This window comes from Oryzias latipes (assembly GCF_053564925.1).
Source record: "Oryzias latipes strain Hd-rR chromosome 1 unlocalized genomic scaffold, Olatipes_Hd-rR_3.1 chr1_Y".
Taxonomy (NCBI): Eukaryota; Metazoa; Chordata; class Actinopteri; order Beloniformes; family Adrianichthyidae; genus Oryzias; species Oryzias latipes.
The window spans coordinates 9,479,678-9,616,879 of record NW_027616335.1 but is presented as its reverse complement, the minus strand read 5'-3'; the positions used below and the strand labels follow the sequence as shown (position 1 = coordinate 9,616,879).

General features: G+C 38.8%; 5 protein-coding genes across 7 annotated transcripts; 2 read left to right on the top strand and 3 right to left on the bottom strand.

Moving 5' to 3' along the window:
* The first annotated feature begins 56,041 nt into the window (after nt 1–56,041).
* LOC144990278 (cyclin-dependent kinase 2-associated protein 2-like) lies at nt 56,042–60,355 on the top strand. 2 transcript variants are annotated; one of them, XM_078943420.1, is made up of 5 exons: nt 56,042–56,167; nt 57,469–57,624; nt 57,697–57,788; nt 59,471–59,591; nt 59,793–60,355. In XM_078943420.1, the coding sequence occupies exons 2-5, from the start codon at nt 57,570–57,572 to the stop codon at nt 59,858–59,860; spliced, it is 336 nt and encodes a 111-aa protein (XP_078799546.1). In that variant the 5' UTR covers nt 56,042–56,167; nt 57,469–57,569; the 3' UTR covers nt 59,861–60,355. The 2 variants fall into 2 exon arrangements, with proteins under 2 accessions (XP_078799546.1, XP_078799545.1); XM_078943419.1 differs by having other exon boundaries at nt 56,081–56,164; nt 57,468–57,624.
* A 129-nt stretch (nt 60,356–60,484) lies between these two features.
* Nucleotides 60,485–64,482, bottom strand: LOC101169269 (AH receptor-interacting protein). The gene is made up of 7 exons (XM_004065754.4): nt 64,326–64,482; nt 63,534–63,716; nt 63,245–63,433; nt 62,924–63,100; nt 62,579–62,720; nt 61,155–61,384; nt 60,485–61,067 (listed from the first exon to the last, which is right to left on the bottom strand). Exons 1-7 carry the CDS (start codon nt 64,464–64,466, stop codon nt 61,062–61,064), a joined length of 1,068 nt encoding a protein of 355 aa, XP_004065802.2. The 5' UTR covers nt 64,467–64,482; the 3' UTR covers nt 60,485–61,061.
* Nucleotides 64,483–66,083: 1,601 nt separating this feature from the next.
* LOC101169517 (transmembrane protein 134) lies at nt 66,084–72,000 on the bottom strand. The gene is made up of 8 exons (XM_004065755.5): nt 71,782–72,000; nt 71,114–71,376; nt 70,972–71,039; nt 70,289–70,375; nt 70,140–70,216; nt 67,847–67,891; nt 66,512–66,565; nt 66,084–66,433 (listed from the first exon to the last, which is right to left on the bottom strand). The coding sequence occupies exons 2-8, from the start codon at nt 71,321–71,323 to the stop codon at nt 66,351–66,353; spliced, it is 624 nt and encodes a 207-aa protein (XP_004065803.1). The 5' UTR covers nt 71,324–71,376; nt 71,782–72,000; the 3' UTR covers nt 66,084–66,350.
* A 2,926-nt stretch (nt 72,001–74,926) lies between these two features.
* On the top strand, nt 74,927–80,953 carry LOC144990276 (plasma protease C1 inhibitor-like). Its single transcript, XM_078943416.1, has 11 exons — nt 74,927–75,059; nt 75,390–75,437; nt 75,508–75,616; nt 76,039–76,200; nt 76,344–76,643; nt 76,764–76,970; nt 77,801–77,944; nt 78,062–78,265; nt 78,392–78,531; nt 80,177–80,399; nt 80,586–80,953. Exons 2-11 carry the CDS (start codon nt 75,390–75,392, stop codon nt 80,831–80,833), a joined length of 1,785 nt encoding a protein of 594 aa, XP_078799542.1. The 5' UTR covers nt 74,927–75,059; the 3' UTR covers nt 80,834–80,953.
* A 699-nt stretch (nt 80,954–81,652) lies between these two features.
* On the bottom strand, nt 81,653–132,306 carry LOC144990277 (double C2-like domain-containing protein beta). 2 transcript variants are annotated; one of them, XM_078943417.1, is made up of 11 exons: nt 132,075–132,306; nt 128,926–129,326; nt 125,448–125,527; nt 124,864–124,938; nt 120,051–120,160; nt 107,484–107,610; nt 106,574–106,630; nt 105,921–106,045; nt 90,725–90,806; nt 90,400–90,496; nt 81,653–84,135 (listed from the first exon to the last, which is right to left on the bottom strand). In XM_078943417.1, the coding sequence occupies exons 2-11, from the start codon at nt 129,311–129,313 to the stop codon at nt 83,996–83,998; spliced, it is 1,281 nt and encodes a 426-aa protein (XP_078799543.1). In that variant the 5' UTR covers nt 129,314–129,326; nt 132,075–132,306; the 3' UTR covers nt 81,653–83,995. The 2 variants fall into 2 exon arrangements, with proteins under 2 accessions (XP_078799543.1, XP_078799544.1); XM_078943418.1 differs by having other exon boundaries at nt 128,926–129,174; nt 132,075–132,203.
* Between the last annotated feature and the right edge of the window lie 4,896 nt (nt 132,307–137,202).

Below are 137,202 nucleotides of genomic sequence, written 5' to 3'. Positions count from 1 at the left end.
GAGTTTAGATTTAATTTAATCAGAACGTATGCAACCTCATTATGCTGCATTCACACTGTCAAACTCATGTTTGCCCCTTCTCTATTGAAACGCGTAAAAATTTATGATGATGATGATGATGTTGAGTGAGTAGCTTGGCTTTACATGTTCTAGAGGGCTCTACAGAGGCATCGGCAAGCATATTCCCGTGTCTGGGTTCACCATAATAAATCGATGATTCTGGTTTTTATTTTTCCCATCTTGAACAAAAGAAGTAACGTCAGAAAGTGGCTTTTGCAGCAGGACGGACGAAGAGGGTACCAGGATGTGAATAAACCCAGAAAACGTGATTACCGAGTCTTTTGTGCTTTTTAAAACAAATATTTCTGATCTCTAAACATCCTCTGTGTCTTCCATGCAATGTAATGACACACACACAGACAGTAATGTGAAGGTATCTGCTGTAAATCCTTATATTCCTCACATCTGTGTTTATAAATGACTTGTGACGTGAATAATTATTTCATTTGCACAACTTAATTATTGCGTGGGAATGAGATATTATGTTATGGCAACGAGATATTTATTTGTGTGAACAAAATCTTAATTTGTGGGAATGAGATATTTATTACTTTATCCATGTCAGGTCTAGGGCTCCGTACAATGACAATTAAAAAAGCAAAACAAATAACAAAATAACAATACCTTTTAGAAATCAAAACAAAAGTCCATAAACCAAAATATAATTCCAGAACCATCCCTGGAACATCCCTGAAGTTTCTTTTTTTTTTTTCCTGGAGTCCGTTTTTTTAGGAGTTTTTCCTTATGGAGAAGGAGGGTCTAAGAGTAGGGATGCCCATTTAGCATAGTCTGTTTAGTTTAGTTTAGCAAGTACCAATTGAATTTTGTGACTGATTTCATGCTCTTATAATTACCGGTATGAAGCCGATTGAGACAACTATGATGTAATTGTAATGTAATTGGGCTATATGAATAAAGTGTCATGACTTGCTAGGCGAGGCAGACTCAGACACTGGAACCCGGAAGGAAAACACAGGTGAGTTGTGAGGTAAGTAATAAAGTTTATTTTGATCCGACGTGGCTTGGAGTCGTGGCGAGGCAGGGAACTGAATTGTGGTTCGTGGCGTGGCTGGAGGTTAGCAATGACTTGTGGCTTGGTTGGAGGTTCAGCAATGGCTCGATGCATGGTTGGAGGTTCAGCAATGGCTCGTGGCATGACCGTATGAATCCTGGAATTCCGTGAGGTACTTTGGCTCAGGACGTCAGAAGACTCAGGTGACCACTCGTGGTTTAGAAGTCCTGAAGACGAGGCGTAAGACGAGGTTAGACAAGAGCATAAGCAAATGAGCTATGAGTATAACTTAATGACCAGACTAAGCACCATCAGGGGTAACGAACTGGCGATGAATACTGGACCTCAATCCCCTTTTGAAGGTCTGGAGGGCCTGCACATTGTAGGGTTCACTTTAAGATTATTTTACTTGTTTATGGTCTTGCCCCGCTGTACCTCACTGAGCTTCTCGCTCCTTACTCACCATGCAGGTGCCTCAGATCAGCTGCTTCTAGAGGTACCTAGGTCCAAACGGAAGCTCAGAAGGCACAGAGCTTTTGCTGTCGCTGCTCCAAAGCTTTGAAACTCTTTGCCGCTGCCCATAAGAGAAGCTCCATCACTGTCCATTTTAAAATCTGTTGGAGAACCCATTTTTATGCTCTGTCTTTTAATCCAACATGAGACTTCTGTTATAGTGTTATAGTACTGGTTTCATTATTTTTATCTCTCTATATTTAATCTTGTGTTTCAACGTGTTTAAGTGTTTGTTTTCTTTATTTTTGGTGTTTAGCACTTTGTAGCAACTGTTGTTGTTTGAAAGAACTATATAAATAAAGTTGAGTTGAGTTGAGTTGGGTTAAATTGTCATTTGATCTTTAGATCTTGTGCTATCCTAGGCACTTTAACGTTGGGAGTGGGGTCATCTGGACCCCACAAGACAGCGCGCTGATCCTTTTTTCTTCAATGATTTGTGATCTTCACTGGTGTCCATGGATTACATGAAATCCTCTCCACCTTTATCCACCTTTGTCATGGTAGGGATAACACATCAGGATTTAAAAAAAAAGCCAAATCATGCGTTCAGAAGGGTTTTAGTGCCCAGCTAATTTGACTTCAGTTTTCATATCTTAATGCGTTTCCCTCAATGCAAAACACGCTGTCGGCTAGGTGCACTATGGGAGTTTCTGTTGTTTTGTTCCATTTTTGAGGGTTTGCCAATGTTTAGCTGTTGGCACTGTTTTATTAGTAACTCTGTGGGTTTGTTCAGTTGTTGTGCAACTGAACAAACCCACTTCTTTGCTTCTTTGCCCACAGGAATCAAGCTTTTGCTTCTGTTTACAAATTGCAAAAGTCAATTCGAATAAGAATGTTTACAATCAAATGAAAAAAAAAAGTTTACCCTCAACTGGGATAAAAAAAACAACCCTTGTGTTCTATAGGTTTTAATAAAAGTTTTATTGTTACATGAAGAGTTGGAAAAGATTTAGGTCTGTTTTGGCCACACATAGTACAAATGTGTATGTCTTGCAAATCTTTTTCTTCTTTCCGATTGTATTTTTTTTGGTTTAACATTATACAGCTTTTATGTTCTTCCAGCTGTTGCATTATGAACAATGAACACATGTTCAGCTTCTTTTCACCCTACCATTTGTGCTTGCTTGTTGACCTTCAACACAAGAAATCCTTCCCTATCTTCACCTCTGCTCCTTTTCCACATCCAGTCCACTTTCACACTAGTTTGTTGTCTTGTTGCTGCCAACCTTTCTTACTCTTTCTGGGTACTTTTTTCCCAGAGCTGTTTTTTAGATTACAACTGTTGCATGTCAAATAATTCCAGTTTGTGCTCCTGCCTCTGTCCTCACAATTCACCCTCTGTCCATGTCTCTGCTGAAAGTATTCACAGCAGCTATTTCACATAGAATTTTTTGGTCACGAATACCAAATGTACCTATCTCTTACTCATCACCTCTGCTTTCCTTGCTGGCATATCTGTTGACTGATCTGAAAATACTCAACTCCAACTACCTTATGAGTCTTTTTCCAGATTTCCCTTGTTTCTAATCTTTGGTCTAAACCAAAAAAAATAAAGATCATGATTTCAGGCTCAAAACATCCCTACGAATTTAGCTTTTTAGGATATCTCCTAGATTAAACACCTTGTAGGTGATTTACACCAAATCCCCTAAGCACCTTCCCACCTTCCTGCTCTGCACAATGACAGCCAAGCTTTTGTTTTACTGTCATGGACAGTCAAAGCATTGGAACACACTTGCTCCTCTCCTGTGTGACCAACTCTGACGGTCAGCCAGAACCCAGATGCAAGGAAGAGGCAAGGCTCCTTAAGTGTAATGGGCTTAACCAGCCACGTGCCGGCAGCTGTGACTGTTCAACAGTATCCACAGGTTAATGGACGGAGTCACAGGCATTGTGTACAGAAACCAGATACAATGAAAAAAAAGAAAAGAACCAAACAAGCAAATCATAACATTAAGCTATGTACAAACCAAACATTTGGCGTGCGCTTGTGATTGTGGTACACGTTGAGCACATTGTTCAAACTGGACAAGCATAAAGGGGCTTCTTCTTTTTCTTTTCTGCTGTTTACCAGCGCGTGTTTGTCACCTACAGTCGGAAGAGGCTTAGTGCGAAATGTTGAAGCAGTGCAAATATTGCAGTTTGGGGACAAAACAGTTGGGTTCATTGGTAGCATCCTTGCGATGGCAGATATGGATAGCCATCATGTTAGGAGAATGGCCTTGGTTTATCTTTATTTTAAAAACAAATGCGGATGTCGGAGGACCCATTGCCGTGTCGGTTCACCAGATGAATCAAATCCATATGTCATTATCAAATCCAAATGACTGGCCAAAGTTCAACCTGTTTAACTTGCAGCGTGCGTTCAATAGCCACGCATTTTGTACGTAGAGCCAGAAAATGGTCACTAAAACACACGTAGCTACATGTGACTGTGAGAACACTCAAGACAGAAACATGCGTTTACGCAGGTTTATATGGACTTTTCAATGGAAATGGCCGCTTGAACGTGGTTTGCTGAGGGCGGTGTGAACAGAGAACCAGCTTAAAAGTGGAGAATTTTCTGTCAGCCTGCATAAACACCATATACTTTTCATACTTGTAAGGTAGTAACTCCCAAACTAAACGATATCAGATTTTTGGTAAAAATATAATTGAAAATTCTCACAGAACCTATATTTTCCCTGGGATGTTCTTTAGTAAATGAAAGGTAGTGAAAGAAAAGCAGAACCTATGAGAAACATTTGAGATTTGAGAAGGTGAAGAAACACACAGACAATTTTCTTCTCAGCAGTGAATCAGCTCTTGTTTGAGTACCAACAAGCTGCAGAAAATGGGTCTTTAAATGGATTGTGATACAATTAGTTTTTCTTTCGTTTCCTTGTTAAAAAGATGCAAGATCCCAGCTAACAAAACCAATGAATTCCTATTGCTGCACATCTTGTTTGTTACACATGTGTGTGAAGTCTGACAAAGCCAAGCTTCACCTCTTTTGTTGCTGAGACAAAACCCCAACCAGAAAGGAAGGATAAAAACATAATTGTATGGCAGGATAAAATGAAGTTCAGAGTATGATGATACATCAAAACATTTCAAACATTAACATTCTTTTTACAAAGAAAATATAATTACCTACAGATCTCTGGTACAATTAGAACTCTGCTGAGACTTTCCTCAAAAGCAAATTTGATCTGTACTGGGATTTTCCAAACATTGCACATTCACTCCAATTTTGAGCAGCACAGTTGGAATTCAGGTACATCAGGTAAAAATGTTGTGTTGCAAAAACAGACTACAGCCCTGGCCATGATTGTCCGTTGATGGATCAAGTTTCCTTTTCTATTGCATCTTAAAAAAAAAATCAGTCTCAAATCAGTTGCCTCTGCATTCTTTTTTTCTGTTTTAATCTTTGTTATAACTCTTACTTTATTTCTACCTTTTAAATGGAATGTTTCATTAGGGAAATTTAAAAAAAACAACAACAACGTTAAAGACCATTAGAAAGCACAACTGGTGTGGAAAATGTGTTGAATTAACCTTCTGTCAATGTAATTTCAAACCTGTTTGTATGGGTCTTCATATCCTGTGTTTCAAGGTTTAAGTCAGGTAAAACTTTAACAATATGTTTATAAACATATCAAGTTACATATCCTTGAATATTCTGTTGAATTAATGCTATTTCGTAACATAACAGTTTTAAGACATTCTTCACACAAATTCACTCTGGTTATCCACTCTGAGATATTGACACAAACAGCTTCACTCGATGTCACACATTTGGGTTTCGTGATACGTTTTTGAGGCGTTTGTATCGATATGAAAAAAACAGTAAAAAGTAGACCATCAGTCAGTTGTTCATTTGGTGGCCATTGTGCCAAAAATGAACTTTGATTAAAAACAAAAAACAAAAACCCTAAATAAAAACAAAATGTACCTTTAATTAGTATTGATTATGAGGGAGATCCCCCACCAGACTGCCACTGTTGGTGGATGAATGAAGCAGAATAAATCTAAAACTGCGTTAACACAGAATTCCACTCGTTCATTACATTCTTGTAAATCACTTATATTTGGAAAAATTTGCTGCACGACTCTTGTACAAAAATGTAACATTGATGCCCCAGACGCATGTGGGAGGAGTAACCGCCAAATGTTTTCAGGCTGATTGCTATGTGGATCATCTGTGTACATCTCATTTAATAATGGATTGGATTTATCTGCGCTTTTCCAGACGCTCAAAGCGCTTCCATTGTGTCCATTACTCATTCACTCCTCATTCATACTTGGTGATGGTAGAGGCGTGGCTGCCAGTTTGCGCCTACGGTCCCTCTGACCATCACCTGGATCATTCACGCACAACTGGTTGGCAGTAGCATTAAGGGTCTTGCCCAAAGGCCCTCACTGGGTGATGTTAATTGCTCGCCATTGATATGGTAACTGACCCCCTCCGGGAATTGAACCGCTACCAAATTTATTTATTTTGAAGAGATCTACAAAAGTGTCGGTAAATCCGTCTCTATATTTCTGGTTTCATTAGATCATTCGGCAAGAAGCCAGTTTGATGACTTGTTTTACCGCAAGTAGGAGGAGGGAAAAATAAAACTAAGAATAAAATTAAATGATCTTTTTATTATTGTCTCAATGCAAATAAGGAAAGTTTAAAGTTCAGGACAAGAACGATCAGATTCTCCCTGTGTAAGTTTTGAACTATTGATCGCATCACTGAACAAGTCACATGCCTGAATCCGAGTCCCTGATTGGTTGATGCGATGCATGTTCTTTGTTGTTGCCAAATTTTTAAACTATGGACTCTTTGAATTGCTCCACGGAACTCAAATTGCACCGGGCTGGCTCTGTACATTGCATTAACGTTGAAACTGGACGCCCCTGCTGCATAAATTGTGTTCGGTGTAAGCTAGGGACCTGATTAAATCTCTCCAACTGTTGCTGTATTTAATAAAGATTTTTTTTTTCTCTTTGTGGCGTTTGCATGTTTGTGCATGCTTGGGTTTTCTCTGCGCAATCCAGCTTCCTCCCACGGTCACAAAACATGCTTCATAGGTTAATTGGTGAATCTAAATTGCCCCTCGGTGTGTGTGTGTGTGTTGCTGTGACCCGTGGCAGACTCGTAACCAGTCCAGGGTCTACCCTGTCCTCGCCCAACAGTAGCTGGAATATGCTTCAGAATACTATTGACACAGAAGGGGATTAAAGGGGTATAGAGGATGGATGAATAAAATGTATATTTTTCTCTTTTAACATGTATGAATCATTAGTAGTTACCGTGTCAGCGGGTCACTTGATTTAAGAGTTCTTTTAAGCGGGCTTTCAAAGATTAGTCCACAGCCATTGTCCTTATTGGGTGTAGTTCCCATTTGTAATTCTTTTACACTTTTATGGCAAAATGAAATCTTTTCACTAGAATCGCATGTTTGAGTCCTTAACCAAGCTGTGCTTCCTTCTTGCACCAATACCAATTCACTTACCTCCTTGTGGCTGTCACTTCTTTCCACCTGGTGTGCTTCCCTGCCATCCAATGTGTTGCAAAATTCAAATTACACCCCAAACAATGAAGAATACAATAAATGGCTTCTGCATTAGGTGTAAAGAGTTCAAATAGCCCCACGCATTTTTATTGTTCAGAGTTCAGTTTCTTTTGAAACAGCAGGACAAAGCAAAAGCAACACTTATGATCTGGTCTCTGTGGTGACGATGTGATGATCAGACTTTTCTGACTGAAACACTGATATCCCACTCACTATAGAAAAGGATCATAACTGGGAAAAGAAATGTGGAGATCCTGTTGTCCAGTTGATCTGCGACCCAGTTTTGCTACACTCACTCGTGCTTTTTTATGTAGTGTTTCTGAAAGCTCTCTTTTATACCATACTGTGCTTTGAGAATGCCACCATTAAAGAATAGTGTAACACTCTGTTCCACCTCTATCCCACCTTAATTTGAGACAACAAAAGAGTCGACATTACTGAAACGACTTGGAACAAAAAATTAGGCTGCTGTCACTCAGCTGATTCCACAGTGTTGTCTGTTTTTGCGGTTTGTGTTGACCTATAAAAAGAACAAAGCATCACATGTCGTAAAAATAATTCATAGATTGTTATGCTGTACAATGCTTAAATATTGTTTTCTTTATTTGTAATCTTTTTAAATTGACTTCTTTGTCTCTGTCATGCAAGATATGTCTCCTCACCTTACAGCATGTCTGGATTCAATAAAATCCTTCCAAACCTTAATCTGCAGTCATCAGAGGCGCTCCTGGCTAGTTTGACGCCCTGGGCAAAACACTGGACGACAAACCCACCCCCCCTTTATAGTTACGGCCCCAATAATTAAAAGCCTTCATACATACAAACACAAGAAAAAATACATTCTTTACTTTACTTTATAAATCAAGTAACTGGCTCTGGTAAAATAAATTGATATCCATCTTTTTAATAGAACCCCAGATTCTTTTTTAGACTCATATTTTTCATTAGGTTTTACAATAATTCATCAATTAACTTTAAACTGTCCAGAAAACTCAGTTTCGATTGGTAATTTTTTTTCAAATAAATAAAATAAAAATGTATACATCCACAAATAAACCAAAGATGAAGTTAAAACTATGTAAAAGTGCCAAAAAAACAGCCAAAGCTCCACCTGAATTTCTAAGGATTTATTCCAAGGTGAATTACAATTATGTGTCAAAACATTTTAAAGCTAAAAACTTTTCGAAACCTTCATAATAAATTTTGAATGAAAATTGTACTAAATTGGGGGGTCGGGGGTAATTCCTACATCATTGTAGACAGTTGAGGATTAATGTCCCATCACTGTAGTTGTACTATGAGTACTAGTACTAGGACTAGTAAAATAATTGAAAGGAAGAGGTGATGACATTAAGTGATGGTAGTGATGATATTTACTTATATTGAAGATTGGCTAAATATTACATCCGATTTGTGTGTTTGCTGTGGAAGCAAAATAAGATCATTTTGTGAGAAAAGAATGTAAAATGTCCAAGTGAATAGTGATTTATGCTTTTTGTTTCAACATGTTAAGCTTTTTAAATTTATGTTCCTAAGATGTGATTAACACTTTTCCCTCTGTAATAGTCCCTATTCGGAATTCTCTAAAGACTAATCCTGTGCATTTCCTCCGTTACTGTTATGAACTCAAAAATAAAAATTAATAACACTTTTAACAAAGAAACACACAGGCACCTTTAACCTTTTGACTGTGTTCACTGCTTTAAGTGTGTTGAAGACAAGCAGAAAAGCCTTGTGCTATTTTTCCTGCTCACTTCTTTGTGTTCGAACTGCCCACTCCTCTGACAAGCAGACAAGGGTAAACATTTCAGACAACTTGAGAAAAGCTTTCAGCAAAGAGAATATGGTCGCAGCATCGAGCTGAACTTGTTAACAGTGGTATGGAGAACTGTGAAGAAAAGGGACGGCCATGCAACTTTCTTTGTGCAGCACCTTTCATTTACAAAGCTTAGCTTTACAGAGGCATTTTATGCTTTGGGAGCATTAAAACAAAACTTCAAAATAAAAATAAAAAGGATTGTTAATACAAAAATGCATTTGTGGTGACTCTCAAGGTCGCCATAAATGGTACACACAGATCATGGAGATTATCTTTGAGTTAAAACCAGAAAATTTGGAATATTCTCCACAAATGATTCATTCCTCAAATGGAGTTTCAATGCCCACCATAAGAAAATTGTACTTTCTTTTACATTCTAAGACAAAGATTGTAAAAATGATGCATTAGGCATGAATAATATCTATCTATCTGTCCGTCCCTCCTTCCCTCCCTCCCTCCCTCCCTCCCTCCCTCCCTCCCTCTACCGCCAGCCCATCCATCCATCCATCCATCCATCCATCCATCCATCCATCCATCCATCCATCCATCCATCCATCCATCCATCCATCCATCCATCCATCCATCCATCCATCCATCCATCCATCTATCTATCTATCTATCTATCTATCTATCTATCTATCTATCTATCTATCTATCTATCTATCTATCTATCTATCTATCTATCTATCTATCTATCTATCTATCTATCTATCTATCTATCTATCTATCTATCTATCTATCTATCTATCTATCTATCTATCTATCTATCTATCTATCTATCTATCTATCTATCTATCTATCTATCTATCTATCTATCTATCTATCTATCTATGACTTGATAGAATGATACCAAGTATTTTTTGTTCACAGTAATGCTGAAACTAAGTAAAACCCATTAGTTTCTTAGAAAACATACATTTTTTTCAGAATGGTGTTTGCAGAATTTTGTTAACAAAAATGTTGTTTTACAGAAAAAAATCCCTGAATACTCCATTTAATATATTTCTTCATTGATCCTTTGTAGAATAAGGTTTTTATTCAGAGTTATATTTATTATTATTCTGAGAAATTTAAAAGCAGACTTTGAGAAAGCTGGAGAAAGCTGGAAGGGACACTGCCTTCAGCTAAATTAAATTAACTTTTTTTTTCAAAACTGAAACCACTTGAAATGTATTGTCATCAATGAAGAATAAGAACAGACTTTTTTGAACCATGACGCTAAAACAAATAAAGGACATATTTCTCATTTCTCAAAGACATTTTCTTGGCTTACAGTAATGAAAGTTCTCAATATTTGGCTGTGCAGCCTGTGCTTTGATGAAACAATAAATAATACCCTTTTATCAATTGTCAAGTTTTTTATTTTTTATTCTTCTTCTTAGAAAATATATTTTATTTCCTATTTTTCCCTCTGCTTAAATATGAATTTTGCTTAAATAATATATTAGTTTAAAAAAGTATAATTAAGCTCTGCTACTCATCTGTTTGGGTATTTTTAAGAGACTTGAAGTTATTACTGTAAGTTGTTTTGTAACTCGTAGAGGAAATTGTCATTATTCTTGTTTCAGCATTCAGTTATGCAGCACAGTTACAAGAGAAATGTATAATAATGTGTAGACATAAAAGCTGTATTTACATAGCACTGCAAAACATGACAGCACTTCATGAACAACTCGGAACCTTGAAAAGTGGTACGTTCTTTTTTTACATCATTAGTTAAGGTTGGAGACTGGAGGACCCAAATACAGAAAAAAAATGTTGCCTGTTGTTCATTCCCTCCTGACTCAATTTAAAGAAAGTCATTGTGTGTTTATATTGGATCATTGGATCTGCCTGGTTGCAAGAAGACCACAGTTTTTATTGCTACTTTCAAACCCCCTCCAAAGAACAAATAAATCTGCAGAAGCGAAAGACTAGAACTGGCAGGGAAAAACTGTGGGAGACTAATTTAAAAACAATACATAAGTAGAAGGAATCCAAGCGTGAGCAGCAAATAGATGGCAGAAAAAAAGGCTGTGAAAAAAATGAAGCGGAAACACATTAAAGCAGAAAACAAAATACAACAATACACCAATGCAAAACAAAGTGTCTTACTGAAGGAAATATGACAGACAAGATTTAGTTTCATAAAAGTGTATATACACCCTTTGTGAAGATGATAACACTAAAAAGTTTTGTGATTTAACAATTTACAGATATGGGCATGTGAAATAATGCTGACTTAAATCAGACAGTCATTTAAGTAATCACAAAAAGTAACACATTTGGTACAAACACCTATCTCAAATATTTAGAACAGAACAGAACAGAATAGAATAGAATAGAATAGAAAATAAAACTTTATTGATCTCAAGAAGGGGAACATACCCGAAGAAAATAAGAAGGATTCTCCTGAAGTGATTATCTGCTGCTGCAGTTGGTACATTTAAAATGATAGAAACAACTATAGAAAGTGTATTTTTAACAGAGTACCTTTTTTTCACACCTGAGATAGCCTTCAGTTGGTTGAAACTATTCTTTCCAGCAGTTTCACACTTCACACTTTTCACATCAACTAGTTGTTTCCAGCATGTGCACCCATGTATTTTCCCCTGATGCTTGAAAAAAACACTCAAACAATGTGTAATGGATGTTTTTTTTATATATATAATTGAGGTGTTGTTGTTTGTTTACTATCTTTTTAGGAAACATTAAAAGCATTAACAATCAAAACATCTCGTATTTTAGCAAATCCTCTCATCCATCACATTCCCACTTGCTCAGATAAATGTCTGCTACAACAACGCAATGGAATGCAGCCTCACATCTCTGCACAATGCAGTGCGATATGTATAAAGTAGTCTTTCATGTGTAACGAATTAGAATTTAGTGTGATTTGTTGTTGGACAGTTCATAAAGAACTCACATTTGTGGCTAAAGCTAAAATACTGATGCCCAGAGTTTGCATATTTTAATACTACATATCAGTCATTATGGCAATAACGTTTCATGATGGTAGTTTTTTTTTCTTTTCCGTAAGGTTGAATGTCTTTAACTATAGAAAGAAAACAATAAAAGCTGTTGGCAGTAAGAGGCAGAAAGCTCCGCGGTTGAAAACTGACGTGATTTGAAGGACCCCTTTCAAATGCAGGTACAATGCAGTGTGATAGTTTTATGGAATAAAAATGGACACCTGAAGGGAGCGAAGCTGTGCAGATAGACGGTAGAAACATCCTGGATAAGACAGGGCAGCAGGTGATGAGTTCCTTTACTAGCACAGTAATAAGATTTTGATGATCCTGTCTGTGTTTGTTGAGCACCACAAAGACGTCAAGCAAAGTGAAAACGTGATTACAAAAAAAAGTAAAAAAACAAACCTGGAGGTAGTGAAGATGGTGTGAAGCTGCCCCACATGTATGCTGTAGCTACAGTTTCTTTGAAAAACTTTTTTTATTTTTAACTTGTCCTGTACAACAACCGAGCAAAGTGATGAGATCTGAAGGGCTCTTGTGTTTGACAGATTTTACTCTTACAATAGGGGGTTATGCCTCTTCTGATAGATAAGGTGCATATTTGTATAAACCCCTTTTGTTTATGTTTTTTTTAATCTTTTTTTTATTAGTATAAATATTTATTTGAAATACTTTTATAAAGATAGCTCACCTGAAGCCTTTTTGGCTAATGCAGGTAAAAGTCAAGGTGTAGCAATACTACTTTTTGGCAGTCTGACGGATTTTTGGACCTACCATTTTATATCCAAGACTGAATAGTTACAAAACCTTTTCTATGGGGCGAAATCAGGATTTCCTTAAAGTGATTTAAGACTAGACCAAACTTTGGGAGAGAATTGTCACTACTGCATGCCACAACAGAGGAGGGATGATACAGGCGGAGCTGACAGCAGACACTTTTTTAAAGCAGAAAATATGTCACCATAACCTCTCTCACCTGATTTTCATCATGTCCCAGTTGACCACTTTACTGGCCACCCCCCAAAAAAATGTAGACTCAGTGGCTCAAAGCCCCACCCTGCCAGTTTCCAGTGAATGGTAGGCCTACTGGCATTTACAGGATATTTTTATTCGGAATATACTTATATAGCTCTTAAGTACCTTCTTAGGAGGCCCAAAGTGCTTTGTAGTCACAGTCCCTTCACACACACATTCACGCACTGATAGTCGTCCGCTGCCTAATACTGGCACCAACCAATAACCAGCAATGTGTGGTTCAATGTCTTGCTCAAAAACACTTCAACAGATGGGCAGGCAGGGCGGGAACAGAACCTGCTATCTTCCGCTCAGAGGTCGACAGCTCTACCAGCTGGTGTATCGGTTGTTCCCCCCTGCACGCGGGGAACAACAACGAACAGGTAGAGAGGAGGGGGCGTGGCTTACACTCACTGCATATGATTCCAGACCCGCAACAAATTAACAGCTGCTTCCTAATAAAAAATAGATGTCATCCATAAAATTTATATAATTTATTGGGTTTACTGGATTTAAAGAAAAAAAAAAATTAATGGGATTCTCCATTAAAGTGAATTTGTTTCCATCATCTCATTCGTCTTAACTCTGGGTGTTTGACAGACAAAGTCTATTCAAGGTTGTTGAAAACAGGCAAAAGATCAAAGGAAACATCACGCTCATAAATAAATAATTAAACTAATATCCTGACAGCATTTTGAATCAATAGGAGTATCACCAAATGAACTATCACTATATACTGGCAAAAACATTTTTTCTAACACACCTGGTGTTGCGGCTCCCTGTGCTTTCATCTCAGTGGGAAACTGATCCAAATGGCTCTTTGAGAGGTACAGGTTGCCGACCCCTGTGTTAACTAGAAGTCTAGAAGAAAAACATCAAATCAAGTCTCAGTTGGCTGCATGTAGGACTGGAAAAGGGGAAGCTGGGTTGGTTTTTGAGGTGGCACAATGAGCAGAATCCAGTGTGGGTCCTCAGGCAAGACCCTTCACTTCAATGGCGCCTACCTATGTAGCCACAAGGGGGGGCCCAGGTCTGCATTTCCTTGTGCCGGTCTCCAGCACAGATAAAACACAGAGTTGTGTCAGGGAGGACATCCGGCGTAAAAATCTCTGCCAAACCACCTGTGGGAATCAGTGAAAGCCGATTCGCTGTGGCGACCCCTGAGGGGATGTGCTGAAGGCTGAACAACAAGGCATGTCATTTTAACTCAGAGTTTACCTTTCTTCCACATTATTCAGGTTTTACAGCCACAAAAAAAGAAAGAAGCCAGCTATATTCTCATTTGTTTGTCTCTATGTATTTTTGGTTTTTGTATGGAGGACCTTGTTTGTTTGAAAAAGAGCAAATGTGTGAAAATCCAAAATGTACACAAACACCTGCAACTTGATCCTAACTCTGAAAACGTTGGTAGTCTGTAAAACTTAAGTCTCTTATTTTATAAAGTTTGCAATCAGCTTAATTTAAAGACCCACCATGAAGAAATTTCTGGGTTTTTTTGTGTTTTTAACATGTTCTTGTGGCATTTCTCTTAAAGGTGGAGGACATGTATAAATAAAATGAAACTCAGAGTTGCATTTCTGATCATTTCTTTTTTTCAAATCACAAAAATGAAGTTTGAGAAAGATCGTAATTATGACTAAGATAATATGATAGGCGGGCCACAAGCTCCCTGCTCCACTCCATTCTGATGCATCTACTTGGAGATCAATAGATCCTATAACAGCTTCATTTTCCTTGTCTTAGCTGGCATCTGGCTCAAAACTGTATGGCTGGATAGATCCAATATTGCTCGTCATTTTTGTTGCACCGGTAGTGTTAGATTGGGGGTGTAAACTAGTGAGAGAGCATGAATGGATGATGGAAATGGGGGGGGGGGGGTAGAGTTTCTCCAACAGTTCCACCCATAACTCAGAGGTGAATTTATAATGAACTACTGACGCTCTACAGAAACTATGTCCTGGAAAACATCGTTTTTTTTATAAACGGCACAAATGTAATTTTAAAAACACAAAAGATGATCAGAGTGGGACTTTAAAAGAGGCAGAAACAACCTAAACCTGGTGGACTGAATTAACTAATTTATCATTTTTTTACTTTTGTACTAAGGTTCACACAGTCTCATGTGAGATCCAGCTAGTTACTACCAGTTGTTTTTGTTACAATTGTCTAATTGAATTGAATTTCTTGGTAAATCTTTAAAAAGACAAAGATGGTCCGCAGCAACCAAATGTCCTCCATGCAGACACACAATTTGTGCAGATGCACAGTGGTGTGTTCTCACACTAAATGTCACAATCGAGAGTTGCAATTCACAGAAATGAAGCAGCAGAGAGAAAAAATGACTCACAGGGATCCAATTTCAGATCTTGAAAGAATTCCAAAATTAGCGGGGGATATTTGTGGTGCTAATGGATTTCTCTGTACATGGAAGCAACATGAACTCCATGTTTCTCTGAATCCTTCAGGCTTTAGTAAAAAGAAAAGAAACGGGAGACACTTCTTCAAAGAAATTGATCACTGCTGCACAATCCAGCAGGGATCCTCCCAGTACATTCCTGAAGACAGCACAGCATTGCTGAGCGAAGCACATAGGTGGCAACAAGTCTGACATCCATAAGATTTTTTTAAAAAGTGTAAAAAATTTTAAAGAAGTTTCTCAGTTAAGAAAAAGAAAAACTACAAATTGTTGAAAAAATACCAACGCTATTACAGTCTTTCCATCCATGCAGGGATCCATAATTATACAAAATGCCATGTGTTTGACCTGGCTTATATTATTATTATTTTTTTTTTTGCATTTTTAAGTCAAGTAAATCTGCTGCAGCAGGAGAATCTTATTTGACACAAGGTGTATTTTATTTTAAGAGGAACTTTGATGACCTGCTGGCAAAAGTGGAAGAAATCAAAGATGCGATTTGTAGAAAAATATATCCCTGTCATAATTCATTCATTCATTTTTTTTTCCGTTTGTCCCTTTCGGGGTCACGGGGCTGCCGGAGCCTATCCCGGCCTCTTATGGGCGAAGGCAGGTGACAGCCTGGACAGTCTGTTGCTAGGGTCACACATATCACACTTCAATGCACACTCACATTCACACCTATGGACAATTTGGAGTGACCAATTACGTAATCTGTGAAGCATGTTTTTGGACAGTGGGAGGAAGTCATAATTCATTTATTGTAAATATTTAATAGCCACCTTATTACAAAGGTTTAGTGGCCACAAGAAGAAGTGTAAAAAAAGTATAAAGAGTATTTTTCTAAACATTAAGTGGGGCTTTGCAGGTCTCTGCAGGTTTTGGTTGGTAGGAAAATGGCATAAATGACTCATTTAGCATTAAACTCCTGACAATGAAAAACTCAGAAGTGTTACTAGCACCTTCCTGTGCAAAACATTAAATGTCAGACATTTACTGCAACAGCAGCACCCACATCTTCCAAACAATGCTTGTAGGTTGGGTAAATTCTTCTCATGATGGCTACAGAAGCTGGTGTACCGATCCTGGTTGCATTAGCACCTCGGGTGGCTCATTTCTTGAGCAAGAAGGTTTCCAAAGACCTATTTTTTTTTAAACATCCATGTCTTCACTTGCTATCTGGTGGGCTTGTTCTGGTCCTGGAGCTGGCTGCTTATGGACTGGTCCTGATATTGACTGCTGACAGGCTGCTCATCTTTGTTTTGGTACTAATTGGTTTCAACCTCATCCTCTTCTTCAAAGTCATCGTTGGACTACATTTTCAGAAATATCATCTTTACATTCGTCAGAAGCTTCTCTCTTCCAAAATCAATTGCAAGATCCATCCCAGCAGATAATGTTTTGATCATGTTCATCAGTGATAAGGAACCAAAAAGGCAAAGCAACCTTTGTAGTGTTAAGGCCCGTACACACCGGGACGAATATTCACCAGGCGTTATTCGCCAGCGTTTTTCGCCACGTTTTTTGTGTTCAGACCCAGGCGATTTTTGCAGACGATGAGCCGAGCGAACATGCAATTTCATTCCCTGACATTAGATGGCGCTTAATGTAAACAGTATTACTCCTGTACACAAGGTGGCGCTGCGCAAATTTACGCTTCTTAAAGTCGCTTTTCACTCAGAAGAAGAGAGCAAGTATTTACGCGCTTGTCAGAATAATACAAAGAAAACATGAATATTTCAAGCACCAGTTACTCCAACTGGTGCTTGGTTCGGGGATATTTTAGAATGTCCGTCATTATTTCTTTGCGGCAGTGTAGACGCTACTTGGCGTCTATCTTCTTCGCTGGTATGTGTGCTCAGCAAGGTAGTTTTGTGTTTGAGCGCCCCCAAGTTGTGTTTTACTGTAACTTCAGAAGCTCCAGACACGTGTGCAAAAGCGCCATTCTCATTGGTCGAATGACGACGCGTCGAAAAAAAAACCGAACCCGAGGCGTTTTTTTTTTTTTTTTTTTCAACTTGTCCTGTCCAACAGCTAGGCAAACAGATGAGAGCTGAGGGCCTCTTGTGTTGGACATATTTTATTTTAACAAGAGGGGTTATTCATCTTCAGACAAACCAAAGGTATGTCTGAATAAACCCCTTTTGTAATTGAGGCCAAACTTTATTAATTTCAATCATGTTTGAAAATCTTTGGTGTTGGACCGGACGGAAAAGGAAAGAGGGGAAGAAGAGAGAGGGACGTTAGAGAGAGGGGGGGTAGGAGGGTGATAATCGGAGGGGAAAGGGGGTAAGACCATGAAGCAGCATAGAGCAGACAGACTTACTGGTTGTTTATCGTTACGGTACGGTTCAAACGTAGTACCAAAAGGGCGGGGCCTGTTCACACACACTCAAATATTATCAACACACCTGCTAGCCGCAAAAATGTCCACATGTCAACATGCACACAAAACAGATAGTGTTCACGAACGCATACCTATGCCTTTAAACCAACTAGTGTGAAATCTTTCATTCATTCAATCATGCAAACTATTAGTGCAAAGGTGAGCCAACACCTGTGCTCAGGTGAGTGTTTATGTTCTTCTAAAATGGATGGTGGAATGTGAAAAGAAGGAGGAGGAGCGCCCAGCCACCCCCACACCCACACCCCCGCCGCAGCAGCAGCGGCAGCCGGAATTCCCCCAACGCCACACGGGAACAGGCAGGGAACAACCGCCCCCCGGGCGACCAAGACCGCCACCCAGGCCAGGGCCAGCAGGACCGCCGCGAGGCCCCCAGAGCCAGAGAGCAGGGAGGCGCAGAGGGAAAGAGAGCGCCGCCCCAGCCCAGCCAGGAAAGCAGCCCCCCGCCGCGCCGGAAGAGCCCAACACAGGGCCCCACCGGAGAGGGACGCCCACAGCCCCAGACGAGCACCCCACCACCACCCAGGAGTTCCGGGCATCCCCCCGCCCCGACCCCAGGTACGAGCCAGGACCCCCCAAGGGAGACCCGCTCCGCACTCCAGGCAGCCACCCACCCGGCCCACGGTTGGTCCAGGTAGGAGCAAGGCAGGGGCTCGCCGCCCCCGCCCAGGAGGGGGGAACCCCAGGGAAAAAAGGGCGGCCCACAAGGGGTGTTATAAATATGGCCCGACCAGGCTCGGCCATGTTGGAAGTTTGGCGGGGCCCAGCGCCCAGGGGCAAGGACCAGGACCCACCCCCCAGGGACACGAACACCCCCGGCTCTGGTGTAATATGAACCCCCCCCACCGCGCGGAGAGAGCACCGCCGGGCCCAGGGAGCCGGCACCCAAGGGACACGGCCGCCATCGCCAAGGGGCCCACACCCCCCACCAGGGAAGGGGTAGGGGACAGATGGACCCAGGTCCCACCTTCCTTGTAAAATGTGTGTGCGTGTATGGGTGCTTGAGAGGGTGTTTGTGTGCATGTGTGTGTGTTTATGTTTGAATGTATATATTGAAGGGGGAGGGGTGTGTGTACTAAGGGGGGTGCAGTTAAAATTGGCGAGTAGGGCACTAAGGGGACATCTCCTGATTACTCACAGTGATGTCCCCTCACCCTCCACACCAAGGGGCCCTAAATGTCTAAGGTGCGGTTAAATTTGGCGGGTAGGGTGCCAGGAGGACATCTGCTGCTTGCTTGCAGTGATGTCCAAGCACCCCCCCTACCAAGGACCCTACATGTCTAAGGTGCAAATAAAACCGAGAGAGGGGGGGGCCACTCCATACGGCAACCATAGGAGGGGGGCCACTCCCAAGTAGCCCCCCCCCAAGGCGCATCGCAGGCTAGACCCCCCACCCCCTCACCCTAATATGAGGTTATATAAGGAAGGGGGTAAGTTGGGGACAGCTGGTAAACTGTCCCCCGGTGGTCAAACAGCCGTCCCCCAGCCCACCCCCAGCAAAGGGGCCAGGGCCACCCAGCCCAGGGGCCCACCCCCGGAGGCGCCGACACCCTAGGCCCGGCACCACCCGCCCCACACAGAGAGAGAGGAGCCAGAAAGCGTCGCCCCCCCCCGGAGAAAGCCCAGGCCCCCACCCCCAGACGCCGACCCTAGAAGAGCTCTGGTCAGGCCTCGACGGGATCGAGGAGGCCAACCGGCCGAGGCAACCACTGATTGCCTCAGCGGAGACCCCGACCCGCTAGCCCCCCCGACCCGTACTAATAATGGGCCCCCCCTCCCCCCCAGAACGCCCCCCCACAGGACAGGGCCGGGCGTTTTGGTTTTTTTGACGCTTTGACGCGTGGCGTTTTTTCGCGTCGGTGTGCACACTCTCATTGGTGCCCTTTGTTTAGTCACGAAGCGTTAAACGTCGGCGAAAATCGCCGGCGAAATTCGTCCCGGTGTGAACGGGCCTTTACGCCGCTAATTTGCAGGTGGGATAGGGTATGATAAAAATTACGTTTGTTTTCTGCATGAGAGGGGCTAAAATGTGCAGGAATGTGAGAGCAGACAATGATAGTAGATGAATTTTCAGTAATGTTAATACCATAATACCACACAATAACATTGTGTGGGAGCAGGAGGAGCAGGAAAAAACTCTCAGTAGCCCCAGAAAGGAAGAAGACAGAGTGAAGATAAACACAACATTCTTTTGACCCAAACAGCATGCAATCCATGTAATTCGTTGAGTGGGTGTACAGTATGCGGTCATTGAAAATATGTTTTTAATTGTGTTCTTCCAAGAAAATGAGCCAAAGCCTCACATTTTGTATTTCGAAGTATTTAGTAACTGCTTTAAGAAAATATCACAACATGTTATTGTAACCTTTATTTTACAATAGTTAGATATCTGGTGTGCTTTGTTGGTTTGTGTTGTGTTCTTTTCTTGAAAAGATAATAAAATATAAATACAAAAAAGAAAATGAGCCAAAGCGTTTGATTTTCAAGTTATTTTTTGTTTCATTTCTATCTGGACCTAGACCCAGATACCAAACATGGGCAATTAGGTCAAAATGGACCTGTAATATCATAGATGTTACTATTTTCATTAGAAATAAAAAAACAAGTAGAAGTAATAAAGTTATATGGTATTGTGTCCACCATCAATGTGCAGCATACCTCATCACAGCCTTTTCCGGTCAGGAGCATTGAGCACTGGGCAGGCGCCATCCACAGAAGCCTCCAAGCAAGGAGAAAAACCATGGACGTGTTTAATGTTTATTTGCTTTGCTTCTGTTGGTTATTATTCCTTTTGGTCTACTTTTGTTCTGTTTTTTCTTTTCCACTAAGAGACCAAGTTTTGTGTTTGGTCTTGTTTGTGTAGTTTTTGTTAAATGTTGTTAATTCCCCCCATGTTTCTCAGGTGGTCTGATCAGCCAGTATAAATGTTCCCCCTGGTGTGTCTTTGGGTAGGTCAGTTTGTTTCTGTTACTTGGTCTGTTCAGTTGTTTAAGCTAAAGTTTGTTGCCAGAGTTACTTATGTTTCTGTTGACCTTTTTCAAGGGCCAAGTTTGCAAACTATTTACTTTTTTTGGGAGAAAAATTAAACTTTCATTTGTTGATAAACTTCTGTTGTCCTCTGGCTGCTTAATCCCTGACCATCACTATTGAGGATATAAAATAAAATGTTTAGGCTATGGATCAAAACCTGCCTAGTTAAAGTCCTATTAGCTATCACACACCTAGGAGTGTGAAATTTGTTCTCTGTATGTGACCCATCCGCTGAGGGTTGCGGTAAGCTGGAAACAGAGCCGTGCTCGAAGATTCGTGACCAGAAAGAATAAGAATGAACTGACCAAAACTACTTTTACTTAAAAATTGGAAGACATGCACACACTTAGCATGGTTCCTTGGACTGCAGGTGGGCATGTTTTTTCTGTAGCTGAGACCACTGCTGAAGAAATCTTTCAGACCTCTTCAGTCGCTGCTGTGAGTGCTTTGAGATGTGAGAGAGGTTGAAGATAGTCTCAGCTACTTAAAAATAAGAAGAAATTGATGCTTCACACCACAATTCCACAGTAACACCAGAAAAGAATTATCAGTTATAAGTCCCTGTTGTCAAGGTAGCAACATTGCAGATTTGCTGCGTGAAATGAAACAAGGTGGCCAATGCAAACTCGTCAGTGTCGCCAATTTAACTTCTCTAAATTTAGCAACTTTTTGGCCTTTAGCTAACTTTTTTTTTTTAAAGTTGGTTAAAAATGTCGATAGTTATATTGGTATTTTTTAATGATTTTGACTTAAAGTCCTTTACATTTTATAGACCAGCTGCCGTTGGTATATTTCTAATGCACTTGGAGGCAAAAACCATGTACACAGCATACACAGTCAGCTACAGTCAGAGCAGAGCAATTAATACAACTTTTGGGTGCAGACTGGAAATAATATAAATTGAGCATGGATGATGCAACTGCTGGCATCTTGATTTCAAGTGTACATTAGAATGCACACATAATTTAACCCTGTGACGCCTATTGATGTAAATATGCATCAAAACACTTGGGCTCCAAAATTGCCTTAATTCAGCGTCTGCTTGAGAGTGAAAACATAAGGCTTTTTTTTTTTTCAACATAGCTGGAAATTCAGCCATCAAAGAGTTGGGATGATTTGACAAATAAAATATATACATAAAAAGGAATCAAAATTCAAGAAGTAAAAAAAACAAAAAAACAAGTAGGCTAAAGAAGTGTAAAGTAAAACAAACAAAAACAATAAAGAAATCCAAATTCACCGGAATAAGGAGAGGGATTCAGTAAGACATAAAGACCTGACAAAGACTTATGAAATTGGAAACATTGCAGATATTTGACCATTTAAAATAATTTGTATTTGCATTTAACATTTGAATTTACGACGTAGTATAGGACCAACAAAAAAGAAAAAAGAAAAAGTAATATTACGAGATTAATGTTTTTTTTATTGGTGGGTGGCTTGCAGGATCTCTGCAGCCGGTTGATGAGGTCATCGTGTCCCTGCAACTGTCCACTTTAACCTTTTCTTGCTTCCCCAAAGACAAGATCTCCTCTAAGTCTGTGTGATGCTTCTGTCTGAAGAGGCCCAGTTTTCAGCATTTTCAACGCACTTATGCTAATGCACTGTTTTCATTCCCCTTTGTTGTTTTGTGGTGAAACGAAACATTTCATTTGGAGGAGGGGACGTAGAGGGGATGTATGTAACACTATTTTCATTTCCCTTTGGTGTTTGTTGTTTACATGACAGTTACATGACGTAAGGTGACAAATGGACTTCTGGGTATTTAAATGATAAGAGCAGAATAAAGTATCAGTCCTTTTTACCTAAAATTGTGTCTCGGACACCAAACCCCGTAAAGCCGGCTATAACAACAACAATTTGATTTTGATTAGCCAAAAGGTTCAATATTTTTTTTTAAACCTATACAGAAATAAAGCTCTAAAAAATGCTCTTTTAAATTTACACTTCAATTTACAAGAAAAAAAAAATCATAAATTGACCAGAATCTTTTTAAATACATTTACGAGAAAAAAAAGTCAGAAATGTAGCCTGTCAGGTTTTGAATAAGCTGGACCCAAATACAGACTGGAAACAGTTTATTGAAAAGAGGATGGAATCTTCAAAAGAGGAAACTGGCAGAAGATCCGGAAGACGAAGCCTGACAGCTTGGTTTTGGAGTCTGACTTGGCTTTGGAAGGCTGAGGAAGGTCTTGATTTGCTTGGCTTGGCCTTGCTTTGCTTGGACTTGAGCTGATTGGCTTGGCTTGGCTTGTCTTGGCTTGGCTTGGCTTGGCTTGGCTTGGCTTGGCTTGAACCAGCAGGGATCAGTGGTCTTTTCCATAGACGAAAACAGACGAACCGATAATGGCCGGAGGGAGTGAAGGACTTATAAAGGCAGACCAATTAGATGTAGAACAGGTGCGGGAACCTGAGGCAGGTGTGCGAGGGCGGCCTCGACACCTGACAGTAGCCAATGACTTTTATAACTAAAAGTGTTTGACATGTCTCAGGTTTTTTTTTTCTTAGGTGTAATGAGACAAATATAGACACCTCCAAGCTAAACTGAATCGGAATTACAAAATGTAAAGGATTTTTTTATTTTTTTGACATGACCCCTAGAATCCTGCAGGCCCCATCTGGCCACACTTATAAACCTTCTCTCTAGAGGCCACTGACTTTATTCAGAATGCCAACTTCTCTGTCAGGAATCATCAATGGAGCGTTGTATGGTGGCATAAAGGTTAGGCTTCTCTCACAGCGAGAAGGGCCTGGTTCAAATCCCAGCTGGGACCTTTCTGTGTGGAATTTGCATGTTCTCCCCATGCATGTGTGGGTTTTTCTCAGGGCACTCCAGCTTACTTCCACAGTTGAAAAACATGCTTCATAGGTTAATTGCTATCTCTAAATTGCCTCTAGGTGTACATGTGGGAGTCTGTGGTGACCTACCTTCACCCAACAGTAGCTGGGTTGGCTCCACTAACCCCATGGCCCTGAAAAGGATTCATCAGGTTGTTAAGATGGCTGGAAAACATCAATAAAAGCAGATGAGGTGTGAACTAACAACCAAAATCTTAGTCAGAAGTTGCCATTTGATGCAAAAGAATTTAGCCAAGCATTTTTAATCTGCATATTACTCTTTAAGGAAGCTGGAATTCGATTGATAGAGGAACCCAAGGTGCTCAAATCAAGAAATCCTTCCCAGCTTATTAAAAACTCTGATAGCAAACTTTTTTGTCACATAAGGTGGTAATTTATTGTAATTTGAGTCACTTCTGATAGCGAGTATAATAGTGAGTGTCAGGTTTTATATAAGCTGGAACAAAAAGCAGACAGGAATTAGGTTAGAAGTTGTGCAGTTTATTGAATGAAGAACTGTGGATGGCAGATCCGGTGAAAAGGTGTCTGCATGGGCAGTAGATCCAGAGTTGTTCTTTGATGGCATAGAGGGGAAGAATCCAGAAGGATTTGACGTGGCTTGGCTTCAAGTGACTTGGCCTAAAGTGGCGTGGCTTGGTTCGGGTTGGCTTGATGTGGCTTGAAGAGGCTTGGCTTAGTAGGGCTTGACTTGGCTTGGCTTGACTTGATTTGACTTTGCTTCAAACAGCAGAGATCTGTGTAATCTTCCATAGAGAAGCAGACAAACCTACCATGGCTGGAGGGCGTGATGGACTGATACAGACTGTCTGATTAGATGTAGAACAGGTTTGTGTGACCTGAACCTCAGGTGCGAGGGAGACCCCTGACAGTGAGAACTTTCAGGGTTGTTTGTACTGTCTCTGTTTTCTCATCATATCACAATGCTGCTCAATCTTTCTTACTGCTGTCAGATCTCCACCATCTGTTGCCAATTGGGTCTTTGTCACACTCCCTTCCCTCCTCATCAGCCTCATTACCCCTACCTGTTCTCAACTGGATTCAAGTCCTCTGTTTTACACAGTTTCTTTGCCAGTTGTTGTGATTTCGTGCTCATGGTCGAGCCTAGAATTCCGGCCTCAATGCTGATTTTTTTTTTTAATCTCCTTTTGGACCTTGAGTTACCAGTGGAGGCTGCACGGTGGCGCAGTGGTTAGCGCTCTTGCCTCACAGCAAGAAGGCCCCCGGTTCAAGTCCCGGCTGGGGGACATGAAAAAACAACATCAACAGGGGACCTTTTTGTGTGGAGTTTGCATGTTCTCCCCGTGTATGCGTGGGTTTTCTCCGGGATCTCCGGCTTCCTCCCACCGTCCAAAAACATGCTTCATAGGTTGATTGGCAACTCTATATTGTCCATAGGTGTGAGTGTGAGAGCGAATGGATGTGTGATTGAGGATATTCTACCCTGCGACAGACTGGCGACCAGTCCAGGGCATCCCTTGCCTACGCCCAAGTGGCCGGGATAGGCTCCGGCAGCCCCGTGACCCCGAAAGGGAATAAACGGTAAAGAAGATGAATGAATGAATGAGTTACTAGTGGATTTACTAAGTTTCTGATCCTTTGTAACTTAACATAAAGTTTAGTAATGTAATGTCCAAAATAAATCTATAGATTGTTTGCTGGAATTATCTCACCTTCACCCTGATCACCAAAACTCCACATCCTGCCCAGTTTGTGCTGCATGTTCACCAAAGCCTGGTGAACCTGTCATCTTTGACATCTCCACCAGTTTACACTGGACTCAGAAATGAGTCACCACTTCTAATCAAAGGTCTATGTAGATGGGTACATATGCAAGTTTCAGGCTTCTGTCTTCAAAACTCTCTCATTCATGTGTTGCTACGCAATTTTTAAGTCTGTCCACGCACAAAACGCTAGACAAATGAACATGCGCTGAAAGTTAAACCAGTTGAACTTTGACCAGTCAGGGACTTAGCTTTGGTAGTGACCAAAACGCTAAAGTTCCAACCATTTAAAAAGTGATAATGAGGGAGAAATTAGTGATTACGGCATGTGCCCGGCTGGAATTATATGACACCAAGTCTTTCACATATTGGAAGAGAGCTGTAAAAGAAAAAGCCTGGAGCAAGATTTAACATTTCGCACCAGGCTTCTTGCCACTGTGAGTTTTAGGACATTTTATCTGCTCTTTATAAAGATTTTTCGCTTTTTGCTTATTTAAATCTCTTTGTCAAAAGCCCTTGAATGAATCACATCAAATGGCCTTTTATTCATGTTCTTAAAACCTTCTGTAAAGTAATTTATCCTCAGTCTTGTGTAAATTGTCGTTATCAGTAAAGAAACAGACTTTTTTTTACTTTGAAGGCTTTTGAAATGGAACTTCATTCAACTGCATGATAGTTTATTAAAATCTCCAACAAGGGCATATTATTTTCACCTACGAGATAATTCATTTTTTATAAGAATCATGTCATAGTTGTTTGAAAATCTGCTCTATACACTGCTTTTGTGTGAAATGTTATACAAGCAAATTCAAGTCCTCAGCTGAATACTTGAATCCAAGGGTTTCTTTAACAATCCAAGAATGCCACAGACCACAAAGCTATGAGCACCTTTCTTCTAGTGCCATTGGAGTCTGAGATCAGGCAATTTGGAAGCAGAGGTTTGAGTGTGTGGCATTATATTTCTGATTAGTAATATCTTCTGATAGTTTTTATCACTGAGCTTAATGAATAGTTTTCCCTGCATGCACTCCAAGTTTTTGATAAAAACATAATTTTGCAAAATTTGTATATTTAAGTTATCATTACATACTGTAATAAAGAAATGCAAATGCTTAAAAATAGGTCCTTGGAGAAAAAATGTTACTGTGTGAATATTTTTTTTCCTGACTATACATGCATACTCATATGGTTTTGCTTTTTTCTATTTCCTCACGTACATCATGAGCATTTGCTTTCCTAAGCCTGATTTGATCACTATTTAAAGTCAAAGTCCTATTAGCTGTCACGCACCTAAGTGTGAAATTTGACCCATCCCCTGGGGGGAGCGGTGAGCTGCAGAGACAGCTGAGCTCTGAACCATTTAGTGGTTAAACCCACCAATCCAACTCCTTCATGGTGAGTGTCAAGCAGGGAGGCCTTGGGTCCCATTTGTTTTTAGAGTCTTTGATGACTCGGCCTGGATATGAACGGCCCTACAGTCACAGGGCGCACACTCTACCACAAGGCCACTGAGCTGGTTTGTACCACTCTGATTTACGCTGATTTACCAGAGTATTCTGGCACTGAGGCTGCTGGGTAATTTTGACATTAAACTAACAGGATTTCACACTTGTTTTGTCAATTTTCTTTCCTTTTAACAAAAAAAGCATTTTGGTAACTTCTCAATTGTTTTTCATCAGTTGTATCTGTTTCATCTCAGCCTTCTTTGAGTTCAATTGCTTACTCAGAGGGTCATGGGTTGTGAAAAAACCTCAGGTGCGAGATAGATCCATTTCTACAAAAGCTGTAATCTCCTTGCTCCTCTTTCCTGGTGTGGTGGACCCTCTGGTGCTATTTCTGGGTGCTCAAGGCCAGTTCCTCTGAGGTCAAATGTCCCCTAATCTGCATTATTTATGATACACTTATTGAATCTCCTTTTTTTGTCTTTTAGTTGCTCGCCTAAAGTTAACACAATAATATTGCATCATTTATCTTTATCTAACCTTTATTTATCCAGGCAAAACAAAGGTAAAAGTTTCTAATTTTTAACTGCAGTCTGGCAAAAGGCAAGACCTTTTGAGAAGGACAAATAAAGAGAGACACATAGACAGAAACAATCAGAATGACAGCAATAACACAAGACAGTCATTCAAAAATTTAAAATCATTAAATTGTCAAAGAAAATTATAATCGTAAAACCAGGTTACAGCTAAATGTTTCTTAGTATTAATTTTAAAAACATTAAATTAAACAACAAAATCAGGTGATTAAAAAACAATCATGTGACTTGCTATGGTAAACAAAAAAGATAACAAAAAGTTTTTCCAAAGTTTATCCAAGGATTCAAACCAAAGATCTGTGCTACAAATGTGTCTTTCCCTTCAAATACCATCCTCTTTTTTTGTAAGACTTTTTTATTTCAAAACCATTTTCTCTATATGTAGTCTCCAAACCATGACTCAGCCACCAGGATCAAAGCCTGAAGTAAGTATTTGTACCAATAACAGAAAATCCAAGAGAAGATTTCAACAGGGGAAAGATACGATTTAAGCTCATCTCAGGTTTGGTCAGAAGCATTTGTAGGAAAACATGAGATAAAGGCTGGAAAAACAGAAATCCTGACACAAAGACAGGGAGATGATCAGATAAGGGACAGGAGGAGGACAGAAAATAATATATCCTCTTTGGCACCGAGATCGGGGCTTTTTTAATTATATTTTTGTCTTTCTTTTTGAATGTTTCAGTGGAATGTTGAAATGAAAGACTTAAGTTTGTTTGGGGGTTTTATTGTAAGGCTTTTATTATCTTGAAGATACAGGCGGATGACCTTTTGGGGTTATGGGGTTGCTGCTGTTGGGTAGACATTTCCTTTTGTCGCATAACATGATCAGATAACTGGTTAGTTTTTATCAAATTATTTTCTCCTGAAATGCATTAGGGGCTTTGAATTGAACCTATGCATTTTTAGTTTGATCCATTGGTCTGTAATACTTTTTCTTTAACTTGTTGAATAAATACCATTTCTCTCACTAAACCTAATTTTTTTTCCGTTGGTCTTTCTTACAGCTGGAGAAGTTTGAGCTCAGACCAGTTCATTCCCGCTATATCCGCATACCTCATAAGATATAAATGTCATGCCTGATATCTGCCAACACCTCTTTCTGTTGAACCAATCATTTTTATGTCATGCCTCATGGATGTTATAAATCCACAAAGATCAACAGAATCTCTTTGTTTCATACATTCAGAGGACTTTTACATTCTCACTGTGAAGAGTGTCCATGTAAACTCTTATGGGATGAAGTCAGACTGCTGCTCACTCACTGATCTTTGCCTTTTCCTTTCATCCTGAAGTATCTGATCCCTTCAGTCCTCTTTTTTCCCCTGATTTTATTTTTGCATCTCTCTCAGCTTCCGTCTGTCTTTCTTTTAAAACTTATTTCATATCCAGAGATTTTTTTCACATTTCACCCTGGAGTCAAGTCAATCTGCTTTCTTATCTTTGTCCATGGTTGATGTCTTGACAATCTCTCTCGACTACACTTTTCACCGTTGACACAAAACTGTCTCGACTTGGTTTTTTAAACTCATGTTATTATTCTTCCGTGTAATCAATCATTGATCTTGCCGCTCTTCTTTTTCTTTGTTATCTTTGAAGTTGTTGTGCAAACCAAACATCTGACGTTACCTCTACCTCGTGCATTTTCCCCACAAACATCACATTGCAACTTCTTTCATTTTTGTGTGGCCGTTGCTTCTCCACTTAAAAGCCTGGCCTGCCATCAGCATTTTTTCTACATTTTAAGCTCCAATGACCTTGTATTCTTTCAGATTCCTCTCCTTGAGGCCGCTCACACCTCCAAAAAAGGCTTAATCATTTCAGTTTTCTTCACCTGATGCCATGTGCCAAAGTCATAGCTCCCTCTTATTGATTTGTGTGAACACAGGATAAAGTTAATCTTGTTGCATGTCTTGGCATTAGCTGAATAAATCAACAGAGGGGTTTTAAACTAAGCTTCTGCCAGTCTAACATCCAGGTGAGGACTAGAATCTCAGTTGAAGACAACCTGTGGGAGTTCTGATTTTTTGGCAGTTTTGTATTTAAAATGCTCTGCATATATTCATTTTCACTCATATTGCGGCTTCACTGGTGCAGTCGACTCTTCAGGGATTGGATTAAATTCAGCCCACAGGCAACTCATGTAAGTCATCAATGTTTCATTCACTTGACTTGTTCTGTTGCTCCCTAGATCTGATTTTATCTTATCCCCAGGATCTCATCTCATCCTGACAACTCTAATTTCTGACAGATGTTTCTTTATGCTATGCTGTGAGCATGTGCACGTCTTCTGAAGGGATAAAGGTTGACAGAGGCTGGAGGCGGCCCATCAGTGTCTCAAACATAAAGCTAAAATTCAACCTTCTTTCAACCTTTAGTGTCAGTAGGGATTGGCTGCATGAATATAGGGAGAGTAATCAGATGTCATTCATGCTGTCAAGGCAAGAGCTTTGTGGGGAACTGGTGGCAAGGAGATGGAAAAATACTTTTTGTAATATTGGAAAAAGTGAAACTGAAATATTGCAAGAACACTGGCCAAAAACAATTCAAATTTACATCCTGAACAAACAGACTTTGAGCGCTAAAAATTATCTTCCTATTTTTATTTGTGTTGGTTTTATTCGTTTTTTATTACTTTAACACTGAGCTGTACCATTTATAATAGCATTGTTGTATAAACATTTAAAATAATTGGTCAATTTGTAATAAATATTGCAAATGGCTATTTGACCATTTATTTTATTGTTTGTATTAACCACCAATATTTTCTCTAATTTAACAATGTTTATTGTGTGTTTTTTTAGTTTTTGTTTTGTTTTGTTCGCAAATTTATGTGCAGCAGTTTGTGCTGCTAATATTTTTTGTAAAAGAGCTAAATTATAAAATTCAGATTGCGTGATGGTATTGACAGAGTTCCCTTCAACCAAAGTGATTTGTGAAGGTGGTGACTGCTTCATTCCTACCACAAACTCTTGTTACTGGTTTGAATTAACTTGACTCCTTTGGAGAGGAGAGATGGGGAGAGATGAGTCTTGACAGTTGAGAAAATTGACAGTTTGAGAAAATAAATAAAAGACCTTATCTTTTTGCGGTGCTACTGGGAGCAATTAAGAGTTAAGGTAGATGCTGAAAAAAAGACAAAGGCAAGTAAAGCTCCTGGACTGATTTGGATTTCACCAAGTTTTGACACACAGTTCTTTGAAACTTTTTCTGAAGGTTATGAAAAAAACTACCTTTCATCTTGGCATCTGTGTTTGAATTGAAGTGACGAGGAACCTGCTACCTCCAACCACACCTTTGGTTTTAGATGAGATGAAACAAGATAAGAGTTAATTTATAGAAGAAAAAGATGTTCCTGAGTTTGATTGTGCTTCAAAATATCTGTGATTGTTGTAATGTACAATTGTATAACTGAATTTGCGAGACACAATGACAAAGAATGTAAATAAAACTCCTGCGATGTGCCTTAAATCTGTGTTTCATTATGACTGTGACAGTCTTCTTTGACTAAAAGCGAGTGAATAGTTGAACAATTTAGGCTCATCAAGTAATGATAATCAAACAGTCTGTTTCTACAAGGCTTGCCCTTTGAGAAACCTGATTGGTGATATTTCACACCAAGCCTCTTTAACTGCGAGAACATTTGCCAGTTTTAGGTAGTGACAGACCTGTGTGAACACCACATGCCAAAAGAGCACACAAAAAACCCACATTCAGCATGTTCTTAAATGCGCCCAACATGCCCATTGTGTGCGTAGCTTAAAGGAAAACAACTTTACAATTTTAGCCGTGATTGAACAAATGTAGTTTTGGGACTGCTTTGTCTATAGTCTGTTTTCAAATAATGTTTCACACAGAACTTTTGATATTTCAAGTTTTTTTTGTATGAAATTAATTTCCTTTAGTGATGCAAAATCGGTTAAAAATCTGGCAAAAAAGTGGGTTACCACCTAAAAGCATAAACAGACATCAAAAATCCTTTTTTTAGTTGTCAAACATAGAGCAATTCACTTGTCTTAGTTTCATCGTCAAATATAAGATTTGACCTTTGACAATAACAAATTGTCCAACTTTATGTGGGATTATGGTCTGAACTGAATTTCCATTTCATGTAATGATGCTCATGCTTGAATGAACTGTAGTTTAAAAAGTGTGTAAGTGTGCTTCTCACATCCTCCGTCCTGAAAGGTGCATGATTGAGTAATACATAAAATCCCACCTGCAGGATGCCTTTACAGATAAAAGCTTGAGTACTGAAAAGATTCTAATTCCAAGTTATTGAGATGAAATAAAGGTCTCTCTTTCAAAAAAAGGGAAATACATTCTGAGCAGGAAGTTTAGTATTTTGTAATCATTCATTGATGTGATTGTCAATGTTGGTCTTTACCATTTGGTGCTTTTGTCTAATTCAATGTCATGTTGCTTTTCCTTCATAGATCTTGCATCACTGCTGCGCAGTAAAATTAAAAATAATAATAAAAAAAAACCAGCTGTGAAATAGGGACGTTTTTTTTAACCCACAATTCAAAGTAACATACAATTCTCAATCTACAATTCAATTAGTAATTTGATCATGCAATCTGAAAATGCATTTTACTATTGATATTTCTCTATTGGGGCGGCCGTGGTGCAGAAGTAGGGCGGTCGACCCATGATCATAATATTGCAGGTTCGATTCCCGCCTTGCACGCCCATGTGTCGAAGTGTCCTTGGGCAAGACACTGAACCCCACCTTGCCTCTGGTGGGAGGTTGGCGCCATTGTTTGGCAGTGGAGCCGCCGTGAATGTGTGTGTGATTGTGTGTGTGCATGGGTGAATGGGACTGTGACTGTAAAGCACTTTGGGCCTTCAAAGCGCTATATAAGTATACGCCATTTACTATATGCCATGGCTTGCATTATGAAAATGCGTTTTGCCATTTAGATTTCAATATTAAAAATTACAATTCATTCTTAGAATTTTAAAAGTAAAATTTTAAATAAAGGCAAAATCAATTGCATTTTAAATTCTTGTAAATTTTGATACCATAGTTTAAATGAAAATCCGTTTGCCATGCATTTTGAAAACGCAATTTGCAATTTTCAAATCAGTACAACAAAAGACATTTCAATACATGATTAAATTGCAATTTGAATTGTGAATTGAGAATTGCATATTACTTGGAATTATGGCTGAAAAAACTTCCATAGTGACATAACCTTTGATTTTATAATGTTCCCTCTTCATTTAAGGTACTTTAAACATTTCCCCACACAAGGACAATGCACTTTCAACTGTCTTTCTAAAAGCTTCTTCTTTTTTTTCAGAATTGCCACTATTTATTAGAAATTAACTTAGATATAAGATAAAACAAGTAAGTTTATTATGCAGAGTAAATGTTGCACAATTTTTCTTTGAGGTCATCCTATTTGGTTATGTAATCCAAAATCTTTTCAACCCCTTTTTTTCCTGTAATAACAGTATCCACAATACACCTTATTTTGCTTCTGTCATTTGCGTTCATCAATGTTCATTACTGGGGAGTTTTTTTTTCCATTGAGCCATTTTGCTTTTAAAACCTTCAACTTTAAACTGTGGTATAATGAGTGAACAGTAATTAGAATTTAATTTCTTCTTAATTGGTTTCTAATTTGTCAATGATAATCTCTTTTTTTGGGTCACATGAAAATTCGCAAGGACAGTTTTTTGTTGCTTTGGTAAAAAGTAGTTTTGAACTTTAAGAAAACTTGAATTGGCCTAATCACACCTTCCTTCCACTCATACATGCACTTTCTCCTTTCAGAAAAGTAATTTTCTTTCTGGTTTTTTGCCCTATAGTCTTTAAACAGGGTACCTTATGTGCTCACATTCTGGATACGGCTAAAAGACCTCTTCAAAGGTGGCATTTTTGCCATTCTTGTCCTTAACAGTCAGATGGAACCTGCCGACTAACATTTCTTTTTTAATGTGAACCTTTATATTTCATGCACTCAGAAAAAAAGTCCTTTTGTTTGGCATGAAACTCCCATAAAAGCCCCAACTTCTGCTTTCCTCAGAAAGTAAGTAGCTAGTACTGTGCATGTGGTGCAGCTTTGGTGGACCAAAGTCAGATGATACAATGAGGGATGAGAAAAAAGAGAAAAAAATCAAAGTGCTGCTTCCCAGTCTTTTGGATTTATTGAAGTTTTTTATTTTTATTTTGACTGACTCTATATGGATCACTTCCTTTTGCTCTGTAGATTTCATCTATTCATTAAACCATAATCATTGCTTTTTCAGTATCTGGCTTGCTTTAGTTTTAAAGGCGCTTCACAAGGTATGGAGAAAAAGTAAAATTATGCAACAAAAAAACAACTCTTTGTTCCTTCACAACAATCTTTTATATAATCTCTCCTACTGAGCACCTGTAGAGAAGAACAGCTCCCCATAAACCTATTAATGAGAAGAAAACTCCAACAGAAATCAGCAAGGTTCTACTAAGCGTTCAGAGGACAGGAAAGAGATAAACACACTGGAATAACAGTAAATGTAACCATCACATCTACAGGCACTGTCCCAAAAATGCTTTCAAACAATGGCAAATTAAGCTGGAGTTCTTTAAGGGTTTTCTTTGGGGCCTAGGAAAAAATGTAAAGTAGTTGTTGGTGGTGTCTCTAACATGGAAGACGTACACTCACCAGCCACTTTATCAGGCACACCTGTCCATCTGCCAGTTAACGCACATTTCCAATCAGCCAATCACATGGCAGCAACTCAGTGAATTTAAGCATGTAGACATCATGAAGTCAATCTGTTGCAGTTCAAATCATGCATCAGAACTGGAAGAAAGGTGATTTAAGTGACTTTGAATGTGGCATGGTTGTTGACTGGTCTGAAGGTAAAAGGGAATCCAACCTGGTACTAGCAAGACATAACCTACAGTCATTTTTTTACATAGAAGGAAAAAAAAACCTCAAGGCAAACAAGAAAAACTGAATTTTTCAGTGTGATTTAGTTAGAGGTTTTATTTCACAACATAAATTGAGAAGCAAATATAAACTTCCTCTCAAACCACATTAAGCCTAAAGTATGAACCCAATCCTGTTCTGAAATGAAAGAATAGAGCTGTGGTTCGTATTTTGCAAACATTAAAGAAGGTGAAATCATTCAAATCAATTTCTAACCTTTTTTTTCAGGACAGTGTTGTATGTGTAACCTAAGCTCTATTTTTGAAAAGCTTCTAAAAATGTGAATAAAAATCTTGGGAGTTTTTAAAGTTGACAAAAAATTTGAGATAATTTTCAGTATAAAAAACTTGCTGTTGCATAATTTAAATTCAAATGGCCAAAAAACAAATGTTCTTGAATCTTAATGAGACTTGTATGACTTTGAGTCAAGCAAAGAACGGGAAGGTGGCAACAAATATCCCACTGATAGGATCAGGTACTTGATGCTCCTCACCTTCTCAGCATAATAATGTAATTATCTTGTTCTTTCCTGACGTGAGCGTAAAAAGCAGGGGCACAAAGAGACAAACGCAATATACTTTTCCTGCTTTCTGCTTCTCATGAGAATGAGAGAGTTCATGCTAAGCCAAGGATGTGCGGCTTTTTTACAAAACCACTCTTGAGGCGCAGCCACTTACATGTTGCACAGGTGTTTTTTTCAATGATGTGAGATTTTCAAATAAAAACATCTGCAAAGAAAAAGACTTAGATGCCTGTGACTTTGTGTTCATGCGTTTCACTGGTTTTAAAAGCTTTTTGTCCCTGATTTTCTTTAGCTGTCGGCTCATTTTGGACATTTGATTGCCTTCTAATGCCTTGCTTTTCATTTTGTCTGTTTACTGACCTTTACTTTGCACAAAAATACCTGTCATTTTTATTCTAATGTTGTGTAATTTTGAAAGCAACCACATCAACTTGATTTAATGTGTTTTAACTCTGATTCGTGTCCACAGCTCCAAGAATGCTCTGTACATATTTCTTAAAACAGAATTACAATAAATATGTTCAGTCAAAAAATGACAAGACAGACAAAATAATAGATAACATATTAACTGTGAAAGCTGTTTTAGACCTGATAAATTATTTTCCTTTTATTTTGCACAAAAAGAAAGCCAGAGCTGAAATGATAGATTATATGTTGCCAAGACTTGTTCCAAAACCTGACCGCCTGTTGCCATTTAAAACCTTTTACTGAGAGTAGACCTTGAGATTGCCAAAATATAAATAATGTCAAATAACTGAATTAGGAGCTTGAGATGTGTATTTGGTTTTGTTTGGTTTATTTATTCTGTGTTTTGTGTACTTGGATTTGTATCAGAGAGGGACTTCTGTGTTTTTGTGCATCTCTGTGTGTCTGTTTATGTCTGATTATTTTCAGGTGTGCTGGAAAGGGTGTGGCCTCCCATTGGATAAGCTGATGTCTGTGAGAAGGGAGCCCTGCAGCAACGAGTCGCCACTGCAGCAACGAGTCACCACTGCAGCAACAGGTCGCCACTGCAGCAAAGAGTCGCCACTGCAGCAACTTGTCGCCACTGCAGCAACGAGTAGTCATTGCAGCAACAGGTCGCCACTGCAGCAACGAGTCGCCACTGCAGCAACTTGTCGCCACTGCAGCAACGAGTAGTCATTGCAGCAACGAGTCGCCACTGCAGCAACGAGTCGCCACTGCAGCAACGTGTCGCCACTTCAGCAACGAGTCGCCACTGCAGCAACAGGTCGCCACTGCAGCAACGAGTCGCCACTGCAGCAACGAGTCGCCACTGCAGCAACGAGTAGCCACTGCAGCAAAGAGTCGCCACTGCAGCAACGAGTCGCCACTGCAGCAACGTGTCGCCACTGCACAGCAACGTGTCGCCACTGCAGCAACGAGTCGCCACTGCAGCAACGAGTCGCCACTGCAGCAACGTGTCGCCACTGCAGAGTTGCCACTGCAGCAATGAGTCGCCACTGCAGCAACGTGTCGCCACTGCAGCAACAGGTCGCCACTGCAGCAACGAGTCGCCACTGCAGCAACGAGTCGCCACTGCAGCAACGAGTCACCACTGCAGCAACAGGTCGCCACTGCAGCAAAGAGTCGCCACTGCAGCAACTTGTCGCCACTGCAGCAACGAGTAGTCATTGCAGCAACAGGTCGCCACTGCAGCAACGAGTCGCCACTGCAGCAACTTGTCGCCACTGCAGCAACGAGTAGTCATTGCAGCAACGAGTCGCCACTGCAGCAACGAGTCGCCACTGCAGCAACGTGTCGCCACTTCAGCAACGAGTCGCCACTGCAGCAACAGGTCGCCACTGCAGCAACGAGTCGCCACTGCAGCAACAGGTCGCCACTGCAGCAACGAGTAGCCACTGCAGCAAAGAGTCGCCACTGCAGCAACGAGTCGCCACTGCAGCAACGTGTCGCCACTGCAGCAACGAGTCGCCACTGCAGCAACGAGTCGCCACTGCAGCAACGTGTCGCCACTGCAGAGTTGCCACTGCAGCAATGAGTCGCCACTGCAGCAACGTGTCGCCACTGCAGCAACAGGTCGCCACTGCAGCAACGAGTCGCCACTGCAGCAACGTGTCGCCATTGCAGCAACGAGTCACCACTGCAGCAACAGGTCGCCACTGCAGCAATGAGTCGCCACTGCAGCAACTTGTCGCCACTGCAGCAACGAGTAGTCATTGCAGCAACGAGTCGCCACTGCAGCAACGAGTCGCCACTGCAGCAACGTGTCGCCACTGCAGCAACGAGTCGCCACTGCAGCAACAGGTCGCCACTGCAGCAACGAGTCGCCACTGCAGCAACGAGTCGCCACTGCAGCAACGAGTCGCCACTGCAGCAACGTGTCGCCACTTCAGCAACGAGTCGCCACTGCAGCAACAGGTCGCCACTGCAGCAACGAGTCGTCACTGCAGCAACGAGTCGCCACTGCAGCAACGAGTAGCCACTGCAGCAAAGAGTCGCCACTGCAGCAACGAGTCGCCACTGCAGCAACGTGTCGCCACTGCAGCAACGAGTCGCCACTGCAGCAACGTGTCGCCACTGCAGAGTTGCCACTGCAGCAATGAGTCGCCACTGCAGCAACGTGTCGCCACTGCAGCAACAGGTCGCCACTGCAGCAACGAGTCGCCACTGCAGCAACGTGTTGCCATTGCAGCAACGAGTCGCCACTGCAGCAACAGGTCGCCACTGCAGCAACGAGTCGCCACTGCAGCAACTTGTCGCCACTGCAGCAACGAGTAGTCATTGCAGCAACGAGTCGCCACTGCAGCAAAGAGTCGCCACTGCAGCAACGTGTCGCCACTGCAGCAACGAGTCGCCACTGCAGCAACAGGTCGCCACTGCAGCAACGAGTCGCCACTGCAGCAACGAGTCGCCACTGCAGCAACGAGTAGCCACTGCACCAAAGAGTCGCCACTGCAGCAACGAGTCGCCACTGCAGCAACGTGTCGCCACTGCAGCAACGAGTCGCCACTGCAGCAACGAGTCGCCACTGCAGCAACGAGTCGCCACTGCAGCAACGAGTCGCCACTGCAGCAACGTGTCTCCACTGCAGAGTTGCCACTGCAGCAACGAGTCACCACTGCAGCAACAAGTCGCCACTGCAGCAATGTGTCACCACTGCAGCAACGAGTCGCCACTGCAGCAACGAGTCGCCACTGCAGCAACATGTCGCCACTGCAGAGTTGCCACTGCAGCAACGAATCGCCACTGCAGCAACGAGTCGCCAATGCAGCAACAAGTCGCCACTGCAGCAACAAGTCGCCACTGCAGCAACAAGTCGCCACTCCAGCTTGGCCCTCTTCTCCAAAAATTTTTTAAAGTTTGTTCTTTGTTGTTCTTTGTTGATCTTGGTTGTTCTTGGTTGTTCTTGGTTGTTCTTTGTGGTTTTGTGGCCACTCTGTTTAGTCTTTTGGTTTGTAGTTATGTTATGTGAAGCTGTAGGGGTGAACTGCCATTTTCTTTAGTACTTGTTGGCTCCTGTTTTTCGTAGTTCAGGGAGATTAGAGGTTGTCTTTGATTTCCCTTTTCTTTCATTTCCAGGTAAGATTACAAGATTTCAGTTAGGTGGGGTTTTGTTTGTTATTTTGGCCTTGGTTCACCCTGAAGCCGTTTTTCTTCACTTCTAGTTATTGTTGGTTGTTTATTTATTTGTAAATTTGTTATATTTTATGTAGACCTTTGTTTGGTGTGTGTGCCAATTTAAATTCGGTAGCCAAAACAATTAACTTTTTCTGTTATGCTCCTCGAAGTATTCCTAGACGTGAAAGGGGGCGTAACACTGAACAACAGTTTTGGCACAGAACTAACATGGGCTGCATAGAAAGGGAGTAAGGGGATTTGTGCAAAATGCTTTCAGCTTTATACCTGTAAGTTTCAACTTCTCTCCTAAAAATGTCCTTACTGTCTTCCATCTATGTCATTGAAAGAATTTGCAAAAAATTCTTTATGGTCAGCTTTTTTTGTTTTGTTCAGGGTCTTAAGGTCTGATTTTACCTGTACTCTGAACATGTTTTTGGTTCAATACAGGTTGGTATTAAATACTATGTTCAGCATTTAATACCAACCTAAAATCAATGTTTTTTTTTCAGTTGCTGTTTTTTTTTTTTAAGTTAGAGGAGTGTTGAGAAAACATAATAGGAAAAATATGGATTTATTCCCAGATGACTGCTGGAGGACTTGGTCCATTCAAATCCTTATGTAATTTATGGAAGGATTAAATACACTGAGCTTAAGGTGTCACGTGGTCTTAAAGGCCCACAGGGTCACCACACTGTCACTGCATGGTGACTTAATTTTCTATAATTACTCTGTCAGGAACAGTGATTATTGGACAACCAGGAGAAAGACTCGATGGCAGTAATTTATTTTGATAAATGAACTCAAACCCGACAAACAGAAGATGCTCTTTAACTGTTCTGGAACAAAACTCTGATTCGTGACAGAAGGAGAGAAGACAAATGGATCTGGCAGAGAAAACCAAGGAATTAAATGATGAATAATTGATTTAGAAAACGTAGCTATTAAAAACAAGCTGAAGGGACCAGGCAAACTAAACTAAAAAGACGCTGACAACTTGACATGCAGAAAAATTATTTCTCAAAACCACTTTTGAGCTCCAGGCTAACAACAAGGATAAAAATTCCTCTCAATGTTGGACACGTCTGCAGAAATTAAGACATTTTTTTCCTTTTGGGTGCGGTATATGTTATTTTGTGTGATCACTTCTGGCACTAATTTCAATTAGCACAACCTTTTAGTTAACATGGATATATTTTTTGCTTTTTTTGCCCATGAATAATGATGGCATCTGTACAACTTCATTATGGGCTACATTTTCACAATTCACACTAAAGTCTTACAGTTCCTGTTTCTGCTCTAATGAACCAGATGAGAATCAAATAAATCTGTATCTCATTACCATATGACTTGTTTTGTTGGGATTTTCCTTTGTGCAGGTGTGACTTTAATTACACCCAGAAGTCTGCCTTCTGTTAACTCAGAGATATAAGTTCTTTTCTTAGAAGTGACTAACACCAACATACCATCGTAAATTGCTCGAGGGCAGTGAGGTGATTATGCAAAAGAAGCTGTGGTCCATTCAGCATTAAAGGTATGTAAACCTTAGACTGAACAACAAACTTAAATAATTGGCCACTTGAAATACTTTTTTAAACTGACATTGAGACCTAATTTGTACAATATTGGAATTTAATCTTTATCTTAGATATCAACTAAACTATTTTTAACTCAACCACTTTCAAGAAGTTTTTGTGTTGTATTTAGAGTCATCAGCAGCTTTGTAACTTGGCAGTTTCGCATGGCTTCACATCAACCATCTTTAGCCGCATCCAATTAAATACCTGACCCAAGGACACAGAACATGCAAAGTACAAAGCACCTGTTGGCCCATGTGTTTAAGAATTCCTGCTTAACTGCATGAATGGCTTCTTTGATCTAACCCAGGTATATTTTGTTCATTATTCCAGACCAAACGTTATCTCTATAATTCAATTCAATTTAATTTATAAAGTTCAATATTACAACAATAGTCGTCTCAATGGGCTTCATATCGGTAATGTAAAAAGAGCATGAAATCTGTCATAAAGTTCAACAGGTGATTGCTAAACTAAATAGACTAAAACTAAACTGGGTTTCCCTGCCCTTAGACCCTCCTTCTCAGTAAGGACTGTTTTTATAACTTTTTTTGCTTCAAATATATTCTGCTTATGGTATGAACAACCTTGAAGCGTACTGTTGAAAAGAATGAAAAAGTACAACATTTTTAATTGTGTCATTTCAATGGATGTTGCTTTGTACTGATATTTCTAGTAGTGTCCTTTGTAGCTACTTGTATTCCAATTAATTCACAGAATAGAATAGAATGTCTATATTTATGTAGCACTTTTCCCAGAAAGAATCACAAAGTGCCTTAAGAACCATTAAAACAAATCAAAACACAGAGAGGTAATAAAATATAATAATATTAAACAAAACACAGTAAAATGTAGTAAAGCAAGGACTAAAATCAACTAAAAGGTCTAGGATGGTGTCCAAATCTATGTGCTTGAATGCAGGTTCTTGATAGCGCATTTAGTCCATGGTGTCAGCTGGCTAAACGTAGAGGTGGTTTTTCTTCTTTTTCCTTTCCTTCTTCTACATTTTAGCACGTGTCTGACACCTGCGGTGGGAAGCGGGACTGTGTTTACACTGTGGGCAGTTTGGACACTTTGTCCGCAACTGTCCGGGAAAACGCCAGGGTTCACCGGCTAGGAGGGAACTGGTGAACCGCATTTCAGCTTTTTCTCCACCCTCATGACCACCTACCAGGATCTAGGTGGCACATGAAGAAGCGCAGGAGGAGCTTGAAACTCTGATTGACTCTGGTTCTGATGGTGATCTGATTTCTAATGAGGTGGTAAACAGACTTAAGATTCATGTTGAACCTCTGTCTCCTGCTCTACTCATCCATGCCATAGATAGGTCCATCATTCAGAAGGTTACTGCACGTACTGTTGACATTGAGGTGTCTGAGTCTGACAACCACTGAGAACTTATGAGGTTTTACGTGGTAAACTCACTGAAATAATAATAAAAAATATGAAAAATGCTAAAAGAAAAAAAAGAAAATGGGTTCCCGTCTGCTGGTTTGACAAACTTGTTCTGAATATGTTCCATAAAGTTCACTGTGTGAAAAAATGAAAATAGAAGCTAACATGCTGTAATTGGCTTTTCAAAACTGTCAATGTAAACAATCGGTGCAACCTCTCACTTTATATTTCAGGGGAAAAAAAGTAACATTTTAGCAAAAAAATAATGTTCACGTTTTGTATCCCTGCAGGGGTTGCCACAGCAAATCAACTTTCACTTATTTGCACAGGTGGTTTGGCAGGTTCTGCCTTGGAGTAGAATAGAGACTGATATTTAGGCTACGTTCACACTGCCGGCTGAAACGACTCAATTCCGATTTTTTTGGCCCTATGCGACCTGTATCTTGTCTTTTCATGACAGTCTGAACGACACAGATCCGATCTTTTCAAATGCGACCCAGGCCACTTGGGTGTGTGGTCCTGAATCCGATTCGTATCCGATCTTTTGAAATGCAACCTCCGTCTGAACAGCCAGGCTACATGTATTTAACCTGTACGTCATTGATACGCTACAAAAGTCATAATTCTGCGTTGAAGTAGGCGGGAACAAAAACATAAACAACTATGGCGGACGATGCTGCTGAGACCAGTCAGTGGGGGGGGAGTGAGGTCACCGATTTGATTAATATTTGGGGTGACAGCTCTATTCAGGTAAAACTCAGGGGCTCTTATCGCAACAGGGCAGTTTAAAAAAAAATTCCAGCGAAATGGCAGAGCATGGTGTTGAACCTTTGACTTTTTTTCCTTTCCAACCGTGGTCAGAAGCACGGGGACAGAAGGCGGATCCTCCTTCGGGGTTCACTTCCCCGTTCGGACCCTCAGATTCTCCAGAGCGGGTTGATAAAGAGTCAATAGCAGTTCCGCTGGGGGGAAGCCGCCTTTTATTATCGTTCTCCTTCCTCCTTAACACATAACATGAATGCGTGCTCCCACTGCCCCTCTCATTCCCTACCTCGCTGCACGCACTCTCTCCTCTCTCTTACACACACGCGCGCGGCCCCAGCACATTCACATCCCCATTCCACAACAGTGGGTACAGACGATCTTGGCTCCAATGCCTTCTTAAAATAAGAAGATTGTAATTGTGGTGGCTCCTTTGTGAAAATAAATTTAATAATGCAAAAAGAGCTCCGCTGTTGACAATACTGTTGTTGACATCCATTGTTAACGTTAGCTACTTCCTCAAACAACGAGTGACATCGTTCATCGTTGAGTACTCTTCTGCGCATGCGGGTCACTTGTGGGTCACTTCTGGGTCACTTCTGGGTCACACAGGAGATCACAAAAGTTCGCATTTAATTGGAAATGTGAACGGCCTTGCAAAACAAATCGTATTTTTCAGCATTAAAGAAATTGAACATTAAGCCCTGCAGTATGAACATAGCCTAAGATAGCACAAGGGTTAAAACAAATTTTGCTTCATCATCTGGAATAAAAACAAGTGGTACGAGGTGAAATTTCCCTCTGAACTGATGCTTTATTTAACCCACCATGACGATGAGCATATATATCGCTTTCCTTTACCATTGCAGTCTAGGTCGGTGCCGTAACAGTACAACGCATCGCACCACGTAACAAATAGTGCACTTATTGTGAAAAAAGCAACCCAAACCAAAAAAATAAACATGAATAAAGTACTACAAACGGATTGAATATTTATTTCTTTGGTAAGTGACCATGATATAAGCGGTTGATGGCCTTTGAAGTGTGCATTATCAGAATAAACGCACTTCGCAGAAGCAACCGTCCTCTGCTTTGCGTTGGATGGTTCAGGCTTCCACGGCGTGTGTTCATTTCTGATATTTCACACTTCGTCGGCCATTAACATTTACATAATGTGGTTTGAATTAAAATGTGCACCATCATTTCTGGCAAAAAATAAATAAATTAAGGCTTTTATGTGCACCAAATGGTGTTGAAAATACCATGAAACAATTTTTTGTACAATCTTCAATTAGGAAAATTAACCAAGTCTAACATTGAAACTGGATACTTCTTTTTCATTATATGGACTAGATGTGAGAACAAGGTTCTGTTTGTATGCTACTACTCAAGTAAACATCCACAAACGGCAACTCCTATCACAACTTGATATTGAAGCGGTAGAATACAATTGCAATACAACGGGGGAGCCAGAACACCAGGTTAGAGAGGAGGCTATACCACACTCTCACCCTGAGCTTGGGTACACAGCCCCAACAACCATAGATATGCTGAGTGAGGCAGCAACTGACCTGAAAGACAAGATCATGTCTAGAATGAACACTAGGCAACCACGACACCAGCCACACTGGTTAAGTGATGTACCGCCTGAAAGTCTTCTGGAAAACGGAAATGAAGCATTGAGGGCAATTCCTACCACAACAATCACAGAAATCAATGAACTGGTTTACACTTCAGCAGCAGTGATCCTTGAGATGCTTAGCTATAAGAGCAACCATGGGAGAAAACAATACCCACCATGGAAGCAACGGTTAGAGGCCAAAATCAAGGCAACTCGGAAGGATGTGAGTAAGCTGACAGAGGCTCAAAGAGGTACAATGAGAAAGCAAGTACCCAAGAGATACAGCCAGATGCCCATACCTGAAGCACTGGAAACTGCCAAACAAAGGCTCCTAGCCTTGAACAGCTGCCTAAAGGGGTACACAAGAGACAATGAAGCCAGACAGGCTGGAAAAACAGGCTGTTCGCAACTTAACCTGTGAAAGTGTACGCTCATTGGCAGGGTCCAAACAGCCGAGCAGACCCACCAAGGCTAGAAACTGAACAGTACTGGAAAAGTATATGGGAGAAAGAGACAGCACATAACAGCAATGCCCAGTGGCTGGTCTCTCTGAGAAAAGAACATAGCAACCTCCCTGAACAGAATCCAGTAACCATCACAGTGGCAGACATCCAAGAAAGAGTCTCAGGTATGAAGAACTGGACAGCACCGGGCCCTGACATGCTACGTGCCTACTGGCTAAAGAAACTCACCTCACTCCCCGTTTGCCTGGCAGCACAAATGAACCAGCTGCTAAGAGATGGGACTCACACCGAATGGCTAACAGAAGGGCGAACGATCCTGATCCAGAAGGATCCCTCAAAGGGTGCAGTCCCATCCGACTACCGGCCAATAACCCGTCTCTCCACAACATGGACACTCGTGTCAGGCATCATTGCATCCAAGATAAATAGGCACATGGATCAATACATGAGCAATACACAGCAGGGCATTGGTAGAGACTTCAGAGAAGCCAAACACCAAGTCCTGGTTGACAGAACAGTCGCTCAAGACTGCAGGTCACAACACACCAACCTGTGCACAGCCTGGATTGATTACAAGAAAGCCTATGAATCAATGCCACACACGTGGATCACTGAATGCTTGGAGCTGTATAACATTAACAGGACTCTAAGAGCCTTCATAGGAAACTCAATGAAGCTGTGGAAAACCACCCTTGAAGCCAATGGGAAGCCACTTGCACAAATGTGGGATATTCCAAGGTGAAGGAACAATAGAAGACAATGAGGACAGTTACAAGTACCTTGGAATTCCACAGGCAAATGGCAACCTGGAGCAGGCAACACGGAAAGCTGCAACAGCTAAATACCTCCAACGAGTAAGGCAAGTCCTGAGAAGCCAGCTCAATGGCAAAAAATAAGACCCGGGCAATAAACAGCTACGCACTGCCAGGTATCAGATACCCTGCTGGAATAATAAGATGGCCAAAGGAAGAGATACAGACCACGGATGTTGAAACACAAAAGCTCCTCACCATGCATGGAGGGTCCATCCCAAATCCAGCACCCTGAGACTTTATGCTAGTTGCAAGGAAGGAGGCCTAAGCTACGCTCACTACGCTCACTAGGAGGACTAGTGAGCGTAGAAGCCACTTTCCAGGATGAAACATCCAAGATGCATTTCAAGAAAAACAGAGGAAAGCCGTTGTGGTGGATGTGGCAGTGCCAAGCGATGGGAACATCAAGAAGAAGGAACATGAGGAACTGGAGAAATACCAGAATCAGAATCAGAATCTTTTATTATCATTCTGCAGTGCACAATGAAATTTTTTCCAGCAACTCTCGTCCAACAATATAAAAAGGTAGAATAAAATAAAATAGGAATAAGGAGCTATATAAGGCATAAATACATAAATACTGTACAGTAGAGTGGGGTGAATATTGCACATGAGTGGGTATTCCACATTAGAATGGATATTGCACATACAGCATGAATATTGCATACATAGTTTAAAATACAGTCAGAGCATTGTCAGCTGTGTGCTGACAGGGGTTAGTGGGTTATGTTAAGTCTGGGGGGAGGGGGCGGTTTCGTTGACCCAGTTGTTTGATGTGTGTGTGTGTGGGGGGGGGGGGGGGGGTGGATGGACCTCACTGCTCTTGGGAAGAAGCTGTTCCTCAGTCTGTTTGTGTGAGTTCTGATGCTCCTGTATCTCTTCCCAGAGGGAAGAGGTACAAACAGGTTATGTCCTGGGTGGGTGGGGTCTGCCGCAATACGACCAGCCTTCCGTTGGACCCGGCTGTCGTACACTGAGTTGAGTTGTGGGAGGGGTCCTCCCACAATCTCCTGTGCGGTTTTCACCACCCGGGCCCAGGACTCAGAGAAGAACTGGAGAAAGCCTGGAAAGTGAAGGTGACAGTGGTGCCTGTGGTATTTGGAGCACTCGGGGCAGTAACCCCCAAGCTGGAGGAGTGGCTACAACAGATACCTGGAAAGACCTCAGACCTCTCAGTCCAGAAAAGCGCAGTGCTAGGAACTGCTAAGATACTGCGCAGGACCCTCAAGCTCCCAGGCCTCCGGTAGAGGACCCGAGCTTGTGTCAGAAACCACCGCGGAAGGGTGAGAAGGATGAGAAGGGTGAGAAGGGCGTTGATATATATATATATATATATATATATATATATATATATATATATATATATATATATATATATATATTAATTTGATTAAAAATTTTAATCATTTGACAGCCCTAATATATATATATATATATATATATATTAGGAGAGGAGAGGAGCGCGCGTACAGCAACAGAGGGGGGTGTCAGAGCGGAGGGAGGAGTGTGCGTTCATATTGTGTGTGTTTAGAGGAAGGAGAACCGTAGTAAAGACAAAGTTTCTGGCAACACTGCTGCTAGCTTCTCTTGTAGCAATAACATGCTCCCTCCACAGCTCACTGTGACATTACTTTCTGTTAGGTAGTTAGCTGCTCAGCCCAGTAGAAAATTTCAGAATAAAAGCACTTCAATTGCTGCTTTACTTCCGTTGTGAGTTAATGTGTTGTGAGGTAAGTTAATGTGTTGTGTTGTGACCCTTCTGGGCCATGAGTTAATGTGTTGTGTTGTGAGTTAATGTGTTGTGTTGTGAGTTATTGTGTTGTGTTGTGAGTTAATGTGTTGTGTTGTGAGTTATTGTGTTGTGTTGTGAGTTAATGTGTTGTGTTGTGAGTTAATGTGTTGTGTTGTGAGTTAATGTGTTGTGTTGTGAGCTATTGTGTTGTGTTGTGAGTTAATGTGTTGTGTGTTAAGTTAATGTGTTGTGTGTTAAGTTAATGTGTTGTGTGTAAAGTTAATGTGTTGTGTGTAAAGTTAGTGTGTTGTGTGTAAAGTTAGTGTGTTGTGTATAAAGTTAATGTGTTGTGTGTAAAGTTAATGTGTTGTGTATAAAGTTAATGTGTTGTGACCCTTCTGGGCCACCGTATAAAATGACCGACAACTTTGCGAGCCTTGGCCAAAGCATTTGCAAAGCCGCTGTCAGCAAGACTCACTGTGACACATCTCTGCACCATGTGAGCGACACAGTTCATGTGTTCATAGCGTGTAAGTCGAATTGCAGCAACCATGTTCCGTGCACTGTCAGTCCCAATCGTTGTCGTCTTGCCCTCGATGTCCCACTTATGTGCAACAGACAGGAACTGTTCTTTACAAGCCTCCGCAAAATGACGCTCCTCAGTTTTTAATATAGTCAGCGCAAAAGACTTCAGTTCCCACGTGTCACTGATGAAATGTGCAGTTACTCCGAGGTAATTGTCGTTATTCACTGATGTCCAATGGTCTCCTGTTAGGGCGATATAATTTACTTGAGCCAAGACCTCTTTCCTTTTTTCTTTTTCGCTTTCATAAAGCGCGTGGATTTTTTTCATAACTGTGGCTCTTGACGGAGGCTTATAGGATGAGTCTTGAGATGCCACTTGCAAAACATCAAGAAAAACCAGAGTCTTCTACAATGCTAATGGGTCTGCAATCCTTTGCAATCCATTTTGCTATTGTGTTGGTCAAATGATCGGAGGTTGATTTTGTTAATGGCCTGCGAACATTCAGCGTGGTCTGGCGCAAACCACTTGCTGAACCTGACGGCCCAGCAAACGCATGTTTGGCGTTGACATGGTACCTCAAGCTTGAACAGCTCCGGTGAAATTGAAACTCCTTGTTACAAATCTTGCAGATAACCTTGGACTTGTTAACTGTACCATCATCATTCTTTTTGTATTTGAATCCGTCAATAGGCCCACTTTGCTCACCTTGCTCCATCTCGCCTAAAGCTCCCGACCACTTCCCTGACTTTCCTGACCTGAATAATTTGTCACACTGCGCATGCGTGAAATGCGTTAAAAAAATTGACGTAATTAACAGCAAACAACTAATTAATGTCGTTAACGCGCTATTTTTGACAGCCCTAATATATATATATATATATATATATATATATATATATATATATATATATATATATTAGTTTTGTATTTTTTAAGTTTTTATGAATCCAATTGTATAGTTTATTTTCACTATGGTGACAAAAAAAACTAGTGTAATGAGTGGAAATGTCTCATTTTAGTACAAAATGTGAACAAAATGAGAACACAATCTAAGTCCACCTTGACCCATTTCAATAAAATGCCATAGAATCTAAAACTAGAAATCATTTTAGAAATATAAATCTAAATTTTGTTTTTATAACATGGCAATGAATGCCGGACTAACTTGTCAACATTTATTGAACTTTAAAATAACATCCTCAAAATTGAACCAAAAAATTACAGAACAATTTCAGGTTTTTTGAGTCTAAAATCAAGTTTTTCTGTTATCAACAGTATGGAGCAAAACAAATTTAATAATAGTTTTCTTTATAGATTCCAACTCTTATTTTTTTTTTAACCTGTTCTGTCCAACAGCTGAGCAAACAGATTAGAGCTGAAGGGCTTTTATGTTGGACAGGTTTTACTATCACAAAAAGAGGTTATATAGCTTTGAGAAACCAGAGTGTGGATTTGTATAAACCCCTTTTTGTTGTATTATTTTTTATTTATTTGTTACATTTAGTGTGTGTGGGGGGGAGAGGGGAAGAATGTGAGGGGGGGGGAGAGTAAAAGGAAGAGAGGTGAGAAAGTGGGGGATACAAGTATTGATGTGAATAAGTTATTATTTTAAGCTTATACCAGATCTGCTGGAAAGACAAATATTACATCAAAGGTGAAAATCTGACACGAGGATGAGCGGAAAATATCTGTCCATCAATACACTGTGGGTTAGGAGGAGGGATGAAGCAGACAGGGAGCAGTGTGGCAGTATGCACGTGCACGTGGGGGTGGAGATACATGCACGCTGCCGAGGTGAACCGTGTGTTCATAAGGTGAACCAGATCCTACCCAGCCAGACCAGCCAGACCAGGAGAGGGGAGGAGAGACCCCCAGGCCAGGAGCCCCCCCGGCATCCGGGCCCCGGCAGCCCGGTAGGGGGGGAGGAGGGGATCGCCCACCCAGCCAGGCGCAGAGAAGGCCCCCCCCTACAGGGGTCCCCCCGACGCCCAAAGGCATAAGCGAACCCGGCGTCCGGCCCCAAGGCCACAGGACAGGAGCGCTTAGCCGTACCAGGCGGCAGCCATGGGGGCCACCGAGTGCCGGACACCGAGACCAGGGCCAAGGACGAAGCCAGGGCACGAGAACCCATGAGCCGCCCACCACCCGACCGGCGCCCCGTCTCCGCGAGCCAGCCCCAGCACCCGACCTGAGCAACCCAGAGATCGCCACGCACCCACAGCCACCTCCCATAACCCTACCCACTACAACCCTCCTTCCCCGCCATATGGATTCCAACTCTTAATGAGAAAAAAAGTCCTGACTGTGCTGATTTGAGAAACTCTTGGAAAAGTGTAGAGCAAAGACAAGTTAAAACAACTCAAAACCTGGAAAAATATCTTGACTGACTAAGATCAAAGTTTTAAAACTTTGCAACTATCAAATTGTTTGCACACGTTAATTACAGTAATATCAGTTTATTAATTTTCTTGTACAAACAGCACAAACTATGGTCTACCCATCACTTGTTTCTCCACTGTGTCATTACGACGACACAGCAGACAGTAGTGGTGTATCTGAAAGATTTTTCTTTCATTTTGAGTATCTGTGTTTGTGAACCCAGTTAAAGAAAAATCCTCTTTCTTTTTATTTGCTTTATTATTTTTGTTTTAGAGTTTTGGTCAGTCAAGTGTGCAAAGACTGTACCAAATGTCAACAAAAAAAGAGAAATCTGTGAGTAGCTGTAGGAAAAAGGGGGTCTGAGTGAACCCTACAGGTGGAGTTTAATTGCAATGAAGAAATAATGACCATGAGTTAAGCTGCCTGTAATAAATATTTGATATCTCCAGCTGGAAGTTCACAGCTTTAAGTCCCTGGACAGGCAAGGTTACACCTGGGTGGAACAGACTCTCAGAAGTATTTACCCCACTATTATTTCTCCTCTCCCCCATGATGCTCCAGTGGAGCAGCTCAGGTGGTTGTCATCTGGGCATCTCTCATAAATTAATTTGGAAAACTGTGCTTTTGAACTTAAATAGGAGAGTTTACTGTCAATGGGTTCTCCACTGTATCAAGAACGGTTTAGGAATTACAGTATAAACCACTGAAAATTAAGTTGAATTATAAAGGTACCTGTGCCTAGGAAAAATATATGCCTCAAACCAGCTTAATGGTAGAGAGGAAAGACTGCAAAAATCTATGAGTTTGCTTGAACTGTTTGCACTAAGTGCTTTGGGAAGTGAGGTTAATTGAGTTGCAAAGTACATGATTGAAAAAGCATATGCTTCACACATCAGAGTCTGCACAACCTCCACCAAGATCAAGAAAATGTATTATCAGCACCACCCGGATTTGGAAAGAAAGAGTCATTGAAGGAATTTCTGTAAATAGAATTGTATGATAACGTGGTCCATTTTCACTTGATTTCCTTTCTGATATTTGAAACAATGCTGTGACTTTTAAATTAGAAAGATATTGAAGGTTACAAAAGAGACCATTTGATTTGCCAGACAGAATGGTAGAAAGAAATATCCTTTACTCTGAACTGTGACAGAGGCTGACTTAAAAGTAGTACACAGCACTACAGTGTGAAGTAAGCTGCGGGTTTTCAAAAGACAAATCTCTGGCTGACTTTCCCTTTGAACTTTCTTTCATTAGCCTGGACAACTGCAACTCACTGAAGCTCCAGAAAAACCATGACAATGAGGTTCTATCAATGCACCTTCATCTTTTACACTGCAGCTTATCAAGGAAAGAGACTGGACTGCATCTGTCAGTAATTCTGCGTTTTTTATATTTTTACTTTTCTTCAATGGTGAAGATTCAGGGAGCTGTAATGGAAATTTACTTTTCTTATTTTGGTTTAAATGAGTTATGTTTTGTTTTTTAAAACATTGAGAATCACATGCAGAACATTCTGTACTATTTGGGTTTCCAATAAAGATGTGTTAGTTGGATCTTTCAAATGTTTGTCAACCAAATACAGCTTTTTTACAGAGTCAGTGGGAAATCGTTACCATTCAATATCCAAAAACAGTTCTTAGAAATTGAAGGAGGCTACAAACTGAAAGGATGTAGGAACTTCAGGATCAAATTGATAAGAACAACAAAGAAAAGTTTCTGTGTGTGACAGTAAACTTTGGAACGGGTTAAGTAATAAGCTCAAACTGTTTAAATATCCAAACATTCAAGAAAATGTATAAAGCAACTCTGATTTCACAATAAAAGATAAGAGGACTTAATGATCAACTGTTGTTTGAATAATTCAAATATATGTATGAACTTGATTGTGGTGAAATCTATTGATTACAACCAATGAGTTTTGCATTGTGTAATGTGCAATAATGATTACTGAAATGTTTTAATAACAATCAATAAGCTATTGATTTTCTTTACTTGATCTGCAATGTGTAGCAATAATTCCAGGTTTATTGTGATAATGTATTCTTATAATAAATCAATGATTATTACAATAGCCCTGTACAACAACACACAATGCAAAAGATAACCTTTGCACATCTTTATTACCTATTTATTTAGTTGTTTTCTATTTTGCACATTTCTTTTGCACATCTTTCTACTTGCACTGTTCTGTAAATAGCTTTTTGAAATTATACCTTGATGTCTGTATGTATGCTACATTTTCTTGTTTGTTTTTTTTTACTTAATTCTAAGTCTTTTTTCCCCTCTGCTGTCAGTTGCTATGGTGACAAACAAATTTCCCACGTGTGGGATCAATAAAGTATCTCTGATTCTGATTCTGATTCTGATTACATATTTGTTACCGTTACTGTTTAATGAAATCATGAACGAATGTTTTCTGAAGATAATCAATATAAGCATGATAAAATCAAGATAAGCGCTTGATTTTTCAATCAATCAATCAATCAATCAATCAATCAATCAATCAAAGATCCTCATTTTTAGAAATATAAAAATGAGGACAAGCGTTCTGTTTCCTGAAGACAATTCATAAATAGAACTACTCACATATTAACTATGATGAGATCAACAGTAAATGTATATTTTTATTCTACATAAACTTGTCCGACTGTAGCAAGGAGAGGAGAGTATTACTCACTCTACATGGTTGGTAGTAAACTACTGGGCTGTACTATTTCAGACAAGAAACATGCATCTAATTTTTCCCTCTTTCCTCATCAATCAACCGTAGACAGAAATGCTATTTCTAATCAGTATTCCTTCTAATCAAGAACTTCTATAAAAATGTCAGTTAGTGGTTCCTTACTCCTTCTGAGTCACCAAAACACAGGACATGTGAAATGAGCATTCTCTATGTCTATCTTTGAGAAAACTGTAGAGTAAAACACAATGTTGATCTGTCATTTCTGAGTTCAATTTGAATAAAAGTTAGAAGCAAAGGACACCAACAAAATAAAGTACTCAAACTCTGGGCACTGCAGGAGAAGGCATAGTGCTAAATTTATTTCAGGCTTTGACCAAAATTAGTACACTGCACACCTGGAGGGTTTCTTCTACTTGAGGTCAACATGATAGAGAGTGTGGTAAAAAGGTGTGGACAACGTAAGGAAAGTGTCAGATGTGACAGGTGACCAAGGAGGATTAGCATGGATGAAAGAAAAAAGCAAAGAGATGAAACTACCACACAGAAAATAACTTGGACCAGAAATAACCCAAATTTTAAAAATTGCTATGTCTGAACATCTTTTGATTTACTTTAAAAGCACTCCCGGTGGTCTTTTAATTATGCTTATATCATTTTTAGCCAACATTTTAAAAAATTGTGTCATTTTCTAGGACATAGTTTCAGCAAAGCGGCAGGAGCTCATCCGAAATTTCCCTCTACTATAGAAATTCTCAGAAATGCAAATTTGAGCTTTATTGTTGTTTTTATATATATTGTTATATATTTAATCTATATTATATATCCTCCGTCATCAGCAAAATGCCACAAGAACATGTTAAAAACACCAAAAACACAATTTTCATTGGAATGGAACTCTAAAGTAAATTTGATTCTATATAAGGTACAAACTCCAGACCTCCAGGCCACTTACTTGTATCAGCTACTTGCTGCATTTTTGCCTAAAGCAGTTGAATCACGATTTACTTAAAACTGTTATTTTTATTAGTTTTTGAAGAACTTTGACACACTTCTGCTTCATTCTGCATAAAAACTAAGAACTATAGGGATTTCCCTACAGAGAAGAGCTTTGTGAGACAATTGATTTGAATGTTTTCATTTCTTTGCTTGAATCATGAGTTTTTACACTGCAGAAGAGCAATGGTGTAGCAAACTGATTTGTCTTTTTAGAAAAACACTTTCTTCTTCGGTTCACACTTTGAGAGATTTCCTGCCAATGTCATCATCGAGACAGTTCAGAAGTGAATCATTTTTCCATGACAAGAGGTCTTCTGTCAAATTTCTGACACATTTCGGTGAAGAAACACTTATATTTTTTCACCTTCTAGTTTTGAGCGTCAGCCTTTCAATGCCGCACATAGCTTGTGCTCCGATTTCTGGTCATGATTATTCTTGGAAACATTATAATTGTGACCACCAGAGTTCTGCTGAAAAGCTGTTTAGAGAAGTGGAATGGCAAGTGTGTCCTCAATTTATCATGTGTTTGTTTTTTGTTAACAAACAAAATAAAATATGCATATAAAAAGAATGAAGTGCGTTTAACTAAAAAAAGAGTAGTAAATTAAAAAAATGATGCAACAAGACTTCCATTACTACCAACAGCTTGCTCATTACTGTTATGAACAGGGTTGATAGTCACTTCTGTTATTTTTTGTGCCATGCAGTTTCCGTGTGGCTTTTTTGCCTTGAGAAACATAAAAATTGTAGCCATGGCAGTGATCTTTGCTCATACTCAGTACACGGTCTTTGTGCTCAGCACCCACCAGCTCTAGATTTGAAGAAAAAAATACAAACTTGCACAGCACTTTGCAGGCAATTAAGGAAACAGGAACTGTAAAAAGATTTCAATAAAAATGTGAAAAAAATGTGAAAAAATGAGAATTCCATTTCTTACTAGAGCAGTTTGGTTGTTTTTTCTTTTTTTACATATCATCGTGATTTACCAACAACAACTGCTTCTAGTCTTTATGGAGCTTTTCTTTAACAACTTGTAAGATTATGCAACAGAGTGGGAGAATACATGCAGGTTGAGGCTCATGTTTTATTTCTAATAAGTTTTAGACAGACATAGTTACAAACAGTTCAGAAATTTAGATTTATGACATTTGGCGTTATTTTTTCTTACCCTGGTTAATACAAAAATTGTCATCGGAGTTTAATCATGTTTTCAATTATTTAATGATATTTTATTATTATTAAAATTATTTAACAATTTTCACATTGATTTTTAACTCCTTAATTTAAGGCAAGAATGGTTAATAACATTGTATTGATTATCCCCAGCAGATGATGTCTGAGAATGTGTAATGTTAAGAAACAAAAGCCCTATTTTTTAATTCTGCAGCAAATCCTTTACCAGCTAATAGAGAAAATAATAGATGTCACATAAAAAATATTGTGGATTAAATGCCTAAAGAGATATGTCTATGGTTATGTTATGGTTATTTTCACTGAACCAAAGGAGACCAAATTGACTGCAAATACACTGATGGATTCACAAAAACACCACAGCACCATCTACTGACGCAATGTAGCAACATCAAATGAACAGTAAAAGTAGTATAATAGATTGGTTTTCAACAAAAGACAGGGAGATATTTGTTAATCAGATCACTCGCAAAAACAAAAAATGATAACATAGAAACCAGCGTAGTATAGGAAACAATTCAACAATTGGGCCGACAACCAACAGAATCTTTTGCTGCTGTCATTTTTCGCATAGATGATCTTTGGAAAACAAATCAGTAGATTATATCTTTTACTTTGACACATGGAAGGCCTTAAAACAGAGAAATATATAATGTGACTGGAAAAATAAGATTGTTTTTTTCTTAAAGGGATTAACCATTTTTTTCCCAACAGAGCAGCTGACAGCAGTAATTAAAAAAATGATTAACAGCATGACTCTGACATTATGTATGCCACAGTGCAGTGAAGGCATTTCTTGTAAATTATCCATTGCTTAAAAATATTCCTCTTCTTTAAAAAAATAATCAATTCTGATCTTTCTGTAAGAGCTTAAAGCACAACCTTCTGTTTGGAAATCAGCATTCAAGTAAGTAATCTGATATCAACTGTAGGCCATTCAACAACATAATGAATCAGCAACACATTTTTATACTTCCAAAAGGCTTTTTAAATCCATAAGTGGAGAAACATAACTTTACCGGTAATAGTTTTTTTTTTTTTTTTTTTTTTGCAAAACAAAATAAAATTAATTTGAATTTGAATTTGAAAACAAAAAGAAAGCTTTAAAAAGCAAATTTTCCTTGAATTCTTGGAAATCGATGAAAAATCTCAGTTGGAATAATCCTGATTGCATCCTTGCATTAAACCTGTTTTGAAATGATAAAAACACATTAGTTCTTTTATATTTGGTTTGATCCTAAGAATTTTTTAAAACAAGCACGAAATTTACCATTTTATTTTGGCATAATAATATCACATTTATAAAATACTACTACTACTACTACTACTACTACTACTACTACTACTACTACTACTACTACTACTACTACTACTACTAATAATAATAATAATAATAATAATAATAATAATAATAATAATAATAATAATAATAATAAACTATTACACTGTTTTACACACATAAAATTATTTGGGAAGATTAACCAATCACAAAGCTGTGATGGTTGAGGAAAAAATAGTAAAATAGTCTAGCGGGGGTTTAATAATGCGCATGCTCACACACAGAGGCGGAGCTAAGGTTCACGTCATTCCTAAGATTGCTGCTCTCAGTAAAAAGGTAAATTAACAACAATAACAGTTTTGGGGCTACTTTTATCCCCTCTGTACGTCTTTAGTGGCTTCTGTGTTTTCTTTATTTGTGGTTCAGGAAGTATACATTAACAGCATAACTGTTAACTTATTTATTTTTTAAAGATTGTACCCAGGTTATTTTGCTAACCGGCAATAGCTAGCTAATCCGGCTAACGTTATCTAGTAGTAGTTAGCTGGGCACCTTCGTCTAAGCTAACGTTGGCTTTTTGTTACCTCAGTCACCTCCTGCTCCGTTCGTACATTCTGTACTTCCTTTACTTAGAAAACGTTCTTTTTTGATACATCCTGGTACATTTTGACTTGGGGCTTTAAAGATAGTTTATGAATTAAATTGTAACGCGTGGAATAAAATAATCGTGATTTCAAATGAATTATGACTATGCGTTAGTGTGGTAATGATTAGGAACTACTTTTAAAACATATTTAAAGTTTATTTTTTTTAAACGAATTAGTCTAATTTTTTTATGTGGAATATTTATTTTTCCGACCGAGTCAACTTAAGTGAAAGCTTAATTTAAAATGAAAAGGAAATGTTATTCGATCCTCAATTAATGTTTGATGAATTATATTGCTGTGTTACTGTTATCCATGCCACAATAGTTGTAAAACTAAGAAAACCACACGATTTTATAGAAAACAACTAACGCTGTAGGTCTGACATATTAACTCGTTCTATCAATAATCCGGTTGCCAGTTTGTAGAATATTGATTTTGATTAAAAAAATTGTTGGAACAAATGAAAAGTTGGTGCTTTGCTTCCTGTTAAAATAGATTTGCAGTTTCACTTTTTTCATCACGTGGTTTCCCAGAGCTAGACTGGTTGTGAGGAGAGGGGGGGGTGTCAGTATTTAGTCTTAAACTACTTTCATGCAGTGCTTTAAAGAAGCATAAAATACTCACTACTATGCTATTTAGACTCGACTGTTGTTAGTGGACTGTTAATAAAGCACTAGACTTGGAAACATCTCTGTTGTTCAGATGCAGTTTATATGCATGTTTGTAGTATTGGTGACTTTTTGTTTGGTTGTCTGCTGGTGTAGCCCATCTGCTTCTAGTCTTCTGTTTGTGTTAACATGACATGGAATTGATTTACCGGTAGTCATGTTTCCATTAACGCTTCAGCTCATGTCATCTATTATACTTTATTACAACATTCTGTACGAGTAGGTCACTTTCTAAATGTGAAAAATGTCTTCAAAAATTTTGGAATGAACAGAAAATAAAATCCCATTGTTGTTACAGTGTGTGCTTTTCCGCTTTGTTTAGCTCTCAGGAGCTCACCATCACCAGTGAAGCTGTATAAGCATCGGGTTGACGGGATTGAGGAAAGCAGCGCGTTGTATGTGGAGCTGCCTGTTGAAATCGCCATGAGTTACAAACCTATTGCTCCTGCGCCGTCTGGGTCCAATCACACTCCACCAGGTAACCTGTGGTCCAGGTTGAACCTATGATGATCAACCTGTTGGTTTCCACTAAGTTCTTTTTTTTCTTCAGGCTCTTCGGTCCCCTCGCCATCTCTACCCTCGTCATCCAACTTCAGGCCAGTCTTCAGTGACTTTGGTCCCCCATCTATGGGCTTTGTTCAGGTTAGTGTCTTGCGCTTTCAAACTCATAAACAATTTTTCATTTTAATTATATTTCATATGCAATCAAAAGAATACTTTTAACCCCTGTGCTATCCTATGGGTTCAAAATGACCATTGACATGTCATCCCTACCATGACAAAGGTGGATAAAGGTGGAAAGATTTCATGTAATCCATGGACACCAGTGAAGATCACAAATTATTGAAGAAAAATGGTTCAGCGCACTGTCTAGTGGGTCTAGATCACCCAACTCCCAATGTCAAATTGTCTAGGATAGCACAAGGGTTAAAAGAAATAGGGACTTGCAATGTTGGATGTGTTGTTGATTTGATGACAGCACTGCATATCTAAATGTTCCTGGTTATCTTCCTGCAGCATCCAGGAGCTCAAACTGAGTAACTGTATTGCAGGGAAATTTTGTTGTTGTGAAGAATTGCGTTCCTTTCTTGAAGTGCTTACTGTCTTTTAAATATAATGTGAACAAATAGAGTTTTTGTTTTGTAAATACAAGGTGATTTGATCAGGCAACGCTGTATGATATTAATTCATTCATTTAAGGATTTAAAAGAATTTTTTTATTTTATAAGTAAATTATTACCGGTACTTCATTTCATTCATATGATTTTATAAATGTAAAAGCTTTGTCCTAATTTAGGCTCTTCTTTGGTAAACAGTTGCACTGATAGTTTAAAGAATCATTTTAAATGTGATTGTAAAAGGCTAGCAAAGAACTTTTGAAAATGTGCACCGTTAAAACATTTTTTTTTTGAAAAAGGGAAATCAAAAGTTGTTTTTAATAATTCTGATTCAAGAAGACTATTTAAAAGGACCGTTGACTTTGTGATTATTGATGCGATTAAAAAAAAAAAGTGAGAAGTGTATTCTCAGAATTGTTATTAAATGAAGCATCTTGTGGTGTTGTGCACACACTTGGTTTGCTTAAAGGGAACCAGAGTTTGTTTATTAATTCAGCGTACCTTCTTGCTGCCGTCTCATCAGTAAATGGCCTGCAGCGTGCTTCAGCCAGACCAAAGCAGCAAGAAAGGGTAAAAGTACCTGACGTTGATATACACATTCAAAATTGGTCAGCAAAGTATAATGTTTAAATATGTGAGCTATCCTGACAATGTTTGCAAAGCTTAGGACTTCCATAATTTCTGCCTCTTGTTGCTTTGCCCCGCCCTCATAATTCCTGAAGAGATCCTCAGTTGTGCGCTTTTGTTGACAAGCTTCGGTATGAAACAGAAATGTCTGGTTGAAGGGCAAACGCAAGGTTTAGGACTCGATCTGGATCAAATTAAACAGGCAGTCTGGACCAACTGACTTTTCCAGTTTGAATACATCCTTATTTTGATCCCAAGTGCTTCTAGTTTAACACATCTCTGTTTCTGTATGTAGAGGTTTACTTCCTTTTGCAACAAGTTATTTTTGTTTTAATTTGGTCAAGGGAATGTGTCTCCCTGGTTAATAAATGTATCCTCCTTATCTGAACCGACATCATTTAGGTTGTATAACGTTTTCAAACCTACAAGAAAGTTAGAATCACTTCATTGCATGTCGTCGTGGATATTATGTCAGCAGAAAGTCACCCTTTCAACATTACTATATGAATTATTCTGTTAATGTGTACATCATGTGCATTTTATTATTCTTTAAAACTTCCCATTTCTGAAAATCCTCAGCCTGTCAAAGTGTCCCAGGGGTCCACCTACAGCGAGCTCCTGTCCGTCATCGAGGAGATGAGCCGCGAGATCAGGCCGACATATGCTGGGAGCAAGAGTGCAATGGAAAGGCTAAAGAGAGGTACTTTCTTTGTGACCAACATTATTCTGCTCCATGCAGGTACCAGTTATCATTTCTGATTAGTTGTTTTTTTTTCCTCTCTCTTGATGTTCTACTATAACAGACATATTCTCTTTTCAGATTTGTAGGGGTGTTTTTTGTAAATATGTGCTTCCTATCATTTCAAATTTGTGAATTAAAATCCCGACTCCTCTCTTGCAGGTATCATCCACGCTCGTGCACTCGTCAGGGAATGTCTTGCAGAAACTGAGAGAAGCGCCCGCACATAACCTCTATGAAAGCTCCCTTCATCCCAGCCCTCACCCTTAGAGTCCTGCCCTCATCATGACCTCTTTGGATATTTTGCCACCAGTCTTCTTCCTCCCACCTTTGCTTTGTTTTTATTTTATTTTATAGGTAATTGTCTATTTTGGGTTTCAATTTAACTGCTTTGATTTCATAGTTACATTACTGTAACATGCAAAGACGGTGCAAAAAAAGATTCTATTTTAAGAGTATTGAACTCGAGTACACTTAATTTAAAACATACAATTGTTGTTTTATAATAGCAGCTGAATTTCTACACAGATGGGTTTTTTTTTTTGGGTGGGGAGATTAACATTTTTAAAATGCTGTCATTTCAATTTAACCTGACTTTGTCACATTTTGTGAAGTAGGCACATACCATTTCTTTACATCTCAAGTCAATTTGTTACTACGGAAATTTTTTAAATTAGAATTTTGCATTTGGGTATGTATATCTTAAATAAATAACATGAAAAGAATGAGTGCGTTCATTCTTTTTTTTTATACCTTTTTGTATTTTAATGGGAAAAAAAGTATTAAAATGCATTGAGTTAATGTTTATTTCTGTTAGAATATATGTGATTATAGTAAACGAGGACACCAGAAGGTTTGAGATTAACAAATGTATTTTTTGTAACATTTATAGCCACAGTAGGATTTTACTTCTGATAAGCTAACAACCCACATGCAGTTTAAAAAGTGCCGGGCTTTCTGCTGAATACATCTTGACAAAAACAAAAAAATAATTATATTTATACAACCATTAAGTACTTAGCTGTAGGGAATATAATAAAACACAAGCTTGTTCAATTTAACGATTGTCAGTGATCAGGGTAAATGTGTGCAAGTGAGTACATAAGAAAACATGACTTAAGAAGGGAGACTGTAAAATTATATTCCACTTCCATTATAACTACATTAGAAGTGCATAATTTCAAGAGATTATGCCTAATCTTCTAGTTACCAGTGCTGTAGGTATGGTATTTGTTCAACTCGTTTCAGTCAAACCTTTCATGTTGGGCTATTTTTTTTTGGTGGAAAACTACGATTGACACTCAGATGAGCACAAACGTTGTGCCTAGAGGTAATGGGACGACTATAAAAAAGCAAAACATCTGGTGTGTCCCGTCACTTTTCCTCCATCTTGAAATTCATTGGCAACCTCGTCCAGATTGTTACAAACACTTAGCCCTGTGGGGAGACGGATGGTCAAGAAATTACGATTCATGTTTGAATTTCAAACACAATATAAACATGTGAAGTTCAAAGTAGACCGACTGTGGTGGCAGTGGCTGGTTGAGTGTTGAAATCAAACAGGCCCTTGTAGCGGCCCTTCTCCTCCTCCTGCTTGGAGCGGAGTCGTTCCTCCAGCACCCTCAGCTCCTTGGCCACAGACGGTCCCAGAGAAGGGTCCAGCTTCAGCACCTTTTCGAAGTCCGATCGAGCCTCGGCCTCGTTCCACACTGCAGCGTGAGCTTTGGCCCGCTTGTAGTAAGCCTTTACATTGTCTGGAAGAAACAATTAAAAAGGTTAAAAAATATAGATAACAGAGCATGAAGTAAGAACGTTTTACTGACTGATTTCATGTCAAGTTTCCCTTTTTTTTTAAAGGATTAAACTGCCCGAGAAGTCAGATTGTTGTATTCTTCTTTTAGGAAGCTAAAGCAATGAAAAGCAAAAGAGAAAAGGTTATTTTATAAACTATACAACACACTTTCTTTGGAATGTCATCAGCAGTAAACCCCAATTATTTCAAACATTCTTCCAATAAATTACTGAGGCCTCATGAATTTGTGCAGAAGTGCATCAACTTTACACTCAGCTATACTCTTGTTTTTTGTATACATACCATATATACACGGAATGACAATAACAGTTAAATACGGTAATAACCCACTTATATAGACGCTGTCTAAATGTTAAAGACCAAAACTCAAACTGACAAGTTTGAAAAAAAATCTTTTTTCCACCAATTTTTCCATACTTCATATCTATTGTTCAAGTGACAAAAGCAAATAACATTATGTATTTTGGAATTCTTATGAATTTTTTATCAAATGTACCAATGTAAACGTACAATATTCTGTAATACATGGAGATATATTTATAATAACTGGGGAGAATTGATTCCTTACCTTGAACTAAGAAATATGTTGTTTTTTTTATAACCCTTGTACTATCTTAGATGACCCCAGCCTTACATTGACGTGTCCTCCCTACCATGACTAAGGTGGATAAAGGTGGAAAGATTTCATGTAATCCATGGACACCAGTGAAGATCACAAATCATTGAAAATAAAGGTTCAGAGCACTGTCTAGTGGGTCTAGATGACCCAACTCCCAATGTTAAAGTGCCTAGGATAGCACAAGGGTTAAATTTTGGTTTTCGACTGAAGAGTATATTGCAAGGCTATTTTCCTTGTTTTTCCCCTCCGCCATCTTTGTTTGACTGTTTATTCTTCTTCGTCCGCCCGCGACAGCCAATCTTGCAACGAGTGCCCCTTATCGACCCTCCGAAGAATCGTCTTACCAAAGGATGATTAATATAAGGTTTTAGAGGGTCTTCAAACGTAAATAAAAGGTCGATATTTGATGAAGACGCATCAAGAATCCAGAATATATCACCATATCGATATTTTGGCACACCCCTATTCCCATAAGGCTTTGTGATGTTCATGAGGGATGTCTGTTCAAGGACTCACCCTCATATTTGAAGACCAAGGAGGAGCAATGTTCAATGACTTCATAATACTGGTTCTGGAGGAGCAGGCACTGGCAGTAATTGAGAAGCAGTGGAGTGATCATTTGGTCCAGCTTCACCCAAGCTTCATCTCCAGGATGTTCCTGAAGAAAGACACAAAAGCCATCAGTTCCAAATATTATCCTAAAAAATAAAAGCACATTTACAGGATATTCCATTTCTGATGTACACTGTTAGTCAAATTTACTCATGTGTGTCCAAACTTTTGACTCATGGGGTACCATAACTAAAAACAACATTTAAAGCTGTAATTGAAGGAAGTACAAAATACAGACTATCATCAGACCTTCATCTGTAAATTTTTAAGGCAGGCGATTCCATTGTAGTACTTTTCTGTGGCTTCCTTGATTTTTCCTTGCTTATAAAGTAAGTTGCCCTCCTCGTGAATCTGTGGCACAAGTTCCAGCTTCTCCTTATCATTCATAGCCCAGATATCCAGCTGGTATGATCCTGGACATAGGACCTAAAGAAAACAAAGAGAGTAGAGTCCACTAGCTCCACAACCACAACTCACCTACAATATATGAAACTAGCACAATAAATGTTTGCAACACACAATAGGTAATGATGCTAAAAAGAAAAGAGCGGAAACGTCTAGGCCACTCACCTCCAGCAGCTCAATAGTAAAGATAAGCGGCTGTGGACTAGCCTGTAGCTCATCCAGATCTTTGTGCCCCAAAGAATGATGGGAATGTATCTGAGCGATGCCACAGCAGTGCCTCTGCCCCTCCAGAGGGTCCTTACCTGCACTTATGTTTCTCAGCGACTGGGATACTAGCGGATATAGCATCGTATGCTAGAATTTGAGGCAAAAGTGTTTATATATATATATATATATATTAGAATAAGAGTTGGATCAAATTCTCTGCAGATCTAGAATGTGGTATCACTCCAACCTTAGTGTCACATGTAAATTCAGCGATTTCGCCTGGTCTCATGGTGATGACTATTCGCTCCCACACTGCCAGTTTGAACTTCTTGCCCAGGATGAGCTCCATGGGTTTGCTCTGGCCCGCCATCGTCCTGGAGTCATCTAACACAGTGCCATCACACTTGCAGGTACGGTAATGAAAAATCACCTGAAAAAAGCAACGTAAATGCTCAAATAATTACTATTACTGTTTTAATAGCTGCACTTTTTATTTATTTTTTAATTTAAATTAAAACAATTACATATGAGTAAAATACAATTTATACTTTTTGTTTTTTAATTTGACTTATTTTTTAAAATGAAAGGATTTCAATCAGTGAAAACAGCAGATGTTTACAGTCTGTGATGGGCCTAAGAGCATTTTGAGTGTCATTCTTTCTGACCAATTGCGGCATAGAACATTTGATCGACATCACAAACCGTCCAATCAGGATGTACAAACACATCCCATCAAGTCCCGCCCACAATCTTTCCATCTGATGGGAAACGATAAAGAAAAAAAGAGACATTTGCCGGACGCGAGTAGCAAACAAACCCCGGCTTATATTATTATAGCGACTTTAAAACATTAACGTTTTTCTAACGTTTGCTTTAAGATAGCAGATCAAGGTTATTGACAACATGCCAAACATTGACCAAACACGAAACAGTACCAGCACCGATAGCATTTTTTTTGCTAACAGCTCTCGTACTCTTGTGTAACCTCGTCAGAACGCTGTACGTGAACGGTTTAATGTTAAGGAACTGTTATTTTTACCTTGGTTCCATTAGGAAAGCTCGAAAGTTCTCCTTTACCGGGACTTATCAGCCTCTTTCTTATCCCTTCTTCGTGAAGCTTGCGTGCCTCTTCCTCCATCCTTGAACGTTCACGACAAATGACGATTTTAGCCGAAGTCATCCGTCTCCTGTAATGTAGCGCCCCCTCAGGCCATTGATGTCATTACATGGTAGTATTTTAATACCTTGTTTATAAAACCATGAACCACAATGTAAAATGCACGTTTGGAGTTGACATGCAAATACATTTGAAAACATACAAAATCCTACAGTGTAGAAATGTTTATGATGACCACTAAAACAAAACGAAACATGTAATTCACATTCAAATACTGACTTAAATTAAGTAGGTAAAAAAAGAAAAATCTGAAAATCTCTTTTGTTTATGCTCCACATAGAACAAGCACCACTAGCACAACAAATGACAAAAGAAAAGGAATTAAACCTAAAATAATTAAACTTAAAATACTGGTAAACTGGGAGTAAAGTTGGTGTGTCATCTGCAATGAAGAAAGGAGATAAAGGGACTTTGTGGTGGAATGAACAAGTTCAGGAGTGTGTAGGGAGGAGATGTTTTGGTAAAAGAAAGCGGGACGTTCAGGGAAATGCAGTAAGAGGTGAGGGTGGAGGTGATAAAGGCCAAACAAAGGGCAGATGAGGACTTGTATGACAGGTTGGACACACCGGAGACAGATGAAGATCTGTGTAAGTTTACAAGAAAGAGAAACAGATGGGAAGGGTGTGCAGCAGGTTTGGGTGATGAAGAACTGGAATAGAAATGTGTTGACATGTTCCACCAATGTAATAGAAAGAAAAACTTTGAAGAACTGATGAATAAAGAAAATGTTAGAGAGCACAGAGTAGAAGAGGTGGCTGAGTGGAAACGATAAGGATGAGTGGATGCATCAGAATGGAGCAGAGCACGAAACTTCTGGCCTGCTGATTGTAATTTCGGCGTCACAAATACAAGCTTTTCCAAACGGCATTTTTCCATCCGCTCCTGATTCACGATTTAAATAAATAAAAACTCTAAAATGCCATTTTAAGCTCCATTTTTACTTTACAGATGTCTTCTTTCATCAGAAAAATGCCAGAAGAACATATTTAAAACAATTTTCCTCTGAGTGTTTCTTTACAAACAAGGTAGATGTGCAGAGTTGTGTAAAGTAGATGAGTCATACAACAAAGTTATGGGAAAGAGTAGTGAAAAATAAGCTGAGTTCAAACGTGAGAACAGGATAATATAATGTTGAGGTACACAAGATTTGATATTTTGGAGATAAATGCAGAAAAGCAGATTGAGATGGTTTGGACTCGTTCAGAGTGGACACACTGACTGAAGGATGCTGAGGTTGGAGCTGCAGGGAAATACAACTTGAGGAAGACTGAAAGAGGTTCATAGATGTAGTAATGAGGGAATTAATGTGGTTGCTGTTAAGGAAGATTCAGAAGGGAGGGTTTGATGGATGCCAACTATCTGCTGCTCCCAAATGGCAAAGACACTAAAGTCTAGTTTCCTAAAGGGAGCAATTCATTTTGACCTTGGCTGAATGTATTTAAAGTTGACTTTTGACTATTCAGTCCTAGAGTTAGTTTTGTGACATCTTATTACATTTATAGTCCCTTCCAAATGTGTTTATTTATGTAATTGTATCACATACTTTGCTCAAAAAAAAAGTTAAAATTAAAAGTGCTGAAAATAAGCTTGAATGTAATTCAAAATAAATCGCAACAAAACTTAAAATATGTAAACGATTTTATTGTAATTTCACAAAAATTATTCACATATGGAAACCACAGACAAGACCTACCTCCCTCTTTGCTTAGATACAGCAATTCATAGTGAAAACAAGCAGTAGTGGTCATTACATTGACAAAAACAAAACAAAAGCCCAAAAGTCAATACCCAGTACTTGGTTTGGCATTTTTGGTACAAATGACAAGACATCAATCATTTTAGTGTAGTGAACAAGAAAATGTAGTAATACTGGTGACTCCTGAAATCTTATTTTTCAAAATAAGGGAGGTAAAAGAGCTTGAAGCCTCTTCTTCCACGGACGGCACAGCAGATGTAGATCACATGATACACTGAGGGAGTACAAAGAGAGACATGTATTAAAGAGTGCTATTGAAGTTAAAATAAAGGAGTGTGAAAAATGAATTTACCTCCAGGAATGAAGAGAAGAAAACCCGGAATAAAGAAGATAGCACTTGAAACACCTGTAAGAAACACAAAACAGCTCAATTTTTAGTATTTTAGCACATGGGTGACATAATAAAAAGGAACTTTATTTTGAACGATTCTTCTAGAACCTTAAAAATAAAATAATACGATACAATATATATTATATTATAGTATATTATACTAGATAGACGATGACTTTATTAATCCCACAATGGGGAAATTTCATATATCTGTGGCAGCAAAAAAACGACATTCAGAAATAATCTATATAACATCAAAAAAGGACATAAAAAATGACATTCATATTAAATAATTAAGAATATTAAATTATTTAAAATTATAATTACAATTATTATTGAAATTATTATCGAAAATGAGATTCATAATAAATAAATAAATACTACTACTAATAATAATAATAACTATACTATATTATATTAAACTATACTATATTATATCATATTACATTATGGTATATTATACTATACTATACTATATTATACTACGGTATATTATACTATATTATATTATGTACCCATTACAATTCTGAATTTAAGGTTTTATAACTTAAAGTAGACATTTCGTATTTGTTTCCTTTTTCTTAAAAAAATGTCTATAAAAGCAAAATCTAAAAGAAAAAGACCAAACCCCATGCCGCTAAATGGAAAGTTCATTAGAAAAGCTAGGTGGTAAACATTTGAAACAAATCCATTACATATTCAACATCTTATGTGGAAATACAACATCAAATTGAAAGAGCTTTTGAGTTGTACATTCACATGTGTTTTTGTGGCTGGACACACTAGTGTTGTGTTGACATCATGAATGAATTGAAGTTTTAGATGCCTAACAAAAAAGCTCTTTAAAAAAAAAAATTCTTAAGCCAGCCAAACTAATGCATCAAAGAGAGTTCTGTGTCTTCTTGTAAAAGTCAGCTCAGATTTGAAAAAAAAAAACTGGTGAAGAGCAACAAGTGAACTTTGGCACTGAAAGACTGCAGTTCCCGTCAGGGTATAATAAAAACAAGATTACAAACAGCAGAACGCTACTGAAGCTGAATGACAGTGAGTCAAGGTTTGACACGTTTGAAAGAACTGGCAGAAAACGTCTTTAAAAGACACAGAGAAAAACAAATGTATGTGGTAACTTTTTTGTTTACTTACATAAATGTGCCTCCTAATAAACAGAATTTATTGTTTTTTGCAACAAAAAATGACTATTTTTGTTGTCACTTTAACTACAGGTCAATTTATCAAAAAATAAATAAAAAAATAAAAGAAAAGAAAACAAGTTTTCCCTAGAATGCTTCTTCTTACCTGCATTTGGATTCAGCTGTATGACAATCCCAGTGAAAATCAAAGCTAAAAATAAAAAACATTCACATGTTAGTGTGTAGAAAGAGAATAATTTGCTGCATTGCCTTTTACAATTACTTTTAAAAGCCTTGCTTGCTATAAAAACAAATTTTTTTTGCTTTTTTTATCTGAATTTGGTTGATCTGAGGACAAAGTCCAAGAGTTAACACTGAGCAAACTGAATGCTATGAAACAGCAGTAGAGATTAGAGCAGCCTGTTAACTTTGAATACACAAAAAGCCTTTTTTTTTTTTTTTTTTTTTTTTTTTTTAATCTGTTTTACTTTTCACAAATTTGACAAATCGATACGAATACGATATATAAAATATATATTAAATTTTTTAAATTAAATATATATAAAATTGAATTGAATTAAATCCAGTCTTTGTTAAATCAGGAATGTTGATTCCAATGGAAGTACCCGTATTTTCCGGACTATAAGTCACCCTTTTTTTCATAGTTTGGCAAGGGGTGCGACTTATACTCCGCAGCGACTTATATTAGAAATAAATTGAAATAAATACATTGTTAACCCTCCTGTTATGTTCATTTGTGAGGAACAGAGATGATGTTCCTGGGTCAATTTGATGTATGAGGTGTGTTAAGTGTTAAGAGTATGTTAAGTGACTCAGAGAATCAGCAAACTTTTTTTACAGTAAGATCTTGAAGGCTAACAACATGATATTCTATTTTCCAATGATTTTATAGATTCAGAAATGCAATAAAAATGACACCTGTTTCTACAAATACAGGATGAAAACAGAGTATTAGTTGGCCAATGATGCTTCATGAAAGGAATAAATAAATAAGTATGAGAAAGAATTACTGTGAAATTATGAGATAAACAGTCTGCTATGATTGTGTCATATGAGTTTGTGGAACTTATTATATCTTGGTCTCAGATTTTGTAAAATAAATTTCCCGTCAAAATGCGACTTATAGTCCAGTTCGACTTATCTGTGTTTTTTTTCTACTTTATAATGCATTTTTGGGCTGGTGCGACTTATACTACGCAGCGACTTATAGTCCGAAAAATACGGTGTATAGCATTTTTTCAACAACAAAATAAGAGCTATTCTAAATTAAAGTGATCCGTTTTATATCTGCTAAAAGTTGTAATTGCTATGGAGATGTTGGGAAATGTGGTAAAACGTGTCTGAGAGCAAAACAGGATTTTAAAATAATAAATAATAATAAATTTTAAAATTCCCTTTAGTCAGTATTTAGCCAGCCGTTCTTCTACTACAGACATAAATAGTACTTATAATGTGTGTATAAGATGTAAGGAGGGATGAAAACAATTATTTTGACATGTTTAAAGTTGACAAATGGTATTTAGTAGAACTGCTTTGTTTTGGATTGTACAACTTTAGCAGTTATTGTGCTCTCATGTGGGGCTTTGTAATCATCCAACCGCTTTTACTTTACTATACTTAAGAAATTGGACCTTTTGCTTGAGATGATGATCAACTTCAATGACCCTTTTATGCTAATACTTCAGTTTTCTGACTGTTCTTTTTTCAAAGCTACATTAACAACTAAAAATATATATTTTCTCCTCATAATAAATATCCCTTCATGTACACACCCCATGCAAAATGTATAATATGAAGCTAAAGGCTGCATGAGCCCAATTGCACTTTTTGCATTGCTGGATAATCAGTTTTGGAGGGTGGATAAGAAAAATCTTAAATTATTACAAGGCTTTATCTATCATAATCTCAAATAATTAGTATCATTTATGACTTAAACAGTGAATAAACAGTGAAGTTCTACAATTGTCTTTTTACATTTTGTGGATTTATTCTTTCCATAAATAACAGTTTAAATATGAATTTGATTATTTAGTTTAGGTTTTGAGTTGCAATCAATTGTCAAATGAACTTTTTAGGAATAAAAGTTATAAACTGGAGCACTAATCTAGTTTATTTGAATAAAAATACATTTTTTTTTGTATTTATTAAAATGAAGCATTTTCAGGCTAGTGTTGCATTTGTCATTCATCACTTAGAATTTTAAATCCAATCCTTATCATGACTGTATGTGACCTCACAGTTGAGAATAAAATCTACATTTGAAAAGGAGTTAGAAGAGATATTACAAGCAACTAGTTATAGTCTGTTTTTTAACACTAGATTAAAAATAAAATAAAAAGGATATAAGAACAGGCACATTTCTAAGGTTAAAATCCAGCAGCTATACATTTTGTATTTTATTTTGAACTTAAAAAAATGCACTTGTGCCTATGACTCACCAACTCCAGTGATGAGGAGAAGGAATGAAGCAAGAACAACTCTTCTGTTTTTCTTCACCAGAGGATGCGACACCCACCTGAGAAACAGGTTTTTAGAGTCTCTCTCTGCTTCTGCTTCTCAGCGCGCACACAAGAGCGTCTGAACTCACCCACAGCAATGTGCAGAGAGCTGCTGGACGGAGCTTAGCGTGCTGAAAGACCACTGAGAACTGCAGTAAGACAGCGTGGCAGGGTCACTGTGGAGAGAGCACAAACCCATTTCACCACACACCCTTCACAAAGGCTGCTCGATCACTTGGATCCTGTTTTATCTTGCATGTGATCCCTGCTCTCCAGGAGCTGCCCTGCCCCCTGGTTAGGATCCACTTTGATTTCAATATCCCTCTATAAACTTTAAAGGCTGTTCACAAACTCTATAATTTGTCTGAACTCACGCCCACACCAAGAACATCCTCCTCAACTCCTTTAATTGTCTCCTTGGCCTGTTTTAGCACCACAAGGAGCAGAATTTTTAGTTGCTGTCGTTATTAGTGGCTGTAAAAATCACAATTGTAGGTCCTCTGAAACATCTTTTTTTTAATTCCTTCTTAGGATCCATCTGTCTAGGGACACATTCAATTTGTGTATTTTTGGTTTTGAGATGGTCATTTTAGGGGGGAAAAGCTTTCTTCTTTTGTGTTTTTTCATTAATTTTGTACTTGTGCTTTGTTTCTCCTTTTCGAAATACAGCACAATAAGAGAAACATTCCTACAAACCAAATAAATTAGTCACACTTTTTAAAGAAATAACTAGAAACAAATACAATAGAAACTCTTGAGATGTGAAACGCACCTGATTTTAAAGAAGTTATTGAAAGAAGAGTTGCCACCGTCTCTCACGGTGTCTTCATTTTCCAGATTCTAAAGAAACAACACATATTAGTTATATATAGGTTAAGGAAATCTTTCTTGGCAAAACCTCAATCTCTGTTTACCTGGTACTTCAGGTTACTGTGTTCAGGCGAGCCGGTGTCAGAAGGCGAAGGATGAGTTTGAGGTTTGGAGAAACTCAGAGTGCCAAATGTCATCTCTCCTTCTCGATCCTTCTCCCTGCTCTTCCACCCCTCTGTCCCTTCATCAGACCCGGCTGTCTCTTCGTCTCCCTCCAACACAAAGGCATCATCGATGGTAAACTGCGTTGCCATGGCTACTGTGGTGAAAGCCTCTTACGCGTCCAGGTCCTTGAAGTTGGTTCTCACTGTAGTTCAAGGGCTTTCATTAGTGCTTCCGCTCCAGCAATATGTTACTTTCTTTTTATAATATGCATGGTAAAAATTATTTTTCTCATATTGTTTATCCATTTTGGAACAATGCAAACCCTCAAACGTTTAAAGCGCCTGCGCAAATTCTTTACATAGTTTCTTTAACCCGCAACAAAGTTTAGTCTATTTTTCAATTTATCATTAAATACACTCAAAATAAATAAAAGCAGTTGAGAAATAACTAAAAGTTAATAAGACGTAGTCCTATAAATAATGCAAGGCATTAGTTTAAGGGCTTAAATGTCGTTTGAAATGACCAGCAGCTAACTGGGTTTGATGACGGTCCGCTATTGTTTGTCCTCTTTCCGTTTGTCGACAGATGACCACCAGGAAAACCTTACTGTCTTCGGTAAATCTTTTCTCCAGCGAGGCCAAACTCCACTTCAAGTTGTTTTAAGGTTGTCACATGTCGGTACCGTTTGCGTTTACTCCTTCTACAACTGTTTGGGTGGCGAAAAAGGCGTTCGTTTCCCGGTGCGAAGACAATCTCAATAAGTTTGGACTGTTGCTCCACTGTCGCGCGACACTCGATTGCTCATGTCTGAGATTGCGCCCAACCCGTTCCCTTTAGGCTTGACCAGGCGTTTAATTGAGTGCTGTTTTGTCGATCGATCACAGTAAAGAAGCAAGACATGTTAAACTCCAGATTTTACGTTTTTAAAAACACATCTGCGGTGTTAGATAGAATTTAGTAAATAATATTTTATATTTGTTAATGAATAAAAACATAAACAAGTAAAAATCTTAATTAATGAATTTTGTTAATGCATTATGATTTTAGTCTTTCACAAAAATGCTCAGTGTTGAAGGATGATTATGTTTTTTAAAAGTGAAAGTTAATTAAAGTACTTTTCAACTGACGTTAAGACATATCTGTCAGTCATCGTTCAGTAATTATACAGCAATATACCCAATAGTCCAAATATAACTCAAATGGTGCAGTGCAACCAGTTCCTTAAAAAATGAAAATAAATCACATTAAATAAGGTCTTTATTTATTTGCAAACAATTTAATTAATAATGTAAATCTAACAAGGTCTTAATTTTCTGATTAGAAATTAAGCATCTTTGCTGCATTACAATGTAAAACATATTCCAAACAAACAAACAAACAAACAAATAAACCCATCAGTTTACATTTGGAGACCATTTTAATCCAGTTTAATAATCAAAACATCATGTCTGGCATTGAGAACATAATAAACTCTAATCTGAACAAAAATGGATACTTCAGTTGTTAAATTACAAAAAAAAACAGTGGTGCTCCAAATGATGACACAAATGTTCAATCTATTTAATTTGTACTCTATTAATAACAGAAATCTAAGCAAACACAAGCCTTATTTTAAACCAAAGAAACAAAAAGCTTAGACTGAATAAAAGAGAGGAGAAAATAATCTATTGTCTTAATGATAGGGCAAGTACAAATGAGAAGTCGTAACAATGCCTTAATTACAGCTTGTCTGATGCACAAATAGTAAAACATTTAGTAATCAGACATCTTAATCATTATTTTGTGTTGTTCTTAGAGGCTTGTTGTGAAGAAAAATAAAGTCAAGCATACTTGTGTTACATCAATATGAAGTGAGCATGATTGTTTAACTTTTGTTAAAAAATGCTACAAATTAATGCAAGATCAGTTATAGGCTACAGCAAGAGGCCAAAACAATTTAGGTGCTATGTGACTGTCCCACACAATGGAAGAAATGCAAGTAAACATGTATGACTGAGCACGAGAAATTTTAATTTTCTACAGAAACACGTGAAAAACATGAGTCTCTAATAAGATTTTAGCCATGTTGTTTAGATCCAGCAACAACAGTGCGGTTTCCTTCCTACAGTATAACAGCTCTACACCCTCTTTAGGGTGTGGAGGGTTCGTGGGCGTTCGCTCATCCAGTCCATATGTGCTTTGTGGATTTTGAGAAGTCGTTCGACCGCGTCCCCCGTGGGATCCTGGAGGGTGCCCTGGGAGCATGGGGTCCGGGGAGCCTTACTGAGGACTGTCCGGTCTCTGTATGACCGGAGGAAGAGCTTGGTTGGCATAGTCGGCAGTAAGTCAGACCTGTTCCCGGTGTATGTTGGACTCTAGCAGGGCTTCCCTAATATCAACGGTTCTTTTCATAGTTTTTCTGGACAGAATTTTCTAGGCGCAGGGGTTTTGGTTTTGGGACCACATGATTTCCTCTCTGCTGTTTGCAGATGATGTTTTCCTGTTGGCTTCATCGAACCGGGACCTCCAGCATGCATTGGGGCGGTTTTCAGCCGAGTGTGAAGAAGCTGCATGAGGGTCAGTCAGCACCACTAAGTCTGAAGCCACATGGTTCTCGAGCACAGAAAGGTGGAAGTTTGCCATCTCGGTGGGTGGAGTGTCCCTGCCCCAGGTGGAGGAGTTTAAATGTATTGGGGTTTTGTTCACGAGTGAGGGAGGACTGGAGCGTAAGTTTGACAGCCGAATCGGAGCAGCGTTCATAGTTATGCGGTCGCTGTACTGGTCCGTTGTGGTGAAGAGAGAGCTGAGCCAGAAAGTACCTGGGGAGGTGTTCCGGGCATGTCCCACTGGGCGGAGGCTCCGATGAAGACCCAGGACAGGCTGGAGAGACTAAATCTCTCAATCGGCTTGTGAACACCTCAGGGTCACCCCAGAGGAGTTGGAGGAAGTAGCCGAGGCGAGGGAAGTCTGGGCATCTTTGCTTAGACAGCTGCCACCGTGAACCAGTTTCAAATAAGCGGAAGAAGATGGATGGATGGATATAATATTTTCCATTGGTTCATACAACATAAATGCTATAATAAGCAGAACAATTGAAAATCAACCCAAAAAAAGGACATGCATCTGTTTTCCTCTATGAAATTTAAGCAAAAATAAGTTTCAGTCAATTTGGTTATTTAATTGAAATGTGTTATTTTTGGTGCTCTCTACAAGGAAAATATCCTCCTTAAAATACTCAACTTAAGGGGAAGCACCATAATCCACATTTATAACACTGATGGTTAAATTTTTTTTTTACAAATAATACAGCTGTGTTTTCTGCAAACAAATTCAAACTCTCTTTTTTTATTGCCTATAACTTGGCCCAAGAGTCTGCTTCCCACACACCTCTCAGCAAAACCTCATTATGCAAAACACCCCAGGCAAAAACATTTCACTATGTAAATAGAAATGAGGCTGAGTGAAAGCGCTTATGCACCCTCAGCTAATTATAACTGAGTTGACCTGTCGTGACTGAGTGGGCATAATTGTCAGATAGCTCTGCAATGAAGCATTTATATAAAAAAAAAAAAAGTTATGCGAATTTCTGCAACTTAGTGCAAGTCAAAGTGATAAGGAGTAAAAAACAAAACAAAACAAAAAAAGTAAATCCTGGAGTGCAAATGGTTGCACTTAGTATCTTGTGCCAACATTAGAAACCATGTGATTTCCAACAAGTCAGAAGACCTGGTTTATGCAAACAAACATCTCTAAATCAACAATTACAGATCAGACTTTTTCAGTTGCAGTTCAAAGGAGCCTAGAGTCAGATGTGGAAACCCAATGAGCAGAGTTTGACTGAAGAAAATAGCTGGTGATAAAAAGTGGTGCTGCTGCTGAGTTAGGACCCGAAGAAATATAGACGCTGTGAGTTTTAAAAACGTTTTACTGCTCTTTCAATTGACAAACTTGGGACCTGAACAAAGTGATCTATTGCAAGAATTGATATTTACATTGTTTGAATTTTTTTAATTTGTAATATGAAACTGTTGAAGAATTGTACAGGTTGTAAAAAGAATGTTTAGCTAAATGATTGTGAATGTGTAAAAAAACAAAAAAACAGTGTATCAGAATAAAAAAAATCTGTGTAAAAAATCACTGCAAAAGTTGCACCACTTATTGATCTTAACCAAGGCAAGATGCCATTTCAGTGTTGAAATCAACCCAATCAGTTTGTTTTTTTTGTTTGTTTTGCAGATGGGAAGACAGGCGGTGCTCTTCCTTTTGCTCCCGCTCATTTTTGAGGTAAACAAAAATGTGTTTCTTTTTTTTTTTTGCTTGTGTTTAGATCTTTGACTCTGCATTTTCGGTTCAGCTTTCTCAGTGCACACAGATCCAGACGATCCACGGCTCAACTCTGGTGCTGCCCTGTATGCATCCAGAAAGTGACTCTAATGGGATGGAAGTTTCTTGGAAATTCCAAGGTCGAGCCACAATTCTTCTTTAGATTTGTGGCACATGTCAGTTATCATTGTACATCCTTCCTTCAGACTTACAATTCTTATTTTATAAAATAAATAAATAAATAAAAAGTGCTCATTTTTTTATTTTTATTTACCAGAACAATTTCTAGATTAGATCTGACAATAAATAAGTAAATACATGTGCAGCTTCTATGTTTTGTCATTGAGTTACAATTTGTGGAAGACACCACCCTTTTAAAATGTTTCCCACTTAATTGATCTCAGACGTTTTGTGATAACAGAACAAACATTTTAAAATCAAGACTTGCAAAGAGGGATTTGCAACCACCTCTGGTATTTCTAAATTTACTTAGTAACCGTTTATATGTTTGTTTGTCAAAACAAGTGTTTGTGTTTTTCTGTGTGTGTTGTAATGATTGCAGGAGAGGTGATACGTCCTGTTCTTAAGCATGGATCGGCTTCATTTGCAAAACAAGGCCAGCTTGTTATTTCTCCAGTAACATTTAGCAGTGCAGGAGAATATGAATGTTTTACAAATGGGACGGATGTGGAGATAATGGGAAAATATAGTGTCAGAGTGATGGGTGAGACTTACCTCTGCTTTACCAACTATTCATATAACATTTTGTAATCATTTCTTTACATATCAAATACATTCCATAAAGCCTAAACAGGATCTGAAGCTAACTAACTTTATTTTCCCCCCTCCTGCTGTTTCGTTCTGAAGGATATTTTGAATTCTTTGTGAAGGTGACTGAGGGCTCCAGTGTGCACATACCGTGCTATCACCCGACTTCCGACCAAAGCAAGCCCAACGCACTGTGGTTTAAGGAAGAGGAATCTGGCAAAAGAACAAAGCTGAACACGGAGGATGAGTCGAATGAAAAGAAGAAAGTAGAGCTGCTCTATCCAGGTGATCCTGATCAGACCATCATACTCAGAGAAGCTGCTATGGAGGATGCTGGACTGTACACATGTGAAAGTCACAATGGAGGGAAGCACACCACCGCTTACCTTAGTGTGGAAGGTAGTCATCCCTTTTTATCTTTTATTCTCATTACACTGTAAAAAGCAAAATGATAAATATGTAGAAGGACACCTTTAAGTACCAATTCTTGAAGAAACTTTTTTCTTGACTTATCTTTAGTTCGTCCCACTGCACCGCCGCTGAAATGTGAAGGCTTTGATGAGGAGTGCCAGGATGAGAACAGCCGCATAGCCGAAGCTCTGCTGCGAGAATCCCTGACAGAGTTTTCCATGAATGTGTTTTCTCACCTCAGAGAACTCCAGCCTTCAAATAACTTACTCTTTTCTCCAATCAGCATCAGTGTGTTGCTCTCCAATCTGTTATTAGGTAGGAACAGTTCAGTGAGCTCTTTTTAGCAGAGATTTGAAAAAGTTTTTACTAGGTTTGTGTTTTCTGCATTGAAAATTAGTTTTATGGTGTCAGCTACATTTTATAAAGCTGTGGGGTCAAACAACTAGACAATGAGCTGCTAAATTATTTGACTTTTGCTGTATATGACATCTATTTTTTTTACCAGATATTATCAGCATTATAAAGTTAAAAATGTGTATAATGATTTAGAATTCTTTTATTTTATAATGTAACGTAAATTAATTGAAGTGTGTCAACAGCTTTTGAAGAGGACATTTAAAAAAACAGTAAAAATAAGACATTTAACAAAGTTTAGGTCAACTGCTTTTACTTAATATATGACAAACAGCAGTTCTGTTTTAGGAAACAACTCTGAATTCACTGTCGAACCCGTTTCGTTTTTGCTTTTTAAACATTTTATGCCAAAGAGCTTCAATTCAGGACTGATAGTTATAGCAGCTTTGGTAAAAATAAGAAGAAAAACACAGAAATCTGGCAAAAGCATCTGAAGAAATGGAAACAATTATTTATGCTCAAACCTTTATAAAAACCTGAATCCTACAGAAACAAGATTAAACATTTTGTGTGTTTAAATGTAGAACTTCTGAACCCACAAAAACTTCTGAAATGAAAGGAGAAAACATATTGGTAATGAAGAAACCCAAAATTAAAAAAACAAAAAAACAAAAACAAGACTTCCTTTATTTTAAGAAACAACCTACAATATTAGGCACAAATGTTTAACACCCAGTTTTTTGGATAATGCATGTTTAATTTATGAATTTTGTGTGATTTTGCATCTTCAGGTGCCGGTGATGACACCCGCAGAGCCCTTCAGAGTGCCATCTTCGTGCCTCATGATTTCAACTGCATTCACTCTCAGATGAAGAAGCTGAGAGAAAAGATGAGCCAGTCTTTGCAAATGGCATCCCAGATCTATTATAACCCTCGTATGACTGCATAGTAAACAAGAAACAAGAATGCCATTTAAAATGTCAAGAGATGCAAAAACATTTTTAGTGTTTCATTCCTTCAAGTCTAATTTTTTCTTTTTCCCTGTTCTTCAGAAATGAATCTGAGTGAGTCTTTTACAAACCGGTCCATTCAGCACTATGAAGCAAAGCCTGTACAGCTGCTGGAAACCCCAGAGGAAAATGCATTCATGATAAACAGCTGGGTGGCCAACAAGACTAAAAACAAAATCACACATTTGGTGGACTCAGTTCCACCCAGCACGCAGGTGATCATACTCAGCGCCGTCTCATTTGAAGGTAGGGAGAATCCAGATCACTTCCACTCGCCACAACAACAGCAAGATTATTCCACATATGGCTAAACATTTGTATGTACAGTGAATATTGATCACTCAGTGACTGCTGTGTTTTGGGGGGCATCAGGTCTGTGGCACAGCAATTTTAAGTTGAAACAACAAAAAGAATTCTTCACAAAACTGGATGGGGATCTCATAAGTGTGCCTGTCTTGTATCACCCAAAATACCGGGCAGTTGCAAGAACTGTAGCGGAGCTGAATGCACGGGTGAGGATCACTATTCATTGATCTTTTGGCAAAATTACTTACTAATTATTTTGGATATTTAGGGAAATAACATAATAATTACATCAGTTTACAGAAATCCTACAATCTTTATGAATTAGGTTTAAATAGAGCATTATACTTTATCCAACGTAATTTGACATTTACTCACCAATGCAAAAATGGGAAAACAAAGAAATTCATTTGTGTAAGAAAAGTCACATTTGGTTATTTGTGTGTCCGACTGCTAAAGAGTGAGTTGCTTCTGTTCTATGGAAAAACACTTGTCAGCCAGTTGGGATATCTGCAGTTTGATTCACTGCCCTACTTGACAAAGCGTCAGAAAACAGACTGAATCCTAAGCTAATGAGCCTCTGTGCATGACTGAGAAGACAAATAGTTTTTGCTGAAATCTACAAGGAATTAACTGAAGATGCACTGCCAAAAAAAAAAAAAAAAGATTATTTCCTCCTCTTTTTGGAGGAGACACTGCGTGCAGAAATTAGTGGAAAAAATAGCAAAGCAAGACTTAAATATTTTGCTGTTAGTTTGAGGACGTGTTTAAAGGCCCGCTCTGATCATCTTTTGTTCTAATATTCAAAGCATTTCATGTGGTCTTTTAATTATGATTATGCCGTTTTCAGGCAAAATCAAAAACCTGTGTGGTTTTCAGGACATAGTTTCTGCAGAGCAGCAGGAGTTCATTAGAAATTTGCCACTGAGTTGTGGGTGGATCTGTGGGAGCGTAGTAAGCCTGCTCCCATTTCCCATCATCATCATTTGTTTACACTCTCTCCCTCTAGCTTACAGCCCGTCACAACCCGAACCTAACATTACTGGTACAACAAAAATGGAGAGCAATATTACAGCTATCCAGCCGTACAGTTCTCAGCCAGATGCCAGCTCAGACAAGGACAACAAAGACGTACATGGGTCTAGTTGTCTGCAAGCAGCTGTATCAGAATGGAGAGGAGCAGAAAGCTTGTGGCTTGCCGTTTCAGCAACTACACCACAGCTACAAACTTTTTCCAATGACACTTTTTCATCTGCTCCTGATTCTGCACAATTTGAATAAAGAAATAATAAAAAAATCCAATTTTAATCCTAATTTTCTTTATATGTCTCCTCCATCATGAAAACAATGCCACGACAGCATGTTAAAAACACCAAAAATGTGATTTCCATCAGAGGGGGACTTCAACAAGTCGTAAATGTCAGAAGTGTTACTTGTTGGTTGAAAAAAAGAGCAGAATTTGCTTCAGCTGTTTGTGTACCATATCATTTTATTTATTTAAGTTATTTTTTTAAATTGAATTGAGCAAGGAAACACATTTTGGAGTAAAAATTACCATTTGGTTGTACATTCGAGCAAAGTTTCTTATAGTAACTTTTAAAAGCTGCATAACAAATATTTTGAAGAGATCTGTCTGAACGGATGTTTATGAATAAAATAGTTTAATATGACTTTAAATAACCTCCAATTTGTTTATAGATTATATGAATAGACAGAAAGAAATGGATGTAATGAGTGAATATTAGCTATGTGTTACCAATGAACCAAAAGTGCTCCTGTGCAGTCCGAGCTGTGCTACATTCTCATTTAAACCTTTGTACTTCACTCATTTAATATGCTTTTTTACGTAAACAGGTGGCAAAGTTGTCCCTCACAGGTGACAACAGTCTGTACATCCTTCTGCCTCGCAACAACAAACTAACCGAGCTGGAGCAAGTGGAGGCGAGCATGACGGACTCATCTGTGCGTAAAATGATAGAGCAAATGAAAGAGGCCTCTCCAGAGCAAATTGAGATGACTCTGCCGCTGATCAAGCTGGATGTAGAGTCAGACATCAAGATACTTATGATGAAATTAGGTTGGTTCATCTTCTATGCTTTTCTCTTTCTCACTCTGTGTAAAGCACAGGCTTCTGCTCCACTACTTTCAGTCTGTATAATACTCCCCAGAGCCTCTGAGGACTTTTGGAAACATGTTTTTAAGATGCTCTTTGATCTTTCTGAATTTGATTCCATGCCCTTGACTATCCCCTCCTTTCCCTCAGGCCTTTCATCACTTTTCGAGGGGGCCAACTTGTGCGGCCTTTTCCCTGGAGAGAGGGTGGTTCTGAACAGTGCCAAGCATAAAGCCTTCCTGGCACTGACTGAAAAGGGAGTTCAGGCTGGGGCTGTCACCAGCGTGTCCATTTCTCGTAGCTTTCCTGTTTTTTCTGCCCTGCGACCTTTCGTCCTGCTGCTGTGGAACGACCAGGCAGATGTGCCGCTTTTTATCGGCAGAGTGACCGAGCCATAAAACATGGAAAGGGAATGTTTAATCCAGAAAGAAGTCTCAGTTTTTACTTGATGAGTCAACAAACATTGATGTGGATTTTCTTTAACCACGACGAATAAACATGTAAATGCAAACGCCGAACGGCATCTGTCTTATGACTAAAAGGCAGCAGTTTTCAATTGTTTTTGCAAATAGGGGCACATTTTGTGTAGACAAATGATTGAAGGCCAACCATTCAGCCTGCAGTCTTTGAACCCTTATAGTAACATTACATGCAAATGAAATATTTAAAGAAAATATTTTTGTAATATAATATTATATTAAATAATATTATATTATTTTTCATTTACTCACATAGAACAGAATTATACCTAAAAACATTTTTTCCATTTTTTACAAAATTACTGTAAATTTCATATTTGAAGACCAGAAATAAACTAAGGAAAAAGTCTGTCTGGAAAAAATAAACAAACTTTTGTCAAAATTCAATCTAGGTTCATATTATATGGTATACATTTTATTTAAAATTAACATCTAAATGTAAATTGAGTGAACAGGAAAATAAGCACAAACCATTATGATTTTGATCACAGAAATAGATAAATGTGTTCTTCATGTTGTTATCACACGTTTACATCGGCTGGTAACAGAATTTAGCCGTTCACAATCAAGAAATCGTAGTTCTTAGAAGGTGCTTGGGACCACATTGATTTTAAGACAGGAGCTTGCAAGCTCGTAGAAATTTGAATGTGGGCCCCATTTGGCCCAAGAGCCGCACTTTGGACATGCCTGCTTTAAAAAGTCGAGCACAAAGACACATTAGGTAAAGGAAGACAGACGGCCACTGATAGCTTCAGTTTATTTTGCAAAGTAGTGACACGAGCCAGCCACAGGATGGCAGCCATACTGTGGGAATCGACACGGACAATGAACACACAGGGACAGCTATCATGACTTCCCCCCCCCATCTCGCTCCCCATGTCAGCCCTCCCGCTGCATCATCACCACTTACGCTGATTTAAGGAAGACGTCTCAAAGTCTGTGACAGTAAAGGTTTTGTTTGTCAAAGCAAGACATTGCTTTCATAAAGCACAGCAACTGAGCAGAAATACCCTGAATTGTCATCTTCACAAAAACAAACACACACAAAAAAAAGCACTTTAAAATCATCAGAATGATGTGCAGAGGCTGCACCCCCTTTTTCATGCAAGCAGAAGGTGATTGCTAAACATGCAGCGGTATTGCGGATAAATATAAGCCAAAGGGGTGGGGGTGGGGGGTGTTAATAGACAAGAATCAGAAAACCTAATGGTAAACAACAGATCCAGAGACAGAAATGAGCAACCATCCAGCTATAAACAGGAGCTCTATTAGAATGCTGTCATCCAGCAAACAAAAGGGAAAATAACTCGGCAGGTGACCGCCGATACAAACAACACAAACTTGTTGTTTTGGTTTGATTATCTCACTGCTGACATGTTGGGAGTTCAAATATGCATAGAGAAAGTGCAGAACAAGCCCAACATCCTTTTTCCCATCCCCACATTTTAAAGGTTTTTGACGGAAAATATAGTTTAAACCTCTTCAAGCTTTCATGATACCCTTTTTAAAACTTAACCCAGCACTGAGGGGTACCATAGCTGCAGTCAAACATTCACAAGGTTATTGAAGGACACAGCAGGATATGAGCAGCTGGATTGATTCAGTAGTTGGAAAGCTCTCAGAAGTTGGCGGCATAAGTGGGTTTTTGTGTGACTGAGTTCTTCAGACAAACAGATCTGATTAATTTTGTTTTTTGCACACATTTTATGCACAACCTACATCCAGCTTAATAATTGTGCAACTTGATTTAGTTGAATCTAGATCTAATAGATTTAATTACCCAGTATTTCTAACAGATTAGGAGTAGAGGGATCAACAGAACATCAACTACAGCAGCCATTTTCATCCTTTTCAACCTTATTTTGCTTTCTTCTTCTACGTCAAAGTGCAGCCATGCTGTTGATATTTTGGGGACTTTATGTATAGACACAAGCAGACTGATAAAATTCATAGTGTTTTCCAAATAAGGATGTAAACCATTGACTTGCAGGAAGAAAATGTTGGATCATTTGTCTCTGTTGGAGCAGAACTTGAATCACGTACGGTGTGAACTGCAAATTTTCTTTAATGGAATGGGATTCTGAATTATAAATGGTGCGACAAAGTACAGGAGTGTGCAGTATATCCAATCCACTTTGTTCTTTTGTTTGGAATCAAACAATCAAAAGGAGCAGTCAGACGTTGTGGATCAGGACATATTTCCTTGCTGAGATCCCCGCGGGATTGGGACATGCCACGTTTCTGACAGCCTGAAACACTCCTGAGCCTTGTGGCGGTCGCAAGGAACTTCTTTATAATCTCGTGTCAAACGCTTTTTCACACCTCAGTAGTTAAGGAGTTGGACATAATAATATTTTTTTTGAACAGGACATGAACAGAATACAGACAAACACAGAACTGCACACACAGAAAAATGTAGGCACTCATATTTCACAACCTCTTCAGCCGCACAAACACACATGCTGACAAATTACCGTTCGACAAAAAGGTGGCAGATCACCACAGACCATAAAAAGACAATACTGAAAAAGTAAAGGTACCAATCCACCAAATGGATCATATTGTGCTTTACAGTATAACATGATGTGCTGTTTTGTATCCGATTGACAGACACTAAAACAGACTTCTGGACAACATTCCCACTCCTGCAACTACAAGTCACATTATGAGTCACAAGGGCGCACAGCTCGATGACACTCCACGACCTTTGAGCATCTGAGCCTCAAATCGGCCTATTAGGTGTCAAATTAGGTGAGTATGAGTGACTTCCACAATACGGTGACGTTTTACCACGATTTGTAATGTCAACGCTTTAATGACATTATCATTACAATTTTGTTTACCTTGGAAGGAAAATATAGCCAGGTTACAACTAATTATGATTAACATTAGTATATATATTTATACTAATACTTTGTGTTGTCTTTTTAATTGCACTATAGGATTAAATTTTCTCTTTTTTGTTATTGCATTATTTATCCCTCGTCAGTTCACTGCAATTTGGACTTCATCAACCATCATTCAGTGAGACAGCTGTGTGTGCGTGTGAGTGTCTTTGTTTGGATCTGCGTTTGGCATCTTTTAATCCGGCTTGTCGGTGCTCGGAGCTCCTTGCTGAGTGAGAGTGTGCCAGTATTCCACTTTCTTCCCTTTGTTTTTGAGGCACTCAAACCAGTGTTTGAGTCTTTGTCCGCTTGCATTGATGCCCAGCTCCACTCCTCCTGCAAGGATGGAAAGAAAGAAGCAATCAGAGACGACAGGTAGTTGTTGTATTGTGAAAGAGATGGTTCAGAAAAGGAGGCAGCAATCAACACAATCAAATAACAGAAAAAGTACATAAGTAATCAAATGGAAAAAATACTTTTTATTTTTATAATATGTTTTTTTTAAAGTATATATTTCACATCTGGTTGATAATCACCAACTAATAAGTCATTTTCATTCAGTGTAATTTAGCTTAGTATATTTTAACATATCACAATCTAATCGAAACAAACGCATTTTCCAAATACCAACTCTAAGAATCATGGTGTAAAAGTACAAACAAATAATGTTAACTGCTGTTAAAAAACAAAACAAAAACAAAACTTCTAACTTTGGTCAAGTGCAGGACTGGCACAAGGGAAATCAGGGTTTGATTCCCAGGAGGCTTGATAAGCTTCGTCCCTTTGCATTACTGCCTTACTTTGTAGCCACAAGGGGGCCCAAGTCTGGGTCTCCCCAAACCACCTGTGCAAATCAGTGAAAAGCAAATTTGCTGTGGTGACCCTTAAGGTATATGGTGGAAGGTGTATGCATTTACATCTATTCAATTTAGTTTTATTTATGTAACTTAATAGTACAACACAGTTGTCTCAACGGGCATTTCTAGGTCTAACTACCTAAAAAGTAAAAAAAAACAATAATGGATTAGATTTATTTGCACTTTTCCAGACGCTCCAAGCGCTTAGAATGTGTCCATTATTCATTTACTCTTCATTCATTCTTGGTGATGGTAACTACTATTGTAGCCACAGCTGCCCCGGGGCAGACTGACAGAGGTGTGGCTGCCAGTTCGAGCCTATGGCCCCTCCTCTGACCATCACCGGGATCATTCATACACCTTCACACACCAGTGGAGCTGCACTGCAGGCAAGGGGGGTGAAGTGTCTTGCCCAAGGACACAATGACAGTGTTGGCTGTCGAACCACCGACCCTTCGATCATTGGACGACTGCTCAACCGCCTGAGCCACTGCCGCCTCACAATCTCATATCTGCAGGATCCAAATATGAGTCTGCAGCTTTAGAACGATAAATAGGTATTTCAAATATATGCAGAGTTAATTACTACCTTTATTAAGATAAGGATGTAAAGTTATGTTTCAAATTTATAAGATCAGCCAAACGGAGAATTTTTATGTTTTTATATTACTTTTTTGGTGGAGCATGATGGGAAAAGACAGTAGTATAATCCTAAACTAACACCTGTGTGGACATTTCTAATTTGACTTTTTCATGTAAAAAAACAAATATGAATAAAGGTGGTTTTCAAAATGCATGTGTCAGAATCAAGATTGGTTTCTTGCAGTACCTGGCTGTCGTAACACCAACCAATATCTCATTAAATTCAAATTTTTCATTTATCCATTGAACCATTGCCACAGGCCCTTTGCCTCTTGGCTAAAGCAGATATAGAGTTACATTCTAACAAAATAAGATGGAAATAAGTGTGACACAAAAGAAAGGGGAAAAAAAACACACAAATTAGATGGAATACTTCATATAAAATAAAATATACCTGGAGAATTACAAGTTCTATGAAGAGTTATCTACTAAAGGAACACGAGGCTGCTGCCAGCAAAGTAGAAACCAAAATAACTGAGGTGAGAAGAAATGGAGGTGATGAAGCTGTTGGTGATGGAGCCACATGACTGGGAGATATCTGTGCTTGTCACACTCAGGTCAAAGCTAAGGTTTCCGTGGGCTGCACAATCAATAGAGCATGGTATTAAACACAGTACTTTGGTTGTTCTGTCTCTTATCAGTGTCGTAAAAATGACAACGTGACCAAACAAGACTTGATAGGTGATCTGCAATTAATCTAAACTCTGAACTAAACACTGACAAAGCTGCCAAAAATTGTATTACTAAACTATGATGGATTATTAAATAAAATCTCTTGACAGTTTTAGGGTATTTTCATTCGAATTTTTAGCAAAAATAAGCAGGACAGGTGCAGTTATCACTGCATGCCTGAAGCCAATCTAAACCAGCCGACAGTTAATAGCAGAAAATACTTTGTCACCCAGTCTGTGCACCTCCATATCACCCTCATCCCCTCTGGACGTTGATCGATGGAGGATTCTTAAAGGCTGCAGACAACTCCTGGCAAAGAAATGATCAACCATCTAGACACATGTCGTAGGACAGAAGAAGAATGAGAATCTTGGGGCCAAAGGATGTGACACACAGGAGTCATTGTTGACATCCAAGTTGGTAACATGGTAAACATCCTAAAGAATATCCTCAGCATTTTTCTATTTGACATTAAAACTTATTGAGCTGCATATATGATCCAGTCCATCAGGCCAGCAGGTTAACATAATTTTTTTTAAATGAGAAAGCGAGGTTTGAAACCTCAAAGAATTAGCATCCATTCGACACAATCGTTGCCTAATTTCTGATCAGTGGAACATCCCTGAATCCCCACACCTCCTAACTCTCTGGAAATGTGTGTGGATGCAAAAAGAATATGATTTTAAAAAAGTAAGCATTGGTGTTCCTATTTCCCTGCTAAAGAACAGTAAATGAACATATGAACGTTTTACTCATGATCGAAATATGCTGAGCAAAGATACAGTAATGAGCATGTTTGAATGTTTGGTTGTAGATTGTAATGTAACCAATTTTTAAATATTTTTTTTAACTTCTGCCACACATTTACTGATCTGTCTTTCATTTTTTGGACCAGGTTTGCTTTGTTGCCAGTCTCTCTCTCTTGCACTGTTCTTCTTTGCTGTCTAATTGATTCCTTGACTGCCTGTCACATTTATCGTCATTGGATTACCCCTCAGGGTGCAATCACTTAATTTCTACCTTCATTTCCACCTTCATTTCCTAATGCTGGTTTCAAATGGAAAAATAGGTGAAGTCCAGGGTGTTAAAAAGTGATGATCCACAGCGATAATGGACGCCTTAAAAAGAAGTTCCAGTCACATGGCATAAATGTTCTATATCACTGCGCCGGCTTCCAACACAAACTTTTGCTTCATCATCTGGCCAAAAACAAGTGGTAAAAGGTTGAAATTTTTTCTCTGAACTGATCAGTATATATATCGCTTTCCTTTGCCGCTGCAGTCGAGGTCGGTGCCGGTGCTGTGCCGATATACGTTTCCCCTGCCTGAATTTGTTTCCCCTGTCTTGATTTGTTTCGTAGCACCTGTATTTTTCCCCAATAAGCGTAAAATAAAGGTACACTTTATAATATACTTTATTCTGCGGCGTTTGGGAGTTTATAGTAATATTTGTATTGTATTCCACATATTTTATGTGAAACTAAAGCTTTTTTTTGTAAATAAACAAAGAAAAAAAATTGCTTTTTTTTGGCAAATTTGGAATAAGAAACATGACTGATGAAAGTGACTTTGTTATGGAAGTATTTAACAATAGACAATTAATAAATAGTTGTTGCTTCTACTGCAAATTATCAGGGGGCACAGAGTCTAGCAGGCTGGATCAGCGGCTTGACAGAATTCTTGGCCCTTTCATTGTTTTACGCAAAATATGTGGGGAAAAAATTCAAATATGACATAAACTCCCACATGCCCCAAAATACAGAATATCACAAACCTCCACCTTCTTTATACATTTTTTGTAGCAAAATATGAGTGCTAGGAAACAAGCCAACAATACCAGACGTCGTGCAGTAACAAGGAAAACAAATTGTGTCAGGGGAACAAGAGAAACCACCACGTAACAAATAGTCTGCGTCTTTACGTAAGAAAAGCGATCTAAACCAAAAAATAAGAAAAAAAGTACTAAAAACTGACTGAATATTTATTTCTTTTGTAAATGACCATGGTATAAGTGGGATAATGGCCTTCGAAGTGTACATTTTCAGAAATTATAATGCGCAATTCGCGTCTTACAGTTCAGGCTTCCATGGTGTCTGTTAATTTCTGATAATGCATACTTCATTGGCCATTATCTCTTCTTGCTTGTCTTACATCCCCCTTATTGCATTGGTAGTTTAGTTGTAAATTAACTGTTCAGTATTAAGTAACAAAAAACAGTCGATTTTTACAGTAGCACGGTCACCATGCTAAGTTTTAATGGGTCTTATCTGTGTTAATTTTGCGTGTTCTCCTCATGGATGTGTTGGTTTTCTCAAGGGACTCCCAAAACATGCCCTGTAGCAGGAGTGCCCAATACGTCTAAAGATGTGTGGGTAGATTGCAGGCCATCAAAAATAAAAAAACTAATAATAGATGATAATATATTTTTAAAATATATTGCCGTCAGCCAATCATCCTCCTTGCCTTGAAGTACAGCACAGTGAATGGACTTGATTGAGAAGCCAAACAGTCAATCTTTCATCCTCTGATACATACGTCACTACACGTCACTACACGTCACTACACATGCTTGTTCCCAAAACTGAGTGCCATGCTCCTCTTGCAGATATGTTTTTGTCCCCTAAACTTTAGAAAGGTGTGAGAGTTCAGCATCGGACTCCTAACTATGCTTGTAGCTGCTAATGTGCCTTCTTTTTTCCCTATTAGCCCTGGATAAGTTACTCAAACAGAACCTCAATCAGAATGCACACCTGTTGTCGGAACACCGTGCGCTGTGGTGCTGTTGACGCAATTAAGGATATATGGTCCAATTCAACAAGCTGCTGTGTGAAAAGTGAAAGAGGAACTTTTTATCATGTTGTAATCTTACATTTGTGTCTAAATGTATGAATTTAATTAAAAAGAATAGTCTAATTTACTTTAAAGCCTCACTAAGACCATCTTTTGATCTATTTTAAAAGTGTTCTCAGAAGCCTTTTAATAAAGATTATGCTGTTTTTTGCCAATTTAAAATAAATAAAAATAAAAAGTAGTTTTCTAGGACATCGTTTCTGCAAAGCGGCAGTAGTTCATTAGAAATTTGCCTCTGACTTGTTGCTGGGACCATTGGCATGGAGAAAGCCTGTTCCTACTTCCCGTCATCCATCTGTTGACACGCTCCCCTGGTAGCTTATAGTCCCTCACAACACCAACATTATTTTACCCAGCAAAAATTGAGAGCAATATTGGAGATATCCGGGCGTACAGTTTTGATCCAGATGCCAGCTCAGATGAGAAAAACAATGACTGTATATGTGATAAGAAAAATGCCACAAGAACATGTTAAAAACACCCAAAACACTGTTTTGGTTGGAGTGGATCTTCAAAATGCCGAAAAGGTGTTGGCACCCCTGGGTTGTTTGATGAATGTTTGATGAATGCAAATTCTGTCTGTAGGTCCCTGTGATGGACCGGCACACTGACCTTCATTTGGAATTAACTGGGATAGGCCCCAACAACCCCCCGTGACCCCTCACAGGATAAATTGGTAAATAAAGATAAATGGATGAATGATGGTCTGCTTTAGGGCAGTGCATCTTTACTGAGATTTCAATTTCATAAATTTGCCTACAGAAAACTGCTCCTTTGTTTATATACCGATTTTAGTACAATACACAATCCTGTGTTTTTCAGTAGAGCCTTTCAGCACATTGCTCCAAATGGTAACATGCATAGATGTTCTAGGATTGGGTCAGTCCATCCATTAACTCATTTCATCTATTCCTTTTTTTTTGTCTTGGTGTCGTATTCTCCCCACACTAATTAATGGAACCAGCAGGTGAGTGTAGGTGAATCAGTAATGATAATGATAAAGCTACTGGCTGTTATCAAGGGCTACATATAATGATGGCATTTTTAGTCAGCAGGTCCCAGCATCACTGGGCTTATCTAAATAATTAGTGCTTTCCTTTAACCTACACACTTTCAGCTTGCACCAGCATGGAAGCCTCAAATGTTCACATTAGGGAGAGTAAAAATGCTTTGATTGGAAAGCCTGCGTGCTCGTAGGGTGGTAATCTACGTCGCCTCACTCATTCTACGACACTGCTACAGCTCCCATATGCTTTATTGCCACGACACACAACACAGCATGGAAAAGCTTTTTAGCGCTCTGATTGAGCTGTTACGTCGAAGGGGCAAATTCATGAAAGATAAAGATCCAGAGAGACACATCTCTCTTTTAGATTCCTCCCCTGGTTTTTCTGTTCCACTCAAGCTCCTCTCTGCCTGTTCAGTCTTTTCCCTCATGCCTCATAATTACCCCTCATCTCTCACCCCCTCCACCCCCCATGGCCTGCTTTTCATGTTTTCCGCAGTTGCTCCTCGTTCATAAAATAGAGATATGCTTTGCTGCAGTTCTCCTCTCCACAATCACTCGTCTCTCAGCCTACCTATGAAATCATTGCTCATTCCCAAGTCGTAGTCCCACACAGAGATCTCAAGGGTCTTCTTTGCCAGCTGATCCAAGGATACATCATATGAAAACTCCTGTGCAGGTGGTACACACAAGAGTATATTCAAATTAGTAGTCCAAAGACACATTCATGACAGAAGCCCTGAGTTTAGTAAATGCTCTGTGAAAATAGATCAATCTGATTCTAGGACGACATGCTGCAGATGACCCATGGTTTTTAAATGATTATCATTCAACCTGAGTACAGCAGAGGCATCAAAGAAGTAAATGCAGCCTGGTTTTGAAGAGGAGACAAGATTTACCTCATTGAACTCTGGATTAAGAGTCTTCTTCTTGACTGAGGTCTTGTACTTTGACTTTTTGCCCATGTCTGGCTGCAAGATGCTGGAAGGAAAGGAGAGAAGGTAAGTCACAAAATATGACCTTAACCTTGAACATGCAATTACGTGTGTGTCTGTCATCGTATTGTACAGATGATGACCCAGTTAGCCTTACACAAACATTTATTTGCAACTTGTAAACAGTAAGAAAGCACTGAAGTGTTACAAACGTGTTTGTATGTCAGTCTCCCTCTTAAAATCAGAGTTATTTTATTCATCATTCATTCATTTTCTTCACCGTTTTTCCCTTTTAGGGTCACGGGGCAGCCGGAGCCTATCCCGGCCACTTGTGGGCGAATGCAGGGGACAACCTGGACAGGTCGCCAGTCTGTCGCAGGGTAAAATGTCCACTATCACACATCCATTCACTCTCACACTCACACCTATGGACAATTTAGAGTGACCAATTGACCTATGAAGCATGTTTTTGGACGGTGGGAGGAAGCCAGAGACCCCGGAGAAAACCCACGCATGCACGGGGAGAACAGGCAAACTCCACACAGAAAGGTCCCCTGTTGATGTAGTTTTTCACGTCCCCCAGCTGGGACTTGAACCGGAGGCCTTCTTGCTGTGAGGCAAGAGTGCTAACCACTGCGCAACCGTGCAGCCATCATTTTAGTGGAAATCCATAATACATTCAGAATCTCTTGTTAATGCAACTGCATGGATCTTTAAGAGATTATTACATCTGACAAAAGACAGCATCAGATTGACTTCAGCATCATCACTGGTTCATGTAAAGTAAGAAAAACACGATAGATTGTGAATTGCAAGAGCACGGTATCCTCCAAAAAAGAGAAGTGTTTTGAACAACAAACAGGACTTTTACATTCTTTAAATGGTTAAGATGGATCACAAAAAAAAGAGTCTAATAAGACATGGATTGAAAATAGTAGTAGTTTTTTTTTTTTTTTTTTTTTTTTTTTTAAACTTGTTCTGTCCAACAGCTGAGCAAACAGATTAGAGCTGAAGGCTTTTTGTGTTGGACAGGTTTTACTATCACAAAAAGAGGTTATATAGCTTCGAGAAACTAGAGTGTAGATTAGTATAAACCCCTATAGTAGTAGTTTTTGACCACCCTTCCTAATTCTGTGATGAATGTTTCAACCTTTAAAAAAAGGTCAAAGTATATTTCAAATTGAGCACTGGAACAACCCAACCAGTTTAAACTGTTAAACAATTTTACTCAATGTTCTATTTCCCATTAGTCTTGAAACCTATCCCAGCTCTTCCAGGAAAATGGTGAGACACACCTTGAACAGGTTGCCAGTCCTTCACAGAGCCACACACTCACAGCCAAAGGACATTTTAGGGTCACCAATCTACCAATACAGATTGAGAAAATGTTTAACTAGATTCAAAAGAGAATTCCTAAATTGTTTTTTCAACAGAGATTAAATACCTTCACTTAATGTCCTGCATCCCCTCCAAAAAACTTTTTTGTCTGTATGTGGATTTCTCCCTGTTGCAGAATCGCTGTCTGACTCCATTATTCCTCTGACGTCATATTCCTTAAGAAGTGCTGCTCATTAGTGAGTTCCTCAAAAGTGTAAGATAAGGTAAAAAAGTACAGCACCAGAAATAAACTAGCTGTTTTTCTGGCATTTGACTGATAGGCGGCACAGTTTGAGTTCTAAAAGCAAGGATTTAAAATCTGTACTTTGTTTTTCCTGTGCTGCACAGGTATGGTATTCAATTTTCTCATTAATTTTAACAAAATGCTCTTCTGAGTTTCATCTTACTTTTAACATTTATTTCCTTACTGCAGCTTGATGATCATTAAAAAAGCTATAGTTCTGATGTTTGACATGCATGCTGTTTCAGACCATTGCTAATTGTTTGGCAGAAATGTGGCCCAAATAACTCATCATTTCCGTAATGGCTATTTTATGTTAGCTTTAGTCTCTGGAGTGCAATATTGGACCAACTTGGTTTAATTCCAAGAATGCAACTATAAAAATACAGAAACGCCTTTTTGTATATTTCAATGTCTTTAACGATTATTCAGTAGCATTTTTTTTTTTCAAAATCATACAGCACCGCAATCAAGTCTGTGTTTAACTGCACTTCAAGAAACTGTGCTAAAAAAGAAAAACTGATTTGATGTATTTAGTGTATAGAAGTAAGACATTGACAGTTTATGTCAGTTTATGAAAACTTGACAATATTTCAGCTTACATTACTTTTAATTTCAATTCAATTCAATTTTATTTGTATAGCCCAAAATCACAACAACAGTCGTCTCGATGGGCTTCGAAGTAAAACATGAAATCAGAAGGATCACGAATACAAAGAGTTCAATAGAAAAATACTAAAATGAACTAACAAACTGACTAAGCTATACTGGCATCCCTGCCCTTAGACCCCCCCTTCGCGGTAAGGAAAAACTCCCAAAAAAACCGGATTCCGGAAAAAACGAAGAAACCTCAGGGGTGCCCACATGAAGGAGGGATCCTCCCCCAGGACGGACAGGCGATTTACCAGAAACAGTGTTTGATATGGATTTCTGGTTGACAAGCAGAACAAACTGGAAAATTCCACTTCAAATTTCATTTAAATTTAAATAATTTTAACTCTTCTGATATTTCTCAAACAGAAACTGTTTCTGTGAGATCAGACCAATATTCCATACATACTTTAGATATTGTTTAGCAATTGACCGAGGATGATGTGAAGTTTCCAAAATACAAACCTACCATATAAAAGTATTAAATGATTACCGGTAAGCTAAGTTTTCTCAAATCTGAGACTCTGCAAAGTCGAAGAGATCAACGAAAGGCAAGAGTCCCAATCAGCATAAAACTCCATGTTAAGATGCTCAGTCTGTGAGATGTCTCACTCATGCAGCAACCCTACTTCTCTTTCTGTGAGAAATGCTTTCCTGACAGCTGAAGCATGAGGAGAACTCAGAAACTGTCACAGCAGAGCCAGAGTCAAAATGAGTGAAGTATAGAGGAATTGAACTGTAGAAGGAATTGAAGCAGGAAGGAAGGAAGTTGGCATTGAAGAGATTTGAACCACTCTGTGTTGGTTATCACAGCTGAACATGTCCATTTAGTGACGGGTTCTCAACTTGACTTATCAGCTAGAAATCAGTCCTTCCTCAGATCACCGCTGCCAAGAAAAAGCTGATGATTTAACAGTCTGTTGGAAAAAATTGATTTTTGACCTTGCTGCTATACAGACTTTCTGAAAAGTTTAGCTTATTAAATGTTCTTATCTGACGTTTTGTTGCAATAGTGTGTCAATCAGTACAAGCTCAGTCATCTATTTGAAGACTTCATATTTTTGGTGTTTTTAAACATGCTCTTGTAGCAATTTTCTCATGATGGAGGAAATTATGAAGAAAATTCAGCTTAAAATTGGGTTTCTGAGTATGTCTGTGAGCCAGGAACAGAGGCAAAAATGCAGTTGGAGAAAGACTGCAGCTTTGACATAGGTGCCACAATCCGTGAGCCACAAGCTCGCAGCTCCGCTCCATTCTGATGCACTTGCAGAAAAATAGATCCACGTACGTCTTCATTTTCCTCGTAAAGCTGGGATCTGGCTCAAAACTGTACGGCTGGATGACTCCAATACTACTCGCCTATTTTGTTGCAACGTTAATGTCAAGTTGGAGTTGTGAGGGGCTGTAAGCTAGCAGGAGAGAGATGTTGGGTTGCAGTGGTGATAGCTATCCCAGCTGCTACCAGCTAACAGGTGGGGTACAATGTTAATTCTGCAGTGGCTCCATGTCAAACTGTGCCTGCTTGTAGCCCAAAGCAGGTTTCATAGTGGTACAAAAGAAGCCACAACAGAAAACCCACAACTGCATAGTTGGCAGATCTCACAACAAAGAATGATTTGATTAAAAAGAGAATGCCAAAATAAATAAATCAATAAATATATAAAATGAATGGGGACTGGTTTGTTTCACATTACCCTTTTGGGAGCTATCTAAGCCGCCTGTAAACATTGCACAGCTACAACATAATTGCCTACAATGTGCAATAACCAGGTAAAATGATCACAAAGAGGAAACTATCTAGTTCTGCTGTTAGTTCTCTGAGTATCATTGATAAATGCTTTCACTACAACTCTGCACACAATACGTTTCCCAAGCTTTTTGTGAATTATTCCAGGTTTCTCCCTGCATAAATCAGTGGTTTAACCTGAAGTTTAACCACATGGTACTGCCATCGACCTCAGAAATGTGACACAAACAATATGAGGCTCAAAGACTGTATAATCGCTGAAGGCTGTGCAATACCAGCTGTCCCAAGCACTAGAGCCCTACAACTAGCTGCATATTAAAACTACTTTACTCTTCTGCACACGCACACATTCACATCACAAGTTTAAAATAACAAATAAAATGAGACTACAATAGGCATGCAAAAATGTACGGAAACCTTTGCTAATTTATGTTTACAACAATATCACATTAGTATATCAATCACCTCTGCATTCTTTATATGTTTTTAAGGATGAATGCTTTAATTTTAGGTTATGAACTCTGTGTGTATTTTTATTTTCTTATCTTCTTTCTTGCTTTCTCAAAACAAGTTCTTGTTTTAAGAAAAACACTTCCTGTTCTTTTGGCCAGCATAAGCTGGCCTATCACAACTGCACATGAATGCAGAGCCCATTTACAGCTCATTGTTTGTCATTATGCATATGTTTTGTAATGAACATATGCATTGAAGCGCCCTGCGTGGAATATAAAAAGGACAGTAATCCTCCCATATCACTGCAGACCAGCCTCCAATGTTATAAATGAGAAATTTTCTTTGCTAATTTTGGCTTAGTTTGGCAACTAGTGTCTTTTATCCATCCTTGTATATATTTATATATTTCAATGTAGCTGTCAGAGAAAATGTGGTTAGACAAGAAACTGGAATACTCTAGTTGGAACTAGCTCTGAGTCATGTGTAAAGTGTGATTTGGCACAGCTCCCACTGACATGGCCCACGGCCTTTCATTTTGGCTCCACGCATTCTGCTGGCCGAGTTGACAGTTTGTTTGCTCTGTCAGTCTTTTACACTTTTTTCCCTACAAGGTCCCCTTTTCTTTGTTGTTAAGGCAGTCAGAGCAGTGTTTGAGTGGCAGCACTACTGGAGGCTGAATTACGTAGCTGATGGTGAAATGACCTTCGAGATGTTTTGTTAGCATTTAGCCGGGAGTAAATGTGACCCTAAAAAAACAAAAACAGAACATTAACATTCAATTCTTGAATAACAATCAGTTTGACATATTACATTTATATATTTCTTGTTATTTTCTGACTTTTGTGCTCCAGTTCCTGGTATCAATCGTTATCCAGCCTTGTTAAAGATAGAAATATTTAGGAAAACGTTTATTCTAAACACAAAAAGAGTTGTCACTTAAGTTTATGTAACGCAACAATTTCAACTTCTAAAAAACACCACTTATGATAAGTAATGAAGCAATTTGATAACTAAACCGAATCAATCTTTCGACCCCCCTTTATTACAATAAAGGGGGGGCCAATATAAAAGCAAGAAGGCTTCATAAAATCTCTACAGACGGACTGATGTTATAAAGGGTTTCTAATAGGAAAAAAATAAAAAACAAAAGCAAAAACCCTTGCTCCACTTTGTGGAATTATTTAGTTTTCTGGTATATTTAAGTCTGTTCCAAATTGAATAGTTATTTAACATTTTGTTTCACAGCTTTAGTTAACTTTAAAATTTTATAACAAACTTCAAAAGTTGATGGAGCTATCGCCATCACAACAGCAGTGTTTTAAAACTGCCCCTAAATATTTAGTGTTTTTTTTTAATTTAAAGTGGCATTAATTGTTACAATCCCACTTAGGTCATTTTTTATGCCTTTTTAAAGCATTCCCAGTGGTCTTTTAATTATGATGATGCCTTTTGAAGACAAAATTTAAGCAATCTGTGTCGTTTTCTAGGGGATAGTTGATGCAGAGCAGCAGGGGTTCATCAGAAATATGTCTCTGAGTTGTGGGTGGGACTGTTGTTTTCATGTTGCTGATGCCAAATTCTGAACCTACAATCTGAATGTTGCAGCAAAATCATCAGACCAGGCAACATTTTGCCAGTCCCTTACCGTCCAATAGATGGTGTGCCCAACTAGTACCAACAACCATGCCACGTTCAAAGTCAATTAAATCACCTTTTTTCCAGATTACTTTAGTTTTTCAATTTAACTTTCTTTATATAGCCCAACATTACAACACAGTTGTCTCAACGGGCTTCTCAATGGTAATTGAACAAAACGTAAAATCAGTCATAAAATCCAATAATAAACTAATAAATTAAACTGGGCACCCTTGCCCTTTGACCCTCCTTCTCTGTAAGGAGAAAACCCAACTCCAGGAAAAACAAAGAAGAAACCTCAGGGATGTCCACATGAAGGATGGATCATGTTCAATGACAGACATGCATGTACTGTTAAAGAAAAATTTGCTTATCTAACTCTACAGGTACATGTTTGAATAGTGTAGCAGATGGGTTTCATTCAGATTGAACTGGGTGATTGGTTTGAAGTGCAGCAGATCGTCTTGACCATGTCTACATGACTAAATGCATTGAGTTGCTGCCATTTGATTGGCTGATTAGAAATTTGCGTTAACGAGCAGTTGGACAATGTGCCTATGTGGCCAGTGAGTGTGTAGTAAAATACTTATTCAAAATAATTTGAAACAATCCAATCGTTCTAACAAAGTCATGACAAAAAGTCTTCAAAAAGATAAGTGAGAGGTCTTCCATCATCAAATTGTTTTTACTTTTGGATAAAAAATTACTAAGATACAGAAATGAAAAACATAAACAGCAATTTGACAGCAAAGTCATTTTCTTTTTCTGCTTTTCTGCCTTTTTTTTAATCATCAAAGCTACGTGTCATGGTCACAGCACAAACTGTTGGAGTCATGATAATTAATAGCCCCAAACCGCTCTGACAGCACATTCAAATTGAGGAAAAAATTCAGAAGAATGAGAAAGGTCCTTTGAAATAACACCAAAAAGAGATAAAGTAGAGTAAGCTAGCTGAAAAGCAAAGTGGGAAACCTAACATCCAACAATGGATCATTAACATTTGAAAAGAAAGACAGAGTTGGAGAGACAATGATTGGACTTGATGCAGGTATGTGGCTGCTGCAGAGGCAGAACTCACGCTTTACTCTTGACATGAGTTTAGTGAGAATAACTGAGAGAAAAAAAAAAAAACTGTCCATGTGCTCGGTCAGCAGAATTTTTAAATGCCTTGCAGTTCTAGTTTTCTGCCTTTAAAGTAAACTCTTTCTGACAGAATAATTTCGTTTTAACACATGTTATGAATGTGAGCAGCTGCGATACAGATCGGGGTCCTCTGAAGACGTTAACTCAAATCTTATAGGTAATTGTGAGGCAGGCCAAAAAAAGGTAAAAAAAAAATATGTTTTGTGGCTTTAAACATTTAAATGTAGTTTCGTCTATGAACTGTCATTTTGCACATTATATTATTGTAATTTTTTTTTTCTTCTTACATAGTTTCCTTGGAGGCTTTACATTTTTTTATTCTTCTTATTATTAATTTATCAAGTTTGGGGAATCAGAGCATTTTCAATGCACTCATCTGTTATTTGCAGTTTTGAACATTTAGTCAATTGTCAAACTCGCTCTTCTACATTGATTAACAATATATAAAAATAGAACTACTGCAATTCAGATTCTAAAGTAGTTATTCAAGGTTAAACAATAGGCATTACATTTTTCAGTTTGTCAGGATTTTAATCTTTTCATTTTTTACCCTTTCAGTCTTTTTTCTAATAGATTTGGAGGTTTTCCTTAAAATATGGCTGATAGTCTTTTTTTAAACCACAAAACATTTTTCTTCTTATTTTTTTCATCTCTTCAAAGAAATCCTTTTATTATCATTCATCCTCTTCAGTGCTGGATTCATTCAACACAGGAAATGGCTGTAATTAATATTTTTTATAATCTTTTTTCATTCAAAGTCTCTCAGTTTTGGCCGCTCTGTGTCTGTCCCACAGATAACATGTGAATAATATCTTAATTCTTAATCAACTAAAGATGAATTTGGCAATTTTTTGGACTGTGTTACTGTTTGAAGTATGAATAGATAAAATAGATAAAGTCAAATCAAGTTGTTAGGAAAGTGATAGGAATTATTGGTTTAAAGTTTCTCAGAATTGTTCAGCTAAACTTTAATAAAAGCAGCTCTGGCTGATGGATGTTGCATCTCTTCGAGAAAGCAAAGACAAGAGTGAACTTGGAAAATGCATTTCTAAATAAATGAGGTGTCAAAAATAAGAACAACATTAAAAAATAGACTGAACTTCATTCTAAAGGGGTAGGAGCTTTTTTTGTTTTCCCTTAGAAAGCCTCGGAATTTAGAAACAGACATCTCCTCATTTCTTTGAAATTACAGTGGCAGAAACTTTAAAAGAGACATAAGCAGTGTAGCTTTTATGATAACTAGAACAAACTAATTATGAAAGAAAAGAGATAGGTTGAAACCAATGAAAAATACAGTAAAATCAATGGCTAATTATGAATTAATATAGGATTTTCAGCTTAAGCAGATATAAAAGGGTTAATTTCGTCATAATTCCTTCATTATTTCTAAGAACTCATTTTTGGTGATAGATCAGTTCAAATTTCTGACTTTTCCATTACAGACACATGTAAAGAAGTGTGATAACTGTCCTGTTAAAAGAAGCAAGAATTTTTCGATAAAAGCCAACATCTCAGCATCCTCTTGTTTTCCAAATCCCTGCATAAATTATTTAGTGGCTTCTTCACGTTCCTTCATGCCATATGCTCTTATGCAGCCCTTCGCCATGGCAGATGCTTGCTTTTGAACCATGTGCTGATAAAAACCTGAATGCTTTCTTTCATCTTCAGCCTGCAGCACATGATGATGTTCAAAAAGAACGTTGTCAGGGTACAAGACCGTGTCTTCATTTGACCTTAGTCAAGTCAGTGCACAAAGCATGCAGATAATTTTTTTTTCTAGCAACTGAAGTGTTTAAATGTAAAGAGAAGGCAGAGAACTGTTCACTTCAAAAGTGTGCTTCAAGCCATGTAGTAATTCTCACTGCAGGATTGTCACCATGTCATTCCTTCAATCTTTCAATCTCATAATGAACCATGACCAACACAGTTTTTGGCATTTTGAAATCACCACCTTTTGTAGTATTTCAGAGAATAGAAAAGGCCTCCAAACGTTTCTAAAATTTTTTATTCATTTACTTTTCTTTATTTATTTACTGCCTGTAACTAACCTCGTTACTTGCTGATGGTGTCTGCAGTTTACACTGCTACTGCCATCACACTTCCCTATAACTTCCCTAAACCCACAGAAAGCTGAGTTGCTAAAAGGTGGAGTTAGCGGACAACTACGACAGAGGTGGAACTTCAAAAATTATTGTGACAAAAAAGTATTGTGAAAACATGGGACATAGCTGGGAAAACAAGTGGGATGAAGGTAGAACTTTAAAAAGCTAGTGTGATGGAGGCAGAGCCTTAAAAACTGCTGTGACAGAGGCGGAGCCTGTAAACAACTGGTGTGACAGAGGTGGAGCTTGTGTACCTATTGTGTCTGAGGCGGAGCCTGTGAACAACTGGTGTGACAGAGGCATAGTTGGCTTGATGATCGGCATTTTCGTTGCACCGCTAAAGTTAGGTTGGAGTAATAAGGGGCTGTAAGCTAGTGGGAGAGAGTGTAAATAGAGAGCTCTCAGCAACAAGGAAGGGGGTCTGGGTTGCTCCATGCCAATGGTCCCACCCAGAACTCAGAGGGAGATTTCTAATAAACTCCTGCCGCTCTGCAGAAACTATGTCCTAGAAAACAACACAGTTTTTTTTTTGGCCAAAAAAAGCACAGTTGTATTTGGAAGACTACTGGGAACGCTTTTAAAATACATCAAGAGATAATTGGAGTGGGACTTTAACTTACCTTGTAGGTCAAAACATTTTAAAAATGTAAAATAAAATAAGAACCCTGAGCTTTAGTATATGCCATTAAGGTAAGGTCACAGTCAGGTTTATGGCACAGTACGGAGGATACTCAGACACTATAGCTTTAGAAACAGCTAAAGAGTTCATAGAATTTTGTTTACAGGCTGTCAAATCTTAATGTGACCAAATGATTAATTTTGAGCTTGTTTAAGGAAGTTATTGTTGTGACACTGAAGGAAAACTGGTCCTTTAATCCTCTCAATTCTTCTTCCAGCTATTAGTGATGCCTCCTCCCTAATGACCATTGAGTCTCTTCATTGCTTAATTTCACATGATGTTGATACTTGTTTTTTTTTTGTGGTGGGCTTAATATTCAGAAACACAGTAGACAGGGAAGATGTTTCTCCATCTAGCAGGATTTTTGGTATAATTTGAATAAACTTCATCCCTCTTAGTGAACTTAAGGAAGCATAGTTAAATATATATTCTGTTAAATATAATGACAGTTGGCCAAGAGTAGCAAATGAATGTGAAAGAAAACAACTATTTGCCGTGTTGCTGTCTCTGTACATAGATATGAACAGCAAGAACACCTGTGACTGTATTCATTCATTCATTCTGCATCTATCTCATGGTTTATTTATAATAGCTTGTTTTACCTTCAAACTATGGCTATGTGAAAAGACAAAGAAAAAAATCATACTAACACCAACTCATGCTTACCTATCAGAATGGTGCTTTTTGTTTTATTATATTTTGACTCCTGGCCAACTAAAATACTTTCATTTAGGAAGCAGCTTTGTGGAAAATCCAGCTTTGCCTTTAAATGGGTTCATGAAGCTGGAAAGGATCATAAACAAAACTTTTTTCTGCCCACAATCTAGACTGCTTTTACTGCTGCCTGGTATGAGTTTCCTTTGAGTTCAGAAACAATTCTGCCATTGTTACAGCTAAAACACTCTTTTTTTTGCAGCTTAATATAGAGTTAATCAAATTTCCAAACCTGAATAAAATAACATTTTCCATCAGTAAGTTTCAGTCTTAACCCGTAAATGTTATAGTTAGAATGACCATTTTATCATCAGTAGTTGTCATTATATTACTATAAATCTACCTTTTTGCAGAGAATTCCACCTTAACAATCAGCATGCTAAAAATGTATTCCAAGATACAGCTAGTACACCCTTATGCTCTGGATGCACATCAATGTTTTTCCGTAATTTTGAATCCTCTAACAAATCAACATGACCATGTTGTTATGATTCCAACTTGACGGCCATTGTACTTACTCAAATACCTGCTCTGAAGAACAGAAAATTAGTACTTTGATTGCATAGATAAACAGTGCTTGTGAAGTCTCAGCATCTTATGCAGTTCAGCAAGTCACGATCAGAGGAAAATCTCACAACTGCCCTTTGAGCTGAGAAGCTTCTTTGAATGTATTCATGGCACACACTCTGGGTATCTGTCATGCTGCAGGATGGGATGAGAAGCAGATTCCTTATCCTGATGATGCTGGATGCCTCAGTGTGAATTTTTTCCCCTTTCAGTTGCTGCAGGTCTCCTCAAAGACTAAAGCACACAAGCATAGAGAGGTAAATGATCTGGCACCGCATGCCTGAGCCATCCTACCCTTAGGGATGGGGACAGATAAAAAGGTCCAACCTCTAATCTTCTTGTTGTACTTAATACGATCAGTGCAGGATGAGAAACCTCCCCTTAGGACAATCGATATAGTGACCAATTTCATCCAGTGGGAGGTTTCTACGTAGGACCAGATGTTTGCTCACTGTTGCAGAAAAGGTTTTAGAGAGTCCAAAGCAAGTTGTAGTTGATTTTATTGACTAAGTAAAGTATTTTATATAGGACTACATTCTCACACCACTAGGCAAATCGCATTCAAGTGGCCACTTCCAATGAAGAGTCTACGTTAACGCACATACAAAGCCTGGATCAAAAGTTGCAAGATTTACAGCACTTCAACATTTTGAACCAAGCCTCTTCCAACTGTAGGTGGTGGACATGCACTACTAAACAGCAGAAAAAGAAAAAGAAGTAAGCCCCTCCCTGCTTGCCCAATGTGAACACCATTGACTAAATGTGCCGTTTGTGCATTCTTAAATGCCCACGTCCGTAGCTTGAGATATTCCTTATATCTTTCACCAATAATTTATTTACATTTGGTTAAATAACAAATTAAAGTAAAATTTAATTGTATTCAGAGTTGTTAAATGATATTTTTATTATTCAAAAATATTTAGTATTTCTTCTAAGCCAAAGACTTTCAGGCTGAAAGGAAACAGACAGCTTTAGCGTTAGACTTCTCGTGAATTTTTGAGTATTGGACGTTGGCTTTTCATTGAGCTCCTACACTAATGTCACTCTTCAATTGTTTTATCTGTAAGAACTGCAGAACTGTGGCCAGAAATAGAGGTCTGGATATCTCACTGTAAAGAGAGAATCCAATTAGCCCTCCTTTTTCTTTTCTCTTCTTTCTTTTTTTTACTGTCAAAAAGAGGGACAGATACAATTACTCACTGAAAGATATTTTTAAAAGTTTTATTGTGACCTGTACTAGTAAAAAAAATGTAAGACGAGTCCTTTAAAGTCTTCTCAAGAGGATGTCAGTCGCAATGAAGGGAAACAAAAAACTACACAAAGGAGAACCTTGTTTTTCAAAATTGCATTCTGCTCCTTAGTTACACTAGCTTAACCTCTGGTGGAAACATGAACTGAAAAATTACACATCACACAGACAAAAGGTGTAACCTACTCTTTACAGGGTGGGGCTTTTTGACTGGCAGGTGAGCTGGTTCATATGTAGAGCCACAACAGAGCTTTAAAATTCACCTTGTCCTGCCCACAATCAGCCAGTTGTTGAGAGTAAACTGCATGCCCGTTTCACCCCAGACAGCAAACTATCTGAGCCAAATGTACTGGTTGTTTGCCAAAAGTGGCCCATTCTCATAATGAATAACATTGTCCAATTACATGAAAGCTCATTTGGGCCGCTTTTAGCGAACATGTGGCAAACCTCTCTTGGGTAAAATATAGTTGTGATCCTTAAGTGGTCTGCTGATTAAAATGTTAGTATGGGCACAATCATTTAGCAAATGCGTGACATTTTCAGTAAATGTGGCAGTTTCCATGTTGAATTATATGAATGTGAACAAATGGGGGCCCATTGATTAAAACAGAAAAATGGACCACAGTGCATATGTGGGCTGTTTTTTGGAAAACATGTAGAAATCTTTACATCATTGTGATACAGTTGTCTACCTTTAATAAATAATTATTTTTGCTCACTTAACCAATGTCAGCCATTTTATGAAAACCTGCTGTTATTATTAACACACTGTAACATGAATGAAGTATTATAGTGGCCCATTGTTTTTTAGTAATACAGACCCTATAGACTAAAGAGACACTTCTGGCAAAAATAAGGTAGTCTCGGTATTGTAATGTGTCTTTATTTCGTTTTTTTCTCCTTTACACCATTTGTCCACGGGCTCCAACTTTGTCACACCATTGGTTCACAGGCTCTGCCTTGGTCACATCATTTGTTCGAAGGCTACACCTCCGTAACCTTATTGGTTCACAAGTTCTACCACAATCATACCATTTGTCCACACGTTATGCCTTTGTCACAACGTTTGTCCACAGGTTCCGCCTCTGTCACACCATTGGTCCACAGGTTCCACCTATTGGAGCCATCCAGCAGTACAGTTTTGAGCCAGATGCCAGCTCAGACAAGGAAAACAAAGCCATACATGAATCTGGTTGTCTAAAAGTGGATGCATCAGAATGGAGCGGAGCAGGGAGCTTTAGGCTTGCCGATTGTAGCATCTAACTCACAGCTACAAACTTTTTCTAACGTCCTTTTTTCATCTGCTCCTGATTCATAATGATTTGAATGAAGAAATCTTCAGAATTGCAGTTTTGAGCTTAATTTTCTTTAAATACGTCCTTGATCATTAGAAAAACTGAGTACTGGTATGTTAAAAAAGCCGAAAACACAATTTTAATCAGTGGGTATTTTTATGTTTTTAAAATACTTTCACGTTATGAAAAATGAATGCAAACACAAAATGCGATTTGTGAATGTGATCTGACTAAATTACAGCAATTTCACCAAACATTGGTCTATGTTGTTGCTCATTCATGACCAAACATAAGTGCAGCTGCTTCATTTTTATGCATGGCTTTAAATATCATGTCAATGTCAGTTTTCTTTTCACACACAGTAATTTCACTTGTGATCATCCTCACTGGGAGCCCAGGGGCACATCACTTAGATTGCTTTTGTAGTTTACAAACAACAGTGATGAGCTACAAAGGTTAAATCCTCCATGTCTGATCATTTTCCCCCTGATTTCATGAACATCAAGTCCAAATTACAGTACCTCTTGTTTTACTACTTTAAATCCCAATCTTTAAGGAGAGAACTGTAAATTCTTAAATCTGTTCCTGGCACTTTTTCCTAGTTCTTTTTACTAGACTACATATCAATCATTTTTGTTCTTTAAGTCAGATGTGCAAAACATACAGGAAGTGATTTTCAAGGGGATGTGGCGATTCAGACACAAGCTGAAGTAAAATGAATGAAAATGTCTATTCCAGCAGAGTTATATCTCTACAAACAGTGTCCCATCTGTGAGATCCTTACAGATTTGGCTGCACAGTAGTGTCACTTCACTGTGCCAGTGGTTAATTTCAGCATCTGCCATTAGACTTCATTGCTTCTGCAGCTCTCTGCTTGCATCAGCACAAATCACCTCAGTGTTTCTATTCATACTGTGTTGCTTTTCCAATAATGTGAAAGACAATGTGAAATCTGGTTTGGAAAAATGTGTATGTTTTCACTGTAACCTCTTTTAAATAGGATTAAAAGTTATATAATGTGCCCAGATTTTAAGCTGAGAAATGGAACAATTGACAATCTTTTTTCTGTATATCTTAATTGAAGAGAATGGTTAGAACTGTGGTTTGGTTGATGCAAAGATCTTCTGCTTGTAGGGAGAAGATTGATCAAAACAGTGGGTCCAGTATTCTCATTCATTCCACACTCTTCACTTGTCATTTTGCATCATTGTTGAATTATGAAGGCAAATGCAAAAAAATAAAAAATAAAAATAATCTGTACAGGAAGATCATTTGTAGGATGTTCATGAATATCTGCAGTAGCTTACATTTTGACGAAAGGGTCGGAATAGCCGTTGGAGTCCATGGCTGCCAAGTGAGCACAGCGAATGATCCCCACCAGCAGGCAGCTCTTCTCTGTGTTGTAACACAGTGACACCAGGATGCGGCCTCGCTGTGAACGTAAAAAGGCCAGCTGTCATCTACATCCTAAGAGCTCCGCAAACTTGCTTCAAATTTAATTTGTTTGAAGCAACAAAACAACAAAATGAAAGATAAAAATAAAATCCAATGTGGGGGATTTGAATTCCAGCTTGTAATTACAGAACCTGGAGGCCAGGCAGAATAAAGGTACTCTCGTCTCCCTTTAATCTCTCGCTTGAGCCATAAACCAAATCTTATCAGAGACCAGAAGCAATTAGCTTCTGTGTCTAAAATCATGAGAAGGGATGAGATAATGCTCTGGTGTGATTAACACACCGCTGCTACATGGTATCCGTGTGAGCAGTTTCATTGCTCATTAGGCTATTAAAATTGATGCCTCAAACACAGATCATGGTAATTAAACACATCCTTTTTGCAATAGAGGCGACACACAACAGATGAAACGTGCCACAAACGTGTGTTTTGCACATCCCACATGTATATATACCTATATTTTTTCATTTTAATTTTACATGTATAAGCTAAATCGTCATCTTACCTCCTCTTCTCCAACAAGTGCTCCTTGATCCACCAACTGGTTGTTAGTTTCTTTATTCTGAAAACAAATACAAAACAAGTGAAATAAATTTAGGATCAAGAATGACCATGAAAGGGATGTTGCCAGAATATTTTAGCCTATTGTAGTTTGTAGGTTCACATCAGGGTTTGAAGACTTAAGTCTTGATACAAAAATGTAACTATTTGTTTGTATAAATTTGGCTTATCAATATTAAATGTAGAGTACGAAGAGAAAGTCATCCATACAAAAGCCTTATTATGATATTTGGGGGTGGAAGTATTATAATGTTTGTGGTGCAGTTTTCAAAGCAAATGTCATCAGAAAACATTTTTTATGATCACAGAAGGAAAATCAACATCTTCAAAAGAGAAGCTTAAACTTGGGTATCAGTGGGTATTCCTATTGAGAAACGCTCAAAACATTTCATTCAACATTTCATTAAGTGGCATTAAATATTCTGAGGCTGCAAGTTCAAACTTTAGTCCCACAATTATCAATGATTTCTATTGCAGAAAAACCTTGACAGTTGACTTGGCTCCAAGTTTTCATTTAGGCAATTTGTTTGTTTTGACTGTTTAAACGTTGATGGTGCACTTTGAGCTCTTTCCAATTGTTTTCTGAAGGTTTTTTTGTACTCCAAATTGGCATGAAATTGAACTGAACTGAAGTCAAATGGGACAAACTCCAGTCAAATCTAGTGAGAGATTCTTGAGGAGCAACCCGACAAATCTCAGGCACTTGCATCATTTAACAGACTTTTTTTTGCAAAGCTAACCCAGAGCATGTTATAAAGATTTAATATAGTTATTTAACTATTTAGATTCTTAGGGGGAAAATAAGGTCAGTAGTTATTTCAAAAAACAGGAAAACAAGCATTTACAGTACAAACCTGTGCAATTCTCTCCAAGCCCATATTGTAACGTTTGTTTTCACCCTCCTTCAGTTTCTTCAAAGCCACTCTCACTTCTCCAATGAATTCATTTCGTCCAAGTCTGTCCATGTCACATACACACAGTCTGAACAAACAGGAGAAAAGAAACAGCTGGATGAGTGAAAACGCGTTTAAAGCAGGCATGCATCCTGTTTTAAATACTAGTCCCTGCAAGGTGTTCAGCTCCATAGGTTCTCATGAGCCACTTTAGCAATGAGAAGAGCTAAGCAATAGAGAATTAAAGTGTTTACTGGCAACTTGCCAAGCAGGTGGTTGTAAATGTGTCCAAAAACCACAACGATTCATAAATAGGAGTTTAAAAAATACTTTGGCTTTGGTTTTTCATTTTTAGTTTTACAGAGTTTGGCCAGGGTTAGCTTTTTTATCGAAACATTTCTTGTATTATTGCCAGGGATTACCATGTTTTCCATTCTCTTCATCTAGAAACATTTTTTATCAACCTAACTGGACAACTCCTCAAGGACTTGAAACAACGCTGCTTATTTCTTGCTTGAAAGAAAGCAACGTTTTAGTTATTTCTTGATGGTTTGTTTCTGTAGTACTGAAAAACTGTAAAAGCAATTCTGAAAAGGACTTTTTCAGCAACTTTGACTCATTCAAAAATAAAACTGTGGCACATTTCAATCTCGAAATATTAAATTAGACAAAAGAGTAATTATTTGTATGGAATTTAATTTAACATAATCTTTCATGTCACTACAAACATTGCATATGTTTAACAACAGTATCTCATCTGACAGACGTGGTCATAACTCAGAGTGACTTGGGAACATCTGCTGGAGATGCTCATTGGTCATGAATAAAAGCTTGGGACAGGGATATCAAATGTCCAACTATCAGAGAAAAAAGAAGAGGAGGAGTCGGGTCAAGGTGTGTCAATGAAGACAAAGAGAGAAGAGCGAGCTCTAAATTCATTTTATAGAGGCCCCATTGTGTAAGTACAGAGGGAGATATTGATTCAGCTGTCTCCTCTTATAGACAGCATCTCAAGAAGAATACATTGTAGTAAAGAGACTTCTAATTTACATTATGGTCAATGAAAGATTGGAAGCTGACTGCGTTTTCTGGCAATAAGCCCAAAGAATCACAACCATGTACGATGTTCTTACTCTTAAAGTGTTTTTTTTAAAGTAATGTTAGGTTGGTGTTGTGAGGGGATGTGAGCTAACGAGACCATATAAAAAACAGAGAGCTCTCAGAAACTGTGAAGGGGGGTGGGGTTGGTCCGTGCCAATGGTCCTACCCTTGACTCCTACTGCACTGCAGAATTTTAGCTAAAAACAGCATGTTCATAATGAAAAGACCACTCGGAACACTTTTACAATAGATCAAACGATAATTGGAGTGGCACATTAATAATATGCACTTTTTACAAGCTAAACTGTGAATCATTCTTATAGATAATACCAAAGTAACCAGATTTGAGTACTACAGTAAGTTCCCTCTTCTCTGAAAGGAACACAAACATCCTCATGGCCAACCAGAGGACAGCTGTACCCTCTCAATCGTAAATATGGTCAGCTTGCTGAAGTTCATAAACATAAATGTCGACTCCTCACTTCGCTCACAACATTGACATGGCAACAGTGTCAAGTTTAAATCAATCAGAATACCCACAGCTCTCCATTTATTGATCTAGGTTGTCACATCTTGTCTCAGATGTTTTGTTACACATTTACAGCCTTCTTACATTTCACAACAAACCCGAGGGGGATCACACCCTCAGACATGGGCTACCATCAACTTAACCCTTATACACCAGAGCTTTAGCTCCAGTGTTTAAATTCTTTAGACTACAGTAACTCTTCAACTGTGTATGTACAAAATTTATGTAATTCCAGCAGATTCTGAAGTGTAGAAAACCAGCCTTGTGCTGATGTGCAACACTGAACAGCAGTAAATTACTCAGTTGATATAAATCAGCTGATTCTGTCGTGGAGAAAAGCACCATTTTGCAACTCTTCACGTTAGTTATTTATTGCATATTGGTGCAAAGCCGGTATGAAACGTGGCTTTTCTGAATCAGCTGATTCACATTGATCACGTGAAGTGTGGAGGAGTTACAGTATGTCAAAGAGTGTGGGTTATCTAGGTGTCGCCAGCAATATCTCCAGAGTCAAAGGGTTACCGGGAATGCAGAAGTTAGCAAAAGTGATTGAGTTAAATGTTTTTCACGTCAAGATGTGACCAAAACTTGAGAATGGAATGTTGCTTAAAGAAATGTTTTTTCCTGTTGGGATTAATAAACATGGTCATCTGTTTCAGCTTTTTGTGTTCAGTTTCTGTCCTGTTATCAAGCTTTCTTGGGTCACTGGATTAGGTTGTTCACTGTCAGGTCCTCTGTTTTTCCACCGTTTTGGGTTTGCCGTGTCTCAGATTTGGTTTTGTCATGAACTTGGGTCTTCTTTTTTGTTGCTAGAGTTACATTTAAAATGTTTTAACATGTTTGTTGCTCTAGCTCTAGTCTCCAGCTATTGAGTTCTCCTCAAAAACCTACACCTAAACATTCACAAATGGTGTTATTCAGAGTTGAGGTGTGATCCAGATTCAGACTACCACCTATGTTCAGTAACAATCATCAGACCAGACAGTGTGTTTTCTTTTTTCCTAATTTAGCTATGGACACTTTTGTTTATCTACAAACTCATTGCTTAGTTTTTTTAACGATCAAGTGTGAACAGAGGTGTCACCTTACGGAAACAAAAGGCAACCTGTTTTATTTTCTAAATAAATAACTTGTAATGAATGGGCACTGCCCTGAACATACTGTTCCTTTCCTGTCATGTTAATACATTGTGGCAACATTTCTGACTTTAAAAAAGTTAATACTTGTCATTTAGGACCATTATCGTAAACTCTAGAGGTTATTGTGAGCAAATATGCAATAAATCATGATTTAGTAAACTGAGCGCGTCATCTTGATATTGAGACTGCGGAAAATTACCAAACTCTCTCTTGTAGGTCTGCAGTAGTAGTAAGTAGTAGTTCAACACAAATGTCACAATACATTCATGGAGCCTCCTTCAACATTTTATGGTCTAACATTTCCATTCTGGTTTTCAATGTTTTATCTTCTTACATACAATGCTTCATGTACTTTGGTGAAATAATGATGTTGGTTTAACTCCGTAATATATAAGAAAATATGATCAGAGATTCCTTGAGGATTATATAATTAAATCATAAGGACATGTGGAATTATTAGAGCCTTGTTGGTTTATTATCTTTTCTCTGCTGTTTTGCATCACTTCAAACCACATAATTTAAGGTGGATTGCACTGGGAAATTCAACATGAAAAAATAAATAAATAAATAAATAACTGGCATGTGATTATCATAAAACGTGTGGATGGGATCTCTGGATGGGTTTTAAAAACACTGGAGAAGTAAAAACCCTGGATTGAATGAATTGGATAAACAAAGAGGAGAGCATTAATTACTATGTCTTACTTTATTGGGCAAACTCGTTTAAATAAAAAGCAGATTCTTGTCTAGGTTTCCTTTAATTTCTTTTTTGTTTTGTTTTGTAATTCTAGCATTTTGTGCCATTCATTAACACAGCAAGTCACTTCTTTAATCCACCTTTTCACCTGATTGTTGCTGCACAACCTTTAAGTGTAATCTGCTACAGCAACAGCTGTTTTTATTTAGGAATAAGTAATGAAGCAACTGCTAAAGATTAGATCCATAGAGCCCTGAGTTTGCAGAGTTGCTATGTGCTTTTGTGGTAAATAAAAATACAATCCTTAGAACAGTGTTGCTGCTGGTAGGTGAGAGGAAGCTGTAAATCTGCCTCGGGGTCTGACTGAGGCCAGGTCATTTTTAGCAGTTCTCCACTGCCGCCTCACCAGACTTCAAATTAAATCAGAAAATACATTTATGTCTCAAAACATTTGTGAGAGTCTTCAGTTTCAGTTCAGAATTTTAAAAACGTTTTAAAAAAATGAAAACAAGGGTGTTCATACAAATATATACCTTGTGTGTCAGAAGATTCATAACCCCCTGTTATAACAGTAAAATATGTCCAACACAAGAGGCTTTCAGCTCAAATCTGTTTGCTCAGCTGTTGAACATGACAAGCTGAAAGAAAAAAGAAAACTATCACCTTCTGTAATGGGACTTCAAAATATTTGAGAGCCATCTCAAACATGTCAAATTAAACTTAGATATACATTGTTTTGATTTGACAGATAGAAAGTGCAGGAAATGCGACCATACCCTGGGCTGTGAAAGCTTGTGGCTTTCTGAACACACAAAATCACGAGGAATGACCGACAATTTTCACTGTAAAGGCAACTGGATTTTTGACTGATTTACAAAGTATAAGGAAGCCTCAAACTATTTTTGCATAAACCAGTGTGCTATGCAGCAGTCATGTAAACATGCTCTATTCTTGCAGAATAATAGTTTTGTTTTACAGTTTCATGTCCAGAAAATGCTGTTCTTGTTTTGGTTTTTAATGTTTCGCATGTTCTGTTTGCAATTTACAGCTGGCCCATTGAGACTCTACGCTGAGACGATCTTTTAAGGGGCTGGTGCCCTTCCAAATGGAACACTAAGTGATTGAAGAGAACGAGTAACTTACGGTCTGGGTATTGTTAGCAAAGGAACCATTCACTGAGCTTTGAATTTCTTGTTTTTTATGTATTTTTAGACAAAATATGTAAATTGGCAACAATTTACATTCACATAAAACGGGGAAAAAAGGTTAATGATAAAGCAATATTTTTGGAATGTCAAACCAACTCGGTATCCGCCATTTTGGTTTTATGGGCTTTCATAAAGTTTCTTTGTTTTTTACGCACATAAAAACTAAATCAAAAACAGTTAGAGAAGGTGTTAGGATACCCACAGCAAGAGCAAAGGAGCAGAACATTTTATGTGGGAAGCTGGAAGGGGCAGAAGACTTTGATGAGCCAGCATACACAATACAGAGTTGAAGCAAAAAAATTTGAGGGGCTCAAGATCTCATTAAAAAATGTTGCCTTTGTCATTTTTGTACTGCTTAAAGAAGCTTGTATTGATGGTTTCTTAATCTTTTTCAGTAATGAAACTAATATTGACTAAAAAATTAGGGTAGGTCTTTTTGCTAGGGGTGGGGCATTTGATCCCCTGTAGCTCCGCCTCTGTTCGATTAGTAAATATTTTTCACAGATTGGTCATGTGAGTTTTTATAAATGTGTAAAATTCAATTGAACTTGGACCTGTGATCTGATTACAGAACACCTGAGGAATTTTGGAACACCCTTTGCAAGGGATGTAGAGACGCAGTCTTTACAGAGCTTGAGGAGGCACTTTGATGCAATGCAGGAAACAAAATGGTGATGTCCATGTTAATCCCCGACTTGCTAAACAAAAATACTAATGTGCTTTGATCTACATATATTTTCCTTCCATACCACATTTTTCTTCTCTCTTTTTTATAATCAAGGGTCCCATTAAGATTTTTAACAGATTATTTACACAGTGGCTGGATAGCTTGATGCCTCTCTCAATCAGAATGTTTTTGCTGCAAAATAGGGAGACTTTTATTTCCAACTAATTGTGGATGAAATTCTTTTCAATGAAGTGCCATTACCATGCATCATTTAGGCCCTAAAATCACTTCTTTTTCTTCTTTTCCTTTAAATTTCAGTGTCTGACTACATTCCACCAGCAGCATCTGGTATCCAATCTCAGCTTGCCCTCCATTCAATACGAAATCGAATCAGAGTGGTAGACCTATTCCCATCTGCCCACAGAAGAGGATGGTCAAGTCTATTATGGAGCCAGATGGAGGAATGAAGAGATAGATGGAAGAAATTAAGAGGAGATAGACTGCACTGACATCCTGTTTGTACTCCTACAAACAGAAACTCCTTCGAAATCCACCACTGATCTCAATACTTTCACGTGTTCCATCTCGCTGCTGTTATTTGGCAGCTTGTTAATCGTTTTAGTGACATAATGATAGTTACAAGAACTAAAAATGAGTCTTCCCAAATAGCTTCTCTCTAAAATGTGCGGTGCAATGGAGTGGTTTGAAGATCGCCTCATTACCGGGCAGTGCTTTCAAAACCACCGGAAATTCACGAGCAGGCAGATTCAAGGGAATCTACTCCTCCTGTCACATTGACCCCAGATGACAAAATCAGTTGAGAAACAAGCAGATATTTACTGGAAATTAAAAGTATCTTGAGTTCTTTCGAATGCCTTTAAATAATTATGCTTTTAATACATAGTAACAGCATAAATTATTCATCAAGATGATGCAGTGCATTACAGTTCAAAGGATTTTTCTCTCAAGACTAGAGCACCTCTAGCAGTTTTGCTGCATCAATTAAAGGATTAGCTGTTCTGAGGCCAACCGTGAAGTCAGGATTGAAAGAATTAGTTATTGGTTTATTCGGCTGCTTCATTCTTAATAACAAAATGGACTTCCAGTGGCCCTTAAAGATAAGTAAGCACACCAAGGCTCAGCATTTTAAGATTATTGAAAAGAGGAAGAACAAAATTGCAGTTGGAAGTTTGAGTTTTTTCTCTTATTTTCAACCATTTATGGCTCTTCAATCAACCTGGATATCTTTATTTTGATTGGACATGATGGCTTTATGCAGTAAAGCTACTCTCAGAGGAAATCATTTTACCCTTGTCCTATCTTAGATGACCCCACCCTTACATTGGCGTGTTATTCCTACCATGATAAAGGTGGATAAAGGTGGAAAGATTTCATGTAATCCATGGACACCAGTGAAGATCACAAATCATTGAAGAAAAAAGCACTGAAAAGAGCACTGTCTAGTGGGTCTAGATGACCCAACTCCCAACGCTAAAGTGCCTAGGATAGCATAAGGGTTAAAGAAAAACGTATATAATTCATTGATCTCAACAGTTGCCAACTTTTCTGTGTCACACAATGAGCAGCACAGGAGGATCACTCCATGCCCCAGAAGTTGTTGGTTGTAGTCCAACTTTGCTTTCAGCCTTTGTTTGTTGGGATCTGTGATCTAAGCTACTTTTTTCTTGGCTTGACCTCATAATTGATTGGTGTTTGTAGTACAAATGTAAAGGATTGTCTCATTGATCAAACAATCCCTTCCCTTCTGCTGCTGTGGATCTCCCTGGGCTTCTCTCTAGATAGTTCTGAGTAGTCTACAGTGTGACCTGAATGTGGGGCAGAAATAATGTCCCGCACTGTAAGCTTTGTCCGCCTCTTTTTAACCATTTTTTGATATTGTTGTGTTCTCCTCCAGTGTAGTTCACGATGCCTGTGCGTGCTGATGGTATGTTAAAGTCAAATGAAATGTGACATTGGAGCTTCTTCTTAAAACATCTGATACACATGTGTTATGTATGTAATTTAGTGGCATAGAAGCAAAGACAATACAGATTTGGGCCAAAATTTTCAGCAGTGTAAGAGACACCTATTGGCGAGTTCAGCCTACTGTTTTTTGTGTTAAACTCTCTTTGATTGTGAGCCCCAAATCTCAGTTTATTTCACGCTGCTTGTTTAGCATTTCTCAGTGCATCCGTTTTTTAGTAGTTTGTTTTTGCCAGATTTGTCTTATGTTTTGAGCTTGTGGTTTTTAAAGTTTGTGGATTTGATCTGTTGTAAAAACGTTCCCAGTGGTCTTTTAGTGATGAAGATGCCGTTTTCTAGAACATAGTTTCTGCAAAGCGACAGTAGTTCATCAGAAATTCACCTCTGAATTTTGGGGCTGTTGTAAGCCTCCGTTGATGTCCCATTACTCCTTTATTTACACACTCCCCCACTAGCCTACAGCCCCTTACAACTCCAAGCTAACATTAGTGGTAACAAAAATGGCAAACAACATTAGAACTATCCACTTGTACAGTTTTGGGCCAGATGCCTGCTCAGATGAGGAAAATGTTAATTTTATCCATTTGTCTCAAAATGGATGCATCAAAATCAGGTGGAGCTGTAAAAATATGGTCTGCCCATTTCACTTGCTGCATCACAGCATTTAAGCAAGTGAGCCTTTTAGATGAGAGCATTTTCATGGCGGTTTTTCATCTACAGTTTTTCATCTGCCCCTGATTCACAAATATTTAAATAAAGAAATATTCAGAAATGTATCTTAAATTATAGAGAATCTGTAGCATCTGTAGCAGAAGACTTTAACATAGAATTTGTTAAAAACACCACTATTTTACTTTAATTACTTGCCAAGGAAGTTGTATTTTTTTCATGTTTCATTTTCAGATTGTTTAATGTGAGGGATGAATTTTGCAGCCGCGTATCGTAAATTTCTAGCATTTTGGTTCTCTAGAAAACCTTATACCAACAGTGAATTTCTGAGAGCTGCAATTGATTGTAAAAACTAAATGCACTGAATAAAGTTTCTATTTATACATGGGTGAATTCACACTAGCAAGTTTAATTCAAACCATCCATCAATTCATTTTCGGGGGGCTAAACTGGCTACTGTCCGGGCAAGGCGAGGTACACCCTGAGCAGGTCGCCAGCCTGTCGCAGACCTACATAATCACGCACTCGTGGGGTGTATCAGTGGCGACGAGGAGGAGGAGTACAGGAGCCTGGTGAAGGATTTTGTTGTCTGGAGCCACAAAAATAACCTACAGCTCAACACCTCCAAGACTAAGGAACTGGTCGTCGACTTTGGGAGGGACAGACCCAACCCCAGACCAGTTCTGATAGGAGTGGAGGAGGTGGAGGTCGTGCAGACCTATAAATATCTTGGGCTGTGGCTGGACAACAAGCTGGACTGGACGAGCAACACGGGGCAGCTGTACATGAAGGCCCAGAGCAGGATGTACTTCTTGAGGAGGTTAAGATCCTTCAACATCTGCAAGAAGCTCCTGGGGATCTTCTACCAGTCTGTGGTCGCCAGCGCTCTAACCTACGCTGTGGTGTGCTGGGGGGGTAGCACCTCAAAGACAGACTTCTCCAGGCTGGAGAAGCTGATCAGGCGGGCGGTTCTGTGGTTTGCACAAGGCTAGACCCTCTGGCTACTGTTGCAGAGAAAAGGTCACTAAAAAAACTAACGTGTATCCTGGACAATGCCACCCACCCTCTGCACACGACCATCAGCAGCCAGAGAAACACCTTCAGCAAGAGGCTGCTCCTCCCAAGGTGCAGGACTAATAGACTGAGAAACTCCTTTGTCCCCCGTGCCATCAAACTCTTTAACCACCACTTAGGAGGGGGGAGGGCGACAGAAAAGGAAAGGGAAAGGGCCTGAATGACCTTTCTTTTTTGTATATGCTGTTTTGCAGATATTTAAACTGTTTCTTACTGTTCTAATTTTTCTAATTTTTCTAGTTACTGTGCTGCTTTTTCCTATATGTATGTCAACCAGTGCTGTATGCGATGGAGATGTCAATTTCCATGCGGGAACCTCCCAAATGGATAAATAAAGTTATCTATCTATCTATCTATCTATCTATCTATCTATCTATCTATCTATCTATCTATCTATCTATCTATCTATCTATCTATCTATCTATCTATCTATCTATCTATCTATCTATCTATCTATCTATCTATCTATCTATCTATCTATCTATCTATCTATCTATCTATCTATCTATCTATCTATCTATCTATCTATCTATCTATCTATCTATCTATCTATCTATCTATCTATCTATCTATCTATCTATCTATCTATCTATCTATCTATACCTACAAGCAAATAACCTATGAAGCATGTTGTAGGAGGAAGCCAGAGTGCCCGAAGAAAACCCTTGCATGCAGGGGGAGAACATGGAAACTCCACACAGAAAAGTCCCATCTTGGATCTAAACCAGGGTCTTCTCGCTGCGTTCTTGCTGCGTTAACTACTGTGGAACCAGGCAGCCTGATTCAAAACAGTATTTGTTCATTTGGATAGTTTACCTTTTAAAACTTTAACCCGAAACCTGCTGCTGACCAAACATACTAACCATAGTTCCCTCAAGAGCAGGGCTCTTGACTCACTTGAGGGTAAACACATGCGCAGAAGCGAAAATGCTTTAAATGGTGCATATTACGAGGGACAAAATAAATCACCCACAGCACAATACAATAAAGAGAGGAGGCACAGGCACAAGGCAATAGCAGCTTTTCATTTTCTTGCTTTTATCCCACTCTTGGTCAGGTAATAGAGCTTCCAAGTGGTTAACTTTTGGACCTGTGTGATTGTTCCAAGCATTTGGGCTGCGTCAGTCTGGTTTGCCTCAGAGCACGCCTGGTGTGAAAGCAAATCCAACCAAAGGAGTAATGTTACTTGCATTCCTGTTTGAACTGAGTCCACTGTACTATTTTATTGAGAAACCAGCCATAAATGCATTTCCTAATTTATTTACCAAAGCTCTGAAATATAGGATGTATTTGCGTGCATGCATTATTAATGTGTTAGCCCCAAGGTGGTGCTAACAGAATTGGATCCGTTCCCCAAGATGCTATGAAATTGAAGTCCTTGTATAAATTCAAATAAATAGTGCTGATATTCTGTTACTTTTGTAAAGAACACCTCATTTACCAAAGCGATTAATGAAAGGAGTACAGAATTTAAGGCTGAAAGGTTTTTATTCCAGAGAGGATGGAAAAATCCAATCTAAAAGACTTTCCTGTCAAAGCTCTTGTACGAGTACGATAAACCATTCCTCTAAACTTGAGGGTTGTGACTTCAACAGCTTTGTGGGCCAATCTAATAGTAACCTTCAAAAATTCCCGGGCCTTCAGGGCCTTCTTGTTAGCTGAGCACAAAGAACAGGGATCAGTAGAGGCAACATGCTCTCCTCCACATCCTGCTGGCACAAGCTTGATGCATAGTGGCACAACCCAGTTCATAAACACAGCTGAGGGGATTCCTCTCAGCTTCTTCCTTATCCTGCCACTATCTGACGAGATGCGGTGATGACAAAACCTGTTCTTTAGCTGTGGTAGTTTGCATCTAAACACAAGCCTGTCTTTATGTGTGTTTCTGCTGTCAGAGATCTCATCCTTCACACTTGTCTCGTGTCTTGAGTTACGTTCACACCGCCCTCAGCAACACGTAGAAGTCTATCTAAGCGCACATTAATGTGTGTTTTGGGCTTCTGCTTTCAAAAATCTCATGTTACTCATTGTTACTTACATTTTTAAGACCATTTTCGGGCTCCACGTGCAAAACGCTTGTTGAAGGTTGAATCAAGTCAACCAAGTCTCTGATCAATCTGTGACTCAGATTTGGTAGTGACATATGGATGGCGTCTCCTTTAGTTCACAGAAGTGCCAATTTTTGAAAATTGATCGTGGAGAATAAATTAATAATTGCGGTTTGTGCCCAGCCAGAATTTCATGACACCAAGTCTGTCATTTATTGTAACAGAGCTGTGAAAGAAAAACTGCTTCGACTTTTCACGCACTAGTAAACAGTAGAAAAAGAAAAGAAAAGACGCTCCTCCCTGCTTATCTAGTGTGAACACTGTGGGTTAAACCCACATTCAAGTATCACATTTTTGTACGATGCTTTACATTTTTCTCATACGTGTTTTTACTTTTTCAGTGCTTTGTTTCGCCGTACATTAGTTTCTTCATTACATTACTTCAGAATCTCTGTGCTAAATCTTTTCTCTCCTTCATCTGACCCTTGGATCCTCTCCATGTCTCCAACCTGTCATCTTGACTTTCCCACATTTCTCATTCCCCCCCATTTATCTGTCACTCAACACCCTTCTAGCTTCTTTCTTTCCAAATCCTTGATGGTCCAAGCCCTCACTCTATCTTACTTTTATCTCATGAGTGTTACTGATCATACTCCACATCTTCCTCTTTTTCATTTTGGCATCATCTCAATGTGCCCTTGAGCTGGGTTTCCTCTCGTTTGAAGGATCCTCTGTCTGGTTTTGGAATTGGAAAAAATTTTCAGCAGGTCTACGCTTCAAGGACATTTGTGGTTTAGCCTGTGTGTTCTGTCTACATACAAAGGAGGGGCCACATGTTCTTTCCTGCCTGTGATTGCCCTTGACATAATCACAAGAGGATAGGCACACACCTCACTGTGTATTTGTGTCTACAGCGTAGATGGAATTGTGTTTGTGTATGCATCAGTGTTGCATTTCCTCAGGATAAACATCCAACCCTATCATGAACGTGTTGAGTAAACTGACACTGACTGCACTCAGCACACACATCGACAAATGAAGCACATGTGTAACTCTCATGCAGGATGACAGGAGTGCACCTGATTTTTTTTGGGACAAGATGGCTACATTTGACCTCAATCATACCATAAGGGAGAACACCATGAGGAGGAGGAGGGGCAGGGACTTCTGGATAAGCCAACACCTGAGCTGTTACTGCGGCGATAGGAAATAGAACAGTGTGCTTGTGTCACCTGGCTGTAATAATTAATTGCAGTACCTGAAAAATTCCACGGGGAAGCCCGCTGTGCATCCAGCATCTCAGTGGAGAGCATTGGCCTTTCATCTCCTACCTTCATAATGAATTGCTCACTTGGCTGTCTGGGGAGGGATGCTAATGGCCTGCCTTAGAGAACGTCAGAGCTGAGAACTTACCTGAGCGTTTTTGTGGTCATGTCAGCTCCTGTGATGCCGTGATAAATGAGTGTTTCATTCCATACTGGATTCAGAGTATTCTTCAGGGTCTTTGTGCGTAGCTTGTTTGCCTGCAGAAGGACAACAAAAATAAATGAAAGCAGGGGTTTGGAACTGCCCGATCAAAACAAAAAAAGGACACAAAGGATCATAACTATGCGGAATAAATGTGTGGACAAAAAAAACCAAGAAAGGACAAAGAAAGATACAAAAAAAAGAGAGCGGCATCATTTATCTTTGTCCCTCAGGAAATCTCTGACATCTTGCAGATAGAGAGTGAAAGGACGGTGGGCTTGCCTTGCCTCACCTGTTCATGCCTCTGCCTCTCTGGCTGATAAGAGAGTGTGCTGACACCAGTCAGACCTCCAAAAGAAGCGCCGTTTCAAATTCAGTGCAACACCACAGTAAAATGATAGAGCAACACATCTGCCTGATAACGTCGATTGTTCACTAAACTCTAGTTCAGAAAATGAGAATCATTTAGCCATTTTTTATTTGGTGCATGTGATTTTGATATTGTTTTACTATTTTAACAAATCTATCAAACCCCAGTGGAATCTGAAAGTCCCACTCTTATCATGTTTTGATCTATTGTTAAAGTGTCCCCTGTGGTCTTTTAATTATAATTATGCTGTCATTAGTCTAAATCAAAAACCTGTGTCGTGTTCTAGGACATAGTTTCTGCAGAGCAGCAGTAGTTCATCAGAAATTCACCTCTGAATTGTGGGCAGGACCGTTGGCACAGTACAAGACTTCCCTCACTTCCCATCATCTTACACTCTCTTCCGCTAGCTTACAGCCCCTCACAGCCCCAATTGAACATTAGCGGTGCAACAAAAACGTAACAATTTTGATTCAGATGCAGCTCAGATGCGGAAAATAAAGATGTACACGGATGTACGTGGTCGTCTACAAGTGGTTGAATCAGAATAGAGCAGAGCAGGCAGCTTGTGGCATGCAGATGTAGGTCGTCACACCTACTAGCTTTGTCAAACCCATTTTTCCAAATGCTCCTGATTTACAATGATTCAAATATAGAAACACTCAAAAATCTTAATTAAAATTAAAGCTTAATTTTCTGTCTTTATGTCCTCCATCATGACAAAAATTCCACAATAACATGTTAAAAACACAGAAAAACACCATTTTTATCAAAGTGGGTCTTTAATGGTTACAGACGCTGACTTTTGGCTGCAGGCTTGATGGTTTAAAACTTAGCAGGATAAAATCTGGGAGGGACAAATGCCCAGGAGTGTTCCACCTTCCCAAACCCTACTGCAGTGCCCTTCAGCAAAAGTCTTACTGCTGCTCCAGTGCTGCTCAGTGGCCACACGTAAAACTGTGATGGTGGTGAAAAATTCTCAATTGCAGAGAAAAAAGAGCCCTGCTCTCAACTGACACAAATATAGGTTAACAAATATCTAAGGTTTCATATGAGAAGACATTGTTTTTGTGATTAATGAAACATTCAGAGGAACAGACAGGTTCTACTTTCAGTTTGTACAAATTTTCTCCTTTATATAACATTTTTACTACAATTTATTTGCTTTCCCCAGTATTGCAATATTCTTAGATATTCTTGTTGAACAAACTTGAATAAATGATCTTGCATCACCTTTTTTGTAACTATGATAAATGATGCTGCAAACACATTGATTATGCAGCCAGTAAAGAAAGTGTTTCCATCTTTCTCAGTACAACTGCTGCCCATGGCTGAAGCTCCACAGTTAAGCGCCTCAGCTTTTCTTTTCCATTCTGCCACTGTCAGCCCCTCGTTACAGTGCCTTGGGGCCATATGCCAACCCTCCCTGCCATTTTTTTGCCTCCCCTTGGTCTGTTATTGTCACCACATCCCATTGTTTTATCAGTTCTCTCCTCTACCCTCCTTCTTTCTCCGTGCCTGTCCTGTCTTTTGTTTTCTGTTATGTATTGGAAACTTATCAGCTGGAATCAGCCTCTCAGAGCTCAGTTCATCAACAGAGCAAGCATTTCAATTCATGTAATTTGTCTGAGTGATTAAAGTGATGAAGGACGCACGAGCAGGGGCACATCTCGCGGCGTGGCTGCACACGGTGGACTCCACAACCCCCACCACCTTCTTAAATCTTCAGCTGTTTTTTAACAGTGGGGTTGGTTTTACGATCACATATCTCACAGCACAAAACATTCAAAACACCAGTTACCTTTCCTGCACTTCCACCCTGCATTCCGGCTCTGAACGGGTGGTTAGAATCTGTTTCTAAATGTTTTATCGCCAAACCTCCATCTGTCTATCACACTCTTCCTCCTTTCTCTCCATCTGTCTGCATGATTACTCCTTTTATTTTTTTTACTTATCTCACACTGCCTCTTACTCAGTCCCTATTTCCCAGAGCCTTGATGAGTCTGGCAGCGAGCAACTCATTCATGCATCTCTGCTTGGAAGGGGAACATAAAAATACCAGTGACCGTCGGGGCACCATGAGCCACTGTGTCAGAGCATGTTTGTGTGTGTGAGATGGAGAGGGGCAGTGATGAGAAGGACAGAAGGATTGGGTGGGTTTGAATGAGTGTGTGTGTGTGTGTGTGGGGGGGGGGGCAGCTCTGTGTGGCTGTGACTAAATCTTTAGCATGTGTCTGCATGCATACAAGGTCAAACACCGCGTGGGTTGCAGTAACTGTTGTACATCCCAACAGAGTGCTTGCCTGTATTCTAGTTGGAGAGCATGTGCTGGCAGGAGACGTGTGGGGAGAGGCATATCTCAGAAAAGTCTTGCGGTTTTTCTTTTTTGCTGGATTAGTCATCACAAAGTGCACAAATGAAGTGGATAAGAATGAAAATGTGGGACCGTGTCACGGTGCGTTCGTCATTCATGCCTTGCACACCCCCTTTCCTTCCTTCCGAGTGACATAACCTTGGTCTTGTGGCTATTTAGCCAACACTGGCTCATGGGCACTTGGCTACACATTGATGCATCCCCCCGCTCCCAGCAAACCCCCTTTACCACCCCCCTCCCGCCGCCAGCACCACCAGCACCACCAGCACCACCATCAACTCTTGTCTGTTGACGTGAGCCGTGTAACAATCCTCCCTGTTTCCATGACAACCACCTGCTGCTGTCCTCCCCTCATCTGTCTCCCCTCTCCGGTTCCCTCTCACTTGTTTCCCCCCTTCTCTCTTCGCACACTGTTGGTATTTCAAGGTCAAAGAGGGGCACAGGCAGTTAGCGCTACCGAACCGGAGATCTGAGCAAAAACCAGAGAGTAGGGACTGATAACAGAGATGCAAAGAAAGCTGGAGGTCAAACGTCACAACATCACTCTCCCCTCAGTTACTGTTAGCACAGACTCCAGACACGTGCTTTGCTCAACCTAACTTGACTTGGCTTTGGCGTCCTCCCCCTGCACGTCTCAAAAGCCCCACTTCCTGTCAGCCTTCAGCCGAAATGGCTGACAACAGGTTTCTGGCGCCGCTGTGGCGACCCTTATCTTCCTGCCGCTTAAGCTTAAAACGAGACGAGAGCGGTGCAACTGAGCAGAACCTGTTTGTGTTCAATAACGCGGACGACTGGACCAGGCGCATTAAGCAATAGCCATGGGAAATGCTCAACGGTTGAGGAAATACACTTAATTAGTCCCACCGCATGTTTTTACAGGAATGTAAAAGCACCAAGTAAACTTTTTTAACTTTTTTTTCTTTTTTTGTTCAGCATATAATCTTAGTTTGAAGGCCTGTTCATTTATTTAACTACATCTGTTTTGTACCGCGGTTCCGAAGTGAAAATCACATCGACAAATCAGACAACGCGAAATCATATTTAAGATCACAACAATTAAAAAAAGCAAAACAAATAATCGAAAACGCATTAAATTTTAGAACTCGAAATACAATTTCCACAACACATAATTTCAAAATACAAAACACAAAAAAAGAAATGTTTTGAAAAACAAAATTAATTTTAAGAAAATAAATGAAATGTAAAAAAAAAAAAAGAAGGAAAATAAGAAACCAGAAGAGGTAGGTGGTGCAGGACATCAATGGACTGATTAGTTGATGAAGTTTTTTCACCTTTTTAACCAGACATTACTTGGCCTTATTTCATCTTTCAACAGGAGATATTTCTTCAAGCTTCTGGCCACAGCCACTCCAAAAGTTCATTTATTGCTCAACTAACTCTTTATAACAGTTTGGGGAAAACATCCTTTTGCTTTCCAACTTCGTCAAAAACCTAAACGACATAATCCAATCAGTGACGTCCCATAATATCTTCCTTTTCCAGTTTCTTATTTTGTTTCATTTTTTTAACATTTCATTTGGAATTTTTGGGAAATTACTTTTGTTTTTTGAAAAAGTTTTTTTTTTTTACTTTTTGGTTTCTGTCCTTCCTACACTATATTGTTGTCTTTTATTATTAGTTTTGCTTTTTTAATTGCTGTTTCGATCTTTAATGTTTTTACAATGAGTAATTTGTTGATGTGACCTCAGGGCCACTGTAGTTTTGTGTCTGTAAAGCTTGGATCTGATTATGTAAAAACTACTAGACATTATGTTTTTAACATTGTTGAGTTTATGACTGCCAACATCGTCCACATAACTCATTAGAACTGTGGAATCTCACAAAACTGTGTTATTTGTAGGTTAATAGTGTCATTAAGATCCAAAAAGAGGTTGAAATAAGGTAAAAAAAAATTAAATTCTTATGTTTTTGATATCCCTGATTGCAAGTGCTGACAGGCAGAAAGGTCCTGAATGAGGTTATGTTATTAGGCGCTAAGGTTGTGTTGAAGCAGTGACCTTGCTTGCTCCTGGAAGAAGATGAAGCTTGACGTATGGATCAGCCAGCCCATTGGAGTCCATGGCTTTCAGGCCCTGCAGACACACAGACGCACACAAAGTCAGAAACATACTGTACTGTCAGACGTGACGTCATCATGCCCTGACGGGGCTTCAACAGCTGACAAGGTCAGAAAAAGACAGCGAATATGTCAAATCATTTCTACTGTGGCTTTTTTTTCCTTCTTCTTCTTTTTGTCTTCAGGGTTTTTTTTTTTTCTACTTTTGTGTTTTCCATGATCTCTTTGTAAATCAAAGACGCTCTTCAGGAAGATTTACATAATTAACACTGTGTGACAGTACAAAGTACGCAGAAAGATTGTTGTGAAGTGGGCAAGATTTTGTGTGTCTGCATGCGTATTCCATATTTCATTGAGGTTTTAACTTTGACTGACTGAAAAACTGATGCAGATGAGAGTTTCATCTCCGTTGAAGGGTTGAGAGAACATCAGTGTGGCATCTTTTGCCAGCACGAAAGAACTCTTTTCAATAGGTTTTCAAGGATAATTACGCAAGAGATGAGGGAATTTAAACACCGTGTGTACCTTTGCCTTGTGAATAGTACAATGGAGGCAGTTGTTTTCTTGATCAAATAACAGCGTGAATTCGAGCGTTCCAAGATAGGCTAGAAAACAAAACACACAAACAGCAATTACTGTCAGCGAGAAGCAGAGACACATTCAGTCAAACGGGGAGACACTAAAAAGTTCTGAGTCATGTTTGGAGCAGATGGTGTTTTAAAAACGCGGCGCTGCCGCTCATGAATTGATCTGTCTTGTTTGATTACTGTTTGTGAATGAGCAAGAACTACATTCCCGCTATTTCGGTGGTGCGATAAATCATCTGAGCTATTCTGTCATATAAAGTGGGAGGTGCAAGCAGTGTTGGAAAAACATGAGACTCCGTAATTACTGTGCGAGCACCCTGTGCAACTCTTCTGAAGCAAATCAAAGTGGGAATAAGCAGGACAAAGAAAGTCTTAAAGTCCCACTCCGATCATCTTGATCAATTGTCAAAGCGTTCCCAGTGGTTCCCTGTGCCGTTTTCTAAAACATTGTTTCTGCAAAGTGGCACGAGTTCATTAGAAATTTGCCTCTGAGTATAGTAAGCCTACTCCCATTTACCATCATCTCTTGTTTACACTCTCTTCTGCTACACTGTTAAAAGTCTTCAAGGGGTATTGTTCATGAAACATTATCTATTTAAGTACATTTATTACAAAATAAATCAAAAAAATAAATAAAAAAAATAAAAAAAAATAATCAAATATTCGTGGGTAATTAGCTTCTCTAAAAGTAATTTTTTTAAATAATATTGCAACTCAAAATTTACTAACAAAATATGATTTCACTGAACTACAGCACAATTGTATTTCCTAAAACTCGTTTTTAATGAATTCATTTAAAACTAAAAGGTCATGTGACCAACCTGGACTAGTTTGGACTTGTTCTGCTCAAAAAGAATTGCTTTCACGCACTTTGCTGCCAGAATAAAAGATATGTGGAGTTTTTGTGAGTCATATTTATTTTGAGTTTAATATTGTAAGCCTTATAAAATAAAAAGCAAATTTCTTTAGTTCACATTCAGTTTACGTTTTAAATGTTAGCTTCTCTAAACTCAGCCAGTTAGCTTAAGCATTACATTAACACTGTGGTTAATCAAAGAAACATTTTTTGTAATGATTTTAGTCTTTATCATTACTAGGTTTAGCATTCGATTTAATTAGCATTACCGTGTTTTTTTATTGGAGATAGTTTGTAATTAAGGTTGAGGAAGAAGATTTAGGCAAGAATGTATAAAGACTTATAACACAATTGGTGAAAATTGTTGATATAATCATGTGACGCTTGGTCCTTCAGGGAGTTGGCTGTGGAGTGGAGGAATGCCCTCGGCCTATAGACTTTGCTCAGAACTAGAACAAAGCAAGCATTTTTTTTTCACTTATGGGTTTTATTAAAAGTATCTCAGGTAAGTTAATACTTTTGTAACTTTGCGGTTCTGCAGTCTGTAGCTCTGAAAGTGGAGATTGTGCATCTCCATGGGATGGAGGATTATGTCCAGCTCTCTTGAAATAACGTTCTGATATCCATTTTTTATTTTTGTAAATTCCAGGAAGGTTGATATCATCACATTTAAATGTTAAAAGTTCAAACTGATGGAGATACTTTGATGTCTTCTAGATAAAAGAAGAGTTTCAAAGATGCACCGCTGTTCACTGGAACCATGATTGAGTTGGATCGGCACAGCTCAAAACTTCTGAAGGTGTTCAGTGTCAAAGGGCGAGCGGTTACCCAGCCATTCAAAAACCTGATGGTTGAACTGATACAGGTAAGATAAACTGGCTAAATCACATGTTCCATTAAACATCAACATGCTGTTGAATTCCCAAAAATGTATTATAAACAAACATTAAATTATTCATTGGATGGCACTTTTAGTCTTCAATTTCAAGTCCTGCAATTCAAAGTGGGGATGAGAGCTATGAATTACACTCTCCTTCACATTTTGATAATTCACAGTGTGTCGAAAAGTTTGCAAAAGTTTTCAACAACTTGGTCAAATTCAGTCTGGCTTCTTCTTTGGGAGCAGAGACAGAATATTTTAGTCTGGTCCATTACTCCTCATGCGCCGGCAAGTAGCTTAATTTTAAATGAGACATAGAAAATTAAGCAGGTGCATAGACGCTGTCTTGGTAATTTATTCTTTCTTGTATTCAAAATCTATTCAAAACTGATTAACGTACAAGTATTTTCTACTAAAGATATTTTTTTTGGTCTTGCATTACCATTAAATTGCAATGAGTACCCTTTTTTAGACTACTTGGAAGTTCTAAATAGCTTTTGTGTTTTGTGTCTTGAGTTGCAAAAACTGCCATGCATGAGACATTCGATTCGACATTGGAGAAGATTTTCCTCTGCCATGCAGATGCAGCAGGAATCATCAGGAATTCCTGTTCTTATAGATATTATGGCTTTTCAAGAACCAATTGTTTGCTGATTTGGGATCCACCAAGACCCCTCAAAAAATCTGTGATGCTTTTTAAAGGCTATAGTTATAGTCATAGTTATAGGCCATAGTGACAATTTAACTCAATTATGTAATGGCTTAACTAAGTTGGTTGTTAAGTTAAAACTTTTTTTACTTCTATTTGGAATTTTAAGAGTATTTTTAAAATTTTAACTTTGCAAACTAAATACATCCTTTCAAAATAAAATACATATTTGTATTTCTTAAATTATTTTAAGTGCTAACAAAAAATTTCACTTTGTCAAAACTTAAATGTTAAGACTTCACTGAAATGAATACATTTGACTATGTAAAGGAATTATAAATGGCTACTTACAACTTATCTTTATTAAGTACTACCCACTCAAATAAAAGTAGTTTAAAAGTAGTTTTCCTCAATAATTATGCTGACTCAACTTGAAGTCTATGACTGTAAAAAAGTTAATAATATTAGGTTTTAAAACCTCAAAATTCTCCTTGTTCAGTAATTTACAAAAGAAATGCTTGGAAAGTGATGAATTTCTTTTTTTAGGTACCATCAAGGAAATTCTTTTTACAGTGTAGCTTACAGCCCCTCACAATCCCAACCTCCCATTACCGGTGCAACAAAACTGGGGAGCAATATTGGAGCTATCCAGCTGTGCAGTTTTGAACCAGAAGCCAACTTAGACAAGGAAAATGAAGACGTACATGCATGGACGCAGTCGTCCACAAGTGGATGCATCAGAATGGAGCGCAGCAGGAAGCCGATGTAGGTCCTACATCACACCTACAAGCTTTTTTCCAACAGCATTTTTTCATCTGCTCCTGATTCACAATGGTTTGAATAAAGAAATACTCAGAAATGCAATTTTAAGCTTCAATTTCTCTATATATGTCCTCCATCATGAGAAAAATGCTACAAGAAAATGTTAAAAACACCAAAAACACTATTTTCATTGGAGTGGGTCTTTAAGAGTTGCAGAGCTGGTTGTGATGCTGCATTGCATGTGCGACTTTGAACACCGCTGAACTCACTGTCATCATCATCGGAGTCCAACACCTCCTCCCCATTGCCATCGTTTTCTCCTCGTCTCTCCCCATCCAGGTGACCTCCGCCCGTCTCCCCATTGAAGGTCTCCTCTTTTAGGATTTTCTTCTCCCTAGGGGGCGGTGGTGTGCAGGGATAATCGTGGAAACGGGGGAAGAAGTCAGAGATCTGCGGGATGGGGAGGATGGGGCCCGGGCAAACATTTATGGCAAAGTGCTCCTGCATAGAAATCTTGACTGGAGAGGGCGGGGGAGGAGCAGTGGAATGGGGCGTTGCCAAGGGAGAGGAGGCGGAGGAGGAAGGGGCAGAGGCAGAAGGAGGGGGGATGGTTAGGTGGGAGGTGGAGGGCGGTGGCGGTGGCTTGGACACGCTCATCTAGACTGTTTAACTATGGTGGGGAGGAGAGGAGATGAAAATAAGTTAAAGAGAACAAGGACATGGGTTATAGAATAAAAAAGATTAAAATCACAGTCAAATCTTGGTTTTCTATTTGAGCGTTCCATCTATTTCACAGCTGCCACAGCAGGCAGTTTGTCTGGGAGCATCTAAAACATCCTGGAGAGAACTGTAAAAGTGCTTCATCCACTGACTCAATCCTCACTTCTTAAAAGCCGAAATAGCGTTCGACAGAACCTTTGGCACTTCAAGTGTGACTCACACATTGTGTCAGCACACGAAAACTTTGAGCTCATAGTGGTAATGTAGCATGTAAAGTACAAACATGTGATGTCGCTCTATATCTCTAATCCCTCTCTATCACTTCCTTTCACACGTCCCCCCCCCCCTCTGAGCAATATTTACATAATGCAGTTTGAAGCCTTTCGCACTTCTTTGCATATTCGTTACTAAAGGCTAACTCACATCACACTAGTTGAACCGTGCAGTGACGACCATGCTGCAAAGGATGCCTGGCTCCACTCAGAAACTCTTTTTACCTGCAGTGCTTCAGCATGGCCAACACAAACACAGTAGGAGGCGGCATTTATTTTCTTCTATTGACCTCAGGATCTGTCACGGGTCACGTTGACAGCAACACTATCCGCTGCTGTGGGCTACCTCTGCGAGGCGGACCAGCAGCCAATGCCCGGAGACGGCACTGGAGGGATCACAGCTACCAAAAGCGCCGTGTTTTCGGGCTAGATGGACTCTGACACATCCCAACTGGAGTGCTGTGAGCCGGTCCTAAATGAGGCATAACATTTTGGTTGTTGGCAAACACCAACATCATTGAACCAAATTGATCCATTTTTATGTTTTCTTTGCCCTAATTAAAATAAATAAGGCTAAAGATCTTTTGTCCTACTTTCTTTCTCAAACACTCAAAAAAAAAAGAAAGTCGAGAGGCAATCTGGGTTTCTTTTGTGAGTTCACAAAATAAAATAAAAAAAAGCTCAACACTCAAGTCATTTCACCTTGTTTCCTGGTGCACGTCATTTGCAAAACAAAAAAGAAAAAAAATATTTTGCCTAATATGGGATGTAAGAACATGAAAAGAGATCCACTTTGAGCAGTGACATGGAAGTGTGTCAGCACCGCTCACAGCTGAACAGCAGCAGGTCATTCAGGGCTCCATGGTGCTCATGGTACTCATTTGTGTTGCATTTCACATCACTTCTGGCCAAATAGTTACTTATGCCCTTCAATGTTTCATCTGTTTGTGTTTACTCTAGAATAACAGTAAATTTATGGAAACATGATGGCAACTGTGTTAGTTTTCTTTGAATATACACAAAATTTGTGAGACTCTTTGAATTCTCACTGGAAGATTATTTTAAATAAAACTGAAAAGTGAGAAACTGTGAACTTTCCCACCCTGGACACATTTGAAAACATGTGCAGTGACTAAGAACTGCATTCTGTAATGGAGGCACAAATCCCAACATCCTTCTCCTCTATTGTCATGATAATAGTCAGCAGTCCTGCCCAGGGAGTGATAAGGAAACCATTAATTTTGTCAAAAGGTTTAATATCATGTTCGCTATTCATATTCCCGATGGCTGCTGCCAGCTCAAACATTGAGCTCCCAAAAAATTCATTTCTGCCAAAAACTGACTTGGTTGATGCCCAAATCTGACCAAACAGGAATTTAAATTTTCTTTTAATATTTTATAACTGGAAGGTAAACATCTGGTTTCAGGATTGATAGCTGAAACACGTGCCATATTTGTTAAATCTTGTTTGTTGGGCTTGCAATTTATAATTTTTTAGGAATCTTTATCTGTCACAAATCTCTAACCTCTGTTGCACTGCCTTATTTCGGATTTATGTTCAAGATTTCTCAAAAACAACATTTAATTTCTGCATGGATTGTTTAAAGTTTAAAGTTGTGAGTTTATTTTTACAGTTTGTTTTCTATAATTCTATATTTTAGGTTTTTGTCCTATAGCTCAGTTAGTTTATGCAGCAAAAACTTCAGGTGTCTTAAAGTCGGATTTGACTGCTTGGTGCCTCTAATATTAAATATGGCAAGTTTTAATTCCAAGAGCTTTTTTTTAGATGTTAGGTTGCACAATTTCAAAATACTTATATATATTATATCATTCAATAGAGCAACATTTTTTCTTCATCCAAGAGGCTGCCAATGCAACAATTGGCATTTTATCATCTTTACAATCTGTTATGAACCTGTTATGTCAATTTTTTTGCTTCAAAACCAAAAAAAGGCATAAAACAACAGAAGGAAAACATTCCAATGTTTCACTTTGCTTTCATGTCTTTTGCTGTCACTCTTCTCCACCATATATGCTGCTACCTGTCACACACACACATCTTCTGGCATTTAAAACCTTAAGTACTGTAAAGGGAAACACAACAGCAGACAGATTCACACGCAGAACTTCAGATCACCACCTGCCTTCCTCCAAATGTGCAGGTAAAAACAGGATAACTGTCACACACATAAGCATGACACATGACTCCACACACAGAAAGACCCCAAACTGAACTGTTCTCATCTTCAGCGCTCATTCAGACGCTCTTACATAACAGCCGGATCCACTGTTTGGGTGCGTATGAGCACATCCATGCTTACAAACTCACTCACATCAATTACCGGTGTTTGAAGACATGCCAGCACATGTGTAAACACACTCCCACAGACACCCGCACACAAATATAGCCATCTACAAAAACCTACCGAGGGACAATCTTCATCTGTGCCAGCACTCCATCTTGCCTGCTCTCACCTCCTCTGTCTCCCACACTCTATGGAGCATCTAGACCAGCTTTGAGTCAATATATCCCTCTATACTCCCTCTCTCTCTTCTTCCCTCCCCGTCTCTGTTCCTCATTTTCTCTCCTCCTCTTCTCCTCTCCTCTGTCCCTCCCTCTGTAGCCGTGACGTACCCCTCATCAGTTGTTTTCAGCCTGTGCATACAGTACTGTCACTCCTAAAAGAACCCAGGAAAACGTGTGGGTGGGTGAGGAGTGCATGAGATATGCATGGGAGGTGCAAAGAGGGAGCAAGAGACAGGGACAGGACGGCAGACGGACAAGGACGAACATTTGGGGAGACAAACCAATGTTATGCAGATACACAGGAAAATTCAGAGCAACATCAGCAAAGCATACACATGTGAATGGAGAGAAAGGAGAAGGGACAGTGGCTGACAATACCCCAAAAGAAAATATTGCTGCTAAGCATTAAAAAAAAAAAAGCACAAACTGACAAAAAAAAGGAAAATTATTTCATCATGTTGACTTCGCTGAAAAAAAGCACACTGCCAGCACTGAAATGTCACAGTCAGAACACTTTTTCTGTCTATAACAACAGCAAATGTTTGTGTTTGTGTGCAGATATGTTTGCTTCAATGTGCCCACCTGTAGCAGCCTTTATACAAATGTTTTCTACCTGCCATAGTCTTTAAAGAAAGAAATGTGTTTTTTGTATTCTTAAGACATTCTTGGAGCATTTTCCTTATGATGAAGAAAATATATATAGAAAATTAAGCCTAAAATTGCATTTTTTTTTTGTATTTATTTGCAAATCATTGTGAATTAGGAGGGGAAAAAGTGCTGTTTAAAAAGTGTTTTGTTTTTTAAGAATTAATTTGTTTCCATTAAAATATATTGAGATGGCGTATTAAAAATGTACGGTCCTTAAATATCCTTAATATTTACATTTTTAATGAATATATGTGATTTTTGCTGGTGCATTTCTACACACATTCTAAGCTTTTTTTGTTTTTAAATTGTTTTAAATAAAGTGTATTGACTAAACTGAAATGTTTTTTTATTATGACACACTTGAGTCACAATAAAGAAATGCATGGATGTACATTTGGAGTTTTATCAACCTTCAACAAATCACTGCTCATTGTAAGCCTTTATTTTTAGAGGTGACCAATTTTAGTAAAGCACATGTATTTGTTCACATTATACCAGTTGGAAATCAAATCCATGAAGAAATAATTCAAATGTAGCAAAAGTTAATTGGATTTTAAAAGACTGACACTGAATTCATTATTTGCCTCGTGCAAGTCCGAGCTAGAATTGAATGGATCCTTCCAACCCGGCGACCTTTCCAGGGTGTCCCCTGCCTTCGCCCATAGGTGGCCGGGATAGGCTCCGGCAGCCCCGTGACCCTGAAAGGGAACAAACAAAATAAGATAAATGAACTTTCCATGCTGCATTTTTCTGCAGTGCAATGCAGTTATTGCTTGTTTAATGTTGTGTTCAGCCAGGTAAGGGTTTGGTTGAAAGGATCAGGTTTAACGAAGATGAGCAGAGATGAAGATAGGACGACATTACTTCCCACAGACTTACTGTAGAAACATCTTTGCTACCAGGTACTTCATCACCACAGGAAGTCAATGACTTTCCCACTTCAAGGTTACCACCATGAAGCTATATCATAACAGTCATGTCTTTATCAATAAGGATCATGAGGTGAAGTTTACTTAAAGGGCAACAGGGACTTCTTCAAGGAGGACCAATGATAGAGTTAAAAGTGTGTTGAAGGTTTTAGATGACTGACTGCCTTGGAGGGATTTATGAAATATTTCAACTATAGTGCAGGAGTTTTTTACACTTTTCTTCCTCAGATTCCATCCTTTTTTTCACCCTTATTATGAAATACTTTGACAAACCGGTCTGAAAAATGTCATTACCAGCTTTAAACCTACATGTTGATTGATGTACATGACCTGGTTGAAAAGCCAAACTACAGAGAAAATAATAGATACAATAGATAGTAATAGAAAATAAAAAATGTCTGTAATGACATTCTTGTCAAATTTAACATCAGTCTGGAGAAAGTGATATACAAAGGGGAAAAAAAGTATTTAGTCAGCCACCAATATTCAAGTTCTGCCACTTAAGAAAATGAAAGAAGCCTGTAATTTTCATCATATGTATACCTCAAAGAGACAGAATCAAGAAAGAAACTAAAATTGTCATTATTAAGAGGCTGTGTTGTTTATTGGAAAATTTGAATGAAAGCACTTTACACTCTAGCTTGGATTTCCTCCTAATGTGATTTTCCACGGTGCTTTTTCCATTGAATACTACCTCCTAAATGAGCGACTGTGTGACTGGTTCAGGTGGGGGTAGGTTTTTGGTCCAAACAAGGGCAAATGTGAAACTGCCCTAATCAAATTAAAGATCACATATTTTTGGCATTTCTGCTCAATCTAATGCACCCTGAGTCTTCCTTGGTGCCTCTTCCCAGTGGAACGTGTCCAGAATACCTTTCCAGAGAGGAGTCCAGAAAAAAAAACCTAAAGATATGGTAGAGAGTCCTTAACTGGCTTCCCTTATTTTGGGAGAGCAGCAGCTCCACTCCAAGCTCCGTACAACCAAGTTCTTCACACTATCTCTAAGGGAGCATCCAGCCACTCTGTTGAGGAAGCTCATCTTCTCTGCTTCTATTAGGGGATCTTATCCTTTTGGTCATGACTCAAAGGCGAGAGTAGGAACATAGATTGACCAGTAAATCGAGAGCTTTGCCTTTTGGCTCAGTTCCTTGTTCACCATCGATACAGCAACTGCATTGCTGCAGCTGCTGCACCTATCCACCTGTCAATCTCACACTTCATCCTCCTGTCACTCATAAAACAAGACCCCAAGATGCTTACATTTGGGCCAGGAGCTTTCCATTTACCCAGAGAGGGAATAGCATCATCATTTCCTTTATATCCCTTCTAATTTGTTAAATTAGTTCAACTTTTGAACTTGTTTTTAAAATTAGTTGCTGATGCTTGAAATAGCTGCTAAACAGATTTTTATTTTGTTAACAACTTTGACAACAAATATTCATGAATTTAGCCAATTAATCCAGTTGAGAAGCACAGTCTCAAACTTCAAGGTGTTATTTCTCATTCCACCCACTTTACACTTGACTGTAAATCACCCCAGTACATAATGACTGTCCTGATTCTATTATGCCAACAGGACAACATCATCTACAAAACAGACTGTGTCTCTCAGCTAGCTCGGGAACACCTTTGATTTTCTTAATTGACTGTATGTAAGACCTGAACTGAATGATCCCTCCCCCCTTGTACTTTGGACAGGGAGTAAACTGGCCAATCCGATGCCTCAACATGTGGTGCCTGCAGGCTACCATGTCTGACAAATGTAAAAGGGGTGTGGACTGCCAAAAAGCTCACTCCTGATTGTCGAGAGTGGTTGCCATAGAAACATTGACTCAGACAGACCAATAACTGCGTACTGACATTGTCTGGCTCCAACATGGTGGGATCCATATTGCAAAAAAATAGCAACTAAAATGACTTTGTTTTGTTTTGTTTTAGCCAGAAGTAAGTCATTTTCTATGAGCGACATCACAGTTGTTCAGTCAATATAGTCAATGGTTTTCAACCAGTAGAACTGGAGAAAATGTATGTATAGAGAGGGAGTATGAGCATACATACAGTACAGACCAAAAGTTTGGACACACCTTCCCATTCATTTAATTGAGAAGGTGTGTCCAAACTTTTGGTCTGTATGTACACTTATACTGTTGTCCCTGCAACCCAGCTCCAAAAAAGCAGGAGAAGATGGTTGGATGGATGAAAAATTGAATCCAACGATGGTGGTTTGCAATGATTTGAAAGCTTTAAGATCTGGTCTCTTGTTGTCAGATAGCTATTTTGCACTGGACTATTTTCACTCAAGTTTCAGCTGTTCTTTGTTCTGTAAAATGTTTTGATGTGTTTAATTTCTGGTTCTGTGGCAAAAATCCCCCACAAATAATCACTTCTCCACTGCTGCTCAAAAACAGGGTGTACATGATCCCTGAACAACATGAAAAAGACAACAACAAACAAAGTTTTTGATGCTTAAAGGAGCCATCAAACTGAAGCTGAACTATTAGTTTAATGAAGGCTGTCGGATCTGAGGGCCATTACAGAAACAAACACTTTTTCAGCAAGTTTGCAATATTAAAAGTAACCATAGTAACCAAAGTGCTTAGCCAATTAAATTAATAGTCAGTTAGTGAAAAATAGATGGGTAGTGGAATGTTGGGGGAGGCCACATGCTCATCCATTTGTAAATGCATACATTTACTTTGGGCTTCTTTTTCCTCCATTAAAAAGACAGCAGCGTCTCATTAATACTGCGTTAACAGCCCATTACATTAATTAATTTTCCAGAAGAAGATAGAGGCTAAATGACTTTTGAAGATAAATCATCAGTTTGCTGCTGCAGATCCATTTAACTTTAAACAGTTCTTCTTAACCTGGAGAATCTGCTTTCACTGGTTTGAGACGAAATGATCCCCAACGATTTGTATGATGCACACAATTAATAAAGGTGTATGCGTGGGTGAAACTAAGTAACTACACGTCGAGTTAGAACATTTTCAGCTACAAAGCACAGCCGACCTGTTCACCTCTCAAAACTCTTAAAGGCTCTTCATGTTTCCAAATAGTAAGAACAAAAACACAGTTACATCTTTATGGTTTCCCAGTGAATTCCAGAGATTACTTAGACTTTGACAGAGCCAATCAAACATAATCAAGGAAAGTACTTTTTAAATTATTACGAAAATCCTCCAGCTGCATTATAAATATTAACAAAGTACCTGCTTAAAAAAAGTGATGGTAAAATACCAACATTCTATTAGAGGTACTGCACACATTAACATAATCCTTTTATGAATCTTAAAAGAATGGATTTTTGAACTAAAAATAACATAATAATGCATGCATGTATGCATTTTTTCTGATCTAAGTGCTGTAGTGGAAAAAAGGGCTCCTCTTGTAGTTCAGTTTCTGTCTTTGTATAAGGTGATACATTTTAATATCTATGAACAACTATTC

What these genes read in the sequence shown, in the direction of transcription:
- LOC101169269 (XM_004065754.4), bottom strand. Translation starts at nt 64,466, where the DNA reads ATGACTTCGGCTAAAATCGTCATTTGTCGTGAACGTTCAAGGATGGAG. An exon ending in GCTTTCCTAATGGAACCAAG is followed by an intron (nt 63,717 to 64,325) that starts GTAAAAATAACA and finishes TGCTTTTTTCAG; the next exon opens with GTGATTTTTCATTACCGTAC. An exon ending in TTACTATTGAGCTGCTGGAG is followed by an intron (nt 63,101 to 63,244) that starts GTGAGTGGCCTA and finishes TGTTTTCTTTAG; the next exon opens with GTCCTATGTCCAGGATCATA.
- LOC144990278 (XM_078943419.1), top strand. Translation starts at nt 56,096, where the DNA reads ATGCGCATGCTCACACACAGAGGCGGAGCTAAGGTTCACGTCATTCCT. An exon ending in GTCCAATCACACTCCACCAG is followed by an intron (nt 57,625 to 57,696) that starts GTAACCTGTGGT and finishes TTTTTTCTTCAG; the next exon opens with GCTCTTCGGTCCCCTCGCCA. An exon ending in CATCTATGGGCTTTGTTCAG is followed by an intron (nt 57,789 to 59,470) that starts GTTAGTGTCTTG and finishes GAAAATCCTCAG; the next exon opens with CCTGTCAAAGTGTCCCAGGG.
- LOC144990276 (XM_078943416.1), top strand. Translation starts at nt 75,390, where the DNA reads ATGGGAAGACAGGCGGTGCTCTTCCTTTTGCTCCCGCTCATTTTTGAG. An exon ending in ATATAGTGTCAGAGTGATGG is followed by an intron (nt 76,201 to 76,343) that starts GTGAGACTTACC and finishes TTCGTTCTGAAG; the next exon opens with GATATTTTGAATTCTTTGTG. An exon ending in CAGCGCCGTCTCATTTGAAG is followed by an intron (nt 78,266 to 78,391) that starts GTAGGGAGAATC and finishes GGGGGGCATCAG; the next exon opens with GTCTGTGGCACAGCAATTTT.
- LOC144990277 (XM_078943417.1), bottom strand. Translation starts at nt 129,313, where the DNA reads ATGAGCGTGTCCAAGCCACCGCCACCGCCCTCCACCTCCCACCTAACC. An exon ending in TTCTTCCAGGAGCAAGCAAG is followed by an intron (nt 120,161 to 124,863) that starts GTCACTGCTTCA and finishes GTCCTTCTGCAG; the next exon opens with GCAAACAAGCTACGCACAAA. An exon ending in GCTTGGAGAGAATTGCACAG is followed by an intron (nt 106,631 to 107,483) that starts GTTTGTACTGTA and finishes ATTTGTTTTCAG; the next exon opens with AATAAAGAAACTAACAACCA.
- LOC101169517 (XM_004065755.5), bottom strand. Translation starts at nt 71,323, where the DNA reads ATGGCAACGCAGTTTACCATCGATGATGCCTTTGTGTTGGAGGGAGAC. An exon ending in CTCTCTGCACATTGCTGTGG is followed by an intron (nt 70,217 to 70,288) that starts GTGAGTTCAGAC and finishes CCTGTTTCTCAG; the next exon opens with GTGGGTGTCGCATCCTCTGG. An exon ending in ACAGCTGAATCCAAATGCAG is followed by an intron (nt 66,566 to 67,846) that starts GTAAGAAGAAGC and finishes TGTTTCTTACAG; the next exon opens with GTGTTTCAAGTGCTATCTTC.